The 112,306-nt window shown below is 26.8% G+C and overlaps 1 protein-coding gene across 1 annotated transcript; it reads right to left on the bottom strand.

Annotated features, from left to right (window-relative positions):
- Positions 1–20,770: 20,770 nt before the first annotated feature.
- On the bottom strand, positions 20,771–102,054 carry LOC136971867 (noelin-like). The gene is made up of 10 exons (XM_067266381.1): positions 101,639–102,054; positions 62,641–62,710; positions 42,317–42,412; positions 41,899–41,973; positions 31,122–31,265; positions 27,498–27,626; positions 27,137–27,421; positions 24,308–24,346; positions 23,762–23,821; positions 20,771–22,152 (listed from the first exon to the last, which is right to left on the bottom strand). The coding sequence occupies exons 1-10, from the start codon at positions 101,882–101,884 to the stop codon at positions 21,380–21,382; spliced, it is 1,917 nt and encodes a 638-aa protein (XP_067122482.1). The 5' UTR covers positions 101,885–102,054; the 3' UTR covers positions 20,771–21,379.
- Positions 102,055–112,306: the final 10,252 nt, after the last annotated feature.

Below are 112,306 nucleotides of genomic sequence, written 5' to 3'. Positions count from 1 at the left end.
TTCTCAACACGTGGAGTTTGTCAAAGTCAGATACCAAACTAACTACTATTCTATCATCACTTCGGTGGACAGAAGTCGTTTACTAGACTAACGGCTCAGTAATTACGATCAATCGGTTCCGCAGACGATGTGGGATGATGTAGAAAATCCCGTTACGTCTTAATGGAGTCATTCGAGTTAATACGTATTACCGAAAATGACCATCATGTTTCTCATCCGAGAGGAACATGCTAGTTGTTTTTAATGTCTATTGTTATTATTTGCATGTATCGAAAATGGGAAAGGACAATTTCGTGAAGTAGCATCCTGTTAAACAGGCAGGAAGCCCCCCAAGACAAATTGAGAATATTAATAGATGATACCAAGAACAGGGGGAAGAAAAAAGAGGAGCAGTAATTACTTGGAGTTTGGTGATTCCGAGCCGAAGACTGTACTGTACATCATTTAACTTATCGAAGTATTGTTTATTAAGTCTTTAACAGATTTTCCTCTGTTAACTATCATACTTAACCATTAAAAGCGTAATATATAATGTAAGAAGTAGAACATCATCTCGCTCTTCATAATCCCTCAAGAACTTCTGTGATTATTAATAAACTTAGTTCCTTCAACTTACTTATTTACTAGTAATTTTAGCGGAGTGGAAACTAATAATAAATTGCAAAAACTGAGCAAACAATCAGTAGAACGGGGCTAAATATCGTTCATCTTCTCTAATCCGGATTAGAACAGGATGGTCGAGCAAAGCTAGATATTTAATTTGATATTGGACTAATCTGGTAGGTGAATAGCAAACTCGGATTTTAGTCGTACGCTGTTTAAAAAAAATAAAATAAAATAAAGTTAAAGTCAATCTTTCAACACTTCGGGGTGCACAAAATTTATAGATTAAAAAAGAACTAAGTATATGAAGATAAATCATCATCTACGATTAGCCGCTAGTGTCACTACAGCAACGTTAACTGTCATTATTAATGAGATTCGGGCATTCATTTAAATCATAATTGAAACACAGAATTTGTATTCTATATATTTTTATTCTACCATTTTAATAATTTTAAATGATGGACGTGTTTAAAGGAATGGCCAAAGGACATGATGTGTCAAGGCGCAATTAGCTCTTGTGTCACTGACATATTTGGTACATAACCTGAGGTCTTAAACAATTCTCGTCTTATTTAACTCATTTCGCAAAATTGTTTCTGCATTCTGCAATCAAAAATGCGATTTTTTTTATTTTCTTCCTTCCTTCGTCTTCCATTTTTTTAAATACTCCCCTCTCGCCTCCACCTTCTTAAAGCGTAAGAAAAAAGAGGAACGACAGAAAAATCAAAGTTTTGTGATGAAGTGTCCTTCAGAGAAAACGAGAGGAGCAACTCAAAAATACATTCAATCATTTTTATTACTCTAATAGTATCGAGTGTACGATATATGCAATACGTTATACATATATAAGTAACCGCTGCATTTTTTATAACTTGATAATTTTTTCACCAAAATTTTACACTTTATGAAAGACTATTTACATAATATACTAAACATACATTCTATAACCATAAACACTGAAGCGAAAGTATAACCCAGAGCAATTTATCTTAAAAGAATGTAAGAAATTATTTATTAAACGTTTACAATAAAACGGAGTAATTAATAATCTTATAAACAATTTTTAAGCGATTAATTTAATGAATATTCATGATATTTAACAATCCAGTTTCTGTAGTAATTGCAGCAATTACCAACTGTTAATAAACTAAATTACCGAATGGCGATCTTTATTCAATAATACACAGTTCAGAGGAAGAAGAAGAGGAAAAGAAGAACAAGAAGAGGAAGAAAAAAAAGAGGAAAAGTTTTCTTTAATTTCGCAACAGGACGAATTTTTTTTTCTTCAGTTCCCATGTGAACTGCTTCTAAACCAATCCGACTTCTTTAATCTTTAGAAGCTTCTATCGGTAGCATTTGCACCAGAGAAACCTCTCCCCGCTCATAGGCATTTCGTTCTTTCTCATTTATTTCTCCTACCAGTACGGAATTTTTATCTTCCAAATAATTGTCCCTCTCTACATTTCCAAATAAGAAAAAAAAATTACAGAAAACCTTCTCTGTCAATTTTCAGCGAGCAGTTTTTTTACTATTTTTTTCTTTTTCTTTTTTTTATTTTGCTCCTCCGCTTCCCTCCTCATCCCCCTTTTCCAGATACACACACAGGAGCCGACAGAAAGAGAACTCTAGTAGGGAAAAAAAAGTACTGCGTGAATATGAAGTGTTTTTACACAAGCGGTTCGCTCTATACTCCGCTAGAGTAAATCACATTAATGCCACTACCCGGACTGGTTGCTTAGCAACGCACAGAAGACGTCAACGACAGGGAGGCTGCCTGATTGTACTGTCGAATAAACGAGCTCCGGGAATAATGAAACTGCAGAGTGAAGGGGGAAAAAAATGGATGGAAAAAGCAAGCTCGCCGGATTCCTTTCGTTCCAGTATGGAAGGGATGTGTTGAGCGTATGGAAGCGAATTTTTCCCCCTCCCTTTCTTTTTTTTTCTTTTTCTTCCTCTTCTTTCTTCATTCTTTTTTTTCCACTCCCTACTGGGCGTTCGCCTTCTCTTCTCCATGCAAACACAACTGTGAATTTATTCTCTCCCTTTCCCTTTCTCTTCCTCTAATTTCTTACTTGGAGGCGTTACAGGTAGGATAACTTTCACCTTTAATAAGAAAGGCAGCCATCTTCTAAAATGGCGCCTATTTGTATCGTTTCAATTACTTTTTTTTGGGGGGGAAGGAGCAATTTTACTTTTATTCAATATCCTCTTAAGGAAAAAAAATAGAGCGAAACCTTCAAAAAAGTAATTATGTTAGAAAAAATACAAGTTCAAATAATTATTTTTAAAAAAATATATAATATAAAGAAGCATAAATACGGAGTTTTAAAGACGGTCGTATTTTATCGGCGCCTGCAATTTAAATTTTGAAAATTTAAAAAATGGAGTCGCTCTCATCAAAATTCAAAAAATTCAAAATGGCGCCCAGCATTGAATATTTTAAAAATAAAAGTCATTTTTTGGGAGCTTGAAGTTATAAAAACTGCGACACTAGCTATAATAATAATAATATTTCCTTATCTCAAATCTACTCTAAACACTTTAAAGTATTTAAAAAAAAATACTAATAAAATATATAAAATAACAATAATAATTTAATTTGAAATTTTATATATATGTATAAGAAATAAAAATAAACATATAATTTTAAATATACGGCGACAAAATGCTGCTTCCATGTCACGTCACCGGCAGAAAATACCGCGGAGACATAGAGTTGTGACGACATCACACGCATGACCTACTAAATGTCTGGCAGCACGCAAGCACGTGTTAAGGCGTGGTCAGGCCCAATGTCTCCAGTTCCCCCTGTCGTCAGTTTACGTCTCTATTGATGTGCCTCAGCAGCGCCATCACTGTCTTTAGCTAGCGACTCCCATGATACCTAGCTGTCAATTCGTTGCTGGATAAATCCAATTCTGGGAAATATAGAAGACGAAACTTTGCTTCTAGCATCGTTCGTTTTTTCATTTCTTCTTCTCCAATCGTTTGTCTTTCAAAGAGATGTGTTCAGATAACATTTCTAATAACACTCGTGAATCAAACAATTCTATTTATATCTTTAGTTACAAGAATTATTTATATATATATTTCTTTTCTTCTTCTAGTTATTTGCTCTCGACTTTATAAGCTTCTTTTATAACAAGTTATTGAAGCATTTCGTTTGTTTTTATTCAAATAAAATTGCTCCCCCTCTCACTGTCTTCACTCTCCCTCTTTCTACACGGAATTTCTCTTCTTCTCGTAATACATATCTTCTTTATTTAATATAAATATAATATTAATTGATTTTTACTCTTATATATATAATATATATAAGAATAAATTTCAATATTAACCAGTAAATTAATTATACTTACCTTTATAAACCGAGAGAGAAAGACACATTTTCTATGCTCTCTCTCTCCCTCTCTCTCTCTCTCTCTCTCTCCTTGTATATAGAGCTCAGCATTTATTATTTTCTATTGTATTTATAATAGAATTCCTCTTGTCTCTCTCTAGGTATTATATAGAGCTTATCACATTATTTTCTATAATATAAAAGGCTTTTATCCTATTTATAAACATAAAATTAAACAGAATTTATTAATTCTTGTATTAAAATTCATCTCCTTACGTAAAAGAATAAAATTTAAAAAAAAATAAAATTTACTGGAAACGATAACGAATAAATAATTCATTTATTTAAAAGAAGAACATTTTATATATATATAACAATAAAAAAAAAATTCAACAGTTGTTCGTACATTTTAAAAATTTAACCAAGCAAAAATCGAGAGACATACTCTATAAATCACGCGTGCATTTTCTCCATTTATAAAAGAGACAAGTTAAAAGAAAGAAAGAAAAAAATAAAAGATTATCTTCAACAGAGATATCATCAAAAGCTTGCTGCATCGTCAACCTTCTCCATATTTCGTATCCAAGCAGAACAAAATGAAGCTAGATCTGTTGTAAGGACGAGACAGCAATACTAAGTAGCGATTTCATGAAACCTATCCAGGGACAGTTTATGGGAGTTTTCTGTCCAGTTCCTGGATTACACCCACTGTCGTAACATTGTCTGACTGGTCGTAATCTGACCAGCTTTCAACCCCCCTTCTAACGTTGATTCCCTTTAGACTGGGGACGTGCCAAGAAACTAAAAAAACTTACTACTTTTCTATCTCATATAGTTCCAATCTTACATTTTGCCTTGTAGTTTCTAATGGAAAAAATCGTCGATAAAGGATTATTAAGTCTGTAATAAAACTTATTCTCTTCCTTTGTCTTTCTACATTATTATTATTATTTTTATTATTTAATTTGGCTTAAACGTAAAGCAAATTCTAATCCATTTACGAATTAATATCTTTAAAATATGTGAATTTAAAATATTAAGTGAAGGATAGATAATTGTACGGGCCAATTTTTTTTTAATGAGGAAAATTATAAAGGATTCAAATTATTTTTTATTCTATAAAATAAAATATAATTAATCTTTAATTAATAAAATTTAAAGTGGGCTGAAAATTCAGTTAGCTGCACTATTTTGTACCCAGTATCTAATGCGAATAAGTAAGCTGTTTATTTGAAAGGAAGCATCCATTTTAACTGGTTAACCGACTTTTGGCCCACTCCTGTATATTAATAAAACAGCAATTTATCATTGTTAAAATACGAATTGTAGTAATCGATAATTTTTCCATTGTCATTCATTACAATCGTCGAACAAACAAATTACTTAGCGACTGATAATTTCGAAAACACATTAGAAATTTTAATCACACCCGATACATTTTTAATCAGATCATAATATACAAACAAACAATACATTATTTTATATACGAATCATTGACGATATCTACACAAGAATTAGAAAGTGGTAAAACAGGAAATGGACAGACATACAGTTAACAATATTTAATCACTTCTAACCATCTCCTCGGTAATATCAATCCAATTAAGTACAGTTTTCAATTTCTAATTAATTTTCCAAAAGTATTAAATATTTTATTGTCTTTTAATTTATGTATTAATTAATTTTTCAAACGTGTATTTAATAATCAAAAAAGCAAAGAAAGAAAAAGGTAAACAACACACTCTCCATCCTATTATCTAATAGAAATAAATGTTTGTAAGGAATTATGTTGTAAGATAAGTAAAGAAAGAGGTGAATATATATATATAAATATATAAAAGATGAGGTTAGAAAAATTTTCCGAAGGTTAATTTAGCGAGTGTCATTCACTCATAAACAAACACTTACTACTTATTTGCAGTTTTTTTAAGATAAAAAGCTGTAAAGAAAGCAACTGCACTCATTAATATATATCAATTCCCACGAATAGTGTGTAGCTTTTTGAATTATTAAATATTTCTCCTTCCTCCTCCTCCTCCTCCTCCTCCTCCTCCTCCTCCTCTTCTTCTTCCTCTTCTTCCTCCTCTTTTCTGCCACTTTTTCTCCAATATTTTTTTCTTCTTCATACTTAATTCTCATCTCCATTCTAGTATATAGATTTTTGTCAGTTTTGTCGTAACAATTATAAATTTTATGTACATCTTAATGCCTTTGGTGTAAAAGCTGTAAAAATGTGTGTGTTTTTTCCCTTTCTTACATATATATATAATTTTTTCTTTCCTTCCCCTCTTTCTCTTAATTTAAATAACACAATTGATATATTTTCTTTTTAAATATTGCCTGAAGGAATCTTCTTTCGAGAACTCGGATAATTAATGAGTAGAAAGAGGGGAGTTAAGAAGGTGGGGAAAAAAGGGCGAGAGAGAGAGAGAAGAGACAGAAAGGAAATTCATTATCACGTGTTGCAATATTTTGACGCCTCGGGGGATTTTTATAACTAAGAATTCTTATTGGTTACTAAGCAAATTCGAAATTATTAATGCCTTAAATATGTTGGGCGGCCCAAAAATTACTTAACCATTGTAAAGATTAAATTTCTACTTTATTCAAATGTTTCATCACTTAAAAACTAAATACCTAAATCTCCATACTCAAACATACGACGATATATATCGGGAATTGATGGTAAAACAAGAGCAGAAAAGAGCATTAAATGCGAAGTAGCCCCAATAATAAAATCATAAAATTGGATAAAGATATCAGCAGCGATATATAACTCGAACGACATAACTCATTCTGTCCCATCAAAATATGACATATTATCATTTGAACATTTGAGCGGATGTTCAGCTGCACTCAACACACTTATACTTGATAATTATATGTATATCGCCAATCTAACAACGTCTAGAGTCAAATTTATTCGATGATGGATGAATGAAACGGTGTTTATGTATCCTTCGATAAGTTAAACTTGGACTCTGTACTGAGCAATTGCTGACTAACTCACTTCAATCTGATAAGACGAATGGTTTATTTTAATAACCTACTTGACATTAAATAGCGTTGGTGTGTACGTATATATATATATATATATGTAAGATAAAGTCTTCGTATTACATTTACTGCTTTATATACATTTTCTGGACTATAATCTGCAGTTGTTTACTTAACAGTTTGCGGTCTGTTACTGAGAAATATGTAATGAATCCTCGACTATATTACATTCACTAATTATTTCAATTTAATTAAATTTGTTTTATCTTTATTATGAGAATATTTATTTAATGTTTATACGTTAAGTTAGAGTAGAATTTATGTTTATTTTTATATTAATTGTACAAGAGGATATGATTTAAAATCCGACGAAAAGTTACAAATTAAACATATACACACACAAAAAAAAAATATATATATAATATAATTTATTTTTTAAATACGTTGATTTAATTGTAATTAAATTCGTAAACGGCAATTTAAAAATGTCGCCGAGTTTAATGGTTTAAAAAATTGTCATTTTTTAAATTGAGAAATAAACAAATTAATCGATTGGAAATTGACACTTAATTTAATTTTTTTACACGTGGAAATAAACACATTTAAAGACATCAATTTAATTAGAATTAAATTCTTAAATGACAATTAAACATTGTATCAATTTCAATATTAAAAAAAATTAAATTTAATAAATAATGTTTTTTAAATTGCGAAATGAACAAATTAATCAGAAATCGACATTTTTTTAAAGTTTAAACATGATTAAAGCTTTAAAAAAACGTACTAAAAACATTTTTAATCATGTTAAATTTTTAAATTTTAATTTTAAATATGTAAAATTTACTTTATATATATTTAAAATTTTCTCATTAAGTTAGTAAAAAAAAACGTTAGTACATATATATAAAAATATAAATTTAGTATTAATATTTTTATAAACTGCAACATATTTTGATATTTTCTTATTTAATTTCTAAGCAAACACGCGAGTTTGTATAAATAAGTAAAGAAGTAAGAAGAAAATCTGTACAAGAAAAGAAAAAAAAAACAATGAATAGAGGATATATAATAGAATCAGTATAAAAACAATAGAATCTGCATGGAATTGTAATATTTCCAACAATCAAGACAAAATATTCACACATTGATTAAATAAAACGATTTAACATGGTCCAATTTTCTTTGAAATCATCTCTGATCAATGGATTGGAGAGAAATTTCAACACAAACTATTGTTAATGACCGTATTGCGTGCTAGATGAGACTCTGCAATTCTGTTTGGGAGGCCAATGATGACATGTTCGTACAGAACACGTCTGTGTCAGAATTTCATACTAGATTTCTTTGTATTAGATGGTCTAGTTAAAATAGACAGATTCAAATTGCTTCCATACGAAACTACCTAAACGAATATTGATAATTTTCTTATTGTTAAAGTAGAATTTAATGCCATCCCAATGGAGTAGTGAGGCCCACTATGTGCTAAACCGGTTGTTTAGTAGGAAACTAAGCGGCATATCCCATCCCAATCTCTTAACTGTGGTATGATTACTGGCATTGATCGTCATCACTCCCCTCTGCCACTGATTGCTATCTCTTAATATGGATGATCCCGGTCGGGGATCTAAAACTCCCCTTTAAAGTAGTGCAGTGTCAGGATAAGGAACTATATACGTTAATATGCACAATATAATACGGCATAAATGACTTATATAATATATTTAATAGCTCATATATCATTAGTGTGACGTGCGCTGTTCGAGTGAGGAAAAAAAAAGAAAAATACTATGAAGCGGGTATCTTATTGATAAATAAAACAAACAATTACAGATAAAAAATTAATCTCTTTTTTTCGTGTAAAAAAACCGATAAACTGTGATAAAATATAATTAAAAAATGCGGATGTTTACTTAATTGAATCTTTGAACTTGATAATTGTTTACCTAAACGATAAGAATCTATTGTTTGACATTATTGTTATTGTTATTATTATTATCGAATGTAAGTTGTGTAATAATTTAGCGAATATTTTCAAGCTAAACTGCCCAATTTAGCGAACTGGAGGATTCTCTTAACATCTAATACATGCTTTTTTCCCCTAAATTGTTTACCTAAAACACGGTAAGTAGATCTAAACTGAGTTCCGTGATGATGTTTGCACAGTTCACGGATAGACATGGACCATACAACTTACCAGTAGACATCGGCTTACAGCGTATTGTTGACATAGCAATACGATAGAAATATAGGCAAGAGACACAGTTCAAACAAGCACTAGACCTATACAAAAGATTTACTGCCTACAAGATAAATGATAGTAGAAAATCATATTTTAAAACAATTTTATTTAAAAAAAAGATATATATATATATATATATATATATAGGCCTATATATTCATACTTTATATCAATACTAGTATATTAAAAATGATTAATTAATCTAAAATTAAATTTTTTAAAAAAATATATAAACCATTTTATATGATGCAAGGAAAAAATGTATCGAAAAATAGAAATCAGAATTTCTTAAAAGAAGTTAAAGGAGGGGAACGAAGAGGAGGAAGAAAAAAAGGGGGAAATAAGAAAAGAACGAGAGATATTTTTCACATTTTTAAATCATATAGAAGCAAGAAGGAAAAATTTATTTAGGACTATTTTATTTTTGTGTAACAGCTGTCGACAATAGGTGGCCACATCTTCACAATCTATCTATCTGTTGGCGATAGAACTCATCAGAAACGAAACTTCGATGTCGTTAAGACTAAACAGACACACCCAACAGTTTCTATCTTCTGGAAATTTTCCCTCAGAATTGTGACAGGTGCTGCCAGTACCACACGCTGATCCGTCACTGTCATTTTCCTTGCCATATTTCATCTAGCCTGCACAGGAATTACTACAAATGTGACGTAACCCAGCGAATCAACCAATGATTCTTTACCGAAAAGTAACTGGTTATTTGTTAGGATTTAAGAAATATGCCTTAAATCTTACCTCTATGCATTGTAAATATTAATAAGAAAATCTTCTTTTTTTTCTCCTAAAAAATTACCTTAAAAATAAAATAAAAGTCCCGAATTTACCTCTTACACGGATGAATTTTAACAAGATGCACCTGTGACATAATTGTAAATATAACCTGTCATAAAGTGAAATATATATATGTATATAAATACATTTTATTAGATTAAAATTCTATAATTTAAAAGATATGTATATTTTTTAAGTACGATAGTAAATTTAATTTTCTTTAAAATGAACTTTCTTATCGTGTTTTAATTATTTAAAAAAAATTATTCCAGCTTTACCATTTAAATATATTTAATTTATTTTAAAAAATTGTAAAATATCAGATTAAATGATACCGCCTAATTGTTTTTATACTTTTTATTTTCTTACCGCAAAAATAAAAAAGAAATTTAATTGCAATTAGTCGATTTTAATGCAATTAAATTTTACTGTATTTAATTTTTTTAAATTGATTGTTGTTATTGTTATTGTTGTTGTTATTTTAAAAATTTGAAAAAAAATCATCAGTTACGCTAAAAAAGCAACGTATGTTTGCCTGTTGTAACGGACAAATTTGTTGTACTTTTTAAAAAAAGTAAATTTAATTTAAATTAAAATGGATTACTTTTAATTGAAAAGGACATATTTCATTCTATTTTATTTAACTTTTCTTTTAAGTTTTTTATTAACTAATTTAATTACATTTAATTTTTAATAAAAATGGACTAAATCGATTTTTCATTTCTCTATTAAAGCTAATCGTTTAAGGCAATAAACAGCAAATATTTATAAATAAAAAAATGTAATAAAATAAAAAAATGAGGAATGATAGGAGGGAAAGATAAAAGTAAAAAAATATATATATATAGGCCCTATATATATATATATATATAAAGTAAGGTACAAAAGGCATTTATAAATTACTAATTGCTATGATCATTTAAAAATCATTTAAAAATTAATTTTGTAATTTAAGAAGTTAATATATAATTAATATATGTATTAATTACAACGATTTAATTACATTTCAGTTATTTAAAAAATTCAAGAGGAGAAACTACTTATTTATTTACATCCATAAACGTACAATGCTTTTAAAAATTTAAAGGTGCAATAAAATATTAAGTATATTTAATACTGCAGAGTAAAAAAAGGAATTCTTTAAATTTCTCCTATCAGATATAGTGGGAGTAATGGTTTAGTGCTGGGAAAAGATAGGAAATCTTTCAGTCTATAGCAGTGGTCCCAGGAGAACTGAAGAAAATCCTTTATCCAATGGCTTTCTGTTCTCCCTGTTCAATTTAGTGGTGGATGAAGTCAGACAATTACATTTATTCTCCAACTGTCTAGAATTTTTCACATCTTGTGTCGTCCAACTGGCGCCCGACATCCATTGTCCCACAATCCCTCACTTCACAGGGGAAGTCTTTAAAGAGATTACTCTCACTAACTTCTATTATTTTATTTCCTCTTGCTACCAATTCCTTGGGATTGCTATACCTTCTTTCATTTCCGCTTTCACTACAACTTCCGATGACGTAACAATTCGTTTGGGATGACGTCATAGATTCTTTCGACGTATTCTGTTAAGAAAACGATCCTTCAGAGAGAGGTAAATTGCTTCGGCTTACAAAGGGTTTTTCTCTTTATTTTATTTATCGTATTATTTTTTTTTCTTTTCCTTTTTTCCGCGATGTTGCCGAAATTTATTAAACAATTGATTTTTTATATATTTAATAGAAATTTATTACATTCAAGAGTTATGTGAAATGACAGAAGTATTTTTCTCTCGAGGTTTATATCTATTGAGATCTTAAAACTTTCACTAGATCCAAGAATGCTTTCTATAGAGACTTTCAATGCTCTTGAGAAGTCGCCTTCATCTTTAAGCTAAAATTATATTTTTTAAAAAGAAAGAAAGAAAGAAAAAAAATGGTATAAAAATTATTTCCATTCTTTCCGAAGAATTGCACGAAAGACATTATAATGTATTATTATTAGATATAATAAGAAATTCGAGATTTGTCATTTATTTTAACAAAGAAAATTACATTTTATTACGTTTAAATTCATTTAAAATCGACCCGTTTCTAATTGTAATTAATTTAATTACATTTAAAACGAAATGTATCATCGTTAACGAAAAGTGTCTCTTTCTTTAAATCGTGATTAACAATTCGAATTGACATTTTGGCAAATTTCTCGAATTCCAATTTCCTGAATTAATAGCAAATTTTCTTATTTATTTTCTAACAAAACTCAATTAAAATATTTAATAATGTTTTGTACGGCGTAAGATTTGAACAATAATTAAACGTGAATTGTTATTTGAAAAGAATTTATTTAATCTTTAAGTATATTGCAAAAGATATTGCTCTATGCAAATTGTTTGACTTAGGGATAGACAAATTGCCTTTTTTTTTCTATTTTTTTTTAGACTCCATTATAATGCCGCAATTTGCAGGAAAGCATATTTGTTTAGAAAATTAAACATTTTCAAACATAAACCTCAAAAAATAAATAGGGGAATATATATACACGCGTATAAAAAATCCGATAGAAAATTCGAAGCGTACACGTGAAATGTAAATCCTGCGAGAGAGAAAACTGCCACTGGGGTGCTGATTGAGATATTCATCCCAGAGGATTGTTGAAGGTAAATTAACTATTCACCCGCTCTACTAATGTACTGTTAGAGAAACGGATCACATACATGAAACAGAGCGGTGTATACGTTATCCTGATCTGTCAAGTTGATTCTAAGATATATTTTCTACAGATTTCAAACTACACAATCCTCAATGGGATCATGTTGCGAGAGCTTGATATATGATACATCAATTTGATATCAATGAAACGCAGTAAATGGACAAGATGCCTCGCAGCCACCATTTTTAATCATCGGAAAAGGGTTTTCCTTTATTAAAAAATATATAAATGTACGTTATATAACTTATTTCTTTCTCTTAAAATTTCTCCCAATCATCGAAAAGTACAGTACATTAACAAATATAGGAGAATATCATAATTCGTAACACTTATAAAATGTATCGTGTTTATGACATAAATTTACTCGGTATCGTATGCATAAAACATACTTTATTTATTATTTATATTAAATTTACTCATTTATTTATTATTTATTCTAAATTTTAAATAAGTAAATAAATGAATTGTTTCATAATTCATCCTGTTTGTGTACAGTTAAACGAATCAATTTACTTTGTTTACTTTCAACAGATAAGATTAACCGTTAACGGTTTAAAATCGAAAAATTAATAATTTTCAAACTCGAAGCGGATCAATTTCCTTTAAAACCGATCATTTTCTAAGTGTCGGTTATATTTAATCGTGTTTAAAAAGCTTTAATTATAATTAACAAAACCTGCCAATTTCAATTGTTTCATTTCTACATTTCGGTATATAAATAGAGCATTTTTAATTAATTTAAAATCGACACACCAGATGGAGTCACTATACGATAAAAAATGGCCATCACTTATTTACAAGCCTATAAATTTTCCAGTCTATGTGTATGCAGATATTTATATTGCTTGCCTTATGCATTATGTATATGATTTATTACACAGAATATACAAACATATTTGATTGTAGAAATGAAATATACATAAGTTTCCTCTCCAGGATTATAAAAAATTAATTAAAATAAACATATAAATATATTTAAAAATATACTCTTATAAATGTGTAATCAGTAAACGTACGTAAATGTATCATTTTCTCCTTCACCCTTAAAAAAAAATAAAATAATAATAGAATGCTTTCTTACCAGATGTCACCACAAGACAGTTAAAAAAAAAGCAAAATTGATTTTTTTTCCTCTTTGACGTCATACCTCTTTTTAATATAGGGTCTAATTGAAATCTGCAGCCCTTTCTTGGAACTTTTAAATGAATGGAAATAATTTTCTGTTCCCAAAAAGCATCAAATTGAAATTTTTTTCTCTGCTATTTTTTATTTTGCTTTATATATATATATATATATTTTTAAACTGAACCGCGTTTACTTTATCTGTACGGTTGACAGGATCTTCCGGTTAATTGGTCTGGTTCTGTCACAATTCTGACAGCTTATCGCTTAGTGTAAATATTAATAATTTATCTTCTAAATAAGTAAATAAATTTTGCTATAATGTTTTTGTGAATTTATACAATTAAAAGAATCAATAATCTCTCCCTCTCTTCATCGCTGTTTGTTTCCAAGTAGAAATGTAACGATTTAAAATCCGTTTTAATCTTTTTCCAATTCGAAAAATAATCTTCCTTACGAAATAATCCAGTTGTTAATTACAATTAATTTTAACAGCGTTTAGCCAGTGCGATTAATTTCCGCCGAAAGAAAATGATCGAGTTCGCTAGAAATGAATCGGTTTTAATTATAATTAATTTCTGTCGATTTCGATGGAAATAGATAATTGTAATTAAGAAAAAAAATAATATTCAACTTTCATTCTGTTTGGAGTGAAATTTATTAATTGCAATTAATGTTTCCGGATTTAAACCGAAACAGATTTTGATTAACACTAATATTTCTCGATTTAGTGTTTGTTAATTACAATTAAAATAAATCATTTATTAATTGCCATTAATGTTTTTTCCGCTTAGATGAAATAGATCATTTGTTAATTATAATTTAATTTTTCTGTTTGGAGCGAAATAGATCTTCTGTTAATTACAATTAGTATCTATGGAAATGAAATGGATTATTTGTTAATTGTAATTAATTTTTTTAAAATTCGATTTAAGGTGGAATTGATCTTTATTAAACGAAAAGAGATAATTATTTTTATCTTCATTATTATTATTATTTTTTTTTAAATAAAACGAATGATTCGGTGCTTCCTTTCGGAGAAATCAAATATTTCACGGATCGATTTTAATTGTAATGAATGGATCGTTTTCCTTTTAAACCAAGTTACATTTCTACGATTTAAACTGATCGATTTAATTCCGGTTGAAACTCGAAACGAATGGATTTATTTTAATTGAATGAACAAATCGGATTTCTTATTTTTAATCTCTAAAATGTGAATCAAGCTTCATTTAAATCACACAATGGTTTATTTTAATTACGAAAAAAAAATAAATAAATAAAATAATATTGAATATATTTATTTATTTAAATTAATGGATCCGAAAACTATTCATCACTATTCATTTATTTTAATTAAAATTAAATAATTTGGATCGAATTGGAATTAATCTTAAAAACTAAAATGTATCATTTGTAACTTGGAAGTGGATCAATTTTTAGTTGAAAGACAATTTTATTTTCAACCGGAAACTTTTCATCTCTTATTTAAAATGGATCAATTTTTGCTTTTTAATATTAAATGGATCAATTTTAGCCGCTATCTTTTAACTCAAACAGATGAGTCACTTCAGTTTAAACACGAATTTATTATTTATGAGCTGAAAATGGATCAATTTTCTTTTTCATTAAAACAAACGGAGTCAAATGGATTCTAATTTAATTTATTATAGATTATCCTTTATCTTAAGCAGTGCTTTTTTAAAAAAATGTTATATACAAAAATATTTGAACCGGGCCAATTTTTTTCTTAAATTATAGAAGGAAAAAATGAATTTGTTAGATGATATTTTAAAGATGATGATGATTTTTTTTATTTTCTTCTTTAGAAATGATTGCTAGAAATAGAAATTGGAAATTTTTATCTTTATCTTGATACTTTGTTCATTGTGGTTGCCACTCCAGTTGTCAACTTGACAAAGTTGCTGACTTATCGTTTGTCAAGCCTGGAGGTGCTAGGTGTCACACACCACAAATTTGGCACGTGTTATCGTGGTACTTTATTTGGGAATTCTATATTTAAACCCAAAAGGCAGCACCATATCTCTAGGCACAGCCTATTGCCTATAATTGCTACCTTTTTTTTAATTATTAATTTATCAGATAATGATAATAAATTCACATACTTTTCGTGAACAATCTTATCGACAATCTATAAATACATTTCCTTATTCTTACCATTGTGAACATCAAGATAACAATTGAAAGAGATTATATAGATGCTAGAATGTAAAGCCTACTTTTAGGGGTATTTATATCTGATTTTGATAATCATTACAGCGATGAAAAATTGATCCATTTCTCTTTAAAGTTGTTAAAATTAATTAAAATTGATAAATGTTTCGATTTCAAAAATAAAATTAATCAATTTCTCGCTTTCAGAAGGCGAAATTGATTACAATTAATAAATGATCTATTTTAAATGTAATTGATTAATTTCTTTTAAAACAGAATTAAAAATAATAAATAAACACAATTAAATATTTCCTATATAAATTTTGATATTTGTAATGTTTATATATTGCTTAATATAACATTTCTGTTTAATTTAATATCTGCTTTTAAATATCTCAACTATTTAATGATTGTTATACTATATTTATTAGTATATTTACCATAGTTTATTACACTCGTGAATGTTGGAAAATTGCTTAATTGCGACTCGTAAATATAGTAAATGGTTTCAGAAGATGCATTGAGAGATTTTAAAATATTTAAAATACTTAAAATATTAATTAAATTACATTTATACGTATATATTAACTAAGGAAGCATAATATAATTTTCTCAAATAAAAAAAAATAAGGCTGTTTACCGTGTTTAATTTTTAAGAACCCTTACTTAATAGCAAACTCATATTATAAATAATTCATACTTAAATTATTAAGAGTTTTAAACTTTTCAATAATAGATTTCTTTAAATTTAAAAAAAAAAACTATTATAGACGTTTTATCCTAAAGTTTTATAATAGTTTTTCCAATTCCAATTAAATTTATAAACAATAGTGAAAAAGTAGAGCCTCATAGAAAAAGTAGAACAATTTTAAAATGATATATTTATAAGCAAACAGTCAGACAAACAAACAAACTACTTAGGAGACAAGTAATTAAAAAAAAAAAAAAAACAACTAGAGAGTAATTGACATATTGATAATCAAAAAGGCACCCAGGTATAATTTCCTAGCATCTCTTTATTCAATTAATTGTCTGCCTGTTCTGTGGTGAGATTTAATTACAGAATGTTCCACAAGACAAGAAATTTTCCCTGGGGGGAAATTACACACATACTAATGAAGTTTCTGAGATTTTTGGTCTTCTACGCTCTAATGATTTTCGTTTACAAAAGAATTATCTTTCTAGATGTAAATTTTTTCCTTTTTTTTTTCCTTTTTTTTTGTATTCTTCTTCTTCCCTTTTCTACAGTTTCTATTGCCCTTTGACGACGCCTCGAAGTTGTTGAAGTTTATTTGAAGAAACTTGATTTTTAATCGTTTAAGATCTTAGAATTAAACAAACCATTAAAAAACAACCTTTGTGTTTGTGTTAATTAACTAAAGAATTAACTAAGGATAAAGCCTTAAGTCAGTGTATGTTTACTCGATAATAAAACATAATTATCTTATAATAAAATGTATTATACAGTTGTTTAAGTGTCGAAAAATGCTTGATAAATTTATACATCATTAAAATGACCTATTCTTTCTTAAATTAAATGATAATTAAATTTAAATTATTATTATTATTATTATAAAGAAAAACCTCATTAAACTCCTACTACAATATTTTAATTCTAATTATAATAATTGAGAAAGATATTTAAGTCAACATGGAATAATTTACAGCGTGGTTTTATGTACTGTATATAATCAATATTGTTATAAAGAAGTATGCAAATTAAACGATTTTATCACACGCTGTTTACTGTGTATACAAATAATTTCAACGTTTATAAATATCAGATTTATTTTGCGAGAATTTTGAAGGATAATTCATCTTCCTACGTATCAATATTATCGTTCATTCCTAGTTTTATAAACATAATCATTATTCCAGCATTTTACTAAGTCGAAATTATCTTACATTACCAGATACAGGCAGGATAATAAGCTATTATTCCTACATTTTGCAAGGAATAATTAAGCTGTTAATTAAAGCAGCACCTGTTTAATTATCCCATAATTCGTACATTTTCTCAATTATCCTATTAACATACCACGAGTTTTTTTTCTAAAAAAGAAATTATCATCTCATCAGGGTGAATAATTAAAATTCTAGCTAAAGTAAAAAATTATATATATATAAATATATAAATAAAAGTATAAGGTAACAATTAAAACTGAATTTTTTCTGATTTTAAGTTTAAAAATGATTATCATCAGATAAAAAAAAAAGAAATAAATATCTTCTCTACCACTTAAGATAATGGGGGTTAGAAAGGGAGTGATTCTTGACCACCCTCGACAAGTAATTCTCAGTGAGTTATGGTTCTGTCAGAGGATAAAGGTCCATAAACAGGAAAAAGGTGAGAGGAACACCCGCGGTCCAAACAAAAGCTGGGGGAGTGCTTTTGATTAATTGGACAGTTGGCATTGCACGTGCGGGGATGAAGATGGTGATGACGATGATGATGTCATCCGCGTCACTAACCCCCACTACAGAAGGAAGAAAGAAAAAAAAATGGAGGCAATTTGCAATTGCTCTCAACAGATGGCGAAATAACGCTATTTAATATATTAATTTTTGAATTAGTTCATATTATCAATAACAGATGGCAAAGGAGTATTTAATATATATAGATATATATTTTTTTAAAAATTATTTTTTTAAATCTTAAATGATTAAAAAAGTGTAACATTAATTTAATTTAATTAATTAAGATTTTAAATAAATAAAAGAAATGTTCGTGTTTGAATAAATATTATGGCATTTTATGCTGCTTCCATCTGTTGGCGGTATTTAGAACTAATCGGTAATTAATAATTTGAATTAAGTTAAGATTTTAATTGCTTTTTTATTTTAACTAAAAAGTGAAAGTACGGGGTTTAATCTCTTCCGTAACGCCATCTTTGGGCTAAATTTGTAACTAAAGGGAAATTAATAAAGAATTTAAGTGTAAGTGATTTAAAATTAATTTTTATTATTGTTATTTTTTTAGGATAAAAATTTGATTTGGGTGAGCTTTTGTAGCGCCATCTGTTGATTCATTTAAAAATATTTGAAAATTAATATGTAAGGAAAAAAAGATAAGTTCAATAAAAATACACTCTGCATCTCATTTAGCATCTGCTACACTTACCTCAGCTACTTTTATTTTTATAACAATTTTTATTTGTTCTTATAATGGAGTAAAACCGTGATGAAACATTCATAATGGTCCAATTTTCTTCCAATGAAAGGCAGCTGGCGAAAAAATTTTGCATTTCCAATTTCTTCTTTTTTTTCCTTCAAATTTATTCACTTCATTTCAATAGAAATGTGACGAAAATCGTTAGATTTACGAATATATTTAAATATCCAATATATAAAAAAATATTATAAAGTTTAAATAAGACATTTTTACTCATTAATAACAAATTTAAAATGAAGTTTAATTAACTCCACTCTCTTAACTCGTTTCATCGCCGCTAGATGACGACACTAATCGACGTTGAGTCAAACAAGTGAAAATAATTAATTATAATGAAGTTTCAATTAATAAAATTTATCATCGCATTTTTAATGAATTATATAAAATTCATTTCGAATTATTTAATTTTCCCGAAAAATATATTTTTTTAAAGTTATATTTTCGATTATAATTTGGAAATATTTCTTGCTATAGTTTATAATTAGGACAATAGATGGCGAATGTATCGGCGTCGCTTCGGTTTCTGTGACGTAATAATGGTTTGAATTTTTAAATCGCTAATTGTAATGAAATTGATTGTTTTCAATTATAAACAACTGATTTTTAAAAAGAAAAAAAATCGATTTCAATAGAAGAAAATGGACGATTTCTTTAAGTGAATGGCTGTATATAACTAAGAAGTTTTTTCGTGTAATGGAAGATTCGTAGTTTGAAAACAATTTAGATTTTTCTTGTACTTCCATTAGGGTGGAGATATCATTACTCAATCAATGTTCTGCAATTTAGTTGTTAGAAAAGTAAGAAAAAAATTATATATATATATATCCATCTGACAAGCTCCCGTACTTATTCTTCAATTTATTTTGAGAATAAAAAAGAAAAAAATCACAGGAAAAAAATAAAAATTTCCTTAGAAATTACATTAAATCTGAAAACTTTTCTATCTAAATTTGTTTTATTTATTTTTTAAAAAATAAATAATCTATATAACGAGATTCTCCTTCTAGTATAACGCTTTGCACGCATTATACTTAATAAATCGAGGAATAAAATTATAATTATATCTCAGGATACTTTTATTATTTAAGAAAACTTATAAATTTTAATAAAAGTAGCGTGATTTACATTTTATATTATTTAAATTTATTTGTGTGTTTTTTTTTTTTTTAATTTTGTTTAATTTAGAGAGGCGAGTTGAAAGCTTAGTAATTTGCATATTTAGGCGTGTTAAAAAGAACGTTTTTGATATTCCACGTCCTTAAATATAAAAAAAATATTGCCATTTATTCGTATACAGACATCATCTTTATTAATTTATGTTTGCTTGTTTATTATATATTTTCAGAAATTCTTTTTGACTATTAAAGGGAATGAATTTTTCGTAAACTTTGAACTTTTTAGGTTATTTAAAAATACAATAAATATATTATCATCATTGAGTTAATATTAAATACAGTGAAACCTGCTAATGTGAACCACTGAAGTGACCAGCTCAAAGTGGTCTTCTTACACAGGTGGTCACACTAGCAGGTTTCAACTCTATATATTAATGTGCTTGTTTATTAGAAAACTCTTACGAGAATGTTTTTTAATAATAAAAAAATGAGTGTTGTATTCATATTAAATTGCAAGAAACTTATTTATTTTTTGTACAGAAACATTTATTTTCAATAAAATTACACAATTTAGTGTACGTTGTCCACTATTCACTATTATATATTTTTTTCCTCTTTCAGTAAAAAGTCTTCACTCGCTCATTATATCAGATTTAAAGATGGACCATGCATTTGATGCGTGTGTTGTTAGTAAAGAAAACGGGAAACAAAAATTCTAAAATCTTATTTTAACAAATTGTTCTTAGACAAAATACCATTTTATTCTATTTGAAACTTTCTAATTCGAAATTTAAACTTTAAAGAGTCCTTAATGATGCGGAAGAACATAGTTATCCAGTTGCTCTTCCGCATCACTTCCTCCACGATTCACATCTTTACTCGGTACGAACGAATAGTTTAAAGGAAAGAAATCATTATTCAACTTTATTTTTATTTTTATTTTATATTATTATATTATTATTATTATTATTATTGTTATTATTATAATTATTATTTTAAAATTTAAAATTATAAAAGTGCGAGTGTGCCCAATATAAATTTATCTTTATATTAATTTTTTCCCATATATATTCGAGTTTTGAACTTCATAAAAATACGGTTATGGAGAGAAAAATATCACGAAGGGGGGTGGGTTAATTTTTAATAATTGGATTAACAAATCGCACCGGATAAATTAATTGGTTTCCTTTATCCCATGTGTATATGAAAGCGTATCTTGGATTATAGGAAATCATGGTGTTCTGACGGAACGGGTTGGTGAAATCTAAACTAACATGGACCATTTGGTTTCCATAAAGATCGTACGCCGATGCTATGTGAGATTTCCATTCTGTGGCACTCTGAACTACGTACAACACACCACAAACTACAAACATCTCCCCAGCGTGCCTGTGATCCAGACTGATGTTCCAAACACCTTCGGTATTTAGGGTATCGGGATTCAGTTTCCTCACCATTGTATTTGTGTTGTGTAAATTCGAATACACTAGCCACATGCCGTTCTCGTCCACGCCTACATCCATAAAGTTATGGCGCGTGGAATATAGAAATTGATCTGGTTGGTGGGATGCATCAGGTATCGACGAGGTGGTTATGGTACCACTTTGCAATTCGAATTTAATCAGCTGGTTGGTGTTCTCTCTGTGGTAATAGAAGGATCCGTTGTGGATCACCTGACCGTTTCCCACAAATTTGTATGGTAGGGTGTACTTCTTAGTGCAGTTGTCCTTACGAAATGCCTCCTTGTCTGAATATTCGTAGAGAAGATCCGGATCGGTGTCTATGGTCATCCACAGTTTCTGTGAATCTTGAGATGTTCTGGGGTATGTGTCCTGCATCCACGTACCCCATTCTACTGGTGTGTAACGATAAAAGACTGGTTTACCCACTTGACTTAGTAAACAACCTAAAATAATAAAGGAAAAAAAAGATAAAAAATGTCATAAAATTTCATTCTTTGAGGTTTTTGTCGATTCAAAACCATGAAAATGAGGGTTCAAATGATTCAAAACCTCATTTTGATTTGAGAAATATAAAAAATTCAATTTTGAAATTGAGTGAAAACCCATTATTACGTAATAAAAGAATTTATAAAATTCACTCTATTACGTCACAAAGATTGAATTACGTAATAATATCGAGATATATAACAATGAAACATGTAATAACACGTTTTTTTTCGTAATAATAAAATAATATTGTTACGTAACAATACAAAAATCAAATTGATTATTGCGAAATTCAATATATATAGATTTCGTGTATTATTTCGTCACATTTCTTTTACCATGTAATAAATACACGTAGCTTGACGTAAAACAAGGGAAAATTCTTATTTTCTGTATTTTTTAAATTAAATTATTCGAAGGACATTTGAATTTCTGCTCGAAGGATTAAACAGACAGACATCGTTAAAGAATTAACAACACTTTATACGTAACGCCACCTTCTTTTTTGACGTAATAAAAATGTAACGATATGTAAAAATTAATTAAGGAGACGTTACGGTGAACACTCGATACACGATTGGAAGAAAATAAATGTATTTATGAAGATAAAAAGGCAAGGTAAGACATACTTCAAGTATTAATTCAAGTATTCCCTTTCATGTTTGTCTTTAGAGGGGAAAGATTCTTTGCAATGTAAAGAGAAAGCGAAACGGTTGTCATGGGAACCGAGATTGCTTTAATTTGGGGTTGTTGACTTAAAGGAAATTGGCGGGGACCTTCCATAATACGTTTGCATGTCTGCTTAACCAACAGTCAGATGGATCTAAGTAATGCAGCCAGTTTGACAGCCGATTTATCAACAAGTGCTTAACATCTATGGTCTGTATGGAACGGATTATCATAAGGAAATGATAAAACAGCGTTTACTGAATCCAGATATAGTTTATAAATCGCTTTCGGATGATGATAAGAGGGATTTGGACCTGTTCGTGGATAAAAGAATGATAAAAGGCAAAAATACTTTAAGTATTTTCGAATAAATTATGCTAAATACTTATGTATTACAGTGAAATATTATTATTATTTTTTTATTCTTCTTTTTCGATACAAAGTCACGGAATTATATTTATTTTAATTTTTATACACGTGGATTATATCAATATTAATAATGCGTGTGTCTTTGAATAGTTGATAAATTTAGAGAGAATAATAATAGAAAAAATCGAAACAGAAAATAAAAATTTTACGTAATAATCATATATCACTACGCAACAATGCGTTCTATTACGTAACAAAGAATTTTGAACTGTTATTTATTGCTCTTGTTACGTAATAATGAATTAAATTTAAAGAATTTTTTGTTAATTTTTTGAACTAATAAAAGTAAAAAAATGCATTTTTTGTAAGTAAAATTCAAAACAATTTGCTATTATATTATGACACAACAATGCTTCAATTACGATCCATTTGTTATTAAATTTCCATTTTTTAACTGTTTAAACATAATTGTAGACGTGTTGACAATAAAAAAGGGTATAAAATTCTTCGTATACATTTTAAACCTACCTTTATCATCCGTCCTGTGTTTCCAGGTTGATGTACCATCGTACCTAACAGAAGATATATCTAGAAAATATAAAAAAATAAAATAAAATTGAGGTATGAATCGTGACTTATCACCCATTTTATTCGAAATATTGGCGAATTTTAGATACAAGAGAAATCTTTTCTGGACGAATTTCAATTTTTTCTCATATTAAAGTTAAGATAAGCGGAAGGTATTTTATTTTTTTGCGAGTCAGGAGACGTTCTATCACCCAATTTATTCCATTTAAATCAAAACTTCTGTTGTGGAAACTGATTGAGTGCTCTATTCTAACAAAAGAGAGTTATCTGTAAGGGTAACTTATTAGAGGTAAGAAGTTCTAGTCAGAAGGACAAACAAGGTCTTTGTGTACTTAAGAGTTTTTCTTTATCCTTTATTAGCTTTGTTTTTTTTATCTCTTGAAGTAGAAATTGAAGTGTTGTCTCTTCCAATTAATCATACACCATCTAATTCTATATTTAAGTGGAGGAAAAATATAAAAAAAGGAAAGTAGTTAAAGTACCTACCTGTATAGTTTCCAGGATTTGAAGTATCAGTTTCTGATTCTGTAAGATAAATTATTATTATTATTATATTTTTTAAAATGATTAATTAATTTAATTGTAAATAAAAGAAATAATAATCACACGGAGAATTCTCGACACTAAATTAAAAATGTATGCTTAATGTAAGTTTCTTCTGTTAAAGAAAGACTGTTTAAAGGTTCACGTGTAAAAAATTTACTCGTGTTTGTTCAAACTAAAAAATTACTTTAACATTTACATTGCTGTGTAATTAAGCTCGTTTTTTTCTTTATATTTTTAAATTGAAACAGAATAATTCATTAAATTCAGTACAGGTTACGTCTATTGTTTCCGTAAAAAAAAAACAAAAATCTCGTGTGTTATTCGTTGTTAAAATATATTGTTATAAAGGAATTACCTCCCAGATTTATATTGTTACGTCACTACATTGTTTCCTACGTAAAAATGTTCGTTTATTGTCTTTTCGATGATGCATTATTACACCAGCTTTCTTACTCGACAATACACTAGTTATATTGTTATGTAATAGGGTAACGAAATATATATTGTTACACGTAAAAGAGCTGGAATAGGGAAATTTATATTATTACCTCAAACTTATTGTTACGAAAAAGTGTTTAAATATTACCGAATTTTACGTCTCTCTATTACGCAACAATACAAAAGCTAATGAAATCTACATTACGACGTTACGCGTATCGTTACATTAAAAAACAATAATAATAATGTTCAAATATCGTCACGTGTAATGCATTATTACGTCAGCAGTGTTACGCAATAATTTTAAACAAAACAGTAAAAAATACTTTTCGATAACGTAATAATTAAATTTTTTAAAAATTCAATACACGTAACAATGTCAATTCTGAAACGTAATTATTACGTCATAGTTTACGCAAATTTAAAAAGCTGAATAAAAAGAAGAAATTTAAAATATTTTTGATACGAACCGAAGCAATAAAATTAATTTAGTAAAATAAAATACGAGTAAATCAAGAAAGTTAAATTCTACAACACGAAGTTAAGGGGAAAAAATAAATAAATAAATATATATATATATAGCCTATATAAAAACGAAGTAGAAAAGTTTTTAGAGTTTCAGTTTAATAAATTTTTTAGAACAAGTTAGAAAAAAAAGTTTTTCTATTAGCCACAAAGGTGGAAGGTGGAAAAGTAAAGTACTTTTAATATGAAGGAGATGAAGTTGAGTAGAAAAAAAAAATCAGACAAAAGTTTTCGATGTGAAGAGATTTCTTACAGAAGTTTTTACTTACGTTTTTATGATTTTTTGTTTGATTTTTTATGTTTTCTATTTGTCTTCGTTTTTTAATAACATTTCTCTATTTTTTTCTTAATTTTAATTGTTTTTTTCGCTTTTTACGATTTTTGCTATCTTATTACTTTCCCGGCTGTTGTATATAACAGAATGACCCTCGGTCAAAAAATGTCCCTCCCTAAATTTTTACATTTTTGGACTCGGGGGACCTTAAAACGTCGAGAAATGCAAAAAGTTCGGGGGTGATTTCTGTATGTATGGATGTTAGTGTGTGGGGGACATGATTTTGTTTACCCTGTTTGAAGCCTAATAAATCGTGTGCTTTTTGTCAAAAATTTCCGAAATTTTGCAGGGAGATTTGAGTGTTAGGGAGATTGAGGTTGTTAAATTTTGGTGGTTTTAGGTCGAGAGGATGGGAAGATAAAAGGAGTCGTGTGTATCTCCAGTTAAGTCAGATTTAATGACGATTTTACTCGTTATTACCATTTATAATTTTTTTATAAAACTTTTTCTTACCCTCAAAATTAAGCCTTTTGCCATTTTATAATAGTTAAAAATATAAAATGTTTTAATAATAAAACATTATAGCAGATGGCGCCACCAAATGTTGCCGGGAAAGTTAAGAAACTCGTTGCTGGATTTGCTTGGTTTTTACGTGTAGGTGTATTTTTTTACTTTTAACTGAATTCTCTCATTTTTTCTGGGTTTTTTTATTAATATTTTAAAAGTTTTCTTATTTTTAAATTATTCTTCTCTATTACTTTGTTAATTAATATAAAATCAAGCAACGAGTTGCTTAACTTTCCCAACATTTAAAACTACGTGTGTGGTGCCATCTGTTATCATATTTTATTAAAAAACTTTTTAGCATTTATCATACAAATTAAGAGTTTTGCCATTATATAATAATTAATAATATAAAAAGTTTTTTTTAATACAATCTCGTAACAGATGGCGCTACGTACAATTTTAAGTTTAATGCCGGGAAAGTCACGCAATTCGTTGCTGGAATTTTTTTTTAATATTATATTTTATATTTATACTATTTATACATATATATATATATATAGGCCTATATATATAGATGTAAAAATTAAGCTTTCTAAGGATAAAAACTATTTCAATTCAGCCAAATCACTAAGTGGAAAATTACATTCAGCAAAAATGATTTTCATTAATTAAATTAGACGAAGTTTTATTATAATATATATATTTAATTATCAGTAAAAAAATTGTCATAAAACATGATTATTACATTTTTATTTTTACACCAACTTCGATATGCGAAAGCATTAAAACAAAGTAATTTAATTTTTAATAATTAACTTTAACGAGTAAAAAATAATTGAAATAATTACACGAAATTAGATAATCGCTTCCCTCCAGTAATTTCCAATTATCAGTCGGAAAGATTTTATTACATTATTTATCGGGGATGCATTAAAAGTACGTGTTTAGTTAAGTTTTCAACGGGCAGACAAACAGTACGTGCGTACTCTTATCTACATAAAATGCTTAAAGGGGAATAAATTTACCTTTTAAAATAGCTCTGGCTTGGGATTTACCCTTTTCGTTAACGCTACTGCATCTGTAAACTCCGTAGTCTTTGCTCTGTACTGAAGTGATGTTGAGAGCCACGTGATAGCTGTAATCCTTCCACGTTTCTGTAATTTTATACTCGCTGCCACTTTCCAGTACGTGATTTCCGTCACGCATCCACATGGTCAGAGGTTTTGGGTATCCTTCTACCCAACAATGCAACACTGCCCCTTCGCCGATTGATGCGTAAACTGTCTTTGTCACTCGTATACGAGGTGGAACTGTTAATGCAAATTATACCGTAAAATGGACACTTAATCACGTTAAAAATCTATATTCATCTTGAAATTTACTTACATATAACTTCCACTTGATATGTTTTGTAAGCTGGCATGGCTACACCGTTTGATGCCACGCACACGTAAGTACCAGCATCCCATCTTTTCACGTTTCTTAAGTGTAGTTGAGTGCCTCGAACAGATTTTACTAACAAGTAAAAATGATAAAATAAGTATAAATTAGTTGAAATAAATTATAATTTAAAAATATATATATATTTATTTAAACTCTGCTTCGGTTTTCTTACGCAACAATAAAGTCATTCTGTCAAAATAATACATGTTATTACGTCAATTTGATGTTTTCGTTACGAACGACATAAAAATCGACACTATTTCGACAAAAATATAAATAAATGAAAATTATATTATTACGTCACGTGTAACTTATGGTATATTATTACATCAATGCTTCGTACGTAACAATTCATTTATAATGTGAGGTGATTCTTTGTAATAAAGTAGTGAAATATTATTGTTTTATTGTGTTGTAGTCATTGTTTAGCTCAAATAATTTAAATTTTTTAAATTTTTTTTACAGTTTTCTTATGCCTCTGCTGTTCTGTAGATTTATAAATCATTCTAGAATCATTACCTAGAAATATTCTAGGAGTTTTAGCTTCAAAAAATGAAGAATTTTAGTGTAGTCTATCTGGAATCTTAAGATAGAAACTTTAGGTATAGTAACAAAAGTAAAAAATGGTAAAGAATGTAATAATTTACATGTTAAAATCTCGCTTATCTCCATCCCCACATTAAAGAATATAAAGTAGAAGGTTTAGATTATCTAGAATATTTAACAGTGTATTGTTATTCTCTATAACTATAAGCAAAGCTCAGAATTTGTATCACCTGAAAAGTAAAAAATTTAAATTATCTAGATCTTATTGCTAGTGAATTTGAGACATTTAAAGTATTTAATTATATAGAAAAATAATTATTCTAAATAAATTTAACTCCAGGTAAAAAAGTTTAAATAAAAAAAATTGTTGGAGAACACCCTTCTGACGTACCCAATGTGACGTTGAGGAGTTTAATTTCGATTTAGCTTCACATTTTCTTTAAGATAAACAGAAAAATACATATTTTATCATTTATATAATGTTTTTATATATTAACGGTATAAATTATACTGAAAGTCAATTTAATTTAAGTAGAGTGTTTTGAATTTAATATTATATTTTTAAAATTAAAATGAAGAAAAACCAGAAAGAGGAACAAAGTTTGGATTATATAAAAAAATCCATGCTTAACTTGGCATTTAATATTAAAGACAATTTTATGAGTCACAAAGTGATGACTCAATCGATCGTTCTTTAATTTATGAAGATTGACATATGGAACTGGAGTGGCTTTATATGTATTTTTAAGTTTTTTTTTTCCGTAAGTGAATTTTTTTGGCACATTTATCTCTAGAGATTTTAAATTTGATATGGTGACATTTTATACAAGTTTTTAAAAGAGTTTTGAAATTTTCCTATCGTTAAATTTATTTGTTTACGTAGTAAACATGTTTGAAGTTTTTATTTTACATATAAAAGAAAAAAATCTACAGCCATTTTCAAAAAAAAAAAAAAAATATAAATGAAAATTGCAAAATTTGTGATAAACAACTTCCAAAATAATTAGAGATAATAAAGAAAATGGATTTATGTCAATAAAATTGTTTTATTTTAAAGAAATAAAGATAGGTGGTTCTCTGCGATAAATGTAAGATTTAATTTAATGTAGGCGTTTCTTATTCTATACCCTCGTGTTGATTTAAAGATAAGTATAGAGATAACCAATCCGTTTCAAGTTAACAATGCGAAATATACAACAAAATATTCATCATTTCAACAGCTGTTTAATGAACGATTGTTGAAACGTACAATTTATTATTATTACATCTTACATAAGTCGCGAAGGAGATTTTCAGTTGATTTTCCAACTCCAACGTCTCTCTAAATTATTATATTAATTAGAAATAACTATTAACATTATTTAGAGATTAATTAGAGCTTAGAATATCAGTATTTAAAGCTTTTTCGAGCTTTAATATTTAGATAAGCTGAATAGCTTTCCGTGTTAAAGAATTTTACAATATTTAACGTAAATTCAAACTAAAACATTTCAAAAGTAATTTAATGTAAAAATTATCTGATTATTTAGGATAATGATGCAAATATACTTGATTTATTCATTTAGATATAAATCTTAATGCACTCGTTATTCATTAAGATACATTCTCCATTTGTAACTCATTAGGGCACATTCTCCATGTTAGAAATTTGTTTCCTTTGATAAAATTTAGACTTAAAATAAAAACTTTGAAGAGTTAATAAACATATTTAAAAAATAACATCTACTAATGGACTCAAATGGAGACTTAAGATTAAATAAAATTAGAAAATTGCATTACTTTCTTGTGTTGTTATAAATAAATGAAGTAACATAGCGTTTCTTGTATATTTATAGATAATGGTAGTTCCTTGTAATAGAAAACGTGAATATTTTTATAATGCTTTTTCATATTTCAGAGTATGTAAAATATATTTTACTTGTATATTAATTTTCTATCTACATATACAATGGAATTTCGATTTAGTGCCATCGTTTATTCGTTTCTGAAATTGGCATTAAATCGAGTGTGGCGCTAAACCGAAGAAATTCAAACAATAAAAGTGATGTATATTAATGAATTCTACACGCATGTTTGAGTTTGAGTGTTTGAAAATCCACGTGATTTGGTAATGACATTGTCATTTGCAATGCAAAATCGTACATTTAGTAATTCGCAGATGCTGTTTAATATTCATGGAGAAGCCTTGTTTGTAAGTATTCATTGTCTGTTCGCTGATAGGTTGACGCTGATAGGAAAACACTATATCGAGGTTTTTGGCTATATTAGATGCAAAATACATGAAAAAATTAATTTTGAGTCATTCTGTAGTTGTTTTTCAAGAGCAGGGGTATTGTTTTGGGTTTGGCTTTTTCGGTTTCGCTATTTTGTTTTTCTTATCTTATTCATTCAGCACTCTATTCCCTTTTCAATATTTCCACATTTTTCTTTTCTAAACAGACTTTCAATATTTGTCTCTTTTCTATTTTCTTCTCATCTAGCCTGTCCTCTTCTTCTTCTTCCTACTTAGTCTGCCTTCTTCCTTACCTTCTTCCTACTTAGCCTGCCCTCTTTCTTATCCTCTTTCTACTTAACCTATCATTTCTCTATTTAGCTTGTCCTCTTCATATCTTTCTTATCCTCGATGTATATATTGTTTCTTATCCTCCTTCTCCCAGTATCCTTCTCTTCCTTATCTCGCTTCTTTCCAACGTCCTTCTCTCATTATTATTTTTTCTTGGAAAAACAATAAGGAAGAGAAGAATACTGATGATAAACCAAAGAAAGTTAAATATTATTTTATATCAGTTTATAATACACGAATTTTCTTTATACCAACCTCACTTCACGAAAGCTTTATAGTTCGAATTTATGTCGATTTTTAATTATAATAAAAATGATAATTTCAATCCAAAATAAATTACATTAAAACTCTAAAACGTATACTTTATGCGGAGTTTGCAGCTTTATTATAAGTTATATAATTTATTAAATTAAACTCAAATACAATAATTCTTCTTAAAATTAGAAGTAGTAACTTACAATGAGGGGAGTGAAACCTTTCAGAATCACCTCTGCTCCACGTGATATCAGGTTTGGGTACACCATCAGCTGTACAGGTTAATGTAAGATGATTACCTTCTTCTACAACGTAGAACTCTTCGTTATTTATGATGCTCGGAGCAACTATACCAAATAATAAAGCCAATTAATATAGCAATAAAGTTATATAAATCTTTAAAAAGTCATTTTTATCACCGCAAACTCACGTGTCGAGGTCAGATTCTCGTAAATTTATCCTATAGTTCCTTAACGATAAATGCCATAGAAAATTTGAACGAAGGTATGAATTATAATTAAACAAATATAATAAATTAGTAAAAATGTGAATATTCTGAAGCAGTTTAAATATTTGAAAACGGCATTTAAAGCTCTATTGGCTCTATATTAAAAAGGAGAAAATATTAGAAAAATTGACAGCGATATGTCGCTGGTTCATTCATAAAAGTAAACAGAATACTTCTAGCGTTTAGTAAATAGAAAACTTCTTGTACTGTTTACACAAATCTACAATATACCTCTTCAATTTACTGAAGCGAAATCGATCGTAACGTCTTTCATCATTCAGCAATACAAAAGCATTAGAATCAGGCAAGTAACAAGTCGAAACTTTTCAGAATTTCTAATTAAATATTTAATTTCACTAAAATCTTTGATCAGAATTGAAGATCAATGAAGAATTGAAATATAATTTTTTCTTTTGATGTGGAATGGCAATTTTGCAAACCAAGATTGAACAATAAGTTTTGCTGACTCGTCCCATCTCCAGCATCCTCCTCTTCTTTATCTTTTTTATCTCTTTCCTTTCTTAACTTGGAAATATTTTAATAACTTGAATATTTAATAAATATTCGTGACTTTTACCATTTTTTTCCCTTCCTCTTTTCATTTTTATGTCATTAAAAATAATTTTTTTTGTAAGTTACTTCATTTAAATTTTAATTATGATTAATTAGATTGATAATAATCGAGTTTTGAAGTATTGAATAATTTCTGGGAGGAGTGGAAAAACTGTTTGAAAAATCAATTCCTATTTTTATTTCCAATAAAAATTTTAAAATTAATTATATGTATTTATGTATTAAATTTTATTTTCAGGAAAATTTTTATTAAATTATCTTAATTTTTTTTCCTTCTAACGAAACTAATTTTAATATCAATACATTAGTTACCCGATCAACTGCATCTTTAATGTAAATTCCTACACTGTTTAATCCACAGGAATATAACTAACCAACAGGAATGTAACTATAACTTATGCCTTTGTATTGGAGTCTATGTAAAATAAAAGTGGAATGCTTAAGTGCTAAGGATTTTTTATGTCTACTTAATTAAAGTACTAATGTGTACGTATATGAAGCATAGCACTTGAATATACATGCTTATGTGCTTACATTTATGGTGGCTGCATAAATATGTATGGTTATATAGATGCATAGGAGTATATATTACATTATAATGTCTACAATATCTGTCTTTTTAGGGCTTCATAAACACTTACATACTTATGTTAAGATATTTTACGTGCCAATCTTAAATTACATATATAAACTTTTATAGATTGCATTATAGCGTCATTATATAATATAGGAATTAATATAGAACATATCTTTAGAACTAAACAGATGCAAACTGCATAGGATGAGAACTAAATAGATGCAGGCACAGGAGGAGGAATATTGGTATAATGAAGTCACAATAACTCAGAAATTGTATTTTGAAAAATTGTGTGTATTGCTCTAGAAAACTTCTCACCAAGTTTCAAAAATTTTACTTTGTACTCAAAGAAAAAATTCTACGTGATACTTTAAAAGAGGTCAACGTAAGATACTTGAAAATCATGTATTATATATCCTAAGGTATAACACGATACTTCAGAAAATAAGTTTATTTTTACATATATATACAGAAGTAAACTTACAAACTTTATTTTAGGTAATATAACAAATAATTCTTGAGTAGTATCATTAATTTTCCCCACATTTAAGACTGTATTAACACATAAAATTATTATATTAGATAGCTAGATAAGTGATTCCTAGGAGGGATGTATAGAATAGTACATACCTAGTAGTATCTCAGACTTTTAAACTACTATAATTATATATAATTTTAGGATTTTTACTCCTTAATCTTGAGTAAAAACGTTAAACTAATTCAAACAGTAATTGCAAAAACTCATCGTAGATGTCTCAATTCCTACACTCGTGGGATGTTATTAATAACTAAAGATTATAAAGAAAATATGCAAAAATCTTGTTTATTATATTCTAAAAGTATTATAAAATATCAAACTCGGGCATTTTATTCGATAAAAAATGGTAAAAAACATAAAAAATTATAGTTAATTCAGAGAAAGGACATCAAAGAATTATTTCAGAAAGATTTTAACATTTATAAATATTCTTAAATTATAATTAAAAGTTAAAATTATATTAAAGAAGCTTAAAAATTAAAAATAAATGTTAAAATATTTTCTTTTATTATCATCAAAAAGCACAAACTTTAAGAAACAAACTTGATAAATTATTAGGAGAAAAAATTAAGTTATTGTAATTCGATACATCATCACTAAGTAGGATTAGAATTTAATGAGAGTTAAGTAGATAATTCTCTTATTAAATGTAGCTCTTAATTAATCCTCCAAATTAAATGAATTGTTTTATTAAATTTTAGTTTATTAAATCTTGCGACTAACACTATACTTAACGAAGAAAAATATATCCTAAACCGTTTTTATATCTATAAAGAATAAAATACGTACATGTACCTTAAAACTTATAATTTTATTTATATATATTTAAAATTTGAAGTTTCTGACTTTAATTTATCAGCGAATCTGTGAATGCTGCAAAGCGCGCATTATACTCGAGAACCGAGCTTAAAATTCGAATAAAACTTAAATTTGTGTCTCAATTAATATTTTTCTTATTTTAAAAGCTAAAAGCATTCAAAATCTTTAAACAAACAAGTTAATCCCTTATTAATTACGATTGTTGACAATGTGATCCTTCGCCATCTAGTTAATTATGATCAATCCAATTATACCTCTAATTATTATGCCTTTTTAACTCTATTTTAAATTTATTTTGTATACTAGTACTTTCTATATATATTTCTATATATTTTTTCCAATTATACCTCATTGAAGTGAGATTTAAATACCGAACGAATTAAAATTTTATTTCTCAGCATTTAATTCTAGAAAAAAATGACGAAAGAAGAATTGATTTACAGATTAAAATATTAAAGAAAATCGATTATTAAAATTATATTATCGATTTTTGATCGGAAAATTGAAGGAAATCGAAACTGTTTTAATTCATATTAAACAGGATTTTGGATTAAAAAGAAATAAAATCGATCTGGAAGAATTCCCAATTGATTAAAAGATTAAAAATCGCAGATTTTAAGATTTGTAAATTTATATATAAAGCGATCGATAGTGATATAAAAAATGTTGTAGAGAATATTTGATACGAGTTTGCAAAGAATCTATCATCGACTTTTTGATTAGAAAATGGAAATACTTTTGAGAATCCTTCGTGAGATTAAAAATCATATCGAACGATTCAAGAAAAAAATACATGAAATATTTATATCTGATTTTCATAAGCTTAAAAACTCACCAAATTCAGATATTTACGAATTTTAAGAATAATTTCGACTGTATAACAGATAGAAATCGCTTAAAAATTTGCACATTAAATTTCCTGATTTTTTTAAAAAATTAAATTAAACTTACAGGAAGAATATAAGATACAAAAATTAAAGCCTATAATTTTATCTACGTATCTTTAAAATTTCGAGCTTCTAACTATAATTTATAATAAAATATATGAAGGCTGCAAAGTGCGCATTATAGTCGAGTGAAGAGTTTCAAACTAAAATAAAACTTTCAATTTATCATACATTTTAAACTTTTAAAAAAATTTAAATATATAAAATAAATCTGAATTACAAGATAAATTACTATACAATTTTTATGAGTTTAATATCAAAAAAGAAAACTTTAAAAATCTAGCGAATGATTTATACAAGGATTTTTAAGATGTACTTTGTGCTTTTTACTGTTGTAAATATTTAAATACGATAAAAAGTAAAGAAGAATTATTTAGTTTCTAAATTAAATGCAGTACAATATTTTATAAATAATAAAATTATAAAATAAAAGGGCAAAGCTTGAAAACTACGAATGATTATTCACTTTGTAGAATGGACGAGATCGAGAGTCTCTTACAAAATAGTAAATAAAATATGACTATCTATTTTTATTTTCTTTTTTTAAAGTATACTTTCTTAAATTTTAAACACCAAAATTGCTAGAGAACTAAATTTACTTTTTAAGCTAATATTCTCCTTTATTTTTTGTCATAACTTTTGCTGTTTCATGTGAATGCAGTAAATAAAATTACAACGTTATTTATCATGAAATTATATTAAAAATTATAAAAAATACTAAGAAATAAACGTTATTTTTGCGTATATTTTTGCAAATTTCATTGAAAAAAGTATGATTTTTCTGTCAAGTGGATGAAAACAGGTTTAAAATCCTGGTTCGATAAAAAATACATTTATTAATCCACCCCTTAAAAATAATAAAATATTTAATTTTCTTATGGAGCTAAATTTATATTATTATATTTCATCTTCATCTTCTTTCACGAAAATCATTCATTTTTCGATGAAATTTACAAAATATACACAAAATAAGGTTTATTTATTAATATTTTCATAATACTCCTGTATAATATGATTCATATTCTGTAGGCTATATTTGGCTTTAAATTTCGGCTGAAAACATACTTTTAAACATAGAAAAACTCAATTTTTTGTGTTTTACAATTTACAATTTTTAAATAAAAAGATTCTTAAAACTACTTTAATAATTTATTTTTGTTGAAAATTAGATAAGAAATTCAGCTTATATGTGTTTTAACGATTGCTGCGAAAATAAATTTTAAAATGATGTTGAACAACGTTTTAAATCAATGTGATATCAATATTTATTGAGTTTGTGGATGCTCCTCAAGTGAATTTTTGTGAAATCAAATTGAAAACTACCCAATGAAAGTACGAAATGTCTGTATTTACGAGAAAAAACTTAGCTTAAAGTTTTATGATGGTTTCCCTCAACGAGAAAGTAAAATTGAAACAGAGTTATATTGCCATTTTAAAGCCTGCTTTTCCTGATCTAAATAGCATTTTCAGTTTACTTCTCTTCATATTTCTCAATAAATATATATTAAATATTATATTATGAGAGAAAATCACGATTTTTTCATCTTTATTAAAGTGCAAAACTATGAAATCAAACTTCATGCTGTGAGAATTCAACTCAAATTCTACTCGGTTCTGGTTAGAGAAATATTTAAAAATAACTTAAAATAGCCTAAATTCTTTATATAATTCATTATTTTAATTATAAACCACGGAGAACATAAATTAAAATTGAATTTCAAAATGGCCGCTTTCAAGTCGCCATTTTGAAATTACTTTGAAGATCATAGAATATTTTTAAATATAGCTCAAGACATTTGATATTTCTGTGATTGTTATCATTAAAATATGATATAAATAAATCAAGATGTTCTCTTTCATTAAGAATTTACTATTGTTGCGTATCATCAAGCACGATACGAAATGGCTGTTTTTTATATGAAAAATTCAAGAAATTTATTTGCATATGAGATGTAAATTTATAATATTTTATATGCCAATAAATTTCAGATTATTTATTACAGATTTATTTGGAGTAGCCATTTTTTTGAGTTTTTTGTAAAGAAATTCAAAAATAACAGTTTTAACATAAACATAAGCACCTTTCTTCTCTAGGAAGAGAACAGAGATGAGTTCAATTTGCCTAATTCTTTAATTATTTCTTACTCAGTCCTCTAACCTCATCAATTTTATCTCTAATAATAAATTATTTATATATATAATATGTATTTTCCTTTGATTTATTGAGAGCAATCACTAGTTTGGAAGTATATAACGGTTATTCGATTAACCATTACAGCTTTCATTGCATATTTTATATGAAATATGGCTTATTTATCTAAAGTAATGATTAAAAGTTGTATAAAATAAATGTTTATCAAGCAATTCCTAAAGAAAGTAAGAAAAAATTCTATTCATTTTGGTTGATTTTCGGCATCACTACTATCAGAGCAGCAATGTTTGGACAACCAGTAGATGATTGAACAGGTCACAAGTTAATCTACGTTGATGCATTCCACATCAATAGCATCTGATCTCTCGTCATCCCACATTAAGGAGGCCAAAATCAAGTAGAGAAGATCGATTTATCTGTGCAGTAAATGCTATTATAACAATTGTTAACACGGAAGAAAATTAAAAAAAACTTAACTTCAGCGTCATTTTACAATCGATATATTATAAAATTTCAAATTAAAATAGTTTAAAAAACAAGTAAAATCTATCATCTAGAGAATGTAAACTCAAAAGGAAAGGCTATCATTTAAAAAACACACTACATTTATTGATTGCAAAATGACAAACTTCACTAGAATATAGCAAACAGAATGATTGATAGAATTAAAAAATTGCATAATCGATTTAATGCAGGATGTTTGCATCAATCTATCATTGAAAATTATTTTTCAGAAATTTAATTTTTCGCATATTAAAAAAAATAAATGAAATAAAATTCAACTCTCCAAAAATATCAAATACAGACATTAAAAAAGCACAGAAAATCAGTAGAATTCTATACTTTTTATTTCATTATCGCGTGTTAAACTAATTCAAACGTTCTTCATATATTATCTAAGATCGAGTGAACTGTCTAGGAATAATGTATGATAGGATATCATTCGGCAGATTTAATTTACTTAAAAGATAAATAAAAAATTGTATGAATTTAATGCACTAATGTTATCATTTCGGTTGTAAATATCGATTTAAAGTGAAAACTTTTGGATTTAGAGTAAATTTTAATAATCACAATTCTTCAGGGAAATAAAGATAATAGAGATGAAAGGGATGCGGAGGAGGAGAAGTTGGAGAATGAGACAATTTAGAGCATCAAACATTAGTTTCCTTGATAAAACATGAAACTATTTCCTTGTTTGATATCATTTTATCTCTGTCAGACACAATTACATTTAGTTTTAAAGAAGAAATAAAGGATGGATTAACAAGAAAATGTAGCTGAGATAGAAAGGAAGATTTTAAAATAATAGAAAAAATAAGGTCAGGAAGAATCAAACAGGGTGTTTTTTCTCATACTTTATCTCCTTCTTCAACTATTCTACGTAGCTTTAAGCATGCTTCTATCTATCTAGTCGATGAAAGCGATAAATGATTCAATAGGTAGAGAAGAGTAAATATTTTAAAACCAACGGAAATAACCTTGCAAAAGGAAATTCTATCTTTAGTATAATCTACCATTTGATTCGGGATAATAAAAGTAATTTTAAGATTAAAGTACCACATTTTGAAACTTGAAAGATTCATGAGACGTTGAAGAAAGTCACGCTTCTTCGTTTCATTTGAAAAATAATTGATAAACTTGAATTATTTTTACTTAAAAGTCGTGAAAAATTTAAGAATCCTTCTTGAATGTTAGAAAAAGTTGATATTTTTTAAAATAATTTTGTTGTAATTTACAAAAAATTATAATTATTCTCCAATAAATATTAGAAATTTCGTACGAAAATTTCATTGAAAATTAGGAAAATTGTGGATGCAATTTTATTTTTGAATGAAGAAGAGGACAGAGAAAGAGAAGGAATTAATAAGGAATTAATTATAAAAAATTACAATTTAAAAATGGCAAAAAACGCAATTGTGATTTTTAAAATTTAGTTTTAATTTTTAATGAAAATTAAAAAATTTTATTGAAAGTTTTAAAATTCTTCGTTAAGTTCATATAAAACATAAATATTCAGAATTTTAACACGCAAATTTATTAAAATTACGCATATTGTATGTGCATAATGAACAATTTTTGATAAATAATATCCTAGATTTCAAATTCTTAAAGGAATTTAATTAATGTTTCAACAGTGAGTGATGTTTCAATTTTAAAGATACGTTTTTCTTATGGTATGACGAAATTTGTGTAGACATTCAACATGAAGCATATAGATAAAGGAAAAGGAGTAGGAGAAGTAGGAAAAAAATATAGAAGATATAGGTTACAGGAAGAGAATATAGAAAGAGAAATATAGGAAGAGGCGTTGGAAAAGAAGGAAGGAAAGATAAAGGAAGAGGATTAGGAGGAGGAGCATAACCTTCGTACAATCCGAAATACTTGAAGTTAAACAAGATCTGTTCAAGTACAAAATATAATGTTTATATGAAAACTTAACACTTAAGAATAAATAAATTGAAAACATAGATAAATTAAATCTATCAATAAATATAAGCGAAACAATTAAAGTCTTTGTATAGAAGTTTCATCAAAATATTTAAAAAATGGGCAACAATTCCACAAAGTTGATGGCTTGGAAAACGTTAGCAAAAGAGCAAATTTTAATTAGTTTAACTTGGTTTCAACCATTAGCTTTGTTTATCTAAGTCCTGTCATTTATATAAAGAGGGAGAGAGAAGAGAAGAGGGCTTAATGTTGGACAACTGTGAATTAATGATACTTCGTATGTCTTCATTAAGGATTCTACTTAATACCCTCTACTAACATCACCCCTATAAGCATATGTATAACATCTTACGTTTTTAATATTTATAGTGAAAGATGTACATTTTCTTTCATTTCTTTTGTTCTTAACTCTGTTAAATAAACGGAAAATCCAGGAAGATTTTCTCTACATCTTCCTCTTCTCCACATTCACTCGACTAAATCCACAAAAAAATTCTAAAATTGAAAAGTCTGTGCAATGCACACCCAGCAATTATATAAAGTAATAGAATTAACCTTAAGTGGTGTGTAAAAGTTCAAGATAATTTAACAATTAAAATCTTAAGATAATGATAAAAATTTCAATAAAATTTTAAAACTAATTACAAAATATTTTAAGATTTATATTAAATTAATTTACTTAATAAAATTTAATGGAGAAATGAAAAAAAAAAATAAAAATTTAATTATATTTTAAACTGCATTATGTGACGCCATCTGTTGAACGAGTTAGGTGTTAATTTAATTATTCTCTTGGGTTAAATTTACGGATTTAAACTTGGATTTGGTAATTTAATTATTTAATGTAAACGCGGTTTAAATGCTAAAGATATGAAAATTAACGTGGACAAATTAATGTTATTAATTAGTTCATTTTTAAATTAATTTCTATTTTAGAATTAAAATAGATTTGCGCTGAAGCAACCTGAATACAAGTTAACCAGAGTTTAGGTAAAATTTAAGAATTAAAACGTAAAAAAAAAAAAATAATTTTTCCTTTAAAAACTAATTAAACGTTAATTTTATAAATTGAAAAACATAAATTAATGCAGAATTATTTATTTAATTTTAAATTTATAAGCTTGGTTTCATTCATTTAACTATAGTTAATGAATGTAAACCAATACAAAAAATTAAAGGAAAAATGTTTGAAAAATTCGAAAAATTAATATTTTTAACGAAATTTAATGTTAATAATCTAAAAAATATAAAAGTAAAATCAATAATTGGTTATCTTTATTTTTATTTTCAAAATTAAACCGAATTTTTGCTGCAATAACCCGAATTAACCCGAATTTAAATGAAGCTTTAAGAATTAAAATTATATTAAAAATCAATAAATATCAATTTTATAATTATAAAGAAAAATTAAATCGAAATATTTATTTATTTTATAAACTTTTTCTTTATTAATTTAATTATTTAAGGATATTTCTTAATTTTCTAAAATTTCTAAAAAATAACCCAAAAATTTCTCTAAATTTCCGAAAAATAACCCTAAAATTTCCAAAAAATAATCCAAAAATCGATTAAAAATTAATTACTATTTTTTAAAATTTAAATATTTATTTTTAGAATTAAAACCACGTGTTTTGTTCGTGTAACTTGAATTAAATAAGTGTAAATAAAATGTAATTTAAATTTTTCCTAAGAAATATTAAAAATAGAAAAACGTAGTAAACTTAATTAAAATTATTTTAATTAATTAATTTTTCTTTTCGATTTTTAAACCATAATTAAACTGTGGCGTGTAAATTTATGTGTTTGAATTTTTTAATACATTGTTTTGGAGATTTTTCTAGAATTTATTAGCAATAATCCAAGAAATGTGAGTGAAGTGAATCGATTGGAAATTAATTTTGTTTTTTATTGTTATTTTTTCCCTATTTTTCAGCAAAGCCAAAGGCTAAAATATGTCAGTGGCACGCTACAAGGGGGTAGAGTAATGATACTCAGACGATGTTTCTGCGAAACAGATGCGCAAGATATTGCATTTTAATGACTCTTGTCCAAGAGCCCATGGCTAGAAACTTGATTATATCAAGCACAACAATCTCTCCTAGTTCACATAATACATTCACGATATCCGTTGACCGTAAACTACTTTATTATCTAAACTTCTTTCAAACTTGTGAACTTGTGGTGTACACTTTCTCCTCCTATACGAGAGGGAGGAAGGCTAAGAAACTGGAGGGGGGGTAAGAAGGAGAAGAAGATGGATCGTATGTTTTGAGATAAGAAGCTTATTCCTTCGTACATCTTTCCCAATTATTTTTATAAACCAATATTGAATTGTTTCTCGAATTTGCTAGTTAATTTTTTTAATAATGTATTTTTTTTCTTAAGGGGAATGCCTTAAAAATCTATATATTATACCGTTTTTTCTTTTGTAGAGTGGTAATGGATCGTCGTTAATCATTCGATCCGATTCGTATTCTCGGTAAGGAATTTCTGTAAATAAACAGGAGAAATTTTAAATAAATAAATAAGGTATTTTTAAATCTTCGAATTAAAATGAATTTTTTTTTTTTTAATTTTATTACAGATTTACTTAAACAGAATAGAAAAAAATTTCGTGTTTAACTCTTAATCCTCTTGAAATTTTAACTCGCATGTTTTTAACATCCCATGATATTTAAATCTGGAATTACTTTAAACACGTGAACAAAAGTAGAAGAAAAAACAAAATTCTTATATTTTCCAATAGCTTTGTAAAGTAGTTTTTTAGATTTTCTAGCTTGTTTACTGCTATTTTTCGCTTTTTAAAGTTTTACTGATCGATAAACACACTTACCAATTCTTTCAGTCCCTGGTAATCCAGGTAAGCCACGTGGTCCCATAGGACCTGGAAGTCCTCTATCTCCAGGATCTCCCTTTTGTCCAGGGTGACCTACAAAAAATAATATTTTTTATCTGTTAAAAGTGAATAGTGTCCTATATTTTAAAAACTTATCTATCAATACTTAAGACAAAAATCGTAGCCAGAAATATATTTTTAATCCTGTTCCGTATGCTATTAATTAAGGCATATTAACGTAATTTAAATACTTGTAAACACTTAAATATACTGTATAAATTTAATTAATTGAAATTGATAATTGATGCTAATCAGTACAGAATTTACTAATAGTTTCAAGTGATGACCAGTTACAAGTATTGCAGCGGAACTGCATACAGGTAGAAGAAAGTACTAAATGTTAGTTGTAAGTCTTGCAGCGGGCCATTGCACCCACGTAGAAGAAAATACTGAATGTTAATGATATTTTATGAATAAATGGCGTTAAGTCCTGCCCATCGGAGCGCAAAACAAGTATTTGTTATCACGTCACAACACAAAAACAGAGGAGATAAACGTAGATTATTTTACAATAGTTTCCTATAGTAAAAAAAGAAAAAGAAAATAGAGTTTCAAATGTAGAAAGCATATTCCATCTTCCTTCGATATGTCACATCCATTTTGCAGTATTTTGTTTTAGTTATCCGTGTTTGTTGAACTGAAGAGACGTTACTTAATGGCTTCACAGGCAGTTGAATCTGACTCTAAAAATATCTCGGCTTCCATCAACTTGTATTTTTTTCCCTTCTCTTAGAGGGGCGACAAAACCGCAGAGAAACATGCACTCAACTTTCCTTGTTGTATCAACCTATAAATCAGTCCATAACAGGTATTACAGAATCCACTAACCCGGTTCAGGTTCGATAAGAGCAGAGAATTGAAGAGCGATGTGAATGGAACGAAAAGAAAATATAGATGATGTTCATTGCATCATCCATCTTCTTACTGTCGAACCGAGTTTAACAATACTTAATGATTTTCGATACGATTTACTTTCATTTATGCCACTATTATAGTTACAAAAAGTGAAAGGATTTAAACTTTATGATGATTTTAATCGAATATAAATCCTCTCATGACGATTGGATCTGTAGTAACATTTGAAAATATAATTGGAATTACTAAAAAGTTAGCATTTCTGACATTATTACTATATTTGCAGTGATGTTATTGATATCACAATAGCGATATTAATATCATAGCAGCATTGAAGTCTGTAAAAATCAGTATAAAACAACATTAAGCACTAAGTAGAATTGTTATTGTAGCACTTAACTAATGCTTCCTTACACTAGTGAGAGTTTCTACTATTTCTTATGTTACAATACATTTTTAATTACGTTACAGCATCATAGCAACATAAAGTGCATAAAGATGTAATATTTCTGGTATTACTAACACATTTTTAATTAAGTTACAGACTGATAATAGCGAAATTAATGCCCCAGCATCACTAAAATCAGTATTTAAATCAATGGAATTCATTAACGATACTTAAAAACTTCTGATCGTTATAGTAATAACATTCATATCGGTATCACAAAGCCATAAAGCATAATAACATAACGGCATATTAAAGCAGGAATTAATAATATGGCATCATGGCAATTAATAACATAATGAAAGCCGAACTGGCAATATAACAAAATTAGAATTAGCGCCATGACAGAAATAAAATTAATGATAATAACATTGGAAATAGTATCATGCCGAAAGAGGAATTAATATTAAAGCAGTAACATAAAAAATGGTAATTAATAATTGAGTAGTATTAAAATTAGTAAATTAATCGAGTTAAATTCAGCATTACCATGAAAATCTTATCAATAATGTAGTACCATTGAACGTTATAGATATTTGTAATTTAAATATTAAATATATTTATTATTTAAATATTTAAATTTATAGAACATGTTCTAAATTGGTTATGCTACTAAAGTTACAGCATTAATTCCGTTATTAAATGCCATAACTTTAATGATACATTAAAACTAATTTGAAAGCTCGTATTTACTGTTATTGTTACTGAATTTGACGTGGATACAATTTCCAATTTTCCTAAAGGTATATCAATTTTGATGAAGTCTTGTTACTAATTCTATATATAGGCCTATAGTTTTTTCGTAACAGATAACGTTACTTGACGTTGAGTTACTGTTAATATAACGTAACTTACAGTTACTAACTTCATTATCGAAGTTAGATTGAATAGAGTGCTGTTACATTATTAAATATAAAATTTATATCCATAACTTTTGTTACTGCAATAATAGAAAGTGATGTAAATTGTTACGCTAGTAGTAACAATGATGCAATTTTATTATTACATTGTTACGTTAATAGTAACGAGTGACGCTAATTGTATAATGACAAAAGATATGAATACTTTATTGTATTGTTACTGAAGTAGTAGCAATATACGACGAAATTAATATTATTAGATAATAATAATAGAAATTTGCATTGTTACGCTAATAGTATCGTGTAGATATTTAAAAAATAAAGTAACTGATTATTTTATTGTATTGTTGCGTCACTAGCAAAACGTAATTTCAACAATTATAAAATAGACATATTTACTGCATTGTTACGTCAACGGGGCTGAAATTGATACACGTAACTGATTAGTATTCACTTTAATAGTAAAAATGTAAAACACAATTAAACTGAAATAGATATGTCTATTATATTGTTACGCTAGAGGTAGTAAATATATAATAAAAAATAAAATTAGAATTAATATACAGTATTTATCTTATAATAAAAATTGATTTATATTGTTACGCTAATAGCCTGTAAAATTAAAAAACAATTACAGAAACTGATAAATTTAATCGTTATTTACAGTAACAATTAATATTGATATGTTTATTATATTCGTTACGTTAACAGTAACAAATTTATGATAAAAATAACATTGAAATTGACATATTTATGCCATTGTTACGCTAATAATAGTACAGTATATAAAGTGTTCAAATATAATGAAATTGATAGATTTAATTGATTATTTTGTTATGTTGTTAGAGTGTAAAAGAAAATAAATATATTTCAACAATGAAAACTATATTGTCACGTTGTTTGCATTGTTTAAATGATTAACAATACCGAAATAGATTTTTTATGAGAAAAATTATTTATTTTTCTTTAGTAACATGGCGTAAGAGATAAATAAATTAAAATAATATCAACATAAACACATTTAACTTTAATGAGATTTATTTATTAAACGGGTAATAAAAATAAAAATTTAATTAATGTAGTAGGAATTCGAATGTGTATAAAAGTAACTTATATTATTATTTTTCCTATTGTTATATCGTCTTAAATAACAGAAAATGGGGATGATGTTTTGTGTTACGACGATTGTAAAGGATAAAACGAGAAATTGTATGAGTTATTCAATTTTTTCTTTATGATATTATTTTATAAAAAGTGAAAGTAATATAGCGAAATCGTTAGTTATATACGAACATCACGACAGCAATTTTTACAGGGGGTAAGGAAAAATTTGATATCTGTGACCGGTAGTTACAAGGCGAGGTCGTTATCTAGAAAACACATAGTAACGTCACGTCAGTGCAGAGTCGGCTTGATATCTTAACGACACTTCAACATTTATCTCTTTTCTTGATGACAGAAATGTGCGGTAACATCACAAGCTAACCTTATGGCCACAGTTTGAACGTGTCAGGTTGATTTTCCTTTACACTTCAATCGTTTGGAAGTTTACTATCAAGATAATTATCTTTATAATTAAATTTGTTATAAATATATTAGCATTACAAAACTTTACGTATTATCGTTACAATGGCAGAATTTAAAAGATTAAAACATCTGCTAGCGTAACAATGTTACGCTTATAACTATCGTAACAATGTAATAAATATATCAATTTCGATGTCCTTTACCGTAAGAATACACTAAATTTACTCAACTATAAAACAATTGAATTGGATATATTGTTACTCTAATTGTGTAATCTCTAACTAGCAAAATTTAATTGTAATTTATTTTTAATTCAGATTGTTACTACAGTAGCGGAGTTTGATTATGTTTAACTCAATTATAAAGTAAAAATATATTTATATTTAATCACGTGGTTAGAAACAATACCGAAATTGATATACTTATTTAATAATTAAAGTTGATTTAGTTTCTGAATTGTTATTTCAGCAGCAAGTAAAATTTTACTTAATTGAAGTAATGAAATTAATTTTTATGCTAGTAATGTACACGTGGTTAAAAATAATACAAATGAATTGTTGTTTAATAATGAAAACTGATTTATTTACTCTATTGTTACGCTAATAATACATCTTAAAAACCGATATATTTAACTTAATTATCTTTTTATGTATTGTTGCCTTAGTAGCAGACAACATAACGAAATTAATAATAAAAGATTCGAAAATACCTATGCTGGGTTTCAATTTGTAATCGTCTTTTAATATAAAATGCACGAGTCATGTGATTTAAAAAATCACATGACTCGTATATAGTTAAATATCTAAGGAAGGATGGACAGACAGACGAACATACAGTGGGAATCTACATGTCTGCAATTTGAAAATTAAAGCCAAATTAGTGCATTTTAACAATAGAAATTGAAGCATTTGTTTATATTGTTATGATAGCAATGCTTGTGTATACAGTATTTAAATAATTAATATATTTATTGCATTGTTACGCTAACAATATCGTAACAAAGTGTAAAAGACAATTAAATTAAAATAATAAAATATTATTATATTTCAACAATGGAAATTGACTAATTTATTATATTATTACTCAAATAGCACGTGCAAACAACAATACTGAAATAGATTTTATAATAGAAATAGATTATTATTCGTAGAATCTCATAAAAAGCAGATAAATTAAAACACTTTTTAAGTACTTATATTTAACATTAACGAGATTATTTTATTAAGCAAGCAGTAAACGTTAAAATTTTATTAATGAAGTAGCAGATCGAATTCATATAAAAAGCTTATACTATTTACTACTCTGTTATTATTTCTGCCATTGTTCTACTGTATTGTCACGTGTAAAAAAGTCAGCTAGATAAAATCGCGTGCTTTGGTTATAAATGATAATTTCGTTTTTTCCTATAGAAAAAAATATGGTATTTGGCTTTATTCGAGCGTATAAAAGCTAACTTGGAAATTTTTTTACTAATTTTTATAAATTGTTTGACATATTAAATTACTCTAAGAAACGTTGTATACATCGATAATGTCTTTCACACGTGTGAACCTCCCTATAAATGACTGGAAGCGACTCTGACTTAATAACATGAAGGAAAATTAACTTAAAAGTAATTGGTATATTGACCCGGTTGAAAGAATAGTGGAACAAAATTACTGTCTTGTGTAGATGGATACAATCCCATTACCCTTTTTGGTATAATGCCACAAAAGTTCGGCAATAATGCCTCAGGTCAGAAAACTTATCCATCTAAATAAGAAGAGTACATCTTCTCTATATATCTCCCTCCGGGTGTATATAGATATTCCATTTAAGAATACCCTCCATCAGAAAAATAGCATTAAAGAGATAGAGGAGATGCCATTTTATAACTAGTTTAATGTATTATCATTAAGCAAGATTCGCTCTTTCGTCTTTATATAATTTTATTTATTTATTTATTTATCATTAAATGACCGTATGCTTGTTATTAAATGGAAAATTCCTTTATTTTTATCAACGTTTGGCGTTAAACTTATGCCATTTTCACTCCCCAGAAGTGTGAGTAAAGGGTAAACATAAATTTTAAACTACAAGAGCAAATGCCACTATCTCAAGAGAGCTATTCTTTCTCAATGTCTGCAACGTCGAATATCATGATACTGTCCAGAAAGCAGCTATCCGTTTTATTTACTTCTACAACTCTCCCTACAATATAAACAGCTAAGGGTATTTACTATGTAAAGTTCGTGTTTTTTTGTCTTTTTTCCCCCTCTCTTTTCTCTTGTCAGAACAAAACTCCTTCTCATGGACATTGACTTGAATATTTATTTATTTATTCTCTTAAATATTGCATCGTAAAATATTGCACCCCATTGGCTATCATCAACAACCACTTTTTCAATTTTACAGAATAAGAAAGGATCGGGCAAAAAGAATTGAATTTATTTAACACCCGTCCTTCTTTTTCTCTTCCCCCTTATCCTTCACAAAAATAAATTATAGAAGTTAACTTTTCTATATATTATTTCTACAAAAATTCTTTATCCTTACAACCTTATATTATCTTCTTATCCTATAAAATACAAGGATAAAATATAGAAGAGTATTTTATACTTGGTACTTTATAGGATAAGGAGAAAACATAAGGTACAGAAGAGTAAATTTTTTATATTTTATTATTATAACGTTATTATTTATCCTTACAATCTTATATATTTTCCCTTATTCTATAAAATACGAGGATAAAATACTCTTCTATATTTTATTCTTATATTTTATAGGATAAAGGTAAAGTATAAGATTGTAAGGATAAAGAATAAAGTTCTGCACCTTATTCCTTCTGCACCTTATTCCTTCACGATTCTTTATTCTAGAAAGTCAAGTATAGGGATAAAATAGACGTGGAGTAGAAGAGTGGAAGATAGAAAAATTGAACTTCTCAATACTTTATCCATAAACTTTACTTTATTAATTAAAAATTAAGCAAAGAATTAAGCAAATTAAACTTATTTTAATCTAAAAATTTGCTTTCCAACGAAAATTTTATAGTTATAAAGAGATGTAATTACCTTAATGAGCAGTTAGAGAACCGTAAAAGATTCAACTGAAATGATTAGTGAAATGAATACTTAACATTTTCGTGATATAATGAATATTTATAATTTAATCTCCTGTACGGAATAAACCGAGAGAGAAATTTGACTACTAATTAATAAAATTTCGAGTAAAACCTTACTGATAAATTATTTAATTTTTATAAAAATATTTTGAAAATTTATTCGGTGATGGGTCACGTATTTTAAAACATGAACTTTGAAAATGGTAAAATGATACTAAAATTTATTATTATTATTTTAAAATTATCATTTATGAATAACTAAATACTTTTACTTTAATCATCAAGGATAATAACTAGTTTCTCCTTCCGGGTACGACTTCATTATTTTCTATAATCTCTGTACAATTTTCGCTCCACCGAGTTTGTGTCATTAATTTTTCACATTCTCTAGTCATTTCTCTGGAATTAATAATATATTTATGATTCTTTGAATACATTTTAATTCGTGTTGAACATTTCTTTGAACTTATAAAAATTATTCCGTTCAACTACGGTTGTTTCTAAACGTTAAGATTGTTTCAGGTAGACTGAGCACGTTAAAAAATAACGTGTGATGTATACACCTACACTGAGAGACTGGATAGAAGAAGAACGTTTTGGATCTGGTTTTGGGTCCGAACACACGACTTTTGGTAGGAGTATGCTTTGATAACTCCAATTGGAATCGAACTTATGCCCTTAACTAGACCAGTTTATATTATAGTAAAGTTTTAAGATTCGAACCCACGTCTTTTGTTAGCTCCAGTTGAGATTCGAACCGACTTTCATAGTAACACATGTAATATTCTAAATAAATGTGACTTGTAGGGATTCGAACCCTGGTCATTTTTAGTGTATCGAATGTTCTAAATAAGTGTGTCCTACATTACTGGAGGAATCTGAACCTATGATTAATTTAGGACTTGTTACTGAAGGACACGGTTCGGATCCTAATTCGGATTTCAATAATTTCGTGATACTTTAGTCTTTTAGTGTATATATAAGTTTATATTATCATTATTATTAGAAATTTAATAAATTTCACGAAACCAATTAGTTTAAAAAAAATACTTCATGAATTTAATTGTTTAAAATATCTTTATTAACGAATTAAATCCCTAAAGATGTGCTCGGTTTCACGCGAAATTGATATTTTAAGAAGTTTTAAGTATCAAATGTGGAAAATTGATCCGTGAAGGAATTCATAAGTGAAATTGATCCCTAAAGGGATGTTAGTTACAAATGAATGAAATCGATTCGTCTAAGGAAATCATTCATGAAATTGATCCCTAAAGGAATGTGACGTTTCAAGAGAATGAAACTGACATTTAAAGCTATCTTAACTGAACAATAAGGAAAATTAATCCCTAAAGAAAAGTTTATGAAGCTACCGCATAAAAAATGATCCCCTGTATGTAATTAATCCCTAAAGGTATACTACTGTCATGTGATTTAAATTAATGTTTAGAGCTTCCTATAAGGAATAAGAGAAATTAATTATTAAAAACAGAGAGAATTAATCGCTAAATCGAAAAAAAATTTCATTTAAAGTCATTTCTATAAAAGTAATCCTTAAAACGTCGAAATTATAGGGAGTAACCGTTAAAATTTTAGGATTATCCCTAAAATTAAATGAAATCTATTGACAAATTTTTACTACGATTCAAATAATCTATATGCAATAGATCATTAGAGAAGGTTTAGGATCAATGTCATACACGTGACTAGCATTTAAAGTGCTCCTTACTAAGAAATAAAAGGAATTGAACCTTAAAGATGGATAAAATAGGTCTATAAAGCAGAATTTACTATCGTACGAAAGAAATTGATTCAATTTAAGGGAATTTATCCTTAAAGAGATGTAAAATTCCACGCGAATAAAGTCGCCATTTAAAACAACCTTACTGAGAAATAAGGGAAATTAGTCTGTTGAAAATGCGAGCATATCCCTAAAGATAAACAAAACAGTTTTATAAGAAATTAGATCCATACAGAAAATTTAAGAAAATTTATCCCTAAAGAAATTTAAAAATTCAATTTTCATTTACCGAGAAATAAGGCAAATTAATTTTTTATAAAAACTAATGTATCTAAAAATTATTGAAATATATCCCTAAGGAGTTAGTTTACAGCCTTACATAGAGATTTATTTTTAAAAAACCAACAGTATAAAACAATCCCCTTAAGTGTGTGACGTTTCAGGTGAATAACATTGACATTTACAGCGACCCTTACCTCCAGCAATAAAATAAAAATAAATAAAAGAATTGATCCCTAAAGATAGATGAAATAGATCCCTAAAGAAAAATTTACTATAGCAAGAAAAAAATTATATGAAATTGATCCCTAAAAATAAAAGTAGAAAGATGGTTGGTTTCGGGTGAATGAAATTGATCTTCTTTCTAGGAAAAAAAAAAAACCTTATCACATGGGAGAAATCGATCTTTGAAAGGATAAAGTGAATGAAATTTATCCTTAAAAATGGTGTTAAGGTGTCATATGGATAAAACTCATTCCTATATATGAAAAAAATATATATATATTACTCGATTTCTAGGATAATAAAATCGATTTATTTTAAAAAATAATCGATTATAGAAAATGAAATGATTTCAAGAAAGTGAAATCAATTTTGTTTTAAAGAACTTTTTATCGATTTCTACTGAAACAGAAATTGATCACAGGAAAAAATAAAACTTCTGTCGGTTTGTAGAAAAAAATATATATAAAATATCAAAATACAATTTATTTATTTACTTTTTTAAAACAAAGGATATAACTTAAAATAAAAATTCAATAAATTATATTTAAAATATTTTTATAAATAAATTAAACGGGCCATTTTGTTAAGGGCTTTACATTTATAGGATCTGAAAACATTTGCTATAAATTACTCAACATTTATTTTAATTTATGTGAAATGTTATTTACAAAGAAAAAAAAAAATACAGGACGACTTATACGTAAATTAGCTAACCTTTTCTCTACGTATACTTTTGAACATATTAGAATAGAGTAATTTTCTTTTGTAAACAATACGATAGCAATTTAGGCTGTAAAATGATAAACCGAATTATGAGCCACCCTGTATAATACGATTTTTGTACAGTGGAGGTGTTGGAATCTGACCTAAAAAGTTATGTGTTCATTACTGCACTCAAACATTAAAAGTAAATAAATAATATATTGTTTGATAATTAAAATAGAAATTAAATTACATATTTTTTATTGTATTTTTTTAATAGAAATTTCCGTGACTAAATGAAAAGATAAATACATTTTCCTGTATTCTGACAGCACCGGCTTATATTAAGTAAATAAGAAAAGATGGAGAAAGAATATTCGTAAACAAGATAGGTAGAAAACAATTTAATATATCTTATTTTCTTATTTATAATTTAATAAAGTGTATATAACAATATTCCATTTCAATTTAGTTACATCAATAATTTAGCGAGATTGTCTGCTACGTTCGCAGAAAGTTGGAGTAGTGAACTATATCTCATGCATTTTTTTTATTATTATATATATATTTTTTAGTTTTTATACAGTTGTATCAGTAGAATTTCATTATGTATACACGCTATAACACCCCAGACGGTATATTTCCCATGTTTCTCTAATGTATTCAATTACTATGGAGATGTCGTGTGGAATTATTGACTGTACTAGACAGAATTGTTATGACCTAGCTATATATGGTTTGTAAACAGCAAAGTTGTTGATAATGCGGTTGTTTCATTAAATAGAAAACATTTTACGAGATATTTTTATTTTATTTTGTTAAATTTCACATCAATCATATTTTCCATCTGCACTAGAATTTTTAACGTGTTTCACACTCCACACCCCATAAAATATTAAATTAATAATACCCCCAGTAAATTTAATTTGTCATGGGATTTATATACCAAAATAATTGCTGAATTCTGATAAATTAAATTGTTTTTCATAATAAAATTAAGCATATCAGCGAATAAAAACAGAGTTTAATTTGCATAAAAAAGTGTAAAATTATATTTTAAATTAATTTTAAAAAAATCTCTTAATTTCTTTAGTTAAAATTAAGAAATAAAGTTTATTTTAATAAATTAACTAGAATTTATTTAATTATCTATAATTATTTTAAACATATAATTGAAATATTAAGAAAATTATATTAAACAACACGTTATTTTTCGTGGGAATGTGATATTTAATATAACTTTATTAAAATAATTTATATTATTTATTAACACGTAGTTTTTCTTAGAATTATTCATAAATGTCACGCATGAGAGGGAGAAATTCGTTAAATGTGACAATTTTTGACGAGGGGAGGATTGTCAGATAAGGTAAGAGTATAAGATAAAAAATATATACGTATAAATCATAGATATAAATATATCTATTTTATTATACTTTAATCATTAATTTATACAATTTTTTGATTTATTTTAAGATAGTAAGCCTCATAAAAACATATTTTTGAATTTTAAATTTCGTAAACAAATCGTAACATAAAGATGTATTGTTAAATTGTGACATATTTTTTTAGTAAGCTGCGAAAAAATTTGACAGATCGTGACAGCAAGGTTTAAAAAAAAATGTCAGAAAAAACCTTAAAATTATTCACTACATTTATTATTAATAATTATATATTTTTTTAAAAATAAATTTATTTTCTAAAATTAAAATTAGTTCGTTCGAAGTAAAATTAGCATTAGTAATAAACAATTAAAATTACTTTTAATATTTTAAAAACGTTTCCAACAAATTGAAAACGATTATTTGATTTTTATTATTGAAATTGGAAAATAAAATTTAAATTTCGAATTAACGGGGAAAAAAAAGAAATGGAAACTGACAAAACCGAATTAAAAGTAAACTCAATTAAATAGATTGTAATTAAAATTGAAACTTATGTAAAGATGATTATAATTAATTTTTTAAAATGGAAACAGTTTCAGTAAATAGTTAAAATTAATTCGATATTTATTAATTTTTATAAACAGTTTGAAGATACTTATTTAATTTATATTAATGAAATTAGAAAATAAAATAAAAATATTTAATCAAAATAAATATTTTCATATGAATGAAAATAAAAGAAACTCACGGAAATTAATTAAAATTGATTTACAATTTAATTTAAAAATATATTTTAAATATATTTTTTTTATGTTCGATATTTGAATTAACGAAGAAATAATTGAAAAAACTGAATTAATATGAAACTCAGTTAAAATTTATTTACAATTTAATTTCTTCGATTTAATTTTATTTTATTTTCTACACTTAAAAATAATTCTTTAATTTTTATTATTTATTTATGTATTTATTTTAATTAACGGAATTAAAATTGATTAAATTTATTAATTTTAAAAATATTTTAAAATTAAAAAAAATGTCTTAAATATATTTTAATATAAAATTTAAATATTTATAATTTAAAGGCAATTAATGGAACTGGATTAAAATTAAATTAAATTAAAGTTAATTATAATTTTAATTAAATAAAAATAATCCATTCCCTAAACCAACTGTCTGTCCGTTCGTTTTTCGTTAATTTCGAGAGCGAAGTTAAATATGTAAAAATTGAGACTAGACATGGAAATCTTAGGGGTCGAATGCCCCGATTAACTTCATAAGAACTTCCGATCTGGACCGGAAGTCACGTGATTTGCATTCAAAATTTTTACCTTACTGTACAGAGCGATAAATATATCACTCGACCTTCTAAAGTATGAAATAGTCATGTGATTTCATATTTTAAGAAGTTAAATTAATTATATTTTAATTTATTTCGACAGTAGATTTATTAAAACTAAAATATCCTTTAAAATTGCAGCCCTGTATTCTGACGACATCGCAATATTATTCGATTTTTGTTTTACATGTTAGTATTAAAATTGAAAAATAAAATTATGAAATATTTGAATCAACAGTAAAAAGGAAATTGAAAGAACTGAATTAAAGTTAATTATAATTAAACTCTTTTAAAAATAAAATTTAATCCATTACGATAAACAATTAAATAATTTGAAAATGATTATTTCATTTTGACTATTGAAATCGACAAATTTTTATTTTTAAATATTTGAATTAACGGAAACACAAGAAACTGACAGAAATGAATTAAAATTAAACTCAATTAAAATTGATTACAATTTAATTTTAAATTAATTTACATTATAAAAATAATAAAGAGTAAATATATATTTAAAAAATTATCAAAAATTTTTTTTGTTTATTAACGATTAAAATTGTTTGCTTAAATATACTAATATTAAACAATTATACTTATACATGGCTGAACAAATTAATAAAATTAATTTTTTAGATAATATGACCGCTTCAGAATAATTAATGATTATTAACGACAGTAAACTATCCTTTAGAAAATATTTACTAAGCATATATATTCAGAAAGCGCAGGCAATATATGGCGTACAATTTAATTAATCCCTTTTCTCATTTCTCTCAGCAACAAACAACAAATGTAATTAAATAATAATCAGATAATAAAATTATCTAATCAGAATCAAATTCATCACTCTCCTTCACTCGGTTATCAAATGTATCACGAGTTTCTCCCACTCTTCCTCTGCTTCACCTTCTCTGATTTATTATTATTATTATTATTTTTTATTATTTTCTATATAAAATATTAAAAAAATAATTTAAAATTCTATTTTGATACTTTAGCTTCCTATTATAATTAAATTTAAATATATATTCTCCTTCTTTTCTTACTTGTGAAAGAATTAAATAGTTTTATCTTGCTCCGCATCCTCCTTCCCTCCTTCCAGCACCGAGTTGGAAGGATGAGGATGCGAAGCAAGATAGAGTTGGAGGTGTGAGGATGCTGTTAAGGAATGTTATCTATTCATGAAGAGAAATTTAAACTTAAATTAAATTTATCACTTCATAAAATGGAAAGGAATAAAAGATTATATTTTTGAGCCCATTATCGGAAAGATTAGAAAATGTGGAAAGAGAATTTAGTTAAATGCTACAAAAGACAAATAGACAGATCGCTTCTTGTCTAATACCTTAGCCATTTATGGGGAATAGTAAATCCTGCTATAATACTTTCCCATTCGCCGTGTAACTGTAATCTCTTAGTTGGAACATGTTTCCAACTACTTATCAATGTCAAACGTTTTGTACTGTACAAATTACTAAGATTGCTAGCCATAAAATAACCCCTTCCTCTATGGATTTACTATTTACAATATCTATGCTATACTTTTACTAAAATCCTAAAATTACCATCTAAATTGGAGTCATAATTCTTGGGTAGAAAGAATAAAAATATTCCAGAATATTCATCGTTTTAAATGCTAATAGGTATACATTTCTCTTCTCGAATAAAACATTCTTTCTTCTGCTTTACTACAGAGAAAAGCTGAGAAAACAGCGGATTCGTATACATATGGGGGCGGTTCAATAGTTAACTGTGCTTATATACGAGTATAAATGGTATAAATATAACGTCCTATTAATAAGTATAAATATAAAGTCCTATTAATAAGTAAAGTCGAAGTAGACAATTAACAATAATAATAACGATAAATATAACGTAGTCTGTGTATTGAGCGAACGGTTTTTGTTAATTTCGAATAGGATTGAATTTATTCCTTATAATTTTTCTCTGACTTTTGGACTAACCTGTATATTACACTGTTATCTAACGTTAAATATCAAGATTATTCACAGTACAATGCCTGGATATTATAAATGGAAGCGTAGTGTAAGAGTTACGATACAATTTTTCCTGATCCAATGTTATTACTGAAATTAGATTCGTTACGCTTTCATGAGAGGTAAGATTTCTAGAATATTTATAGGTGGAAAGCTAACAGGTAGATGTTTGTCTTCATAAATAAAGACCATTCATCCTTCTTCTCTTAAGCAAACAGCAAATATTCTTAAGGATGTACTCTTCCACTTCAGTTTAGCAAGTAGCTGAGAGAGAATTGCAGCTCATACGACATACATATATATGTATATATATTGATATATACATGAGTATACAGTACGTATACTGTTATCAGTGTTTATTACCAAGATTGCCAACGCTAAATATCTGCTAAACTATAAATTTAAACTTAGTATAAGAGTTATGATACAATTTTCTCCAAAACACAACGTTATCACTCAAATTAGATTCATTATTCTTTCAAGAAAAAACAAGATTTCTAGAATATTTATTGCTGGAAAGCTAACAGGTATGTTTCTCTTCATAAATAAAGATCATTCTTCCGTCTTCAGTTAAGCTAAAGACAATTATTCTTAAGGGTGTAGCAGGCTTTACTGTTGGGTTCTTCATCTTTTTAGCAGGGTATTTTTGGCTTGTAATTCTCCTAAATCTGTAGCGTGATCACAGTCATACGTTTGCACGACAACTGCAATACATTAACCAATATTATTAGTGATATAAAAATCGATTTAGGGGAAAGAGAAAGTGAAAGAGGGAGGGGGAGAAAAGTAGTAGAAGTTAACGCACGACAATCTGTAATTATCACAGATTGATTTAGAGAAGATCATTCCGTGAATATTGTTAGAAACAGAAATGTTAGAATTCTAAATGATAATACGAGCAATTTATTTATTGTGACAGTGTTACAATCAATTCTTAGTCATCTTTTAATTTAAAAAAATCACGTGACTTCCGATCCAGATCCAGTTAATCGGGGTCTTCGTCCCCCAAACTTTCCACATCCGGTCCGTATTTTAGTAGGTGTTTTGCCCCTGTACATCATACATCTCCTGAGAGCATTCGAGTCATGCCGGTCATCTATCTAACTCTGTTTTCGAGGAAATTTTGGATTGAAATCACGAAACTTCCGACGACGTGATTTCGATTCAATTAATATATAGAACTTCGAATTAATATTAATATTCCGGAATTTCTATATAGCTAATCGGGATCTTCAGCCTCTAAGCTTTTCGTACCTGGTCTGGATTCTAGTAACGTTTTGCCCCTGTAACTTATACTTTTGCTGATAACAATCGAGTCTTGCCAATCGTCTAACCGCCGTTCTCGAGGAACATTTCAATTGAAATCACGTAACTTTCGGTCAGAATTGGAGCTTCGCCTTTACGCTTTCCATATCCAGTCTCGATTTTTATCTATATAACTCCGTTCTCGATATTAACGAAGGAAAGACAGAAAATGGGAATGTACAGGTCTGAAATTTGAAAATTGCAGTCCAATTATTCCAATTATTCTTTTGGAAAATAAATCAAGGAAAAATGATTATCTTTACCTTTACTATAAGAATTTATGCTTATATTAATAAAGGATATTGATGGTTATTCGCTTGAAAATATAAATTAGAAATAATTTATGTTTATTTATTATTAAGGAGTTTAAGACGACTTGGTTGAATTTATGTTAGTTCTTTCTATTCCTTTGAAAATGTGTTAATATTATAATGAATTGCAGGGTAAATTTGAGTTTTATATCGTAAATTTTAGTGCATTTTTCCTTCGTACAACTGAAAATGATTTTTTGTAAATCGTAACAATCAGAATAAAGAGCCATTCTGCTTACGTAACACAATTACTTATTACACAATTAAGAACTGCGTTTAACAAATTTCTTTCAGAATTTGAAATGTGCATTATCTTCTTCAAGAAACTTCAAAAAAATGAGTTTGTTACGTGTACAATTAAGGAATTAACATGGACATAATTGAGTATACGACGATCTACTAATGGGAAAGAAGGTACGCTCCTATTCTAATCCCTAAAGTGTATTCTAGATAATGGGTTTCTGCAAAAAATCACTTAATACAACTTCGAGAATTGCAAATGATTATAATTTGATCAAAATATATTATCCTAGATAGAGTTTCGTACACAATTATGGAGTTAAAATCACTCGAAAGCTAAAAATTTAACTGTTTTTTTTTTTGCGTGGAAACACTCGAACGTCAACAAATACTAACGCTAATTTGAATATTAAAAAATTGCAATGGCCAGACCTCGATTTAGCGTCACAATTTGTTCTCTCCCAAAATTGTACTTAAATCGAGTACGGTGATCGCAAATGCTACTTAATATATAAAGGGGAAGATCCGCTGGCGCTTTAAGAGGGTGGCGTTATATCGACGCTTAGCCGTTGAAATTGGTTACCATTCAGAATTATATAATTAAACCCACCCTGGCAAATTTTTTAACGTTAAATTTATTTTATTCACGTTTTAAAATTAATTTAACCTTAATTAGCATTCTACAACAATTAGTTAAATACAATTAGCTTTTAAAATAGCTTTACCTTATTAAAATTTCATGAAAAATACAATTTTAGAAGCTGCCAAGTAAACTTTAGCGCTGGTTTTTTCCCTTAATTTTTGGTTTTAATTAAGAATTTTCCTCCTGTTTATGCATTTTCATGGAAACGACTGCATTAAATTAATGCTAATTTCCAAGTTATTTATTGTAACAATATGTTTAGAAGATCGGTTATAAAATTTAATAATTTATTGACATTTTACAAGCTTAATGTGGCATGGACATAGTTTACAAGCTTAATCTTCTTGGCTATTATCATAACGAGAGTGACAAGCCAATCCTTCATATAATAACAACCTAAGGGCACAGAAAGACAAAGGCTATATTGATAAGCGTGTTAGTTATTTAGTTGAAGCTAAAGCCAATTGATTATGAGCTAATTTATTGTTTAAAATGCTCGCTAAATTTATTATAAATATATAGATAATGTTTTTATATGCTTATGTGATAAGTATGAAGGAGGTATGTGGTTTTGTTCCAGTTTATCTATTTAATAAATAGTTAAATTGGTACTTAGATGAATGTAAGTAATCAGGTTAGTGCCTGAGTGGATCAAGGGTGATCAGGTTAGTGGTGTGTGAATCAGGGTGATCAAGTGAGTGCCTGGTTGGATCAGGGTGATCAGGTGAAGTGCCTGGTTGGATGCAGTTTGCAGTTAAATATTGAAGTTTAAGTATACTCTAAACCTGGATAAATTGTACAAAAATCCCTTTCATATTACCATAAATTTAATTTTTACACATTTTTTAAATATTAGAACTGAAATTGTTAGTTATAGAACTCACGAAAACTTTTTGTAAAAACTTCTATTTAAAACAAAGTAATTTTCTAATGTAATAATTTCAAGTATTGATCTAAAGATGCAGATGAAAAACATTGTAGACGAGACGAGAGTTGTGTAATATATATAATTTAAATTGTAGAAAACCTAGAAAATCACTATTTTCTGTTGTAGTTCTGTAGTGGTAGCACCAGAGAACGGCAGCTTAAAGAACAGACAAAATTCTGTTAATAATAAGCGATATCATTGATAAAGCGTAAAAAGATACTTCAAAAACCAATTTAATTAAGCGAATTTGCATACAGGGTTGTCATCAAAATCCATTTTCAACATAAGCTAATGATTTTATATATAGGTTAATCATAAAATCCATTATGTAAAACACTAATATGCATACAAGTAATCTCAAAATTCAATTGTTCAAATAGTCTTTATTGATTCTAAACCAGGAAAAAAAGAATCATTAATCGTGACAAAACTTAATTTGCATGTAGGCAGTCTTAATCAATATCATTTAACACCATTAATAATTGGAAAATTAATTAATCAAATGGGCAGGAGAAAGATTTTTATCCGAAAATCTGATCTGATTATCACGTATGTTATCGATTTAAGCAGTAACACAATCCATTTATCACTGTAGAAATTAATAAATTTTACAGAAAACTTTGACAAAATTGTAAAAAAGTATGAAGAAAACCTGTTGATAATGATAAAACCTGTTGATACGTTGAAAAATACGAGAAAAACTGCTATGCAGATCTTCACCTGATCTGCATAACAGTTATTCCATAGCAGTTTCTCCAATTTTAACCAAAATTCAGATAATTAAATATAATTTTATGGCAAAATTTGTGTGTTTTTATGCAGAAAAACTCATATTCGGTTGTTAAAACAAGTAAAAAGTTGAAATTTTAATCCATTAGACAAATAAAAATGTCGATAGCTGGTGTGATTTATGGTTAGATATGGCAAATCTTATTGTTGCATAGAGCTCAGAAGAAAGTGAAAGTAATGTAGATAGTGACAGTAAAAAGTAAAAAAGAAATACAGGAAAATATTTAAGAAACAAAAGAGGATGTTGCAAGATATTAGGCAGCTGTCAAAGCATCTTAAAGTGTTTGTCAGTAGATTTGATAGGTAAGTAAAGTGGTTTAAATACACGTCAAAACAATACAAACACGTGAAGTTATTTTACCAAAGATAACCTCAAGTTTTTTACAGTATAATAGAAAATTTGGAAGAGTTTACAGTCAATTTTTATCATAATTTTGCCATAATAATTAACCAATCACGTATCAAGACGAGATCTTGATACGCTGAGTTGCTTGAAAAAAATTAAATTTAATTAATTCGTAAAATAATTTTTAAAGGAAATAATGGCTTAAACGTGTTTAAAATATAATAAATTATTAAATTAAAAAATATATAAACACTTAATTATATTCTTTTATTATATATTTAGTATTTGAACACCGAAATTTGTAATAGAATTATCATCTACTGAGGGTATCAGGAACTCATTTTGCACATTGCTCTTGCGTGAAATCTCAAATTTAAATAATTTAAAAAACAACATAACAATTTAAATATAATAAAGATATAGCAAATGAATAAATTTAAAAGTATTTAAGCTCATATTTTAATTATTTATTATACACTTGCAACGGAATTGCTAGCGTCTCCAGGGAATCAACTTCTTGCTTCAATGCTTAGAGAATCTCGATAAAAACTCAAATTTAATTAAATTTTAAAGCATTTTTAAAAGAAATAATAATTTAAATATGATTAAAATATAATAATTTAATAGAGAAAAAATATATTTTTCATTTATTAAAGCACAGAATTTATTTAATTACATGATAATAATCAGTTTTGTACATCCCAAAAACAATAATAAAAATGAAATTTTTTAATAAAAAATAAAAAAAAAACTGATAAAATAATTTTAATAAATTAACCTTTTATCGTTTAATGAGGTAAATTTTATGTTAAATAATTTAATAAATTGCTAGAAAGTGTAACGTTCCTGTAGTACAAACTTTAAGGGAGGATGAGGAGGAGGAGGATGATGGTGATGTCTGCTGATGTAATTTCTCTTAGTTAAATAAGTATAATTCGAGTTATTATCCACAGAATTTAGAAGATAATCAAGCATATCAAGCTTAAATTACTCGAATTTAAACGTTGAAAATCATCTATTTAAAAGAAATCATGTTGGAAAAATTATTCTTCTACAGTAGCAGCAAGCATTAACTTAATGATAATTGAAACATTATCATTAACGTTAATAGTTGAGTAAATTGTGATAAAATTTTTTAAATAAATATAATTAAATAAAACATAATTAAGTTCAAATACTGTAAAATATATACATAATTGTGGAATATAATCGAAGAAAATTAATTTAATTATGTAGCAACTTACCTGGTGGACCAGGTGAACCCAAAGGGCAACTATTCCTCATTTCAAGACAGAATTCTTTAAAAGCTGTAAACTAAAATAGGAAAAAATCGAATTTAAATTAAAATCTAGACATTTTTCTTATTAAATTAATTAAAATTTTTATACTTTTCTTAATTAATTTATAATAAAATTAAGCTTTTAAAATGTAAAGAGACGTATAAGAAGTCACTATGGATAATCCCTGAAGATAATGGTCTTGATAATAATAAATGTCTTTTATGTTAATTGGGAAATTATTTATTTAAAAATGTTAAAAGAAATCGCTGAAATGATGCTCGAATTAATTACTTTTTAATTTATCTTTAGGCAATAAATAAATATTTTTTTAAACGAGAATTTAATGTAAATTATTGAGTTTTAATATCGAAATTCTTGTTAATTTATTCTTGAAATGATTTTTATTATTTTAATTTTTAGCTTAATTAAAAGTAAATTTGAGATTTTTTTCACAATTGTTACAATTTAAAGTCATTAAATTTCTTTAAAAGAAGCCCATAAGCTGTAGCTTATGTATGCTTAAATTTAATCCTTTATAAAAGAAAAATTAAAGTTTTTAATTAAATTCTTATAAAATATTTAATTAAATACCTTTACAACTAAAATAAAATTAATTTTTTTATAGAATTTCTATTATATTTTTGATTTTTTTAAACCTAATTTCTAGGTATAAAATTGCATCTTTACTGCACTTCTATAGAAGTTTATGGATATAAAGAAGAAATTTACATTAAATTTATACATAAATAATCTTAAAATTCCTTATTTTTTAATTTTTTAAGCAATAAAAATTCAAAGATATAAGCATTTTCTTGTTTGTTCTGTGTACTCTGATTAAAATCTCCTTGTTTGTGCGGCATATTTTTTACTGAATTATTATATAAAACTTTGTAAAAACACACTTTTTATATAAAAATTTATATAAATTTTAAATTTATGATATATAAAGTTAGTTAATTCCATCAAAATTCTGCTCTTCATCTTCTTGTTTACATGAGATTAGTATTTGACTCTTAATTTATTTTCGAAAAATTGTCTTTTTATTTAATAATTTTACAGAAAATGTTAAGAAAATATTTTTTATAAATTTATAATTATTTTTAAATGTTAAATTACTTATTTCTTTATTTTCTTGAAATTCTCTCTGCATTTTGATGATTTATAAGATGTTTTATGTAACATTTATAGCAAAATTTCTTGTTTAAAAAGAATAAACAGGAGGTCAGTTAATAAGTTGGTAATTAACTGCATTTATTATTTATTGATATGATTTTCAAATTGTAGTTCACGAACTACATAAATTAAATACTAATTTTTTAGTCTTCCCGGTTAAGAAAGGACCAAAAAACAATTTAAGATGAAGAAAAACAATAAAATAATTACTCTAGATAACATTTTTTCTATAATTTCAACGAATTCTACAGAAAAATTGAAGAAAAATCGAAGTTTTCAGATAAATAATTGAGAGGAAAATAAAGTAAAAATTAAGAAAATAAAATATTAAAATAGTTCTAAACAACTTCTACAACATATATATATATATATATTTACTTTATCAGTAAACTTTCTTAAGTTACAAGATAAATTATTAAACCATCAACGATGCCATTAAACTAATTAATAATTGATAATCATCTTTAGTAAAATCATCATCATCACGAGAAAATTGATCTTAAGACAATTTAAACATTGGAAGAGTGATGTGGAGAATGTGTCAATTTTTAAAATGTCTATAAATAATCATCCAGAATACAAGAAATTTAATTAATTTAAAAGCATAGAGTTTGTTCAATCCCAAATGTGCATAATCTATAAAAGGATAACTATCTCCAAGGCAATGAACAATGTAATTATTTAAACTAATTGACAGGATATTCATTATTCAGAGACTACCTTGTAAACATATAATGCATGTAAATCTATAGAATCACCAGGCAAATCTCTAGCATCCCTCTTCTCTCTTCTATGGATAAATGAATGATGGATAATTGGAAGCTGGAAGATAGCGCAATTTTCAGCTGTTAAAGTAATTATATGGTGTTTATAGTATTCAGATTTGGCGATAATTTATAAAATTAAATATCCTCGCATGCCCCTATATCTATACGAGCGGCAAAACTGATTATCTTTCAGCTTAATGCTCTATTGGAATTTTAAAATGGCGCCTTCGACGACGTGTTTAAGGGTGAACCGCGAATTTTATATCATTATCAACAACACTACAACGATTTATTGTTGTTTACACGGCTCAAGTACAGCTAATGAAGATGTATTTGTAATTAAAGGTTACGTTAAATGGTTGAGTAAACTGTAAGCAGTATAATGCTAGATGTGTTTTGTTACGAAAGTGTGGCTAAATGCCCCTTAATACGTAGAAGTTACATATTTATTGATTCGTTGAAAGTTTTTGAAATTTGTATTGTTCTTCCAGCCATGATCACGTATTTGTTAGCGAATAAAATGCATTGTTATGTCAATTATTGGAAGTTTTAATTCCCGATAATTGACGTAACAATACATTTATACATTAAACTTTAAACATTAAAGACATTTATACATTAACGATTCGATAAATTTAAACTCGTTTTTAACGGTTTTTATTCAAAACAATGCTGAAACGTTCTTATATTTTCATTATTAAGTAATTATTTTCTTGTATTTTGTGTTTATATATATTTTGTTTATAAAACAAAATTCTTCATTTTTAAATGAATAAAGCTGTTAAGCTGTTAAGGTACTAAAATAAACTGACACGTAAACAACGAGCAGAAATTATTGTGACATTATCACAATGCCGGGCTTCACTTTTAACCATATTTTAAATTAGTTTAATTTAAAATATATGCTCTCGATTTCAAATTAGTGTCTTTCCCCTGTAAATCATACTTTCCCCGCAAACAGCAGAGTCGTGCCGGTCATCTATGTAACTCCTTTCTGAAGGAAAAGTTTTGAATTGAAATCACGCGACTTCCGTGATTTCAATTCAAAACTTATACAGTTAGTCGGAGTCTCCTGCCCGTAAGCCAGTGAAGCCCAATAATTTATTACTCTATACATAAGGCATGTGATCAGGGCTGGAGCTTAGGGCCTCATATAAATATGCAAGACCTGACTTCCCCTGATCATATTTATGCGAGTCCTTAAACTACCAAATCGTAACTCGAGGCCCTAAGTTACAGTTTGTCTAGTTTACGTGCAAATCCGGCCCTGCATGCTGCTGAATTAATTTATACAGCTTTATATTTACATTTTAAAGTTACATAAGACATTAAAATGCATTTATTTATGCATTACACTACTCTACTATAATATTTTCATAGTTTAATCTAGACTTTACGTAAACTTACACCCACGAAAGCTGTTACATTCTATAGAGAAAACCAGTAAAGTTTAGTGCATAAAATAATTTTATACACAAGAACCGATTATAATTTTATGTAAAAATAGGAAAAATTTAAGAAATATAAAGTAGCAGAAAGTTTTCTGGAGCAGAAATATTATAATAATACCTGAACATTAAAATTGTTGACGTAACACATCACTTAAAGGGGGAAATGGTAACTTACCGGTCGATAAATGTTTCGTGTATCTTGTAACTTAACTATATTTCAATTTGAAAAAATGCTTTTTATAGCAGAAAATTTATATATTTTATGAATAAAACATAAAAAATATATCAATTTTTTATGTATGTAACATCCCCCTTTTCTATGCATAAGCAGTAATGCTGCATCCTATCTCCCGACTTGTCTCATGTGGACAAGTCAAATATGTGATATAGATCAAATTTTCAAGGAAATTTTCGATATAAGAAGGTGTATAACAGCAATAAAATCAGTTTTATGTATCAGAAATGCTGGTATATTACGTCACTAATCTGAAACGTTAAGCTACTACGATAAGGGGATTTTACTTTAGCTCTAAACTTATTTTATAACAGTAATGTCATAAAAAAATAGAAATATTGTTTATTTTATTATATTAAATATAATAAACTTAAATTATTTCTCATTAAAACTAATTTATTTTTCATAAAAAATGGTGTTTCTGTTCATTTTGTGCTTCTTTAACGTTGTTTTACCATAAAATAATTATCGTTTAAGGTTAAAGACGATTAAAATATATGAAAATACAATTATCTACTTTTATTTTATCAATAAATTAATTAACTTTTTTTGCTAAACAGCATTTCATTTTTCTAAAAAAATTAATTCAAGGAAATTCTCTCAGGCAAACACTTTACATTAAAAAAACACGCGAAATGTTAAATAAATACAATTACAAGCTGCGTTAACGATGAAAAAAATCTAAAATATATAAATAATATGATGAAAATAAGTTGTTTTATAGAAGAATATTTATTTAAAATTGGATATTTTTGGTTTGTTAAGCGCACTTCGAAGTTTAACAAAAACTTAAAGCAACTGCATTGTGAATAAAAAACACTTGAAGATCTGATTGATAGTGAAATTAAACAGTAGCTGATGTACAAGAAATTTTCTTAGAACGGTAAACAAAACGCGAAAAATTAGCGAATAAAATGATATTTAACAAGTTAATGCTTCACCGGTCTATTACGACGCTGTACGACGTCAGAATGCATTTGTATACGAAGTAAAACGCCGCAGAAACCCATTTAGAAATAAAATAACAGCAAAAACGTCATAAGAATGCGATAATTATTGTTAAAAAGGAAGAAAATAGTCATCATTCACCCGACTCGAACAATGATAAAGATGCAGAGTTTCCAATTAACAATTAAGTCTTTCTGGTGCCAGGCTCTTATCGATTTAGTTTCTTAGTGGAAAAATTTATGACCACTACAAATAAAGCGAGAAAGATATCTTTATTACCTGCAAAACAATCTTTATTATCTAACTTAACAATATCTCCATTGTGGAGAAGAGGAAAGGATACCATCCCCTTTATGATCCTTGCTAAGAGAATTGTTAAAATGCAAATCTAGAAATAATTTCAATCGCCAATTAAACGAAAAGGAAAAGTGTTTTGTATGGAAATATTCACTATTATCGTTATTAGCTTATCTTCCTCCAGTTGTTTACACAGAACATCCCTTTTAATGAAGAAGTTGAGATGGATACAAAATGGAAGTTTCTAAGTTTCAAAGTTGAAAGATGCTTTAATTAAAGTTAACATTGGAGATTTTCGCTCAACTTAGCTCGATTATACAGAAAAGTTCACTAATATACAAAAGTTTTATTGTTAAAGTTGCTGAGGAAATGGTCTATTGGGATTGGAGTTTCTTACTTACAACCATGATTGATGGAGTACTGTTTAATTCCTCGGATGATACCCTATTATTGAGAGGGAACTTCGTTATACGGCTTCTAATACATTGATTTTGGGTGTATTCGGGAGATTTTTAAGCGTTTTTTTTTCTGGATAAAATAGAGGATATGGCTTCTGAGAATCCGTAACAAAAGACTATTCGTAGAATTTTAAAGCATTCGTTCCAGTGAGAAGTAAGTCATTGTAAATTACTACAAGGGTGAACATTGTAGAAAACTTCATTATGCAGTTTCTAATGGGTGTATGCATACAATTTTGAGCATACACCCATTAGAAACTGCAAGCGAGAGCATGGCTTACTTAATAGGTATTACTGATAGAAAACTTCATTGTCCAGCTTCTGATAGAGTGATTATGAGAGTTATCTATACACTTTAGAAGCATGTTTCGTAGCTGAAACAGTGTAGAAACTAAAAATATACGTGTAAAGTCTTTATTTACTCGTATATTTTAAGAATCATTCATTCTAGCAAGCAGAAATCAGAAGAAACAGCCATAAATCTGAAATCATTCTGGTGTGTTTTATAATGGAACGAGCTAAAATTATTGTGACATCCTCAAATGCCGACCTTAAATTTTTAATCATATTTTAAATTTATTTAATTTTAAAATATATGCTCTTCATCTCAAATTAGTAGTGTCTTGCCCCTGTAAATTATACTTTCCCCGTTAACAGCAAGTCGTGCCGGTCATCTATGTAACCCCGTTCTGGGAGTAAAAGTTTTGAAATGAAATTACGTGAATTCCAGTCTAGAGCGGAAGTTTGTATATAGTATATAGAAGCTTTCCGTATCTGGTCTCGACTTCCATCTATCGGATTAAGGAAGGACAGAAATCCGAGAATAATTTTAGAAACTTTCATTGTAGCGTCACGAAACTGCACCCAGTAAATTATCATAAATTACTACAAGAGTTAAAACAATTCATCTTAAGCGCTAAAAATTATGTAATGAGACTTCAAATGAGGAGATTGATGTTGGGTACAATTTATGCTCCTCTACATCTCTCCCACTGAATTATATTCGAAATAGTTTCATTACAGAAAGATTGATCGAGTGAGGAAGTCACTCTGCACAGGAAAGACCTGCATAGAATATATTCCGGATAGATACGTTCTAAACTAGAATTTTCGAGGATGGAGGTCAACTCCGGATTCTGATTTATCATCTTTATAGCCTCTATAAATAGTCGTTGCAAGTTGCAGCCACTTTCTAGCAATACACACAATGTTTCTTATTATATATTATTGAAGATTCTTGCAGTTTCGATTGGCTGCAAATCACATGGTGAAGTGCTTAAGTGACAGGAAGCTGATGTAAATATATTGTATTCTCCTTCATAAAAATGGCGGATGGTGTTGAGATTCCTAATTTATATACGTTCAGCTTCCCTTATCTAGAAGAGTTCTTGGAAAACACATATTGAGATACATCTTACTGAAGAATCTTGCAGTTTCAATCGTCTACAAATCATACTTTAAAGCGTCATTTATAACAATGGAGGACGGTGTTGTATGAGCTTAATTTTAACAGGTATAGATTTTCTTTAAGTACTTCAACACGTCCCTATTCATTCTAGAAGGCTTCCATTTCTAAATATAGTTAAACTCTATAATTGAAGATTCGAATTTCCTTCACTCTATTGTGGACAACACTATCGAAGTTGACGTAACAGATAGGAAATATGAGTGCTTTTCCTTGTCGGAAGGATAATCAGTTAGAGGAACGTCCAGAGAATGTATAACACACGAGGTTTACACTCTTAAACTGTTGTGTATTTATATAAATTTCACCAAAAATTCCGTAGTAAATGAGCGAATTAACAAATGTACCCCCTTAATTTAGTGATGGAAGGTCTTTCTAGCTTAGTTATTAACTTATTAACTTACTTGACTCATAAATATTTTTATTACCTTCTCGACTAGTCTAACTTGCTGTGTTCTTTTTTTAATTGTCGTGGTAGAGTCATAATCTGGTTTTTTTTCCTTCCTCCCTTCTCTACCATTTTCTTTAGCTACCAAGATTATGAACGAGCCTGGAGATTACAACCTTGCATCATAACATAAAATTTTACAATGTATTCTTGTCAACGAATAAAAGCCTTATGAGTCTTTCTAGTAACTTTTACATAATGTACTTTCAATTTTGCTAATTCCCTTCCAAGTAAGAAGATGAGAAAGTTATAATATTCGGTTAAAAATACCCCAGTTTATTAATATACATATCATAAAGTTACTCAAATGTCTTTGGTGTTAAAGTTCTGTGTTAATTTTCGGTAAGAATCATGGAATTTTCGCTTATAGATCGATTAATTTTTAATTTATTTCGGAAATTGATGATTTATTTTAAAATATATCACTTTAATTATTGGGTTAACGGCCTTAAAAATGAGGACAGACAACCCTCCTGTGTATACATATCGATAAAATGTTCAATACTCTTAATTTTTAAGTGGGTAATTTAATATTATCGTTTGACGTGGATGAAGACTCAATTTGTCTCTTTAAATCTGTTAAATAATCAAAAATTTAGAGAAATTTACTTAAATAATCAATTATTATTTATAATAAAATTTAAAAGGATCGATCACTTAACAAGAGTGACGCAATAATAAATAAACATACAAGGTTTACTGACGTAATAATAATACAGGGATAGAGAAATGACGTAACATTTATAAAAATTTAAAACTACACAAAAAGAAAATTTGGTGATTGGTTAATGACGTAATAATAAGTTAAAATTTAAAATGTTAGTTAATGACGCAACGATATTTAATGACGTAACAATAAAGACACGTTCGAGTTATTTAATGACATAACAATGGTTAAAAATATGAAAATTAATGACGTGACAGCGATTTAATTTTTAATCAACTAATGACGCAATACTCAGAAAAATATCAGTTAGTGATTTAACGATATGAAATATCTGATTACGTAATAACAAATAAACATTCAGCAGTTAATTGACGACGTAACAATGAGTAAAATACCAGAATGAAATAAATGACGTAATAACAATTAGAAATTGAAATGCCAGTTAAGAACGTAACAATAAAGTAATTAATAATTGATATGAAGAGAATTTATTGTTACGTAATGTTAAGTGGAAGAACATTTTAAGAAGCAATAACAATAAATTTCGCTATTGTTTAACTAAATCACTATGGAATGAGCTTTTATATAAATTATATAAATTAATTAAAATCAAAGTAATTGTAATTAAAAGTGTATATATTTGAATTATTTGTAATTAACTGTACAGTAATTAAAATAATCGATTGTTACGTAAATATCATTAAAGAATCGATTAATGATGTAAATACTTATATTTCCATTAACGACTGCATATAGTATAGGAAAGAATCATTAATGATATGTTTGATAGATAGGCAGAGAAGATGGAGTGATAAAATTTCAACATATTTAAAATTGAGATTCTTAAATAGCAAAATCGATTTTTTATATCTAAATTCAACTTATTAAAAATTAAATAAGAGATTGTTCAGCGAGGATCGATCGATTAGAGAAATATTCATTGCTAAAAATATTCGATTAGTTTGCAAGACTCTTTCCAATGACTTAATTGTGAGAATATAAAAAAGATTTGTGTAATGACGTATAAATATACGTATATTTCAAAAAATAGTTAATGACGTAACAATAACTGAAATTCAAGAAACAGTTAATGACGTAACAATAAACAAACTTCAAGGAATAGCTAATTAAGTAATAATAGGAAAAATTCAAGAATTGAGTAAATGACGTAATAATATAACAATTAAAAAATTTAAAATTGATGACGTAACAATAAAACAAATGTAAGGTTTAACTATGAATAATAAATATAAAATATTCAATCAGAAAACTATGTAACAAGTAAAAGATTATTCGGTGTCATAACAAGTAATAGAAATTCCATTTCGAACTGATGTGATTATAAATGAAAACAGAAGATGCTACTAAGGAGAGTAATAGAATTTTAAAAAAAGTCATGAAGTACTGTTAAAAATTTCAAACATAACGTTAAACGGAAATTCAATTACGAGCCGATGACGTAATAATTGAAACGTTAAAAAAACAGGCAGACGTAACAATGAAAATAAATAAAAACTTGATTCTGGCGTGACGTAATAATCGATGCGTTTAAAAACACATCTGATGACGTAACGATAAAAACACTATTCTAGAGTGACGTAATAATCGATGCATTGAAAAAAGACATCCGACGACGTAACAATTAAAAAATTATTGAGTGATTTAACATTTTCTGTTTATTGTTAGGTCTTCTAACAGTATTTTTTCCCCGTTGGCCATTAATTTCGATTAGTTTGTCAAGTATTTTTTTCCCGATAAGTTGATTTACTTATCAATCTTTAGTTAATCTATTATCCAAAGAAAGTTTGTACTTGTCAATATAAACCGTCTTATTCAATAATAAATTATAATGTGTCATTAGACACTGCCCCGAATCGTGTTTCTTACACATGTGCAGGACAGTGATGACTGCGGCTATTGACTTATTTGACAAGGGATTAATTGGAATCTATAAAAATTCCTCCCAAAATATCATCAGATGAAAGTAAAGGCACGAGCGGATCCGCCCAAAAATGAGTTAACTTTAATGTCTTTTCAATGAAAATCGATATAGTTTACAAAATATTTGCATAGGCAAACACTTTAAAGCTTTAAAGGAACGTTTTTTTTTTATTTTTTTGAAATTCAATTAAGCTTTAATTTAATTAATTAAAACACAATAAATAACGGAGTAGGCAACTAAAATTTGAATAAATTATTATAATAAATAATAATTAAATTGGAAATCGGAATTAGTTAATTAGTTGTAGTTTCTGTTTTAAAATATTTTGGAATTCGTCTATTTATTGTACAGGTGAATAAATTTCAGTAAAGAATTCCAATTGTTCTCGACGATAACCTGATAGAAATTCTTCGAATATTTGGAACTATTGTTAAAATGGTAGACTTTATTCAATTAAGAAAATAGGCGGAGCGAAAATTGCTTAAGGAACAAATGAAATAGATCAAAAGATCATATATACATATATAAGCTTTTCTCACAAAAATAAAGAATTGCACAGAAAAATATCATTTACTACTCTTTAATTTACACACAGTTACAACGAAAAAACACAACAGATCTATAAAAGATCTCCTTGTTTTATTTATAGTTAATTTAAATAAAAGCACACAAAAAATATAAAAAAAGTATTATAAATCCCTTAGAGACGAGTTGCCTAACTTTCCAGGCTAAAATCGCTTGTGGCGCCATCTGTTACGAGATTCTATTAAAACTTTTTATATCATAAACTGTCAAAATGCTTAATTTTGAAAGTATGAATGAGTTTTATAAAATATTGTAAGTGCTAATATCGAATAAAATCACTAAGTCCCACCCCCACTCGAGATACGACACGTGATCTTCTGTATCTTCTTACCCACTCGACCTTTAACTACTAAAGTTTAGTAGCATCGAGCTCCCTAATACGTAAACATTCCGGCAAAATTTCAGGAATTTTTGGCAAAAGGAACAGGAGTTATTAAGCTTCAAAGAGGGCGGAAAAAAACAGAAAAATACAAATAATTGTATTTTTAGATGTTTTAATTAAAATTAAACGAGAAAAATGCTTATCTTTTATCGTGGATTAGTTTATATTTAACTACAGCAAAATAAAAATTAAAAAAAGGAAAAAGTGTTTACAAATTATCTTTTATCAGTGTTTACCTCACACTTAATTACAATAAAACGAAAAAAATTAAGATAAAATGTTTAAGAATTAACTGTTATCATTGTTTATTCACATTGTATGTAAGTAAAAATTAAAAAAAAAAAAAAATGCATCAGAAAAACAATAAAATTTGTCTTTTTTCATTGCTAAATTTAACTAAAATAAATTCGTTAATTTCTAATTTTTAAACAAGCAAACTGGAATTGCTTTAGAAAATTCCATTGTTTAATTAATGATAATTTACAATTGAAACAAAACAATAAGACAAAAATATTTCAATATTTGCTTTTAATTTATATTATTTACTGTTTCGTACTTAATTAATATTAATGCAAGAATTAACTTACAGTTATTTATGCTAAATTACAATTAAAAAGGGGGAAGAAATATAAAAATTAACATTTAACCATCGTTTAATTTACAAGAGAACGATATAAATGTTGTTTAAACATTCTATTTTAACGTATTATTTAATTTATTCTGGCTTCTAAGTGATATATAATGTTGTAAGCTGTTAAAATTTAACAATTCATGTATACACGAAGGTAAACTTATTTAAATATTAATTGAGATGCAAGCTGCTATACAAGCTGTCGACATATTATATAACTTACGGTTATGTTTGTAACACGAAAATTAAAGAAAAAAGTATTAAAAAATAATAATTTAAATTACAAAAGCTTGACGTGATACGAAGGACTTTAAACAGCTTAATGGCATTTAGGTATTGTTTTCAATTGATTTTACCTGTAACATCTGTAGTCGGAATATTTTATACCCGAAGAAGAAGAAGAAGAAGAAGAAAAAGAAAAAGAAAATTTTTGATACATTTTTTGGAAACTAAAGTTAAAATTTTTCTTTAAAAATTTATCCAAAAAAGAGAGCGATTTTATCAGAAAACAGCAACAGAAGAAAGAAGTACTGCTTAGAAATGTTATTTTATCTACAAAATGTGTATTGTATCCAAGTAGCAGTGGTTGAGAATGTGTATTATCTTCAAGAATGTGCATCGTCTGCAAGAAGCAGTGGTTGAGAATGTGTATTGTCTTCGAGAATGTGTATCGTCTGCAAGAAGCAGTGGTTGAGAATGTGTATTGTCTTCGAGAATGTGTATCGTCTGCAAGAAGCAGTGGTTGAGAATGTGTATTGTCTTCGAGAATGTGTATCGTCTGCAAGAAGCAGTGGTTGAGAATGTGTATTGTCTTCGAGAATGTGTATCGTCTGCAAGAAGCAGTGGTTGAGAATGTGTATTGTCTTCGAGAATGTGTATCGTCTGCAAGAAGCAGTGGTTGAGAATGTGTATTGTCTGCAAGAATAGTGGTTGAGAATGTGTATTGTCTACAAGAAGCAGTGATTGAGAATGAGTACAGTACGGTCGTGGTAATCAGAACAGTTTCTACCATTCCCCAACTAAAACACCTGCAGTTCACGTGTAAAGTAAACACAAGTCACATGTTGCGGGCATTACTACTCATCCTTTCTGTGACCCTGTTTGACTTAACAACAATTCTGGCATCTATTAACTGCTGTTGTGTTTAAAACAGTAAAAAATGACTTCAAACAGTAAGCATCATATCCTTACTACAGTATTACATCTTAGTTAATACGAACTATTACTGTTTTATCTACAAGAAGCAGTGACTAAAAATATGTAAAAATAAATCTCTAACCGAAAAAGAATGTAGAAAGTAGAAGAAAACAGCAACATTTCACTTTCTTGTTTTAGAAAAAAATGAATGAATTTTTCCTAAAAAAAAGGAAAGAAAAACAACAGACTCAGCTGTCTTGTCATGAAACCCACAGCAACATTGAAGAACTGTCAAAATGATTATTCTTGTTTCCAAAAACTCTAGAAATGTAAAATATAGAAAATGAAGAAAATATTTTTCATTTTCTATACTTTTTAGGCAGAAAATAAATAAATAAATATATATACAGGAAGCTAGAAAATTTTATATTATAAAACATATGTCATGGGATAAAGGAAGGAAGTGAGGATAGCTTTAGATTCTTCTTCTCTCCAGGTATTTGCTAAGGTATAAATATATTAAAGACGTGAAAGACTTTCGCTTCGATGGAAATTTCATTCTTTTATTCGTGAAAAAAAGAACACACGTTTGAGACGTTTCCAGACATTTTCAATTTCACTTCAATCCAGAAACAATAATAAACAAAGTCAAGAATTGTCACCCCTCTCTTTTTTCCTGGCTTTTTAATCTTTGTTATAAATTTCTCTTTGTGATTCTCATGTAAAAGGTCGCCATTTTGTTTAATTACGATGATGAGGAATAGTTTAGTTGTGTTTTTTTTATGTATTTGGTTGCTTTTATGATTTTTACTCCTATAAATTTAGTATTAATGTGAAAGACAGTTTTGTTTCATTCAAGCGAATGAGTTTCTACAGGTTGAATCTGCTGAAATGTTTGAAAAAATGCCATTTTTGTTAATTTTATAATAAAAATCTAGGATTTATTGGGATATTTAAAGTTAAGGATGCCATATTTTATCATAAAACCAAAACTTTTCGAATAATTTTACAGTTAAAACACTAAAAGTTTTGTGATCGGTAATTAAGTCTTTACATTAATAAAAATTAAAATTAATGCTTACTGTCTCACTCATTGGTATGTTGCATTCCCTATAATGAAAAATTAAGGGTTACTGCCTGATTCAATAGGGTGTTATTTCAATGTAAGGAAAATTAAGGGTTACTGCCTCATTTAACAGCTTTAGCCTTACTTTTTGTTACAAATGAAAGCTTAATTTCTTGATATACAAGAAAAAATTAAGATTATTTTAATATAAAAAGAACGTAATTACTAATTCAATAATTCTTGATTCACAGAGAGAAGTTCACTAGAAAACTGTGCAAGAAACTAATTAAATAAATGAAAGATCGAGTGAAACTATTAATAAGTAATAAAAGTGAATTCACTTATTTTTTCTAATGTTATTAAAAGTCAATTAATTACCGTTGAATAATTTCCAAAAGATAATTTTTTGACAGTTTGGAAAAAAGCCAAGGAAATTTTTAGAATTATATATATATATATATAATTATAAGATATTTAAAATTCTCGTAATGTATTGTAGAGGTGGTTAAAACGTCAGTTAACCCTGTCCGTTTTCGTGTGTTCCAGTTACACTTATGGACACCAGTTGCCAACTGAATTTTTGAACAATTTGAACAATTTTTATAAGGTTTGTAAGCAATAAAGCATTTGAATGAAACTATAGTTTAGTCTTTACAATGGTTAATCTAATTGTGGGCTATTATAGTTATATATTAGATGACTAGGAAACAAAGAAGGCGAATTAAAGCTATATGATGAGGGATTAGAACTGAGATGAATTAAGATTAAGTGAGTAGAAAGTGGAAACTTTGTAGGTAAAATTAGGAAATAAGAACTAAGAAGAGTCAAGGTAGATTAAGGATAGACGGCTTGGAGGAATTGAAATTAGATAATTACAGTTTAGGACCTGTGGTAGGATAAGATTAGGTAGGTAAATAATAAGTAAGGATAATGAAGATTAGATACCAAGAAGTAAGGTTAATTATACGAGTAAGGAATAAGAATTGGGGTAGAATAAAGTTAGATAAGTAGGGATAAGAATTAAGAACAAGATGTACTTTAAAATTAAGTGAGTAAGTATAAGTGTAAAGAGGGGGTATATAAAGTAAATTTCGAGCAAACTTATACTAGACTCTTATAAATTAAGCACGTTTTAATTTAAGTAGAAGTAAAATAAGTCGATTTAAATAACATTTAGCTATATAAGGAACGGCTTAAGAATTATAAGTTAAGGTTATAGATGAGATTAGAGACAAATAAATATAGAATGAGGTTCGAGTTGGAAGGGGTTATGCAAGGTAAGCTGAGTTACTCGTAGATTAGATTATCTTAATTAAGACAGATTAAGCAAGATGTGTTAAATTGCGTAAGATTAAGTATATTTAAGTAAGATTAAATGAAAATAAATTATATGAGATTAATTAAAATTACATTAAGCAATCGTTGATTAGGTTAGATGAGGTCGAGAATGAATTTAAGTTGGGTTACATGCAATTGTTTTCTCGTTTGTGAAGTCGTTGAATGCTTCAAAAAATTAATTTATTCTTTAAATCAAAGAATGTTTCATTATTTATTCTTAAAATTTAAAGCAAAATTTATATGGAAATTATTTAAATTAGAAAATTTGCAGGCGTCTTAAGGAACCGCGATCTACGGGTTGAGAAGGTAAACATTAAGGAGTAAATTTCGAATGATTACAGTAATGGAAAACGTAAAGAAATTTCCAAGTTTTCCAACTCATTTCAGTGAATGTTATCAAATATTTTAAAACATTTTGAAATTTTTTTGAAAATCTCGATAAAAATTCCGTAAAAAAAGTGTAATAGAGAGTTGTATTTCGTCGTCACGTACCAAAACTGAAATTTCTTCTCAACCTTCAAACAAGTGGAAAGATAACATTGTACGACACATATACCACTTTTTCTAACAAAATAAATGTATCCTGTTTAGAGATTTTTCCGATTCTAAAGAAAATTTATGTATAGAAAGTAAGATATTCCAAGAATTTTTAAAATATTCTAGTATACTTTGCCATTTTAGGAAATCAGTTTAGGAAACTTATGTACAGAATTGGGGACGAGAAGTATAAGTTGAACTGTGGAAAATATTAAAACTTAAAGAATTTTTCTCTTAAATCTTGAAATATTTTAGCCTGTGAGATAACTTTTAGTTAACGCTTGGTTAGACGAGAAGAATTAATTTAATTATATATACTTTAACCACTTCAATCTTCGAAGCATATTTGATTCGCAATTATGGTCCTTAATTACATTTAGATTATTCACTCATATTTTAATTTTACTAGGAAATAGAAGGATTTATAAATTAAGAAAAATATGATTAGCATCAATTAAGATTATTATTACTAAATTGTTAGAGAAGTTTAAGTTTGTCCTCTATGGTAATGAGCTTTGTTCATAAATTTCGAGTTATAGACGTTTGATAACTTGAATTTTATGCAGAGAGATGAATAAAACCTCGATTTAACGTTAATTTATTCGAAATTTATTCGAAATTTTGTGAATTTCTAGGGTCGTTGTATCGCTAATCATTCATTTATCACGCTTATTAGATAACACGCTCCATCATCTATCATATATGTATAGCGATAGCACGAAACCTCGATTTAGCATTTTTTAAAAAAATTACATAAATGTGTTTTAAGTTATCAGTTTGTAGATGAAAATTTGGAAGTATATTTAATTATTTTTCGGAATTTTAAGAGCTAAATTCCTTATTTAAACGTTAAATTAAAGTAGAAATAACTAATTAAAATTCTGTGAGAGTGATGTATAGATGTAATAAGTATCATTTATACAGTAATTTATACAGTAATTTGTAGATAATTCATGATATTTCGTCATCGAAAAGGCAAATTTCTTCATAAAAATATAAGCTTAGAAACATTTACGTTAATACAAGGGCGTATCAACATTTCGTGTACATTAATGCATACTAAAACTTATAAATTACATAAAATATATTAAAATTACTCATTATTTATGTAATTTTCCATATTCTTTGAATATTTTCGTGCTATTTTTACGTACGAATATCAAGTAAATTGAAGTTTTTTTTTGTTTTTTCTTTCCTGAAAGCTGCGCTGTAATTAAGTAAGAAAAATAAGCATGTTTACAAGTTAATATATTAATAAACAGTAGCCTATATTAATTAAGGATATTTATTTTATAAACTTCGCAGACGAAAAGTCATTTTCTTTTCGTTTGCTATTAAAAGGGAGGGAGAGGAGGAGGGTTTTTCTCTTTTCTCTCCTCTTATAATCACCCTCCAGGAACTCCTTTACATCACAATTAGCAAAAGAGGAAAAAAGAGAAGGCGTCAGTATAAAAAAATTCTTACAAGAATGTAACACATACTCAATTAACCTTTATTTCAAATACTCCATTAATCTAATTGTAATTAATGATCTCTATCTTTTAGAGTCTTTAGACTGATGAAAATTGATTAAATGGAGCGTATCTCGAATCCATTTAGTTGTTCATAGAGAAAAATGTGCCTTGACTCACTTGACACAAATCAAATTTATGTTACTTGATAGAGCAGTAAGCAAGTTTCCATTGCTGTTTTTCTTTTATTTTAAACCTTTATTTTCCTTTGAAAGAAATAATTTTTAGAATATTTAACTCCCAATTCATACATTACCTTCCAAGTCAAACGAGTAAAGTCTCAGCTCAACTTTAAATATTACATTGCAAAAAAAAAAAAAAATAGTTTTATATTTAAAAAAAGAAAGAATGACACGAAATTTTAAAGTTTAATTCTTTAACTTACTTTGAACTTTTTAAAAAATTGCAATTTTAGATAATGCCTTATCCTCTTTCATTGTTTATACATTTAACTCTTTACTCGTTCAATCTCGATAATACTGTAAATTCGAGAGGGATTTATAGAGAAATTATTGATTTTTAACTTAAATTAAAATAGCCATTTTCTTTATTTTTAAGTCGAATTTAATTACAAATGGGTTTTAATATTCGTTATTAAGAATTTTTCCTATAACGAGAAGTGCGCTTTAACAAGGTCGCTCATAGCTAAAAGGATAAGCAATTAAAAAATATATAGACGTCTTTATTATAGAATTTGAAATTCTAATTACAATTTTAATCTGAGTTATTACTTAAAAAATAATTCTAAATGCATTTAGGTAAAAAAAAATTAAGTAATTTATCTGATTTTTAATTATAACGATAAGTAAAATTTCGCGTTAAAAATGCCGAAATAAACTAAGTTTAAAAAATTTAATTAATTTTAATATTAAATAAAAATAATATATAAAGATACATTTTAATTAAACCTCAATATAACGAATTTTATTTCTTATAGAATTTTTCTTATAGTGAGTTAGATGTTATAATCTAATTAATAAAGCAATGATAGCACTGATGCGTTATAAAGAGATGAAAAAAAATCAAAATTTTGAAAGAATTAACGTTATAATCAAATTTATAACGTTATAACGAAGGAGGCTGCTCATTATAACGTTGTAGCTTTCATAAAACTCGTTATAAGCTCATTTTTTTCCCCAATGTTATAACGAATTTGTGTTCAATATTGCATCAAAGACGTTATAACGAGTGAACTCACTCGTTAAAACGCTATATTTCTAATACAATTTTAAGCCAAACTCGCGTTATAACGAGAAATTACGTTGTAAAGCTTAAAATAAATGAAATTTTCTAACAAGTGGTGCATTCGCATTATTATTTTTAATAATAAAAATAAAATTAGATTAAGGTTTAAATTTATTAAATTTTAATATATTAAATTCGGTATAGAAAATTTTGAAAATTTCACATCTAAAGTTTATTTAAGAGGGGGAAACCAATATTTTTAGGTTTTTTTCCCGCGAGTTTTTATTAAGAAGAAGAATTCTTTGTAAGTAACCAGATGAGTCAGAAGATCCTTGTTGTTGCTAAGGTAACGGATAGTAGAGAAAGTCAATAGGGACTATACGCAGCTGCACTTATTTAAGGAATACTTAGTAAGGATTAGTAACACATGAGAACGTAAATAAGATTGATACCTGTTTCTTCTAACACGTAACTTAGTTAATCTGTTTATCAATTATTTTGCTAAATTTTCTTAAAATAAACGAGTAAAAATTATTGTTGACATGATCAAAATGCCGGGATGCAATTTTTAATCCTGCTTTTTAAATTTATTTAATTTAAAATATATGCTCTCCACCTCAAATTAGTAATGTTTTGCCCCTGTAAATCATACTTTTCCCGATAACAACAAAGTCGTGCCTGTCGTCTATCTAACTGTTGTGGGGAAATTTTTAAATTGAAATCACGTGACTTCAATTCAAACATTCTATATACAACGTACGAACTTTCGGTCTAAACTGGAAGTTCGTACGTAGTATATAAAAGCTTTCCATATCTGGTCTCGACTTTATTTTATCTAACACCGTTTTCGAGATTAAGGAAGGACAGACGGACAGACAAGCAGACTACAGTGGGAATTTACAGGTCTACAATTTTTTCAAGTTGCAGCCCAATGAAATTTAAACTTTAATTTTCGAGTTTAAATGACTTTTTTTGCTCTCGGTTGTCATATATAAGAGGGAAAGTATGACGACCCTCAAAAAATGACCACCAATATTTTTACATTTTTGGACTCGTAGGTCCTCCAAACGCAGGAAAATGTAAAAAATTCGGGTTTATTTTTCTCTATATGTACGAATGTTTGTGTGGGGGACACGAGCTTGTTCACCCACTTTAAAGCTTAATAACTCGAAAAATGTTGAAATTTTGAAAGATGGTTCACGTATTAGAGGGATTGATACTGTTAAATTTTGATGGTTATAAGTCGACGGGGTGGGGAGATATGACACACGATTCCCCTATATCACGTAGTATCGTCATTAGCACTTACAATTTTTTTTTATATATAAAACTTTTCTCTACTCTCAAAATTAAGCATTTTTAAATAAAAAGTTCTTTTAAAAATAAAATCTCGTAACAGATGGAGCCACAGACAATTTTAACTTTTTCTTGCCGGGAAAGTTAGGCAACTCGTTGCTAGATTTTTAAAATTCTTTTTAATTTTAAATAATTTGTAAATCGAATTATTTAGAGAAATTTGGGAAATTCTTAAATGTAAGTAAGTTTATATATAAATTGTGGAAGGAAGTAAACGTTCTTTTCTTATCTAGTCTATCAAAAAAAGAAAAGTGAAAGTGTCTCTTCTTCTCCAAAAAGAAATTAAGAAGTAGAAGTGATCTGGACCGGTCACGCTCTCAGTTAGCAAGCTACATGTTGATACAACGGCTTCTCTTCCATTTTCTCTTGTATCCTTGCAAATCCTACTAAATCCTTACAATTTATCCTCGACCACGTTACATGCTTCCATTTCTCTCTTTCTATAAGAAACTTTCTTCTGCTTGACTTATTCTAGAGACTTCAAGTTAGAAAATAGTAAAATTTAATGAATATTTATGAAAATTTTGTCTCATTTTCAACCGGAATTAATCTATTTTCAGGAGAGAAATAGGATTTTCTAAATGTTATCGTGTTTATGTTACTGCATTACTGATATGTAAACTGTGGTAGAAAGTAATGTGATGAGGTACTTTATCTAAATAATAAATAGGTAAAGATCTGAGAGATATAAGCTATCTAGTTACAGGATAGAAGAGAAGAAAGGTAAGGAAAGTGATAGAAGAAAGCTGGAAGGAGGAATTGGAAGATGTAAAGGAAGGAAGACTTTAGATAAAAGGCAAAGAATAAAGTACCCCAGGAAAGAGAGAACAGTAAAAACATCTGCGACAACAGCGTGAAGATATAGAAAAAAAGAAGATAGAGAGTAAACCAGATAAAAATATAATTGAATCCAGGAGAGATAAGTGTGTAAATTAATCTAAATGAAGGTTTTTTTGTTTACAAATGAAGAATAAATAATTATATATATATGAATGTAAATTAGTGATTTATGAAGTTTTCTCTAATTTAAAATAGGATTTGTTAATTTAATGAAGAATGAACAAAAATTAATCGGCTGGAATTTTTAATCATATTTTTAAAATTTATTTAATTTAAAATATACGCTCTCCATCTCAAATCAGTACTGTCTTGTCCCTGTACATCATACTTTCCTGTTAGCAATCGAGTCGTGCTGGTCATCTATCTAACTCCTTTCAGGGGAAAATTTTTGAATTGAAATCAGGTGATTTCTGGTTTGCACTGGAAGTTCTTATATAGTGGATAAGGGCTTCTTGTTCCTAATCTTTCGATATTTGCTCTAGACTTTAATAGTCGCGACCAGATATAACTAATCTACTATCTATCACCGTTCTCGAGATTTAGGAAGGACAGAAAAACAGACAAATCACAGTGGGAATTTATAAGATCAAAAATGGATACATAAAACTATTAATTTGCAGGAAAATATAAGGGACAATTCAATACATGTAGGGAAAAATTAGCCCTGGAATTAGTGGTCCTCCCTAGAATGAGTATAATAGGTGCATTTATCGGAAATTAAGTAAAATTCAATGCGAATTTCATAGTATAATGCAATTAATCTAGGAGAAAATAAAGTTAAATGTATATATTTATGGAAAATAGATTGAGCAATAGAGAATAAAGTAGAATAAAACATTTAAATTAGATGAAAATCGGATAGAATCGGGTTAAGGAAAAAATTAATGTACAAACAGTTAGAACCAAATGGAAGAAGAGAGAATATTTAAACGAATAAAAGGAATATCTTTAGAGCAATTGAATAATAGTATTAACTCTAGAAAGAAGATAAATATAAGAAGTTTTATTTCAATGAAGAATACTCGGTTCTAGAATAGTTAAATGAATACAATAAAGTTTTTTAAGGATAAAAATAGAACGATGCAATTGACTTCAAAGAGATGAATGCACAAACGAATGGAAGACTTCAAAAGAGAGGAGGAAGAATAATAGGGGGACTTTACAAAAGATAGATGGAAAATAGAACTCTTGAAGTATAATATGAAGAAGAAAAATGCGACAATGACCACAGTCAAAGTAGTAAGAATGGAAACAATGGACCGACTACAAAAGAGTTAAAACTATTCATCTTCCTTTTCTTATCATAGGAATTAATTAGAATTTCAATTTTTAAAGTAATCTAAAATTTACGATTCAAATAAGGTACGTATTATTTAAAATTATATATATATAAAGCATATAGTATGATAAATAACTTTGAAATCCGAATCTTCCTCAGCATCCCTGTATATATTTTTATAGAAAAATTACATGTACTACTTTCAAGTGTATTTGAGCCATCTTCGGAGGGTTATAGTTTCAGTTTTATTGTGAAGGATAGCGTAAAAAAATATAATGATTGGATTCAGTTCAAGACTCGCTGGAAAACTGATTCGGCAAAGGATGGAATTATAAATAAAATCCCTGTAGAGAACCAACTTGGAAAAGTATTGCTAGAAAGCAATTACTTGAGCAAACTTAAGTTTGTGGAATTCTTAGCAATGCCTTTGAGACGAGTAAGAAGGAGAAATTTGCATAAATTCCCATTATCTGTACACTATAAATATCTCCGGGAGTAGTATCAAAGAGTATAATATAAATAAAATTACGGTTAAAAGTCGGACATTCTAATCTTGGATAGTATAAAATTAGCCAAGAATTTTCGATTTTAAAGTAAGAAAGATGATGCAGAATACGAGAAAAAAATGCAACAAGTATTATATATTTTTTAAAATTTTCTAAACTTGGAAAAAAAAGGAAGTGATGAATTACACGTCTAAACAAATTTCTTCCAAGGTATGGGTAATGATATTACGTTGTAGTCTTCTTCTTCTTACTCTTATAAGAATCTAGGTTGGTCTAGAAACACAATACATTCTTCCTGGACAAAACTTGTAACATGTTGTGTATCAGCGCAGCATGAGGTATACAATAGAGCAGCTTCTCTTTTATATGAACCAAATCTTATCTTAGAATCAACCCATGTAATAACCCATCCTATTCATACTTTAGTAAATTCAAGATTTAGAATGAAATCCCTTCCTCAAAAATATCGGATTTTTTTTCGTGTATTAATAACATTTTTGATGGACGAAATTGCTTTCCTTTGACCACACGATTCTATGGAAGGACATATTTATTTATTTTTTAATTGACAAAAAATTGCATTTTCGAAGAATTTTTATACTGGAATTTATTAAATTCGTAACTTTATATAATCCTAATTAGCATAGAAATGTGATATATTAAGTTTCATCCCTTTTGCTCCTCCGCATCACTGTCAGCATCACTTTCTGCACGTGGAAAAAAGTATTTTTTTTTTAAAATATTAAATATTGAAATTGATATTAAATATTTATAAAATTAAATGAAAATTGAGTTAATAAAGATTATATTTAGTTATAATTCTATGCATTTTTAATTAATATAGAGATAAAATATATTAAGTTTGACTTTCTTCTTCGTATCGTCGAAGCAAGTTTAGGAAAAATTTAATTGTTTTTTTAAAGTAATTTATAAAATTAAATTAATATAAAAGTAATTTATTATTTTTATTGTCTATATTTTTCTTTTTATAAAGATGAAATTTAAATGTACTTAATTAGCAGATGGCAATTGGAGAGTGTTTAGTAGCTAAGGACATTTATGGAAATGAAAATAAAAAAATGCAAAAAATACAGGAAAAAAATCTGAAAAAATCGATCAATATGCTAAAAAGAAATTGATGTAGTAAAGCCATTCTACTTGGAAATGTTTCCACTTTATTCTACTTTAAATTGAATTCCAACTCTCTTGCGACAATTCGAAATGTTTTCACAAATCGATTTGTCTTTTATTTATTTATTTCTTTTTCTAAAAATTTTTTCTTTATATTTTTACTTTTGTAAAAAAATGAGAAAAAACAACAGTAATGAAAATCTATGTTTAAGAAGTTGATGAGACGTGACAGAAACATTAAAGATGACTTTCTGCTTATTAATTTTCTTTCCTGCTATTTTATTAATTTAGAAAGTTTTTATAAAAATATATTATAATGATTATTTGAATATTTTATTTAATAATATCAATTTTTAGTAAATATTTTCTAAGGTAAAATAAAGACGAAGATTCTTTTCTTGAATAATTTACTTTAATCTATATTTAATTAAATTTCAAAACTATTTTAATTAGATTTACAATTTTTAAGAGTTGGAATCGAATAAATTAAAGTTTTACTATTTATTTTTAATTTTATTTTTTTAAATATTTAATTATTTGAATGGTTCTTTATTAATTATCTCGAGAAAATTAAGGAATGGTTTATTAATAATATTTAATCATTTTCTTATCATTGTAATTACGCAGAATTTATATATTATTGAATATTATGATGTTTTGTATAATTAGACTTATTGTGTTAATTACATTTATTATTCTTACTTAAATTTGTGTGTAATCTAATAAATTTTTTAGTTTATTCAGGATCTGTGCTATGTAACCACTACTTATATAGGCATAATTAGTTATATACTTCATACAAATTGCGTACATAGTGTAATTTACTAGTGAATTTTATTATGATCACACCCACCTATATATATATATATAATGTGTAATTAGTGATACACTTCTTTAAGACCTTAGTAATCAATAGATCAAATGCTTCATTCAAGATTGCTTATAAGCAACAGTCAATGGATAAATTGTTGTGTACAAACTGTTTATACGCAGTAGTCAGTAGCTAGAGTGCTTTGTATAAATGCTCACACATAGTAGATGGAGTGCTTTATATAAATTGCTTATAGTTAGTAGTCAATAAATGGAATGCTTCATATAAACTGCTTACACACATTAGATGGAGTGCTTCGTACAAATTGTTTATAGTTAGTAGTCAGTAGGGGGCCTTCATATAAACTGCTTATGCAGAGTAGTTGAATTGTTTCGTATAAAATGCTTACACATAATAGCAAATGGTGTTCGTCATACGAGACTGCTTATGCATAATAATCAGTAGATAGATTGCTTCTTACACATTTGTAGTCAATAGATAAAGTATTTCGTACAAACTACTACACAGCAATCAATAGATGAAGTATTTCGTAGAGATTACTTACACGCAGCAATAAACAGATGAACAACTTTAAAGAGGTTCATTATCTTCATAGCGATTAATTATAAACAATACTCAATTACAAACTTTGGAATTTTACAGGTAAACCATAGACGTGACACTGGAAGGGATATAATTTTTAACTGATTCTAACGGTGTCGCATCAATTCAGAAAATTTTATATCGTATATCCAACATTGAAGGTAATCATAAATCATTTTTGATCAGTAATATCTGACTGTCCGTAAAGAAATGATCCTTTGAAGGATGATCTTATAATCGCTTGATGAACAATCATACGTTACTGATCAAGAAAAATTGTCCACGAAAATATATTATTCAATATCTTTAACACCAGAAGAAAAAAAGTAAAAAATTTACTAAAAGTTAAATATTTGCAGCCAACTCAACTATTAAATTTGAATACTTTTTCCTTCATTTCGAGTTTATATAAAGAAAAACTCAAACCAATCTGAGCAAGAAACAAGAAAGTTTTTCTTCATTAAATCCATTAAAATAATCCGAGATTAATTAAATAACTTATTTTTACAAAATTTAAACTTATTAAATTTAAATTTCATCAAAGATTTTACTTTTAAACACGCGAAAATTTCATAAAAAAAATTGGAAAAAACACACGCATCAAGACCAGAATATATGATAAACATGCAAACGTCTACATAACTTAGACATAAACTTTTACATTCTGTACAAAAAAATGTATTAAAAAATGAAAAAAGAATGTAAGAAAATTCACAGAAATATCATTATCTCATGAAAAATTCAAAAGAAAATTTTGAAATGATTTCATTTAATAATATAACCAACGAAATTTGATTTCGTATGATTCTTTCCTTACTCCTTTCCTTTCTTTCATACTTAAATAGAATTTTATTAAAGAAAGAAACGAAAGAAAATTAGGAAAATAGTTCGAATTCAATATTTAAACGAGATAAATTCAATATTATAAAATGAAATAGAAAAAAAGCGAATTCTATTTCGTCTAAAATAGGCATCAATAAAATAGAGAGGAAAAAAAAGAGGTGAGAAATTTAGAAGTGGATAAACTTAAAAAAAGTATTGAATAAAATCTAAAAACATAAAATATTTTAGGGTTTTTTAAAATATTTTTTAAAGATTTTTTTCTTATATTCGAAGGAAATTTTGTTGGAAACATTGGTGTCAAAAGTAGTGAAGATGATGAGGAGAGGAAGATACTAAAGAAAGGAGAAAAATATCCTTGATAAAATTGACTGTTACAATTTTATTTTAAACGTCAAATGTTCTAAAAATATTTATTTTGACAGAAATAAAATATATATATATATTTAAGGTTAATCCTGTATTTTTGTCGCTTTCGTAATAAAAAAATATATAGACAGATAGATTTGTTTTCCTACCATTACAAAATTGATATTTTAAAGTTGAAAAATTATTGAAATTAAATTTATTTTTCTTTTTTTTTGCCTTTAAAATATCAAAAAGAAACTTACTTTTTATTATTGAATGTTTTCTTACCTTATTTTGTTTATAAGATTTTATGAATTGAAAGTTTTTTGGAAGTTATTTGATATATTTGGTGAAAGTGTAAGAAATTTTTGAATTTTTCGATAATTTAATAAGTTCGGGCGATCGTATTCAGTAAATCTCTGTCATGTATATCCAATATTTTGATTTTTATATAAAATTTAAATAAATTGCTACTGTAGAATTTCGCAATAAATTTTTAAAATAGCATTGTAAATAGGACATATGTACTAAGGTAAATTAAAGTGTTTTTTCTTGAAATAAATATAAATTCTCGACTCTTTATTTTCAAACTATTCAATTCTGTCATAAATTTAATAATATTGCAGAGAAACTCAGTTTTTACTTTTGTAACAACTCAATATATATCCGTATCAAATTCTATTGTATAAAAGATAGCTCAACTTATATTTTTTCATCTTATTCAGTAATTCGCTGTCATTTATATCCATTAATATATTTCAGTTATCGAAATTTAGATTAATTCGTTATTTGGTCCTTAATAGGGCTCCAATCATAAATGAAAATTAAAGGCACGCATAAGAACACAACAGGAATAATTTTTTTAATTCTACACTATTACAAAACATGTTTAAACTTGTTAATTATGTAATTTTACTTATTATTTCCTGTAGAAGGAGCCTTTCGACGCTCTTACTGTAGACATAAACATTAAATTACAACTTAATTATGAAACATCCACTAATTCATAAATTATCAACACAAGTTAATTTATAGATTTTTGCAGTTAATACAAATTTATTAACACTATAATTTAATTAATTTCGAATTATTTGAACCGAATTTCCCGTAAATCTTTGACATCTTGTCGAAAATCCATTCGAAATTAGAATTAGAAATTCACGTAATTCATTACAACGCCAATGAATATAAATGACTTCCATCGATATATTATTGATATTGCCATTATCATCGATGGCGAAGAGTATCGATATATGGATAAAAATATTTAAAGATTCATCAATTTTCTTATTCAAAGCAATTTCGATGAACAAGGTCGTTTGTGAAAAATCTTCTCATCTTAAATATTCACAGAAGAATGGACGAACCTTTCCATTCAGTTATTCAATCCATTAAAAAAAGGGGGAGGAGTATTTTTAGATAGAAGGCTTCTTGCATAATTCAACACCAAAAAACATCGAACCAACTACTTCCATTACACATATTTTATTTTAACAGAAAACTTTCTGAACCAATAAGAAATGTGGAAAGATAATACCCATTGGACCAGTGATATTTGTGTTACAGCACTACGAAAGCCAATAGTAGAGAGTGCAAAAGTCAACCCTTCGATCGAAAACACGTATTTACTCTGCTACTTTCCAACTCGAATCTTTGACGTTTCCCCCTCTTTTTTTCCATGAAAGAATTAAATGTCTCTAAGGAAATCAAAATGTACCGAAACTTATGATTGGACGAAATTAAAAAAAAGGGAAAATAAAACAAAAAATTCTACTCTCATTTATTGCTTTGATAATTTATCAAGTGGAGGAAATTGATATAAAGAAAAGAATGGTGATGCAAGAAAGGGATAAGATTGAAGAATTTGAAAAAAATAGAATGCTTACTCCTGATTTTGATTCCCGATTATGGAGAAAGTCTATTTTGAATCCCGATTATGAGGAAAAATTCTACTTTTGCTCCCGATAATGAAAAATTCCATTTTTAGCTCCTGATGATTAATAGAAAAATAAAAAGTTATTCGAAATTTTCCATTAATTCATTAATAGAATTGTTAACTCTTAATAAATAAATTTTCATAAAATTTTCCTGTATTATTAAGATAATTATACATGTAAGAGAATGAGAATGTCGAGTGTAAGATTACGCTTGAAAAACACGAAATTAAACGAATATTTTAAGATGATTATAAATTGATTTTTACAAGTCTTTATTTTAAGAACTTATTTAATATTTTAATAAATAAACGTTTTGATATTTTGCCTAGGATTTTGTATAATCCACTTCGTTCCGCTTCAGGAGCTTACGTAAGAGGTTACAAATTAGATAGATTTTCTTATAAGTTCTCTTCTATCGTTTATTTAAAATAATTATTCAATTATTCTTACGGATTTTACTCGCTTTAACTGGATTTTACTGAATTTTACTGCATAAAATTTGCCATTTTCTGATATTCTTCTACCATATTCGCTCAATTTACAATTCTTGTAATGTCTAGATACGTGCTTTAAATTCCTTTTATTTATTTATTTTTTAAATAAATAACTAGCAATTTTGTACTTTTATTAAAAGTTTTGTGTATTAACTCCATTAAGAATCGATTTTTTAAAAATTTTTTACTGGATAATTTCTGTAGAAACCTGTCTTGAAGAATCGTGCTGCGAGTTCTTACGTCGTAATGACAGACTTTTGGTGAGTGTTTTATGCTGTTTCTAATATACATTTTTATAAATTATTATTATATAGTATAACTATTAACGTATAATTATCTATAAATATTGTCTTCAACTGAATTAAGAATGTCACGTCATATGAAATTCTTAATTCAGACAGCAGGCGTTATTGATTAGACATAACGTGATTCTTTTGAGTAATGACGATGGAAAGAATTAATTGCGACTTAAATATAGAAGAAGGAAGATATTAAGATAAATATTTAAGAAATTAGCGTTTATATGAATAAATATTTATTTATATCAATGTTAACTTCTGTATTAATGGATGCTATTTAACAATGGAAGAATGAACAACTGTGAATATTTTCAATTAAGAATTAGAATATATAAAGAATATTACGGTTAGTTAATTAAGGTTCGTTAATGCAAAAATTAAGCCTATAGTGGGTCTCATTCTAATGGAGATGACTGTATGAGTGAATGATGAGGAACTATGCCTTTTGATAAATTATGGGAGTACCCGCCATTGCTTGTGATAAATTATGGGGTGTGGACCGGATTCGAATTCGACAATACGTTAATACTTTATCACATGGTCAGATAAGCGCGTGACAATTAAAATATCAAAGAAATCAAAGTTTGATTTCTTTGATATTTCATGAAAGAATCATAAAGATTGTGGCAGTCACGAGAAGGAATAGTGATAAGAATCAAATTAGATATGTAAATAAAACTTCTAAATTATTGATTCAGATTAAAATTCCAATCCAGAGCTTAATCATTTATTATAGATATTTCGGGTCGCAGCACTATTCTTTATTCTTTATCCAAACTGACTGTCCCTGTCTGTGTCTATGTATTAGAAGAAGTCCCTACTGTGTAGATGGCTCCTATGTCTAGTATTAAAAAAGAAAATCTAATCTGAAATAAACATTTAAAATAGAAAACTAAAAAACAACATATTTTCATTAAACATATTTTCATTATACAAGATATTTTCATTAAAATTTCACATGTAAACAGTAGAAATATATAAAAAACAGAAAGAAGGATAACTAAAAAATGCACCAGAAAAGAAATTCTAATCAGAAAAATGAGAATTAAAGAGAAAAATGATAACAAGAACGGTGAAAAATAATTGAACATGCCAGCAAGAATACTAAAGAAACATGAATGATGCTTATTATAATATAGCGTGATAATAAATACATCATAGAAGAAAAGATAATGCTAACCAGAATTTAAAAAAAATTGAATTTGAAAGAAGAAATATGATCTTAACCAAAACATGAAAAGAAAGAAGGAGGAAAAAAGTAATAACTAACCTGAATATGGATGAAAAAAGGAGGTAATAACTAGTACTTTTCTTTGCTGATAATTCGCATTAACTGATAATACAACAGATAATAACTTCGTGATGGGATTAATATATATTTATACCTTCTTTCAATTTTTTTCAACGAGAATTTTAGTGTTTTTTTAAGGAGAAGAATTGATTAAGTTACTCTGAATTTTTTTCTTCTATATAATAATGGCCAGTGAGGTAAGATAATATATTTTTTGGATGATTCATATGCTTTTATGCGGTTATAAATCACAAGTTTTGATGAAATCTTTTAAAAAATCGATAAAGCAATAACAGAGAAAAAAATTTAATATCATTTCTTAACATTATAGAAAAATATAATTTTCTCTCTGCCTGTAGAATATTGAATAAAGAAATCACAAAACATCAATATATAAAGTATATGTTAAGAGGAAATACCTTTCAAACTATTCTACTTTATATAGAATTCTCAGAAGAGAGTATTGAGGCCTCACTATAAATAGAGGTCCAGGAGGGACCTGGTGGTTTGAAGAGATTACATATGTTGACTGTTATGACGTTTTAAGAATGACTCGAACACTTATAATAAAGCTTGAAGTCCCTAACTCACTTAATAATATATATATACAAAAGTTTACTTGAGTTTAAAGAAAGTTTAAAGATGCTGGTACAGTACATGATTCTTTAAATCGAGATTCGAGTATCGAGTAAAAAATACATCAATAGAAAGTTAAAAATTTCAATTTCTTTCTGTTAAATTTAGTTAGCTTTGTATTAAAGTATTTTTTTAATAGATTAAAGTCTAAAATTCAATTTTTTAAATCAATTTTACTAACGTTTTTCCGTTAGAAAATGAAGAAAAATCACTTTTATCAGTTTGGTAACATATAAAAAAAATCCAATAAAAGTGAAGAGATTGTCTTCTTTTTGTCTGTACAAATAACATACTAGTTTATTTTAGCTTAAGAAATAAACAGAATTTTTTCTAAATATATATATAAATAAAAGGAATTATTATCATTGTTTTCAGTTAAGAAAAATATTTTTTCCTCTTGTTCAACCAGGAACAATTGTCATCTGTAACTCTAGTTTCGAAAATAATGAATGTATTTGATCGAATTTTATATAGAAAGATACCAAGAAAACAAACAATAGAAGTTGCTTAAACAATAGAAGTTGCTTAAACAATATTTTCTTTTATATATTTATTGTTTTTCTTAAATCTAAATAAATTTTCTTTACAAACTTTTAAAACAGAAAAAAAAATTGTGTTTATTACGAAGGAACGATGAAAGATTATTTTGGTTAATGATGTAAAATTCACAGCAAGACAGAGATTTTATCAAAACTTTTCAAAGTTTAGTCCGTACAAACAAATTTCTGACAAAAGGATTCTAGTGAAAAGCAAAGTTTCTCTCTTCTTCTTCCTCGTCCTCTTCTAAAACGAGATGTCGAAGATCAAGCAATGCCCTTAGGTTAAATCATTCAAAAATAGAGAAACGTTTTTAGTCTCAAACAAAACAGATTCTCGACAAATCCACTACAAACAAATAAATAATAAACGTCACAAATAAGAATTTATGAAAAGTAGTAAATTGCGTGAGTTTGTCTTCAAATATATTTATTTCTTTTAAAGTATTTGAGTAAATACATAGAATAAAAAACAGTTCCAATGATTAAAATTTAAAACTTATCTTCGAGCAAAAAGAAAATATATAATAAATTTATATTTGTTAATAATATAGAATAATAAAGTTAAAGTAGAAGAAAAAAAATACAGAATTATTCTGCATTTTCTGTGTAGAATAATACAAACACTTAAAAAAATTCTTATACATATTCGCTGCATTATCTTTGTAATTTCGTGTGTTTTCTATATAATAAAATACAATACAATTATAATTATTTTATATTTTATTGGCTGAAAATATTTTTAAAAATGCACAAGATTTTTTTACATTTTCTGTATTTTCCACAAAAATTTAATTTTCTTTATTTGTACTGTATTTTTTTATTGCTTATTATTTAATTTATTGTTTGAATTGATCACATTAAACACAATTATTGCAGTAATATTAATTTAAGCGTACATTTCGTATTCAGTTTATTAATTACTTCTTTATAAAAGATTTATTTTCAAAATATATAATTATAAATATATTTTTTATATTAAAAGCATTAAGAGATAAATTTATAGAATAATTATAAAACTTTTCCTGGGAGATGTAAAAACTTTATCGAATCAAATAAGAAAAGAAATTTAAGAATATTTTAAGTAAATTTAAACAATTTTAAAAAATATTAGTAAAAATTGCGTAAATTTTCCTCTTAAATTTCTATCAAGTTTGTCATATCCGTTAAACTAATAATAATATTAAAAATTGTACTGGGAAAAAAAGAAAAAAAAAATGTTAAATTCAATTTGCTAATCGCGTAAATTTGATTTTATTTAATAAATAAAAAAATAAATTAATTATAGAAACTTATTCTAAAGGGGGAAAAAGAAAAAAATATTAAATTATAGCAAATCAAAATCTCTTGAGAATTAGGAAAAAAAATTTAACATTTTCCTAGAGAATATTGACATTTTCACAAGTTAAATTTGTCTATTCTTTAATACATTTTTAATGAGAATGAGTATCTTTTACTTGATTAAACAATGGATAATTATCCAGATCAATTATCGTGATTATGTGCATTATCGAGTATTACTCAAGCTATCAGCATTAAACATTATTAGTGATTGGTTAGCTTGTTATCAACTTCGATTTCCTATCGAATAATTATTTACAAATTATCGATTAATATTATTTAATTAATCGAATATTACTGGCTTAATTCATTTTAGTAAATTCAAAATTTGTAAAAAAAATTAAAAATCGGTAAACAGAATTTTAATTTTATATCTTTAATAATAATGATAAGTATAATAATTTAAATTTCATGTCACAAACTAAATTTAAATCTTATTGTTATAATGTTTAATTCTACACGTGTATGAATTTATAAATTTTAAAGTAAATATATAAATTTCTGCTTTATGAATGTTTTATTTAAATGATAATTTTTGTTATACGAAAATACAATAATAAAAAATTTATTACTTTAATATGAGGAATGCATTCGGTTAATGAAAAGAAAAGTTTTAGTAAACCACGAATTAAATAAAATATGTAAATTGAAGTTATCTGTTTAATAAATACACAAAATTGAAACGAAGTAAGTGGAAATAATTAAAATTGAAGCAGAAATCGATGGTTTAATTATTTATAATTGTTGTAATTTACATAGAAGTCATTTTGAAATTTAAAAATGAAATGTATAAATTTTTTATAATCAGCTGTGAAATGGACAAACATTTTTATCAGCTGAGAAACAGAAATTTTGTATTATCATTTGTGAAATGGACAAACATTTTTATCAGCTGAGAAACAGAGAAATTTTGTATTATCAGTTGTGAAATGGACAAACATTTTTAATCAGCTGAGAAACAGAGAAATTTTGTATTATCAGTTGTGAAATGGACAAACATTTTTAATCAGCTGTGAAACAGAGAAATTTTGTATTATCAGTTGTGAAATGGACAAACATTTTTAATCAGCTGTGAAATGGAGAATTTAATAACAGAAGAGGTGTAAAAGATATGTTTAATTGTTTAAAATTTTTGAAATATACATAAAATATATCAAATTTAAAAACGAAATTTATAAATTTTATTATTAGCTGTGAAATTTACAATTTAGTGATGAAAAAAAAATATGTAAAAATGAAGTTTATTTATAGTATATTTTGAAATTTGATGGTGAAATTTATAAATTTTATTATCATCTGTGGAATTGATAGTATATTAATTAAATTGATGTAAAAATATGCTTAATTATATACAATTTTTTAAAACACATACCATAAAAAATTTTAAGTTTTAAAATAAAGTTTATACATATAGCAGCTGTAAAACGAACTACTTAATGATAAATAGACACAGGAACATGTATATTATTCAAAATTTTGTCAAAAAATTTCAAATTTAAAAATTAAATTTACTCATTTTTATCATCAGCTATGAAATGAGCAATTTACTGATGGGAAAGATGTAAAAAGTATCTATAAACTTCTATGAAAAAAATACGTAAGAAGCGGAAATTGATGTTGAAGAAATACTTTAAGAAAAGGAAACTGAAGTGAAAAATACGTTCACAAAGAAACTACAAACCGATGTGAAACATAAATCCAACGAAAAAGCAAACAAACAAGTAAGAATAACAGGAAAATATTTTTCTGGTATTAAAAAGTCCAAGAACAATATCAAAAATAGATATAAAAACATTTAAAAAACGAGGAAAAATAAATATTTATTGCGCTCATATATAAAACATATTCATAAATATATATAATATTTTATGAAATGTATTTATATTGCGCACTGCTGTAGATGTATATATTGAAAATTACAGCCCTATTCTCTGTAATGTATATCATAAAAACATATTGCAAATTTTCCATTTTTTAAAATGTACTAAATTTAACTAATGTATATAAGCATTATTTCCACAAAAATAAAAGATTTAAGCGAAATTAAATTACTGTTTAGTAAGCAAATAACATTTACAAATGAATTCCGTTGATGCATTCAGTTTCAAGTAAAGAATTTTTAAAACATTGACCTGTATTGACTTTGATTGACGTACAAGTTACGACATTTAAACTTGCTACTTTTTACTATAAAGTGAAAAATCGAATCTTTTTTATTTAAAAAAGAAAAGGAAAAAAGGGTCTATCTTTTTGTTCTATCGTCTTAATTCGTTTCGAGTTACTGCCTCTTTTTTAAGTAACTAAATAACATAGTACAAGAACCTGTTAGAATGTGAACATTAGAATATCGATAATGGTTGAAGGAAGGAGAACTGGAACGAAAATTAATATTTTTAAAGAGAAATAAGGATAAAAATTGCAATCTAAGGTATTTTTAGCATCATACTGTTGTGGAATGTGGAATAAAAATGAAGATTTAAAGGTATATATAAATAGTACTCAAAGAAATATTAATTAATGTGATGTATACTAAACTAAAAACTCTATTGAATATAAGAGTTTCGATAATGGATTCAAGAAGAGTAGGAAAAATAGTTAATATTTTGAAGGAGGAATATAAGAAAAATATTGTTTTTAAAGGATTTTGTGGGAAGGGAATGTGAAAAATATTCAAGGTTGTATGTAGAAGGTGGGAAAGAGAAATAAAAGAATATACATGATGGTATATAGAGGTGGGAAGGAGAAATAGAAAATAATATTCAAGGTTGCATGTAGAAGTAGGAAAGGGTAGTGTAAAGAATATTCAGGATTGTATATAGAAGAAGTGGAAAAGAGACGTAAAAAGAATATTCAAGGTTTTATGTAAAAGTAAATAAGGGAAGTGAGAATATTTATGATGATATATAGAGGTGGGAAAGGGAAATAAGAATATTCAAAGTTGTGTATAGAAGTGGGGAAGAGAAGTAAAAGAATATTGACGGTTTTATGTAAAAGTAGGTAAGGGAAGTGAAAGAATATTTATGATGGTATATAGAGGTGAAAAGGGAAATAGAAAAGAATATTCAAAATTGCCTATAGAAGAAGTGGGAAAGAGAATTGAAAAGAATATTCAAAGTTTGTATGTAGAAGTGAGGAAGGCAAGTGAAAACAATATCCTAGGTTATATATAGAGGCGAAGAAAATATGAAAGATATTTAAAGTGGTATTATTTAACATATAAATACCAAAAATAAAGACTGTATATAGAAGCATATAGATATTAAGCATAAGAATATTAAAAATAGATGTAAGAATAAAAATTAGAAAGAAAATGAATATTTTAAAGGAACAATACAAATCAAGAATTACTTTTAAAATATCTTTAAGAACCAAGCAATTTTAGAAATAAAACAGGAAAAATATTTAAGGACAAAGGAAGTAGAAAATATTTAAAACATAATCAAAAATATAATAATTAACGCGATAAATATAAAGCTAAAGAAATATAAATGAATATTTTTAAGGATCACAATATTGTGGAAAATAAAACAAGAATGAATATTAAAGGATAGGAAGCAGAGAAAATATGAACGATATTCAGAAAATTACTTATATAAGAAACAACAAAACAAAAATATTCATGTTTGATAATCAAAAAGAATATTCATGAATATTCAATATAAAATATTAACGACGTTTCTCAATTCATTAATATTTGATTCTGTAATGTTTAGTAGATATGAGAAAAAACATTGTTTATGAGTAAAAGTGTGTCTATTGTGATCAATATACGTGTTTTTGAATCGACATCTGTCTGTTTGTCTACGCGTTGTTTTGTGTTAATATATCTGTTTAACAGCTTTGTTATAATTGAGAAAAACAGAATAAAGTATCAAAAGCACGATATTTTGTGTCAAAAATTCTCTATTTCTGTAAGTTAATCGATTTTCAGGACAGTCCAATATAAGAACAGAAGTTATTGACATTTTTGTCTATAGTTCGCGTCGCGTAGTGTCGCAACTTTCGCGTCGTCGCGTCGCAACCGAACGTTTATATTTACAAATTATATTTAAAAATACAGTTATTTAAACAATTCGTGTAGAAATTTAAGAAATTTTTGCATAGTTTTGTACAATTTTAAGTTTTTAAATAGATTTACGCTGGGTATTATTTCTCATTCAGTTTTATATAATTCAATTATATATATTATATTATATTATATTAATTTTAACAATAGAAAAACATTTCACATAAAAGAAATATTATCGTTTGCTAGATAAAGGAGTAAGGAAAATATTGATAAAAAATATAAACTACTGAAAAAAACGAATAAAAACATACCGAGCAAAGAAAAATACAAATATTTACTGGATATATATGCAAAAATGAAGGTTATTTATAGGAAAATAAATAAAACACGCTTTAATGTATATGTTACAGTAAACTTGCATATACTTCCTTGCCGTTTACTTAAAAAGATGAATTTACAATAAAATTTCTATATAAATTTTTCGAATTTTTGAAAAATTACGAAATTTTTAAATAATTATCCACAATTTTAAAACATTTAAAACTGTAAATAATTATCGTAATAATATATAAATAGAACTAAAAACAGTATAATGTTTCCTTAAAATAGGGAATATATTTAAAGGTGATACAGTATAGAATAGGATTTTGTTGGAGGGGTTTTTTTCTAGAAGTCATAAAGTTAAAAAATTTGGTTTTATAACAAGTGTGTGCGCGCGGCTCATTGTAGCATAAACACAACTTTTGTATTCAAATGAGAGCCAATGCGTTGAATAAAATCTTTGAAGCGAATTAATGCTGAGAGGACTACCTGATGAGATCCATCTATAGCAATGGAATCTCATCTACCTTCCTGTATTGCTGGCATTAGTAACAGCTGAAGAAAAACTTCAGAAAGAAACTTGTTACCTCTAAAAACACCTTTAAATAAAAGCTCTATAGTAGTTTCATTTACGCTCTTCACTGTGAAAAGAAATAAAAAGCAATATTCTGAACCGCAATACCACTTTACTCCTAAGAAATTCAATCAATCTAGAAAAGTAAAAAGTGTAGAAGGGGGGATAAAAACTAATAACTTAAAAGTCGTACAGATTTTTAAAAAAATAATAATAAAAATCCATAGAAATGATTATTTTTGTAGTACGTATTTATACATTTTCTCAAAAGTACGGCTCGACTAATTAGATTTAAGTTAAACTTACTGGAATATTTTAAATACTATAAGAAAATTGATAAAATATTATTAAATTAGGACAAGTTCGACATTAGATTTTATAGAAACATTTAGTCCAGGCGAGTTTTTTAAACCTAATAAAAGGAAAAAATTAAATTCTTTTTTCTTTACTTATTTTTCAAAACGTATTTTTACGAGGATAAAAATAGAGTGGAGAACATTTAATTATCTTTGCAGATTGGTCGTTCGTGTAGTTGCATTTCTACAATATAAAATTACATATGTGTACTACGAATTGTATGTTAGAGTGCTTGTATTATGCAGATATATAGGGGGATACTTATGTTTACGCTGTGGAATCATATGATGGAGGAAGTATCTAGGTAATCAATAAAGCAAGTCAGGCCATGTTACAGTCACGTAGTGAGAAACTGTTGAATTGCCCGAATCTGTACCATACACTTCATCTATCAAAAATCATTATTTAATGAGAAAACTCTAATCAATAATTAAACGAGTCACGTAATGTGTTACGACAAAATAAACACAGATTATTCGGTTATATTGTTACACATTTTAAATGTTGTCCGTGTTTATACGTTTATAGAAACTGTTTTATTACCCTTTACATAATTTTTCCAGTCGAGGAATTTTAAAATCCACTGGAATTCGCGTAAGTACCGATTGTTATATCATAATTAAATGAATTAAAATGCTAATAAGTAGGTGGCATGTAGGTGTAGCAGTGGAACAAACCAAGATAAATGATATGCAAAGCAAATTTCAGGTGAAAGGTATAATAGAATTTCAAATATTATCGACTAATTTGTTTTATTTACAGGCATCTAACAAAAACAGCAATAAAGCTTTGAAATTATTGACTTTTAAAAGTGGATAGGAAGTATTAGCCAGGTGAGAAAGCACATTCCTAACCTCATAAATTTGAGTAGTGTAACCAACGAAGGTAGTGGACACAGCCATAAAACGCTATTACGTCGAAGCCATAAATAATTAACTTTCCAAGAAATAAAATATTAATTTACGATATCAAAATTAAATTATTTATTAATAATTTAAATAGATTTGATTGTTCTTTAAAGCGGAGAAAATTTTATTTTGGTCTGTTGTTCTCCTAAATATGATAATTTATTTACGCTAAGGGATGTGACGTATCTCTAACAATTCAGATATAATTTAATCTAGATACGTACAGTAAAGAGAAATTTGGGTGTGAATTCTTACGAAAGTGAATTAATTTACACGTTAAGGGGATGAAAATAAGGTTATAAATAGAAAGGAGCAAACTTACAGATAACTTGGAATAGGATGTTAGCAGCAGCGATTCATCCGATGGCGATACATCAATTGCAGCATCTCTCTTGGCTCTCTTATGCGAATTATCATCTTCTATTATGTGATTAACAGTTTCACGTTCGTGTTTTAATGACGTGTAAATCCTTATTGTAAAATATGCATTGATTATCAGTCCTACATAGAGTAACAGCACCAGAGCGTACAGTAAGCGAGATGTATTGGCTGCCTGACTAGCTGCCATGTTGAAAGTGCACTCTCCGTCCAACACATGGTGTGAGTGGGTCGTGTCTTCCACGTGCCTTATGTTCTAACTTGCAGCCAATAGGATATGCTGAATTACGTCACGGTCACGTGTATTAGTCCAAGCGCAAACCCATAAAGATAACGGCGATTGAATTATTCATTCACCCGTTAATACTTTGACATTTTTAAAAGAAAATATAGGTAGTACTTCATTATAATAAAGAGCGAGTAACTGGTAACTAGTTTGCGTGTTCACGTGTACAGAAGGCCTTAAGTATCACGTGATGAGACGAAAATAAAGCTATAGATCAATGTAATTTTTATCTTAACAGTGAAGTATATATTGGAAAATCTCTTAGAGTCAAACATAGACTAGTGCAATCATCTGTTTGTCTCGATTGCAGAATTGAGGACAATGCCTTTTGTTCTGATATTTGATGACAGTAGAGGTAGAGAGAGAGAGAGAGAATCACGTGAAAAATGGTACGTTGCAGCACGAGCAAAAGACGTCACAGAAGTTCCGGTTAAGGGTATACTGTCCGGATATGTCCTTCGCAAAGCCCACAAATGGATGTTCCTGATAACAGTTATCTAGAATGCATTTAAGAGGAAAGATCTCGTGTGTTATTTTCTATATCCCCTTGTTGCACGCTTGGCTAAGGATATTTTATTTATAATGCTTTATAATGTTGGACAGGGAGAACAACCGAATAATAGAAAATTAAAATCTATAAATGTATTTCACCTTATTCAAATTTTAAATCGATTATCCCTAAATTTTTACTTTAATTTTTATTAAAATAATAATTCTTTTTAAAAATATTTTTAATTTGATAAAATTTACAAAATATTTTATTATAAATAAAATATTTAAAATATAAATTCTATTTCTAATATTTTTTCCTCTATAATTCTCTTATAAAAAATACATTACTAAAAATAAGTTTTCTCTCATCCATTTAAAAATTTTTTATATTTTATTTTATAAATTTATCTCATTAACTTTTACTTCAAATTTCCATTTAAATAATTCGTCTTTTAATTTGTAACTTCGCATATATTAATTTTTTAATTAAAAAATAAAGGCAAAACATACGAAAAAATTTAATAAACATTAAAATTCTAAAAGCTGAAGAAAGAAAGAAAGGAAAAAAAAATTTACAACTTCTCTTCATTAAAATTAATTAATTAAAACCGAGCCAGATAATATTAATTATAATATAATTAAAATAATCTCTTAACGTTTAAACAAAATTAATTTTAAAAAATTATTATTAATTTTATTAAAATCCTTGATACTTTATTATAATATGAATGATGATTCTTACACTCTGTTAATGATAAAGAGTAAAAATTATCAAATATATATTAATTATAATTATTTATATAGATTTAAAAGTTATAATAATGAAAGATATATAATGATATCTTCTATTGATATCTTCTATACTCGCATAATAATTATTATTAAATTTATTAAATCTCTTGTAATAATATTAATGATGATGCTTATCGCAATTTCTTAATGACATAAGATATAATAATAATATCATTTATATGGAAGATATTCAGTGATATCTCCCGCTGATATAATGAATATTAATGTATTAAATCTTGATATTTTTTATATAATATTAATAATGTTTCTTATCACACTTCCTTAATGATCCCATATAAAATTATCAAAGATATATCAATAATAATAATTTATATAGATTTAATAGTGATATCAATGGGAATTTTATCTAATTATCCATTTAGAAATACGGGGAGAGGATTCTAGTAGTGTATATTTTCTTCTCTGCAATTTTCTTTTTTTCTTTCTTCCAGTCGATAATGCCATGAATAGGATTATAATGATCCATACATCAATATGACAAAAAATTGTATTTTTATCGAAATTACAAGAACCATGTCAATCTTGTAATTTACTACTCTTCAGTAATTTTATATCCAAGAGAAATAAAAATAAAAAAGAATATAGTTTTCTGAGAGTAATTAGCCTGATAGTGATTAGAAGAAGGTAAACGTTACCTGACAAAGATTAAATGTCGATGATACTCATCTATCTTCCAATCTTTTATCAAATTTTGCAATTTTTAATTGGAAAGTAATATTGCTACATAATTATTTTCTTTTCTAGATTAAAATAAAAAGAATTCCCACTTTAATAAATATTAGAAATAATAAAAGAATAATCATTTCTTAGACTAATGATGTAGATACATTCTTTTAATATTTTCCATCCGTAATTATCTAAATTATCAATCTCCCATACATAAAATGTAGTTGTTAATAAGTAAAAATGCATATAAAATAAACGCTAAAGTAACGTTTTGTATATAAAAAAATCTCAAGGGTTATAGGAAGAAAAAGAAAAAAAATATATATATACACCATACATGTATAATGCTTATATATAGTGAAAGTTCTGTTGCACGTAGAGAATTTCGTGTTTAAAAAAACATACTTTGCACCACACGCTGTAAATATATGGTAAATATTTAAATATCACCCAAAACCCGTATGGTTTGCATCCAGGTGTAGAATATCTATTATAGCTTTAGAATAATAAAATAGAATGGATTTTATCTTAAAGAAAAGGGAAGGGAAAGAAAAAATCATCTGCCTTGAGAGAAAATTGCACCTGCTACTATCCAGAAAATAGGAAAATAAAGATAGTTATACTTGTTGAAGTTATAAAACTGCACTAAAGCAAAGATGATGCTGAGGAGGAAACAGCCCTAAGGTGAAAATGGACACAATAACTTGTCAGGAAGGTAATTACAAATTGATGGTGCATTGACGGAATGGATAAAGAAAGAATTTTCTTCCTGTTAGTTTTTATAAAATCCTCTTCTTTCTTTTAAATATATAAAAAAATAGTTGTCCATAAAGTGAAAAATTTAAGGAATATATTAAAAAAACTGCTTCATATTAATAAAATTATTTTTATAAAAATGACGAGTTAAAAATTTTTCAGGATAATTTTTTTCTTTCCTCCATTTTCTAATCGCCTTTCTGTTGTCGTGCGGTTTGCCGCAGAGAAATAGCTTGTTTAAAAAATAGATAGCAGAAAATCTGTCACGTATTACCTATAGGGACACATTTTCTACTAAATTTCCTCTTGGTTATTGTACTAAACCAAAAAAAAAAAAAAAAAAAAAAGAATTTCTTCTTGTTGTTATTCAGTTTGAAACAGATAATTAAATTGTCATAAGAGTAATTTCCATAATTCTACTAAAATTACCTACAAGAAGCAATAAGAATTTAAGTTTCCTTTATTTAATTTGTAAAAATTGTTAAAATAATGTAAAATTTAGAAAAATATAACACGAGAACTCTTGAAAATAAGCAGCAGAATTTATGCTTACTAACTGCAAACATTAATTAAACATATTACAATTACTAACACTACTAACTATTATTACAAACACTCCAAATTTCTTATAAAAGTAATAATATCTTGCTACATAAAATTCGATTATAACCTAGACCAGAAAACTGATCACGTTATTGTAAAAACGATAAAGGAATGCAATAAAGTTAAACCTTTCAGAATTTATTTCTTGTACAGTAATATATATATATATATATATATATATATGTCGTTTAACTATAATGAGATAAATACTTTAAATGAGAAAAGAATATTTTATAAAATATTTAAGAATCGAATAATTAAAAGTGGATTTGCTGTACTCGAAAATAGAAAGAATTAAAAAAATAATAATAATTTAAATTTTTTTAAAAAAAATTAATAAAATAGAACATTTACGAATTACTGTAACGAGTGGTTATTATATTTATTTATTTTACGGAAATATATTTAGGTTAATTACTAGCTAAATCGATTTTTCGATTAATTGTGTTTAGTATGTCTTCTCGTACCAGTACTTCATTGATTCATCCAGATGTTTTACTCTCTCTTGAAACATATTTTTTTTTTTTCCTTTCTTTTAAACCGAATTTCCGATAAAATTTACCGATTTTCCGGTAAGTTACTTTTAAAACTAATTTTCTGGTAACATTATATTGTTCAATTTCTATAATTTCAATCAGTTTCGCGAATTTCTGACCTTGAATTCAATTACGATTAAATAAATCACTTTCCTTCGATTGTTGTAATGGATTACACGTAAACCACGTGATAATTTATTTATTTAATTAATAAATTACAGTAAATAGACTTATGTGTATAATCAGTTTCAACAATCAAGAACTGGAAATAATTTATTGTTACGTAATTTACGGTTATTCATAAAATTAAACAAATTTTCTGGTTAATAAATGTAATTTAATTAAAGAATTGTTTATTTTTATTTTTTAAAATTAAAAAGCGATAAATTTATAATTATTAGCAAATTATATTTTATCGTATAAATTTTTAAAATTTATTTTTAAAAAACAAATATTACCTTTCTACTATTAATTAAATTGTAAAAATCAATATTTATGCTTGTCCTATTGTAGATTTTCATCACGACGATATATTTAATGATAAATTAGCAATTCAAATAGCACGAACTTTAAAGCTTGACTCTTTGAAAATAAATATTTCTTAAGCATAAATAGTGACGTAGGTTATCCAATTTTGTTTTTAGAGTTATTTTAAAACAATATTAATACTAATTCTTGGAAAAATAATTCATAAAACGAGATTTTGTGTCGAAGTTTTCTGTTTAGTCGTATACAAAGCTTGAACTTTGATTGAATCAAAGCTTAATAAAGAAGACATTTTTTCACGTTTAGTTCTTTTTTTAAAAGAAAAACTGTAGTAAACTTAATTTACAGTTTTGAAAAGATGTCCTCCTCCTTTTTTTTTAATTAAATTCAACGGGGTGATGAAAAATAACATTAAATCAGAAAACGAAAGGAATATAACTTAACTTGTGTTGGAGTTTTAATACTGTTTTCAAGCAAGTTTTTATGCTGGTATTGTTTTCTTGTTTTGTCCTTTTTTACTGAAAACTTTTACGAGTCTACACCTGAAGGTGTAGAACCATTGGCAATGAAAGTGAGGGTAGAAAGAAGGAAAAATAAAATAAAAGAGCAACGAAAACTAAAGGACAACCGAAATAAAAGGACAATAGAGTGACTTGTCTTGTACAGGTGGCAAACTAAAATCGTTAAAAGCGTATAATTTCTTTTATATTTTACTAAAAAAACAAGAGAAATTCCGTTAAAAGGTAAGACATTTAACGACAGTTCTTTAAATTTTTAACGACTTAAGTGGATCTCTCTCTCTCTCGCTTTTAAACTGGACTTTTTTCTTTAAACGAGATATTTTTCTGACTATTTAACAATTTTCCCAGTTACAAATGATAATAATTTATGTAATTATACGATTAATAAACCTTTAGAGTAATTATAAAGGTGTATTAAGTATCAAAACCTGATTGCCACTTAGAATTACAAAGTAATCGAATCGTAAACATTAAATTATTCGTTTACAACAAGTGTCAATGAGTTTAAATTAGACTTTTAACTGAATCGAATTTTATTAAAAGAAATTATATATATATATTTACACGATTTTTCTCTGTTTAATTCTGCGTAAAAACGTTAAAAATATCGATTTGAAGTTAACGTTTTTTCTTTTTTATCCTTTTTTTTATCCAACTTGCACGTATTACCGTATAAAAATGATACTTATTCACTTTCCAAATGCCTAATTTTAATAAAATTGCAACTTGGCCACATTCAAACATTACATTTTACTAGAGAATGCTTTCATCTTTAAGGAAAAATAATAAATTTGAATAAGAAAATCGTCAATTTTCTCAGATAAGTAAGGAAGAAACCCAACAATCACAATTGGTAAGTGAAATTAAAACAAAGATAGGAAAGAAAACAATTAAATTTGGAAATTTATTTTTGTGTATTATCATCCAATTATTTACTATTATTTTCTTTAAAAGTTTATAAACTTTTAGCTTATTTTTCTAAGTAGAAAATTAAGGTAGACTCCATCGAAATCATCAGTCAGAAAATGGCTTTTTTTTTTTTTCTTCCGTGGAAAGTGTAAAAATCATTTAAGGGGATACGACCAATTTTTTCCTTTATTTCCTTTTCTTTCTTCTCCTTTTTGGTTATTGTTTCTCTCATCTTCCAAACACCATCATTCATCATAGAATGTTGGCCACTTCTCTGTCACATTTCAGGAGGCTATCACTAACATCGTTTGCAACTATCTCACCTTTCTCTGCTTCTACTGGGTCAGAAATCACCGACAATGATCTTCTGTGTATTGATGCGAACAAAGATTGATTGTTTTGATCACATGTTCCCTCAGGGAACATAACTTTCTCATCTGTGCCCTAAACGGAGATAGGTAAAAATGTTTATGATTATCATACCTTTTTGACTTGTATTTTTATCAATATTTATTGCTTATTTTAAGTAGAAAAACAAAAAGTAGATCAATTTTAAAGGGTTTATTAACTGTATACTGTCAATTTTATTTATATGTTTTCCTATTTTCTTTTATGAAATATAATTCTGTAGTTAAGTGGAGGATTATATTTCAAACTCGAGCAATATTTTTTCTATTGCTTTAAAGATAAAAGAAAAAAAACTAGTATTGGAAGTTTTTAAGAAAAAGAAAGCAATATATTTTTTTATTAAATGTATTAAAGCGGCATGAAAGATATTGCTTTAATATCTTCGACACGTTATGCTAAAGTATTAAGAATAACGTGCATTATCACTTAAAGGTGTTGCTTACTTAAAGTTTCTGCATAAAGATCTTGCATACTTACGGGCATTGTTTAAGGAAATTGCTAATTTAAAAATATTGTTCTAAGGTACTTCTTCAGGATATTAGATAAAATAATATCTACAAGCAATTATGAAGAATCTACAACAAATGAGAATTAAAATCTTTGAAGATAATGCTTTAATTTTGCTTTCTAAAACAACATTAATATTAAATTTTTAAATCTTTCTACAGAAAAGATTATATTTTTGAAGAGATTTTATTCATTTTAAATATTATTTTAATGTTTTTATTTATATAAACAACGAAAACGTCATTGTTTAATAAAAGATTAACGTATACAAGTAAAGATATTAAAATAAACAAGAAAATAAAAGCAGGGGAATCTATTTTTATATTTATAATTTTATGGAAAAACATGAAAAAATGCAGTTTTATATTTTTAAGTTTCTTTTTCTTTTTTAATAAAAATACTAAAGGATAAATCGAGTAATGAGTGAAATGAGAAAATAAATAGAAAACTGTTAAAAAAGATGTATAAATACTAAAAAATTTACAAGAAATAAAAGTAAAGAATAAAAAATAAATTTTTTTATTGATTTTTCTTACTATTTTCGTAATAATTAACGCATAAAAAACCGAACATTTTCACTAAAATCAATAAAAATTTAATGAAACAAACGTTGATAATTAAAATTGAGAATACAAAGCATTTAATTAAATTAAACACTTAGAAAAATCAAAGATTTAAATTTTTTCTAAAGTAAATAAAAAAATTATAAAATATTCATTACTTATTAAAAGAAAAAAATGCAATTAAAAAAGCAAAGAAATTGATCAAGAAGAATAAAAAATAAATATAAAACGTTTTTTCTATAAAATAAACAAATAAAACATTTAATTTATTTTAAAATTGACAATTTAAAATATACGAATTGATACTTTATAATTAGAAAAATTCATAAATTGAGAAACTTTTTTAGAAAAAAGAGAGAAAAAACACATCTTCCATCTAAAATTGCTTTTGTTTGATGAATAAGATATATTGTAGATGGTTTACATTTAAATTTTTTTTTTAAATATTAAAAAGTACAAAAAATACAAAAGAAAATTTGATAAACAACACGCTACAATGCATTAAATCACATAAAAATATATTTAAAAAAATATAAATATAAGCATGTAAGTACGGTGTAAAATTTTTATAACGAGAAAAATTTATATATAAGAATAAACAAATAAGAATGAATAATTAAAATAGAAACACGTGTACTGATGACGTGCTCTCTTCAGGTGTTTTCTCGACTAAAAAATTGATAATTATAATGAGGAAATGTCGATATGTAGAAAAAAAATAGGAAATTTTATGGAAAAAGCAAATAAGAACGTATCTAGTTACAGAATGTGTATCGAGTTAATCTTAATTAAGCAAGAAGAAAGTTTAACGGATGGAAAACACAAATATAAATAAAAAAAACCTCTACAAAAACACAAAATAATTTAATTTATAATACAGAAAAAGTTAAAAAATAATACAGAGTATAAAAGAAAAAAAATCAGAGATGTAGAAATAATTATAATCAAAGAAAAATCGAGTAAGTTACTACAACAGATATCAAATTAAATAATTTCTCTTGTATTTTTTTTCGAATTCTATTTTTAAATTTGACCATCTGTTACCGAGTATCATTTGTTTTCTTCCAAAGAGAATCGATGAGCTGTAAAATAACGAATTATTGCCCCTGTAAAAGACGTTTCTCCTCGAATCTCTCCCACCATGCATTGAAACCGAAGACAAGCTGTTCATTCTCCCATCAGTAGCATTGAACATCCGATACAGGACGAACTAATACTCTTTCTCTTTCTCTCTTACTCAGGTTGATATCCAGACTTAGAAAATTAATTACATGTTTGAAACTTAAAGTTAAGGAGTAATAAGATGCTGTGAAATACAATCACTAGTATAAAGCGTAGTTAGAGGGCAGTGTCCTTTCAGCCCTAATGATTGTGGGCCTTTAATTAAGTTAATTAATACGCACCAGTAATTAATTAATAGAAAGTCTGTGATTGACAGTGATGACCCTGCACAAAGTCAATAACGAATTTTCCTCTAAGCAGTTAATAAGTTCAATTAAAGATAATGACATATTTCTTTACGACTTATCAACCGAAATAAGATTACAAATGGATAATTAGAATTATAAACTAATTTTATAAATTTAAAAAAACAAGTTATTTATAGTTTAAACAATCAAAATTTTCCAATTAATTAAGGAGGAAAAAAGTGGTATTTCGTGTAGAAATTTCTCTGCTGAGTCAATTATAAGCTTTTATACAGTTTTATCGATTAAAAACTTCACAGAATTTCATTTTTAAAATATTAAGATTATTTTTTTCTTGTTACTCTTGTACTGCCAGCTTTAGTTGAATTAGAATTATTAATTAAAGTTGTCTTTGATAGATTACTTATCTTATTATCTGGGATTACAATGAGAAAATGCTCTTATAATGATAATTAAGTTATAAAAATTCCAAAAAATTTTACAGTTTTGAATAATGGATTGAAGTAAATTGGCAAAGTGAAGTTGTTTTTCTAAATTAATTATAACCTTGTTTACCGTTAAGCTGATTTTCATGATGTTTTCTATAAACATTCTCAATTTAATTACATATTTATAAACTTGGTATGTATTTGTTTAATTTAGTTTTACTGTCAGAAATACCTTTTTACTTTAAATTTACAACCAAAATGTAATTAAATTCATTTAAAAAATCGCTTCTTTGTTATAACAAACGATTTTAAAGTTGAGCAAAAGGTAAAGGAATAAAAAAGAAAAAAAAGAGGAGCAACCACTTAAGCTTAAGGCAATATATAATTATTTCTTTTTCATCATTAACAGCATCAAATTATCTTCTTAACAAGATTTAAAACTCTAGAAGAATATTTTTAAAAATTCTCTAACAAAAGCTAGTACAATATGTAACAAACCACAAGGAATTTCTTTATAAATTATAATATTTCGAGATAAAATTTGATTAAAGAATATATATATTTTTTACTTTACACGTGATAAAAATCACGTATACGTTTTAGGAAAGGACATTGCCCAATATACAAAACAAGGAGGAAGAAAAGGTTATACATGTGGAAAAAAAGGACGACAATATAACATTAAGTATGTAAATCATTTCTCATATTTTATTTATAACGTTGTGCTAACATTTGGTCAAAGTTCCGTGACTGTGAAGACAACAATGAGTTCCAAAATGGAATTTTGAGTCATGGTATTTGCTAGAAGAAATGTTATTCTGTCCAGCCAAAGGCCATGTTTGTGCTATTATATTTGCAAGAATGATATTTTTCCTCTCCCCTTCTTCTTCTTTTAAACTTTAGCAAGAAAGTAAAGTTGCTTTTTTTCTCTTCATTTCATAAAATGTTCAATGATTTTTCGTAGAAATATCACAAATAAAACCAGCGAGAAAGTAAAATTATATATTAAATTAAATAAATTTGCATAATTCTTCTTCTCCTGGTTTTTATTTATTTTTGTATTTTTGGAAATTAAAATGTTTAATCTGAAGAAAAATTAATTCATCTTGAGATTAAATAACATTTATGTTACTGAATGGTTAAAGTATTTTATCCCTAGAGATTAAAATTAAACCTTTTTATTTTTTATTGTTTTCTCAAAGTTCAAAATT

The sequence above is a fragment of the Centruroides vittatus genome, unplaced genomic scaffold (assembly GCF_030686945.1).
Source record: "Centruroides vittatus isolate TY-2023 unplaced genomic scaffold, ASM3068694v2 contig_273, whole genome shotgun sequence".
NCBI lineage: Eukaryota > Metazoa > Arthropoda > Arachnida > Scorpiones > Buthidae > Centruroides > Centruroides vittatus.
The sequence above is the reverse complement of the archived record's forward strand: the minus strand, read 5'-3'. Positions and strand labels throughout refer to the sequence as shown.

Bases quoted from the DNA above. Each gene is read 5' to 3' on its own strand.
- LOC136971867 (XM_067266381.1), bottom strand. From the start codon at position 101,884: ATGGCAGCTAGTCAGGCAGCCAATACATCTCGCTTACTGTACGCTCTG. The intron at 23,822-24,307 runs GTAGGTACTTTA...TATATTTTCTAG, and splicing joins AAATCCTGGAAACTATACAG to ATATATCTTCTGTTAGGTAC. The intron at 22,153-23,761 runs GTAGGTTTAAAA...TTATTATTTTAG, and splicing joins ACACAGGACGGATGATAAAG to GTTGTTTACTAAGTCAAGTG.